The sequence below is a fragment of the Archocentrus centrarchus genome, chromosome 14 (genome assembly GCF_007364275.1).
Source record: "Archocentrus centrarchus isolate MPI-CPG fArcCen1 chromosome 14, fArcCen1, whole genome shotgun sequence".
In the NCBI taxonomy this organism is placed as follows: domain Eukaryota; kingdom Metazoa; phylum Chordata; class Actinopteri; order Cichliformes; family Cichlidae; genus Archocentrus; species Archocentrus centrarchus.
In genome coordinates, this window is record NC_044359.1 from 27658162 (window position 1) to 27774259 (window position 116098).

A 116098-nucleotide genomic window follows, 5' to 3' on the forward strand; every position below is an offset into this window, starting at 1 on the left:
CTCACCATGTGCCGTTCAGCAGTTTGTCCTGAGCACATTATCTGCCTCAGCGTGAAAGCATCGAGTCTGCACATCTCTCACACGGCTCTGCTTAAAATAATACTACAAGTGTGCTCCTGAAATTAAACGCAGGGGGTTCTGAGGCCTGTTCACAGGTTTGCGTTCAGATGCTGCAGCTGAGTTTCACAGGCTGCTCCGGCAGAGTGTGAACACTCTAATAAGTGTCAGACTTTTGAAACGGCACCGACTGTTTTTGATCCTCTTTTTTATTTTAGTCTGTCCTGAGTTGCCAACAGGATCATACACTGAGTCAGCGTGTTTCTCTTAAAACCATCTTCATGATATGGACGTTGATATGAAATGCATAACTGCAGGTGTGTGAGGCCGCGTATCAAGACGCACAGTTGAGTCAGTCCACTGTCGTCCCCCGTTTTCGTCCCCATCATGTGAAGCGCGCTTAAAGCAAAGCTTGCCGTTTCCTCAAAGTGATTCAAGCGACCGTGTGGTAATGACTCATACGCATGCTGACAGGCGCGTGCACACACACATACACCCACACACGCTCAGATGCCTGCCTGAGCTGGAAGTGTCACAAATAATCCATCTGATCTCCGCCGCTGCATACATGATCACAACACATCAAAATGTGACTTTTTCCTGTAATAATCTGTAATAATGATAAATTAAAGGTCGTTCTTAAGCCATTAGCTAATAATAGGTTAATCATTAGTGAATGATTAATAAGCCCTTTTTAAAAACAAACATGAATCTTTAGGTTAGCAAGCCGTTTGCCAATATTATTGATAAATCAAACTCTGTATATGAGAAATGATCTGCAGATGACGTGGGAAGAATGAGGCCAGGCCACCTTAAAGTTGTCCTTTCTCACATGTAACACAACAGGAAACAATGTGCCACAGAGGTGCTCTCACCGCCGAGAGGGCTGTGCAAGATGCATGATGGAGGACAAATGGCGATCACACCCTAGCTGTAAATTCACCTGTGCTTCATTCATAAGGATGTGACTGGACACTTAAACTTTGCACTAAGGAGCTGGCAGCTTACACACTCCTAATAAACTACTAAACAGGGTTCAAGCATTAGTCTCTGCAAAGTTCTTCTTCTTTCTCCCTTCTTTCTGTCCATTTCCTGAATGAAATACATGAACAATATTTGCGGCCTCCTGAGCTGACCGCCACCTTTTCTGCTCTGCTTTTCACTGCCCTTGCATTCTGTTAGGCTCTCCCATCCTGGATGCCTGAGACATCCAGACATACTGTAAGCAGCCAAGGGTAAAAGGAAGGTCCATGCAGATGCTAACACGGACTAACAAAGGGCCACAAATAGCCAGTGACTGAGACAAATTGAGGAAATGGCTCGTGTTGTTTCAGGGGGACACATTCACCTCATACGGCTGCCCCGACACTCACATTGTTCTCACAGGTCATCTCAAGCAAATATGAGCATCCACACTTGCCAGTTTAAGAGGACGTCATCCACAGACAGTTACAGTCTTAGTGCTTAGCTGGAGCTCAGCACAGTCCACTGCATTAAAAGGAGATTTCTAAATGTGCAAAATGAGCAGGAGAGAAGCAAAACCTACAAAGGAGATTTATTAAAGGAAAGCAATGAACCCCTTATCCCTACAGTTCAGTGGCGGATGCTGGTCTTTCAAGGAGGGGAAGCTCAATTTCGGCCTACATCATAAAATGTGTGTTTATTTATACAGCAGCGGCAAAGCCCAGCATTTATCCAATGACTCGTCTCGTTTCGCTGCTTTCTTTGCTTCGCTATTGAACTCTGCGGACGCTCAGCGTCCACACTGTTTAAAGCGCTGAGAAGCTGCGGGAATGAGTGAGAGGAAAGCCGCGTCGTTACCAGTGATAAGAAGCTGATTATGAACAAAAGTTGAGCGCATTGGAGAGCATATTTATTCAATGACATGTACACACAACAGTATATGTTTGATCACCTATTTTTTGACATTTTAGGGGAAGCTGAGCTTCCCTTGCAGTCTTAGAGCAATCGCCTCTGCTACAGTTAGGGAATCCTGTGTCTTTGCTTTACCGTGGGGGTGTGGTTTAGGTCTGCTAGTCCCTTTACAGGGTAGGTTTGCTGCAAATCAATATGAAGTTGTTCTGAGTAATCACCTTTACCCTGTGATGCAACATTTCTATCCTGATGGGAATGGTCTCTTGTATCCATAGGGCACGAGGGGTCACTGCACGGTCTGATGTGAATCATATGCTACTGTATGGCTTCACAGTTATTAGATTTTTTGCCTATGCGGCCTCTGTACACAACCTACTTAAGTGGCAAACTATTTATGCTTGGCTTGTGTAGCTGGATTGTGTGTGTTAATTACCTTGCGGTCGCGTGCTGGTGTTTTATGTGACGGCTGGGACTTTTTTGGTCCTCGCTCTTTGTGCTCAGTTTTTTGGCTGCAAACATATTTGTCCCTGTTTTTCCGCTTTCTTCATTTCCTCACATCTATATACGATAGTTCCAGCAGTCTCCCTCCAGGAATTTGCTGACATCTGTGAGTCCTTATATTGATGCTTTGATTATTATTCCTGATTGTTATTCTCTCACTGATAAATTCAAACAATGCAGCAAAAAGTAGCCAGAAACGCACAAGGACTGAAGAGGTTGAAGGATCAGTGCGGTTTCTCTGCAGACCGCGGTGAGCACGCACACGCACGCACACAGTTGCCTGATGGCAGCTTAAACTGTTAGAGCGGAAAAAAATAATTTCGTATCAATCCACAAGGGTTTTAAATAAAATTACGAAAACAAAGGTCATTTTATCTATAATTTCCGTTTTCGTTAACTATAGCAACCCTGTTTGTTACAAAGTTTACCGGTCGGCAGGAACCAGCATGGTGGTATCACGTGGTATAGCCAAACTCGCATGCAATTGGTCAGTGGGTTTCCTTGGACGCTTCACTACTACCGTTCGGGTCCGCTTGAGACATCATTTCGGACCGAGGTCCGCCTACTGGTGATGTCTGATCTACCCTATTTTTGTTAACATGCTGTACAATTACAAAGAACATCAGAGTTTTTTTTTTATTCCATAGAAATCTGAACCTGCAGCAGCCTCAGTAATGCCCTGGCTCCAGTCTGAACAATCAGTCATTCATCAGTGCTGGGGGAGCGTTGCCTGCGTCCTGGACTCCCTGCAGAGCGAGCGGGTGTCCCTGGGTCCATGAATAATACAGCATTCTGCCCAAAGAGGGAGGAGAGGACGCTTCAGAGCTCACGATGACCTGCACTCCTGCTCTCACTTCCACCACCACTTTCCTGTGTTCTTCTCCATCCTCTGCTCCCTCTGTGTGTTAATCACAAAGTACAGCAGGCAGCACAGGGTCCATTTCCCAGAGGGTCCATCTCCTGGACATCACTTCCCACTCTCTGTTTCTCTCTCAGTGGAAGCAGCAACCGGCTGAACGGATTAGCTTTGGCATGACGACAACACGCTGGCATCTATCTCTGCTCTGCTCCCCCTCTCTGGTCCATTTTCCATACATCTCTCCTCTCCTCTCTGTCAATGTGCATCCGCCCTGGGGCCACTGACCTATGCCAGGCCACACAAACACACACACACACTCACACACACAAACTAAACACTCACAACATCCACCTAAATGTCTGGCTGTGTCTGTAGCCCAGCTTCAAACGCAGTCTAACAGGTGGGCCGTTCACAGAGACAGCAGGAGATTTTTGAACTTCAGTCAGATTGCAGATTGTATGCAAACAGCTGGGCTGCATTTGCATCATGAATTGTGCTTGTAGAGTATCGCTAAACAGCAACAACAAAAAAAAAAAAAAACAGGTTTCATAACTCAAAGCAAACACAGATTTGAATCTGTAAAAAGTTTTCACTCCAATAAAGACACAACAATGTTCTTGTGACAGAGGAGGTTAAATGCAGATCTAAGCTTCACTGGGAGGATTGACTCAGCATCATAAGTGTATTTCCTGCATCTTGCTGACTCACAACAAAAGCAATACTTCCCTCAAACATCTATTTTTTTTTAAACTTGATCTTTTATGGTGGGGTGTCTATTTCTCACCTATGAAACTGTACACTGTAGCTACTGTTTGGTTAGTCACGACTAAAAAGATTTTTAAAAAATATGATGCAATTACTGAAGGAACAGGGCAACACTTTGTAATTAAGGCATTTCCTCAGAGAATAAGCTGACAAAACTCATATTTGTGAGTTAAGTCTGGAGCGAGAGCCACGTGTTGCACTTCCATTTTTTTTGTACAGATTAAACAAATGAGACCGAGCAGGTTAATTACTTTGCTTTCAGAGGTGCTGGCGGGCAGGTTTTTGTTACTCTCAGACTGAGCCTGGCTCGCATTTTCTCCTGGCTGCATATTTAGCACAAAGATATGAGTGTGGTGCCCAGATTCTCATCAAACTCTCAGGAAAAAAAAAGAAAAAAGCTGATGTGCGTCTTTGCCAAGTGTCTGTGACGTTACACTAAACCTTCCTCTTGTGGAAACGCTGTCATTTGGCAAGATAAACATCAAATTTTGATATTTCAAGACGAGCCACAGAAGCCACACTGGTCTTAAAGCCAGACTGAGTTCAAAGGCTTCTTCAAACCATACTGAGGAACTTTGACACACTTTAACCAGCGTTACTCGTTTTACTTCACTCTGCACTTTCTCCAGTCTCTACAGTTGATCTCAAGTCACTTCAGGACTCACTGACTCACTGCATTTGTTGTGGATAACTCATGCCTCGCTAAAGGTCTAAGAGCGATCCCTTCTTCCCTCACTGGACGTTTGCATGTTTAAGCATTTTTCCATCTACACCCTGTTTTCCCATTATTCTCCACTGAACAGAATCCATAAATATGGATCAGCTGTTTGAAGTCCCACCATCTAAAGAGCCTTTCCTGGCACTTCCACTCTAATGCAAGCATCCATTTTTCATCATTTGTAATACAACTAAAGCTGGATTTACATCAAAAACGAGGCAGCGCCACACCCAGTGAGCCTATAGATGAGCCGGGACAAAGACAAGAAACGCTCCATTAAATTTATGAAGCAGAGATGTGTTTAAATCAGCAGCCCGAGGTGAGAGGAGGCTCACATTCAGACACCACAGCGAGGCTGTCCTTCCTGTGTGGGTGGGGGATCATACTTTGAGCTCCATGATGTGCATAAAGTTTGCTTTTTTTGAAACCTCCTACAGGACAGCTGGACAAAATAGCCAGAGGGCCTTTTTCTGATAAACACCAACAGGGAAGCCGGGGGGCTTGAGGCGGGTGTTGAGTGGGTGTGCAGCTCTGTTATCTCATGGGGTTTAAAACATCTGCTGCTGGCCTTTCACTTACACTAAAAAACATCTGCAAAAACACTTTTATCTGAGCTAGAATTGTGTCCTCGGGGGGATGAAAGACTGACCAAACTCACACACACACACACACACACACACACACACACACACACACACACACACACACACACACACACACACACAAGCCCCACACACTGATCTTATTATCGAATGTACAGTATGTACAGCATGGGTCACAGAGAGCACTTTTCACAGGGAATGTTGGGAGTGTGTTGGAAGTTTAAAAGCAGTCTGTTTTCTGTGTGAGGGAGTAAACTGTGTGTAAAATGTGTTATTTTACCATCTGTAGGTTGAAAATAGAAGCAAAGGGGGTTTTTTTTTTGCTTGGTTGGTGGCAGACAACTTTCATCCCAGACTAGTGTCAAGCTGTCCTTTCTTGCCAGCATCTGAGCCTGATGGAAATGACAGCACATCTCAGTCATACAGCCTCGCAGCAAAAGCAGCCCCTCAAAACAACGTCCAGTTCTCACAACATTCACTACACTGGTGTGTGTAGCCCCCCACCCCCAAATAACTGCCAACTCGCTAACAAGGTGAAACGCGAAGAACAACACCACCGGCACAAAGACGATCCCCATCTGATAATAAAGCTCGTATTCTCCAGTTAACGGGCATGTCACGCGGCAGCGCTCTGTCCCCTCAGCCCATCTCTCCGTTTCCTCAGGTGGACTGCGGGCACTTTCAGGGGCCGCACGGTGGAGAGCTTGGTGGCCTTGCCGTGAGGTTTCAGCAGAAGCGACGCACTCTGGCGAGATATTGATCTCACACCTCACGTTTTCATGACCGATTTTTTTTTTTGTTTTTTTTTGTTTTTTTTTAATGAGCTGCAGGGATTCAGATGAGACGCACACGCCCTGCCGCCAGAGGATCAAACCTCAGCCAGGGATCAACTAAAGGAAGAGTACAAATACTCGCAGACGCAGATTTTAAACCAAGTCACCAGCACGTGTAAAAAGGTGGCATTACCTAAACAGCCTTAGGATGATGTAACCCAGGATGGAAGCAGTCAGTTCAGTTTGGTAATCTTATCTTTAACACCAGGCTTAAATAATTGTTAGACAGGCGATTGAGGTCTTATCTGATTATCATTCCACGTTTAGATGTTAAGCGAGCAGCTCCGAGAAACTGAATGATAAGGTCACAGAGCTGATCCTGATCTTTGCTTTTCTGTGGGGCATACTTGACAGCACTTACTTTGAGCTCCTTTATGAAGAAACCGTGTTTTTCTGCTTATTTCACACACTGTGTATGAATAAAATGTCAAACTACCAGGGCACATTAAACACATGTTCCGCTCTTGTTGGGAAAGACTTTGTTAGAAAGAAAGCAAATAAAGCGTTAAGACTAAATGAGGTTTTAGTGTCTCAATGCTGATCTGGACAGGCTGCGTTCTCAGGAGTAAAAACAAGCAGAAACAAAATGAACACTCACCTCAGAGGGATTTTGACAGCTAGATATCTATCAATTGCAATAGCGAGGAGACTAAAGATGGAGCTCTGAGTGAGCACCAGGACGAAACAGGCAAGGAAGAGACATCCATAAAAGTCCAGGTTTATCCCGATGCTGATGGTTATGGCAAAGGGGATGGCGAGGCAACCGACTAGAATATCAGCCACAGCCAGAGACACCAGAAAATAGTTGGTGGCGTTCTTCAGAGTGGTGTTGATCGCAACAGCCCAGCACACCAGTACGTTGCCGAAAACGGAAAGAATAGCAATCACTACTTCAATCACGATGTAGAAGAACGTAATCATCTCAGCAAAGTGTGGAAAAGGACCAAAAACTGCAGGCTGTTGGCAGAGGACACGGTCACCTACAACACCGGTTCTAGTCCCAGAGGAGAAAACAAGTCTTTCTGCTGTAATCCAAGAATATTCCACAAGTGTGAGCTGCAGGATCGGCCATCTGTGGGGAAGAAAAGATTACTTTTTTTTCGCACATTTGGAAGAAGCAGCAACTTACCCTCACTGCAAAGTTGACAAGCCTTTAATAGCTACTTAATAGCGCGTTAATCCTCCTGCCTGTTGCATACATTTGAAGAAAAAAAATAAAAACTAAACCAAAAAACCCCTAAAACTAGAAAGTAAATTAATATTTGTTTGCTCACCTTAATTAACCTGTACATCGTCTCTGGATGTTTTCACACCATCAGCGAGCGATCTGCGGGGCGTTTAAGCGGCATTTGTAGATCTGTATCTCAGGCGGAGTGTCACCCAACTTCCGACCCAATGGCAGTTTTCAAGAGGAGGGAGAAACGCAAGAAAAAGGGGGTGGGAGGGGGGGACGCTGTGTAACTGAAAGCCACGCCCCAACACACACACACACGTACACGCGGTTACAGTTATGAATGTGGACTCCCGAGTTCGCGTCCGTCGTGCGTAATTACGCGCCAATTAAATCGCATTCAAATGACGGGTGCACGTGCATTACGTTTAATGGAAACGCTGATCTGCGGTGTTCGTGCACGGCACGCGTGCGCATCTGTTTCCAAACAGTGAGCTCGGGGGAGGCAAAAAAAAATTTCTTCATGTCTTTACGTCAACCCTGGTGATGAAGTCAGAGTTTATATGTAGCGATCAGCTTTAAAGAGGAGAAATATTCCTGAACTATTCATAAAAACTGACATTAGTCACTTGAATTATTCAGTGTTGGATCATCAAACTCTCCATTAATGTTTCATCTCTCTGTAAAGACCCTGTGAAGTTTTCCCTTTTCAGATTCAATTCTGTTATTGATCCATTTATAATCCTCTTAAGGTCGGGATTACCTCTTGGGTGCGCACAGGGACAGCTGTGGACACCAGAAATACGCCCCCCCCCCCCCCCCAAAAAATAATAAAATAAAATAAAATAAAATAAAATAAAATAAAATAAAATAAATAAATAAAAATAAAAAAGTTGCTCCCTGTAACATTGTTCACTATAACCAGTTTGGTGGAAGGTCAGTGATGGTCTGGGGAGGCATAGCCATGGAGGGACACACAGACCTCTCCAGGCTAGACAACTGCACCCTGACTGCCATTAGGTATCAGGATGAAATCCTTGGGCCCATTGTCAGACTCTACATTGGTGCAGTAGGTCCTGGGTTCCTCCTGGTGCACGACAATTCCCGGCCTCATGTGGTGAGAGTGTGCAGGCAGTTCCTGGAGGATGAAGTTATTGATACTATTGACTGGCCCCAATGCTCGCCTGACCTAAATCCAATAGAACACCTCTGGGACGTTATGTTTCAGTCCATGAGATATGCCAAGGTTGCACCACAGACTGTCCAGGAGCTCAGTGATGCCCTGGTCCAGATCTGGGAGGAGATCCCACAGGACACCATCCATCCATTTGCCCTAATTTCCTTCGGGATCAATAAAGTATCTACAGGTGCTGGTCATAAAATTAGAATATCATGAAAAAGTTGATTCCATTCAAAAAGTGAAACTTGTATATTATATTCATTCATTACCCACAGACTGATATATTTCAAATGTTTATTTCTTTTAATTTTGATGATTATAACTGAAAACCCCAAATTTAGTATCTCAGAATATGAGAATATCAAGACTGATCCAAAAAAAATAAAAAATTTTTAGAAATGTTGGCCAACTGAAAAGTATGAACATGAAAAGTATGAGCATGTACAGCACTCAGTACTTAGATGGGGCTTCTTTTGCCTGGATTACTGCAGCAATGCGGCGTGGCATGGAGTCGATCAGTCTGTGGCACTGCTCAGGTGTTATGAGAGCCCAGGTTGCTCTGATAGTGGCCTTCAGCTCTTCTGAATTGTTGAGTCTGGCGTATCGCATCTTCCTCTTCACAATAGCCCATAGATTTTCTATGGGGTTAAAGGTCAGGCGAGTTTGCTGGCCAATTAAGAACAGGGATACCATGGTCCTTAAAGCAGGTACTGGTAGCTTTGGCACTGTGTGCAGGTGCCAAGTCCTGTTGGAAAATGAAATCTGCATCTCCATAAAGTTGGTCAGCATCAAGAAGCAGGAAGTGCTCTAAAACTTCCTGGTAGACGGCTGCGTCTCAGAAAGACGGCTTGGACCTCAGAAAACACAGTGGACCAACACCAGCAGATGACATGGCACCCCAAACCATCACTGACTGTGGAAACTTTACACTGGACCTCAAGCAACGTGGATTCTGTGCCTCTCCTCTCTTCGTCCAGACTCTGGGACCTTGATTTCCAAAGGAAATGCAAAATTGACTTTAATCAGAGAACATAACTTTGGAGCACTCAGCAGCAGTCCAGTTCTTTTTGTCTTTAACCCAGGCGAGACGCTTCTGACACTGTCACTTGTTCAAGAGTGGCTTGACACAAGGACTGGGACAGCTGAAACCCATGTCTGCATATGTCTGTGCGTGGTGGTTCTTGAAGCACTGACTCCAGCTGCAGTCCACTCTTTGTGAACCTCCCCAACATTTTTGAATGGGTTTGGGTTCACAATCCTCTCCAGGGTGCAGTTATCTCTATTGCTTGGACACTTTTTTCTACCACATCTTTTCCTTCCCTTTGCCTCTCTACTAATGTACTTGGACACAGAGCTCTGTGAACAGCCAACCTCTTTAGCAATGACCTTTTGTGTCTTGCCCTCTTTGTGCAAGGTGTCAAAGGTCATCTTTTGGACAACTGACAAGTTAGCAGTCTTCCCCGTGATTGTGTCGCCTACAGAACTGAGAGACCATTTAAAGGCCTTTGCAGGTGTTTTGAGTTAATTAGCTGATTAGAGTGTGGCACCAGGTGTCTTCAATATTGAACCTTTTCACAATATTCTCATTTTCTGAGATACTGAATTTGGGGTTTTCATTAGTTGTCAGTTATAATCATCAAAATTAAAAGAAACAAACATTTGAAATATATCAGTCTGTGTGTAATGAATGAATATAATATACAAGTTTCACTTTTTGAATGGAATTACTTAAATAAATCAACTTTTTCATGATATTCTAATTCTATGACCAGCACCTGTATGTATCCATCTACTCATTAGGTGCTCAGACATTGTCAGGCATGTATACAAGCACGTGGGGGCCACGCAAACTACTGAATACTATTTTGAGTTGCTACAATGAAATTTCAGCCCTCTGCAGGCTGATCCTGTTCATTTCCATCAAAAGATGTGGGATCCTTTCATTCCGGACACACTCTAGCTTACCCAGTGAATATTAGTGTAGATATCCAGCATGATTTTTTTCCCCATTGAAATCTGATGTTTTCAAAGTTTTCCTTTCAATTTTTTTCAGCACTTTATTATTACCTCCGCCAAGGAGGTTATGTTTTTAGTCATGCTGGTTTGTTTGTTTGTCAGCAGAATTACTCCAAAAGTTATGAACAGATTTCAATGAAATTTTCTGGAGTGGTTGGAAATGACAAGAGGAAGAAGTGATTACATTTTGGCGGTGATCCGGATCACGATCTGGATACAGGAATTTTTTTTAAGGATTTGTCACTATTGTGGGATAGGGGGTTATTGTTGTCTGGGAGAGATGAAAGATTATTTCACAGTATGTAGATACACGTATTACAGCGTCAGTGACCCTATGGCCTTGGCGGAGGTTTGCGCACTCTGAGTGCTTCTAGTTGTTAATATAATACTTGGAGGAAGGATGCGCAGTCGGTGCTGTTGTAGTGTAGTTGGGTCACAGCGACAAGTTACTCCATTCAGACAATTTAAACAGCCTCCTACTTCAGGGGAAACGGCTCCCACAGAAATATGTTAATGTAAAAAAAGTGTGCTGCACAAAACAGGGAAGGCCTTCCCACAGTGTTCCAACTTACCCTGATGTTTTACAGCTCTGGCACAGATGTGTGCAGTGGAGAAGCAGTTAAAACCTCCTTTAGAGCAACACATTTAAAATGCAGGGTAAAGGCTGGTTCACTAAAACAGCTTCACTGACAAAAAAAAGAACTTGAACTCGACAATGATTCAAAATAAACCTTGAAATTCCTTTATTAAGCAATATCCATCCATCATGTAAGAATAGAAAATAGCATACTGTATCTGTCCACACATGTTCTCTGCAGTATGCATGTTAGCTAAATAAATAATTTTGTTAAACATACAGGCATTTGCAAATGAAGGCTTGCCTATGTCATACCATAGAGGAAGGGGCTCGGCTCCTTCAAGAAAAGCTTTTTTCCCTCCTTTTGTACTTCAGCATGCGAAATACAGACACAGACATTTTGCAAAGTAGCTGCAGTACCACAGTTGTTTAGAGGATTTTGATGAAAACACCAAGACAGCAAAGGAGGGCACAGCATGATGGTTTGATTCAGTCAGTCCTTAATGCTGCACATAAAGCAAACAGATCAATCTTTGTTCATAAAACATACTTTTAGAAAACTATTCAGCAACTCTTTAAGTGTTAAATCATTTCAGAAGGGGTTTGTCCATTCAGGAAAAACTCAACTTATCAGTGGAAAATACTTTCTGCTCTGCAAACTCAAAGCAAACTCCAACTCCTTACACAGACTAAGAAGCGAGCGACATTTCGGCAAGTTTACCAAAAGCTGGGTTTAAACTGGTCCGCTCATAACCGCATGATGTCAACGGAAGGAGACGTCACGCTGTGCACTCCAGCGGAAAGGTCACACTTAAATCATGCATAGATGGTCTTGTGTGAGCCAAGATTTGGCTGTGAAAATTTGGCACGTTTTTAAAAGGTCAGTCGGTTTCAACGGCGCATTTGACTCACAAACGACACGGATAATTAGCAGGTAACTTTCATAAGAACGCTGACAGCACAGAGAGGCGTTGAGGACAAAAGGAAAAAATAAATAAAACCTTTACCTGCTTGTTCTTTGAGTTAGCGTCAAGCCCTCATGCTCCCGGGATGTCTGATAGGGCCGTTTGGTCAAACGTCAAAGGCATTGCTAAAGTTACCAATATTGCTAAAAAGAAAAAGAGAAACAGCTCGTGCCTAAGAGTGAAACACAGGCGGCATCCGAAAAATGAACAAACAATGAGAATGAATTGAATTTTGTACAGAAGAAAGAAAAAACTGTCTCTATAAACTGTGTTGTGGACTGCTACATAGTTTCACTGGTGTCTTTGAGCGTCATCAGTGTGTCTGTGGATCAAACGCTTGGCTGACACTAAAAACTGACTCCAGTCTCAGTCAATTTGAGTGCGAGCAGTCACTGTAGAGTCGGCAGCTTTAAATAACAGAGAATTCCTTGGTCGCGTCTCCAGTGTCGAGCAGGAGCAGTGGTAACATGGCATCATCAGGCCAGTCTCAGAGGAGAATGCAGGGCTGACAAGACGACACAGAAAAATGCTGCGGTGCCTCCAATCTTCATCAGTCTCCAGCTCCTCTTCCTTACTGGTCAGGTCTCAAAGTACTTGTAGATCTGGGAGACGTACTGCATGACGCTCTGCCAGTCCGGCCTGTCGGTGTTCATCAACTCCTCAATGTCCTGTTTGGGACAAATACAGAGGTGAATGAACAGCAGTTCAGAGGTTAGGTTTCATTTTCAAGCACTGCAAACAGGCCAACCACAGTTTGTATTTATCCACATGTGAACATTAACGTGTAGCCATAACTGGTGACAATTATTATTACTGTGAAATCTTCATTAAGGCATCGGTCACATGTCATTAATATATGTATTAAAGCACCCCCCCACCCCCACCCCCACCCTCCAGGCAGAGTGAGTATGCAACATCTGCACATCAGACAGACAACAAAAACATCATCGTTTGTCTTCTCTGATGACTCACTGACCTCAAGTTTGAGGGGATTTGACTTCATTATTGAGCTGCTGTATGTGATTTCCCAATATTGTTAATGAAATCTGGAGGTGGACATGGTGGAAAAATGTGATCATTTTCACCACGTGAAATGTGATGATTGATTGATACATATCAATATAAACTAACATAATCTACAATGTAACGGCTCCCCGGTCAGCCGAGTGGAGACACCGATGACTCAAACACTGAACAAGGTTTTCACGTGACTCCACATCGAGCTGCTCCCATTAGCTCAGATTTCCACAGAAGCTTCGGTGCAGTCACCTCAATGATGTCTCAGCCTCCTAAAGGCAGGATGATAAACTGCCTCCTGGGCTGGATTTAAAGCTTTAATTAACATTGCAAACAGAAGCTAAGTCAGCAGAGACTAGCAGTTAGAATGCAACTCTTTATTTGTTTATAGAGTTTTCAACTGAGGACATGGGAATAACTTTTCTGTATCCAAATTTGTACCCACAAGCATGCAATGGACGTGGTCAGACAAAAAAATGTGAACTTTGGTCTCAGTGTAACATTTAAGTCTAATTTACCTCATTATTGAGGTCCAGCTCCCAGATTTGGACCCAGTGGCTTTGTATCACGTTAGAGAGGATTTTTTTAAATTGATGTTTTCTTTTTCCATGTTCCTCTAATCAGGAAGCTCTCATCGGAGGTACAAGGAGAGTAATAGAGTTGGCGTGCCGATATAGAACAGGGAGCTCACATTAGTTTAATCTCACATTTCTTAAATACCCTGTTTATGTGTTTACATCACAGCACCAGTGGGTCTGGTAAACCTTATTTCCACAGGCTGACAGGACTGCAGCTGATTATCCCAGTAAATCCACTCTTTTAGGAATTTGTCCTGGAAGGAATGAGCTTGACCTGGTTAGCATTAAACTTTTTATGTCAGCACACTTACTGCTAGTGATATTTGTGTTTAGTGTACCGTATATAGAAAAACAGTTATAAGCCTGAAAGCACAGGATCTGTCTCTGTTAGTGATGGCGTGTGCGTTTTTGGGAATAACTTGTGCCTGCGACCTGTACAGTGAGTGAGTCTTTATATGTGGCAGCGACATTGCCAAAATGTAGCCCGCCAAAATCTTTCTCCAAAGATTGATGGGTTTGGTAATTTCATAAGAATGATTTCTCAAGCTGTCCTTTTGTTTTGTCTTTCTGTGTGCTTTAATGTGGGTAAGGTTACGCAGAGGGGGGGGGGGAAGACGTCACTCACATCCTCTGCAGAAACCAAACTTCAGTCGGAACATCTTAGTCAAATTTTGACCTTTTTTCTTCCATTTTGATAAAGATCAGACATAAGACATCATCACTTTGTTTCTAAACTAAAAGTGTTTATCTGTGCCAATCAGCCACAACATTAAAACCACAGGCCCTCTTGCCGCAGTACAAGAGGGGAACCCAGGGAAACTGTGGGTCCTGACCTTTATGTGGATGTTCCTTTGACACGTACCACCCATATAAACAGTTGTGTAGCCCAAGCATGCACCCTGAAGAGGGCCAGCGTCCATGTTTCAAAGTATCAAAGCTGTTTTGGTGGCACGGTGGTGAGGACCTACACAACATTTAGGTGGTTTTAAGGCAGCGTCTGTGGGATTGTTAGAAAAGTACCGTGTGTGCCATTTTGGAATATTTGATGTCGATACATAATTCAGGCATTTCCATCTAATGAAAGACAGTTAAGTTAATGTACTATACTGTTGTAAATCTGCAGCACTGTCATTTTCATTAGGCGACGTGATCGGTGAGTCCAAACTGAAACACATTACAACTTTGGGCTGTGCAGATATACTTCACAGCAGCCACTGTGATATGAAATATTAGGTAAACACAGGCATTAGGAATGACATTAATAAAGGCTGTGTACATAATTAAAATCTCTTGAGTAACATCTTTGTTTAGAATCCCCCCCCCATGACCTGTAGTACCTTGAAGGTGACGCCTTCATTATTCATTTAGCACTAGTACTTTCATATTTAACAAAATGGCCACAGAAATAATGGCATTCCCACCAGTCTCAACTCTGTTCTGTTTATGATTAGCTAGCAAATATTAGGATTAGGTGACCACTTTAAATATTGTATGTGCCTTACTTACTGTTGAGCATTTGTCAGCCTTACAGAAATGGCAGCAGACAGGGTTGATAGTTGTAGTTAGCTAAACTAAGCTAAAAACAATGAAATAGGACTGCTGTGTAAACAGAAATATGCACAGGAAAGAAGAGACAACTCAGGCAGTCTCCCCTTTTACTCACTTTATTGGGGAAAAACAGACAGATTTAGCCAAGAGCACCGTCAGCTTAATGAGTAAATCTCAGTTTCATACATATTAACACCAAGAGATGTCATGTTTCATGTGCTGCAGCCTGGCACTGCTGCCGTCAGAGATGCAGCTTTTTAAACTGAGCGCTGGTAACAAACTGGATGTGTGTCTCTCCCCTTTAGTCCAGAGGGTGCTGCATCCATGTTTTCCAAAAAGAATTTCAAATTTTGATTCCTCTGACCACAGAACAGTTTTCCACTTTGCCTCAGTCCATTTTGAAAGAGCTCTGGCCCAAAGAAGACAGCAGTGTTTCTGGATAGTGTTCTTTTCAACATGATAGAGCTTTAACCTGCATTTGTGGATGGCACAGTGAGCTGTGTTCACCTGTTTCTGGAAGTGTTTCTGAGCCCATGCAATAATTTCCATGACAGAATCATGCCAGTTTTTAATGCGTTGCTGCCTGCCGGCCAAAGATCACAGGCATCCAGGACTGATTTTCAGTCCCTTGCAGACAGAGATTTCTCCAGATTTTCAGAATCCTTGGATCATATTATACACTGTACAGTAGATGATGAAATATTCAAAGTCTTCACAATTTTACACTGAGAAACATTATTCTGAAATTGTTCAAAAGCATCAAATAAAACCTTTTTTTGGAGGACAGCACGGTGGTGAGGTGGTTAGCACTGCTGCCTCACAGTTAGAATACCATCTGGAAGGCCTGGGTTCGATTCCACCTTGGCCAAGGCCACTCCCTCTCTCCCTGTGTGGAGTTTGCATGTTCTCCCCGTGTCTGTGTAGGTTTTCTCCAGGTACTCCGGTTTCCTCCCACAGTCCACTTACTGGGGTTAGGTTAATTGGAAACTCTAAATTGCTCAAAGGTCTGAGTGTGAATTGTTGTCTGTCTTTTTTTTTTGTGCATTTTTGGCCACAGCAGCTTTTATCGACAGTGGAGAGAGACAGGAAATGGGGGAAAGAGACAGGGGAAGACACGCGGGCAAATTGGCAATGGGCCAGAACGCGAACCCGCGCTGCCCGCACCACAACGCAACGCGGCATGTGTTTGTGGTCGCGGTTGTCTGTCTTTCTGTGTTGGCCCTGCGACAGGCTGGCGACCTGTACAGGGTGCACCCTGCCTCTCGCCCTATGTCAGCTGAGATAGGCTCCAGCCCCCCGCGAACCTGAACAGGATAAGTGAATGGATTGATGGATGGGGTCTTTTTGGAGAGTGGACAGGAACATGGGGAGAGAGAGAGTGGACGAAGACACACAGCAGAGGGCCTCAGATCAGACTCGAACCCAGGCTGCTGCATTTTAGCCTTGCAGCATATGGTTGCCAGCTCACCCCTGGTGCCCTATGATACTCTCTTCATACCCAGTCATACTGCTGATCTGTTGCCAACTGACCAAATTAGTTGAAAATTTTTTTTCCAACAGTTTCTTTTTAGTACCTCTTACTTTTCCAATATTTTGTTGCTGTCATCAAATTTAAGATGAGCTAATATCCTCCATGAAACAGTCAAATGTCTCAGCTTAAAAATTTGATGTGTTTTCTGTATTTTACTGTAAATAAAACATGGAAATCACTGCATTCTGTTTTTATTTACATTCATACAGTGTCTCAACATTTTTCAGAATTGGGGTTGTGGTAATGGACTACTTGGCTACTTGAACTACTTTAAGTTGGAAATGCTCTTTAGTAGGTCTTCCCAAATTCCACCTTTATATTTGTTAGGAGTTAAAACGTGGCCACGGCAGCTCTTTTAATTTCTGACCATAAATGAATCATAAAATCAAGTTGGATGAATCCGCAAAGGGCAGTAAACCTCCACCAGCAGCAGCAGCACAGGTCAGCTGTTTACAGTCTGTCCACAAAGAACAATCTACAAGAGTTCACAGGACAATTGATTCTGTGGCTCTTTTCACCTCAGTGAGTCAGCACCTCAGGGCCACTGAGCTGTCAGCTAATAATCCCTAAGAATTTATGCATTTAGCTAAGTAGATGGCGCGCGCGCGCACACACACACACACACACACACACACACACCACAAACAATGCTGCCTGACAAAGACCACTTTAACTGAGCTTGTTAGTATGCTAATGTCTGCTAGCTAAAACTAAACAGAGTAGCTGCGCCTGATGGGAGCGTCTGCAGGTATTGTGTCAAAAATAAAAGTATGGGTGGTAAAGGAAAAATTACAGAATCACATCTACACCACTGAGTCAAGTGACTTCACAGATTGTTGTGTTGGTATTAAAAAAGCGAACAGTGTTTTTGTTTGCCTTGTTTAATAGGGTTGCCACCCGTCCCGGAATCATTCCTAACTGCCAAATAAGGGACAATTCAGTAATTTCCGTATTTTCCGTCCATGGCAACCCTAATTATAATGCCTATTTCTAATCATCCTACAACTCACCCTGACACAACTGCCTGTATTAAAATAAATAAAAAACAACACAAAGACAGAGAACCATTCATCTCAGCGCCAATTTACAGTCATCGATTCACCTAACGTGCATGTCTTTGGGCTACATGGTTGGACGGGACAGGCACATGAGCTCAGGGAAGATCCACACATGGGGGGGGTCTAAGCTGCCCGGTGCATTTGGAAAACAAATGATGTTGTTGCTGTGAGGTGACAGTGCCAAACCAACCCACTCTTACTACTACTGAAAACAAAACTCTTTTAAACAATAAGAATTAAAATGAAAAGGCAAACCCACTCTGTGTGTAAGGCACACTTCCCCACAGCAACCAAAACTTAGTCAAACCATCTTAGTCAAAATGTGATGATTTTCCCCATGTTGGCAGCTCAGAGTCCCTTCTAACTAAGCTGACTTTGTGAGTCATTTTACATTGCCATAAAAAAAATTACAAAAGGAAACTTTTTCCCCCACATTTTAACTTTGATTGTTTCTTGTCTTGCTATTAATTTCCAATTTTTAGAAAAACCAAGCCTGAAAATATTCTTTAAAGAATAGTTCAGTATTTTAGTGCCATACTCTTATTTACTGTTACACACACATTACTTCCTATATACTGTAAATGACACAGCAGAGCGCAGGAAACTGTTAAGTGTTCATCCGCACCAATCAACCACAACAACAGAACCACTGACAGGTACAGTAACATCGATCATCTTGCCACAGTGCAATGTTCTGCAGGGAAACCTTGGGTCCTGACCTTCATGTAACACGTACCACCCCTCTAAACATCGCTGTAGACCAAACACACACCCCAGTGGCAACAGTAGACCCACCCAGAAGGTGTAATGACTGAGTATACAGCAGAACAAGTCTGAAAAGGGTCCCCACCAGAGGTCCAGCATCCATGTTTCAAAGTATTTTCAAAGCTGTTTTGGAGGACCAACAGAGTATAAGTGCTTTTAAAGTTGTGACTGAACTGTGCAGAAAATAAACATTGTTGGCATAAAGTAGTGTGTGTACCGTGGGTACTACTTTTTGTTATGTTTTGGAATATTTGATATCAATACATAGTTCAGGCACTTAACATGTAAGTGCAAAAAAAATTGAAAATAAAAAGTAAAGACTGAAGAATAAAAAAAAAAAAGGATAACTCAGCTACTAGATGTTAACTGTACTTCCTGAATAAGCTAAGCTAAGTATCCTGGCTTCAGCTTAAAATGTAATATACATGTACAAATATGTCAAAATGTTGACCTATTTGTTTTTGGACAGTTTACTCTACATCTGTCACCAAAAGCTGAGGGTCCCATGCCCCTTAAAATAAATAAAAGTGTTTGTTTACACCACGGCAAACACAGAAAGACAACTTTTTCATAAAGTCTAAATACTTCGGTGGAGCAAAAGAGCCGATAACATTTTTACAAACTGCATAACTTAATCAAAGTCAGATTGTATCTGAACTATGTAAGTAGATTTCCAAGGAAAACAGCAGGAAAACACTTGAGGCCAACCAGCAATAAAAAAAATAAAATACCCGCTAACCAATATGACAGAGTTAAACTCCAGAGTATATGTGTGTGTGTGTGTGTGTGTGTGTGTGTGTGTGTGTGTGTGTGTGTGTGTGTGTGTGTGTGTGTGTGTGTGTGTGTGTGTTGGATCTCTGTTCTGAAGCTTCATATCTTAAAAGTTTAGCAAATCAAAGTGGACCCTTTCCAGTTTGTCTAATCAAAGGCTCTGTGTTTTCTAAGTGTGTTTGTGTTTGTGTGAGGTCTGGTCTGGTCTGGTGTGGTGTGGTTTAACTCACCAGGGAGGGCTTGATGCCAATGCTCTCAGCTGCCTGGAAAGCTAGAGTTAGATTCCGGACCTGAAGGAAAAAGAACAAACAATCATATTGAAACTGAGAAAATGTGAACGTGTCAGTCATTCTGCAGTACCACACATGGAGGATGAAGCAGGAACAATAAGCTCACAAATACCATAATAAACCATACAAACCCCCCAAGAGACCATCTAAAACCTGTTTAAGCCTCTGCTTGCTTGTGTCAGCTCTGTATTCATCCTTATGTTTATCTGAGGAGTTCAAAGATATGCTGGTCAAGATCTGTCTGGAAATCCAACTCAGATTCCCTCAAAGCCTGTAACACAAAACTGCTCGTGTTTGTATAATTACATGTCCACAGAAAGGATGTGATAAAACACAAGTGTAAAGTACAAAGTAACCCCCTGCCAAAGTCAAACTCACCAACAGATTGCATGCTATGCTGAGGATGATGTTTTCTTTCTTTCAAAGTGAGAGCACAGCTCTCTGACTCACGAACAGAAACTCTCACAACCACTATAACCTTCATATTAACTAGCCTGGAGACATGTGGGAAGATGAATTGATAAATTATGAATTCTTAATAATTATTTCTGCAGCTGCAGACCTTCGCTTAAAATATAGGTTCACCTATAATGTCATTTTTCTTAAAAATTGCGTATGATAAAGGGGTGAAGGAGGATCATAATGGGAATACTGGGAGGACAGATTACACTGGGAGGAAGGTGGGTGTTTGGGCCTCAGGGAAAGTCACTCAGCAAGAGTTATTAAAGGCAATGCAACTCAATTGAATTATTCAGAGACATGGGCTGTGCAATGTCTGCGTCATCAGCTTAATGTTACACTTTCACACTGACATAACCCTGTGTACACATGCCAACATCACTAATTTGTCACGTAGGATGTGTCAGGCCTTGTCGGAGGTGTTTGTCTATTGTTTTAATCTTGTAGTGGTAGTGTGAAGGACCCACAGTCCCCAGAGAGGAGCCATATTGTTTGCAGCGCTGCTGCATATACCACCTGCATGTCTGCATTGCAGAGCTGTCAGCAATGAGCTACAGCTGCTGCCGTGTGCTCCAAATCACTTAGAGTATGATTACAGGAATGCTACATTCATGACTCATGTTCAGCTTGTCCCTCACTGCAAAATGAACAATATGGCAGAGCTATAAAGGCTATATATATATATATGTACAGGAGGTCGGTAATGTGCAGGTTAACGATGGAAAAATGTCTCCTGCAAAATGGCTTAAGAGTATTATAGGGTTGTTATTTTCCTCCTGCTGAACATGCATCTTTCACACGTACACTTCACAAAATGACAATTTTGATGGTTGACATTCGTCTCAAACAAGCTGCTCTAGCTTTATGTGCACTTCTGGAGGCTGAGGCGGCAGAGGACAGCCAGAGGCTGAACGTGCACTTTGCTCTACAGCTTTAGTCAGAGACATCTGGAGAAAGAAAGTAGAGCAAAGTTGAAGAGATGAAAAGAAGTGGGATGGAAATGAATTCATCACACTAAAAAGAAACAAGCGGCTTCTCTGAATTCAGACGCAAATTCAGAGAAGACACATTCACGTACAGTGTGTCAGTCAACTTAATGTTACGCAGGAGAAATGTTTTTTTAAGCACTTAAGAGTCTGCACTTTACCCTACATGTGAGTTTACTCCTGTGCACCGGTACAAACGCACATCAAACCAGAAATCTGCTCAAATATGGTTGCACAAGCTTGTGTGAATTATGACCCAGTGATGACTGACAGACAGAATGCATTTTAAGCATGAGAAAAATAGAGCCTGAATGTATTAAACACTGCAATACCATATAAGACAATATTAAATAATTGTATAAAAATATTAATGCACAAAGGTAAAGGAATAGCTCCTAAAATAGTAAAATGAGTAATAACTATATAAAAAAGTCGGGATCAGTATATTTCAAACTGCTATATACAAATTAAATTAGACATGGTCACATATTTGGCAGTGACAGGTTTGTCTAAACTTTGGACAGCTGAGCGCACCAGTATGCTTTTTGAAATGGCGAAAGAGTAAACTAAATACTGCATTTTATAATTGTTTTGAAATGGTAATGATGTCACAGAATGCACTTTAGTCAGAACCACAACAGCCAAAAGAATGTTTTTTTTTCTCCAGTGAGTTATATCAGGCGATACACTCTGTTATGGGACCTCCCTCCACTTCCATTTAATGTACATTATACTGCCAAAAGTACTCACTCGTCTGCCTTCACCCACATATGAACCATATTGAGTAACATCCCATTCTTAATCCATAGGGTTTAATATGATGTCGGCCCACCTTTTGCAGCTATAACAGCTTCAACTCTTCTGGGAAGGCTTTCCACAATTCTTCCAGAAGGACATTTGTGAGGTCAGACACTGATGTTGGATGAGAAGGCCTGGCTCACAGTCTCTGCTCTAATTCATCCCAAAGGTGTTCTATCAGGTTGAGGTCCGGACTCTGTGCAGGCCAGTCAAGTTCTTCCACACCAAACTCACTCATCCATGTCTTTATGGACCTGCTTTGTGCACTGGTGTGCAGTCATGTTGGAACAGGAAGGAGCCATCCCCAAACTGTTCCCATAAACAATGCACCTCGGCATCCACTGACCTTGCTCTGTCTTTTTACGTGGCTTACCACTTCATGGCTGAGTTGCAGTCGTTCCCAGTCACTTTTACTGTTATAATACTACTAGCAGTTGACTGCGAAACATTTAGTAGGGAAGAAATTTCATGACTGAACTTGCACATCCTATCACAGTACCAAGCAGGAATTCACTGAGCTCCTGAGAGCGAGCCATTCTTTCACAGATGTTTGTAGAAGCAGTCTGCATGCCTAGGTGCTTGGTTTATACACCTGTGGCCATGGAAATGACTGGAACACCTGAATTCAATGATTTGGATGGGCGAGTGAATACTTCTGGCAACACAGTGTCCATGGAAAGCCAAAGGTGGGAGAGCAGCAGGAGGACCCATCAAAGAAGAGTGCAGGCATCGGTGACAAGAGATGTGACACTGATAGGCAGATACAACATGACTGCAGGAGCTGGGATGGAGGTGGGTTGCAAAGCAGCTCCCAGGTATGCAGCAGCTGTTTCGAAGATAAAACAGCTTAATTAGCATGCTCTATATGTGCTGCCAGTAGAACGCATAGAAGGCTATCAGCTGACCACAACTTATGGACATGTGCTGTAACCCCTGTGCTGTACTCAGGGGTTACAGCATTTATAGTGCTGTAACCCCTGAGTACAGCACTATAAATGATGCATAAATTATACAGTTTTGCCTCTTTCATCATTTCACGTATGCAATAAGCCCCGGTGATGGCGGCTACTCCAGTAGAACTTGCATTTGTGTGCCAAGCCAAGCCAAGTTTATTTATAAAGCACTTTAAAAACAGTAACCACTGACCAAAGTGCTGTACATAAAACATATCAGGACAAGAGAAGATAAAATTTAAAAAGGTAATTAAGAAATAACTAAATAAATAAATGTATACATAAATAGAATAAAATTTATAAATAAAAACAATAAAATACACAGTTTATCCTAAAAAATAAGTAAGTAAAATAAAAACAAAATAAAACAGCAGCTCATACTAGTCAAAGGCCAAATGAAAAAGATAGGTCTTAAGAGCAGATTTAAAATTGGCCAATGACGAGGCCTGTTTAATGCCCAATGGCAGTGAATTCCAGAGTTTAGGAGCTGCTACAGCAAAGGCTCTGTCTCCTCTGAGCCTCCGCTGTGTCCTCGCCACATCAAGGTACAGTTGTTCAGCTGATCTGAGTGACCGGGAAGGAGTATGCAAGTGCAGCAACTCGGAAAGATAAGGTGGGGCAAGGCCATGTAATGACTTAAAAACAAATCAAAGTGTGTGGTATGGTTCCTTCATTTAGTCTCAGATTGGTTTGATGTTTGAAGGCGCAGCGACCGGAAATAAAAACTTCCCTCAGACGTTAAACCTAAAGTAACGAGTCTGTTTTGAAAATATAAGGAGTTGAAAGTACAGATATTCTGTAAAAATGTAGGGAGTAAAATTAAAAAGTTGTCAGAAAAATAAATACTCAAGTAAAGTACAGATACCTGAAAAATCTACTTAAGTACAGTAATGAAGTACTTGTACTTTGTTACTTCCCAGCTCTGCTGTCCAGATGATCCCACACTGCTTCAATAATGTTGAGGTCTCGGCTCTGAGGAGGCCAATCCCTGACTGAGAGTGAATCTATTGTGTGTTTTTCTATCCAGGTATGCTTTTACTGCATCGGCAGTGTGTTTGGGATCATTGACATTCTGAGAAATTGATGGTATTACATGGTGGATCAAAATCTGACTGCACTTTTATGCATTCATAATTCCATCAATTTTGACAAGATGCCCAACACTGAAATGCAGCCCCAAACCACGACAGTCTCCACCTTCGGTTACAGATGGCTGCAGACACTCACTGTTGTACCTCTCCTGAAGTCCTCTGTACATACAGATGATGATTTGAATCAAAAAGTTCAAATTTGGATTCATTACTCCATCAGACCAGATGCCACTGATTTTCAGTCCAGTTCTTGTGTAATTTGGAATACCTCACTCTTCTCTCCCTGTTTTCCTTGGCTTCTTAACAGCCGCCCTTCCACTGAGACCATTTCTGATGAGGCTTCAATGAACAGTAGATGGATCGGCTGAAGGCTCAGAGGCATCCTTTCAAGTCTTTGCTGGACTGTTAATATTTCTTAAGGACATGACTTTCAGGTACTGTTCATCTGCTGTAGATCATTTTATTGGCCTCTTCTTCTTTTGCCCTTGACTTTTAAGGACACACTGCACACCATGGTGAGCTACGCCAAGTTTTCAGTTAATACTTTTTGGGAATCACCTTGTTGGTGCAAAAATATTATTCTATACCTGTCCAACTTTATCATCTTTGGCATTTTTCGTTGATTCAACTAAAGAAACGGGAACAAATGATGTGTTTTTGTGACAGGCTGCTGGTAACAAAGATCTAATTTAAAATGTGCTCTTTGCTAAGCTGTCTGCTATGTGTAGACACAATACTGATTCATCCATTACGTTAGGCGCCTTTATTATGCTTTAATGATTCACTATTCAGTGTTAGGTGGCTTACCAATGGAAGAAAAAAAAAAATCAGGTACTGGACTGGACTGCAAATGAGTGAAAAAGTAGCCCATGTCCAAAGAAAAAACTTTTAAAGACCTTCAGAAATCCTGGAGAACTACTTTATAAAATTACCAGTAAGTCTGGTCCCTTAAAGCAAAATATAAAGAAATGAGGAGCAGCTCAAGACTTTTGCACAGTACTATAAATGGCATTGATATTGTGCACCTGCATCTGTTTTATAAATACAATGATTTCCAATGCTTATGTGGCCCTGATTACCTTCTGGTGAACCACTGAGCTGTATGTTAAATACTTCATTTCTGCGTGTGTGTGTTTTTACATGTGTGCTCAGTGTTCCTGTATTTTTCTACCTTATCTTGACTGATGAGTTCCTGGTAAGGGATGTGGGCAGGCAGATATGTGTGCAGCAGGGCACAGAAAGCCAGGCCATCACTCCAACTGCTGCTGAAGTTGGTCACATCAATATTCTGTTGGCACAAGGAAAAAAAAGAAAAGGAATTAAATTGACAGAAATTCATATTAAATAATGTCAATCATTATTAATTTGGGTGGATGCCCTAATAGCCTCTTGACAACATGAACAGGGTGTGAGAAAGAAATCAATTAAATTGTAAAATCACAGGAAAAACAGTTGAAATTATTAAATTATCTGCTGTTCCGGGTCTTTCAGAATCCATGAAAGACTGGTCGGTTTTCCAGTCATGGGTGTTCTTCTTCTTCTTCTTCTTCCTTGAAACCCTTTAAAATAACAATGCTATCTCTGATCCCCTCTGACTGAAGGACATGCATAGCAGCACGTCCAGTTTGTTTAGTTTTGGTTATGTGATTCGCAGAGCATCGTCACCTCATGCACGGAGTATACAGCATATCCAGACTATGATAACAGGAGAGGTGCTCGGAGGACACACTTCCTCTGGGCCATTGTTTGGAGGCTGCAGACTCTCTGTATAACAGATAAGTTATTTACAGTCTTCCTGTTTCATCTCTTTCATAACGCAGCTCACAGCAAAGGAGGCTCTCCTGAGTCATTGGTACGTGTGTAAGGCTTCTTCAGCCTCCACATTCCTCCCATATTTGTATCTGTTCACATATTAAATCTGGGAAATTTCTGGACTTTGACCCAGATTTGTTCCGTTAAGGTGGAAATAGAGTCCTAAAATCAGATATGCATACATTTTGTTTTAACATGTGAAACTTGCACATCCCACAAGATTAACAGCAGGTTCCAATGACAGCGCTAACATACTAATGTTTAAGAGCTCTAAAGTTCACATGTTGTGGTGTACTGTAACAGCACAAAGCACAGCTAAGGAGAATGGGACTGTCAGTAGTTCCTCTGCACCTGGCCATAAACTAAAATAGTGGACAGTGGATTTGAAAGTATGGGACAGTTAAGCAGCCCTGTGATGGACTGACTACCTGTCTGTGGTGTACCCCGACCTTTCACCCAATAAGAGCTGGGATAGGCTCCAGACCCCCCCCCCACACACACACACACACACACACACACACACATGCAATATTTACACATGGGATAATGTATTTGGATGGATCATATCTATGGTATTGCAATACAAAACATATTTTCATGCTATTATAGAAGTGTGGCCTGATGTGCACTGTAAACTTCAGAAATCAGAAGCGACAACAATGATTATAGAGGCGGTTTTACATTCTTGCATTGGATAAGACTGTTAGTTACATGTAAGAACTTTGACCTGCATTACCTGCACAGAATGTGCCATACGAATGCAGTTTGAGCCACTGAAGGGAATAGACACAATGTGTTTGGGGTAAGAACTGCATCAAAGATCTTTGGGTACATCAGTGCATCTGTAAACAAGGCATTAGCTCCAGGGAGATGCTAAAGATGTGACATGTATTTGTTTACTGTTGCTTTAAGCCAGCGGTCTTCAATCCTTGCCCCAAGGGCCTGAGCGCTGCTGATTTTCATTCTACAAATCGAATCAGCGACTGATCCATACATGTGACACCAGGTGAATGTAATTAACTACCTGATAGGATAGAAAAACAACAACTCTGGGTCCTGAGGACAGAAATTTAAAATCACAACTCTAAGTCACTGCAGACATCAATATCTTCTGAGTTTCTAAGAATTGGTGATAAGTGCTCACTTGTCTGCTTTGTGGTTATGGATGCCAGTTAACCTAAAACCAGCCGCAGTTTCAGGGTGCGAGGCTAAATCGACTATAAGAGAGAGGGAGGAGCTGTGCTATGCTGGGTTGTGATGTTGACATTTACACATTTGTAATGTGGTGATGATGCTGTTTTACTGCTATGAAAATGTTTCTATAGTTAAACAAGTGCAGGAGAGCGTGATCCATGTTTTTAGAGCTACAGTTTACAGATGCCCCCTTAAACAATCACATACAGGCAATGATAAAGTTCCTGTTTTGAAAAGAGGACAGCTATATGGTTACGGTCACTGAATGTGTGTGTGTGTGTGTGTAACATGTGGCTATGCAGAGCAGGGAGATTGTGGTTGCAGCTTTCTTGGAACAGCTCCTTCAAATTACATGAGGCAGTGATTTAAATCACTTCTCTCAGAAAACCAAATAATAAATATTTTAAATTATATTAAAAAGATGAGCGAAAAGAAATAGTGAAACTATCTTTGTGCGTGTTTTAGTCCATGTAAGTTAGAACATCATCTGCGCTCTTTGTTCACATCCCTTTAATGTCCAGTTTCACAATTGAGACTCAGTTTTCAGGGTTAAATCTGGAGTTAAAGTTTAGGTAAAAATTTGGCAGTCAGATGTGAGGCTTAGTCTTAGGCTTTTGAGGCTTGGTGTCAATGCCCATCCATGTGTGTCCAACACAAATGGATGGGCACTGGCAGACTGTAAGGTAAAACACTAACGCTGTAACAGAGAAAACAGCCAAATCTCCTTTGGATCAGAGCATCAGTGAGCTCCTGGATAGCCTGAGGAGCTATTTGGTGGTATCAGATGCACCAGTGATGTTCCAGTTGGACTCATGTCTGGAGAATGTGAGGGCCAGTCAGTGGCATCAATGCCATGTTCATCCAGGAAGTGCCTGCATGTTTTGGTCATATGAACCAGACATTACAATGTACCAGCATAAGTTCTGACAATGTGTCTGAGGATTTCACCTGGGCACATAGCAGTCAGGGTAGTGTTGGCTAGCACACAGAAGTCTGTGAAACCCTCCAGAAATATGCCTCCCTAGACTATCACTAACCCACTCTCAAACTGGTCATGCTGCTGCTGCAGGCAGTGTCACCAGACTCTTTCACATGTGTCACATCACATGATCAGAGGCAGACTGGCTAGTTCTGGTGTTCTCTTGCAAATGCCATTTGAGCTGCACGGTGCTGGACTGTGAGAACAAGTCCCACTAAAAGACGTCGGGCCCTCATGCCACACTCATGTAGTCTCTTTCTGACAGTAAGGTCAGAAACATGCACATGCGGTTATTGTAGGCTTCTGCCAGTGCTCCCTCCCCATTCCTGATTGGTCGTGCTGCTGGGTTGATGCCCTTCTACAGCCCTGTCCATTAGCACTCAGCTCACAGCACAGCCTCAGAGAGCTGCCAGCATAAGCGCTGACTCTTGGTTGTGGAAAATGATGTCGGTAAGAAGTTAATGATATTAACGACTTATCACACTTATGCACTGTGAAGATTTGTTACAATATCAGTGGAGAATAAAAGTGTGTTTTTTGTCTCCCATCTTGAGTCATCAAGCAAAGCTGCAAAACATTTGTGGTCACAATGAGTTCTGAAGGAGCAGCTCCATCTCAATCAATCCAAACAGGAAGTCCTGACCTCAGGCTTTGTTCACATTCAAGGAAAGCAATCATCGCATGATGCAAACATTTTTCAAGGACTTTCCTTTCATTATATACTTTTATAACCTCCTTGATAATCCTCAGCAAGTATTATTAATTAACAGCGACATGTTCGTGAACTGACAGTGACAGTGAGGATGCACCGGCTCTTTCTTCATCTGTCACTGCGTGCCTGTTGCATGTGAAGGGCAGATCTGTGCACTTGTGTCAAACCACATTCCTCTCACAGCTCCACATTCCCTCTTGTAGCTGGCTCAGCAGCACCACTAATCACTGTGTGTGTGTGTGTGTGTGTGTGTGTGTCCTACTGTATGTGCAAACATACAACACACACACACACACAGACTCCAGGACGAAGATGGACACTGACAAATAAGCTGATAAGAAAGGACTGCAGAGGGCAGATTGTGCATGTGTGAGAGTGTGTGTCTGAGTGTAGGAAGACTCTAAGGAGAACCCATTTTAACCCAGCTCAGAGCTGGTGCTGTAGGTATGTCTGAGTTCAGGGTGGGTGCTGGAGTTCGTTCAGGGTGGAAAGAGGGGGACAGGCGTGAATGCTAAACCAGCAGCAGACAACAACAGCTCTCTGGGAGCCGGATCAGAAAAGCAAACACAGCATCAAGCGACAGGAAGCGTCTCGCTCTGCACAAAAGGCAGAACCGTCGCTTTTTAGGACTCAGAGAAAGAGTATGAGAGAGAACCAGGGGCCTGTACAGAGAGACAAAAAAGGCTGCACACATACTGATTTAGTGGATGCAGATAGTAAGAGCATTAATAGCTAAAACATGGTGACAGAGCCATGACACACCAACATTTGTTCTTATGAACACTTGAATGGCCTCCAGACTTTTAATGGAGCACAAACAGCATTGAAACAAAAACAAAAAAATCTTGCCAATGTCATAAAACTGAGAGCATGTGCAGCTATTGCAGCAAATTCTTTAAATGGCACAACTAGTGCACAAGCAGTGTGTTTGTATATTTAACAATAAAATATGTAAAGTTTTAAAACTGAAATTCTGAATTTTATTTTATTTTTGCAAAACAAACAGTTATAAAAAAAGATCAATGAGGATTTTTTCTTCATGTCCAGAAACAAATCAAACAAACAATCTAATAATACTTCAAGAGCTTTGAGTAAATTTAGTTGCAGTGGACATTAAAGGTCAAGGACATGTCACGTCCAGCCTGGGTGACACAAGCTTCCTGCTGTAAACCAACCACGACGCGAGCTGGCCGGATGAACAGCACACAGACGGTGATTAACACCGCAGAGAGAGAAGGAAGGGTGTGCGCTCTGCTGCCACATGTGGATGTTATGGCCCTGGTGTCACGCTGTCACAGCAGTTCACACTCAGATTTCAGACACGGCATTATTGCAATTTTGAGCCCTTAGTCACAGAGTAAGAAAGTGAAAAGAGCACAACCCAACATGCAGCAAGCAGGCCTGGAGGGAGTGATAGAGTATACCTATGCTATGACACAGATACTTAGAGTACATATCAAACACACAGTTTGGTACAAAGCCAAGTAGGAAATATCAAGCTAGAGAGTCTCTTCCTGATGTTTCATCTCAAATGAATGAACAGGTCAGCAAGAATGCACCCAACCTATCAAAATAAACATGAATGAGATAAAAGCAAAAAGTGAGAACACACACAAGAAATGAACGAAGAAAGGAGAGAGAGAGAAGCAGAACATCTCAACCTTTTAAAGCTGATCACAGTTTTTGTGAGTTTTTGAGACTTCAACATCATCAGTTTCACCCCCCCCCAACCCCCCCCCCCCCTAATTTTTAAGCAATAAATTGATACAAATTAAAACTATATTTTATTTTTATATATATATATATATATATATATATATATATATATATATATATATATATATATATAGTTCAATAAACACTCCATTTTCAAAAAAAATTTAATTTTCTGGCAATTTCATGGTTCAGACTTTACAGGGTTAATGAAGCTTGCAATGAATCATAGTTGTGAGTTCTGATGGGCGGAAATCCCAGGCAGGTGGGACCATGGAGATAAAGTAAGCAGTAACAGGAAAGTTCTCTACAGCTCTCCACAGACTCAGCCTGCTGATTTCATTAGGCGTTTCTATATGGGGATAAAGAGCAGGGAGCGGAACAGAAGGTCAAACTGAATCCATGATTTATAATAGATCTGCCTATTATGAGATGCCTGCAAATAGATATTTTGTAATGTAGTTTAAGGTGCCAGTTACTATGCAGTTTAGACTGACATCTGATTTAGCCACAGCTGTTCACCAGGAAAAGCTTGAAAAAGGCGTTAAAAACACAATGTTGAGATTTTGTTTTAAAAAGAGAAACATCTCCTCCATTCCTCCTCAACAAACTCTTCAAATGACAGATTTAAACCCAAACCCTTCTTGCCAACCATTGCACCACTGTGCTGCTCTATAGCATGAGGGAGCAATACCTCTGACTGGCAGAAGCCTGTGCAAATAAACCCAGCGTGCAAGACACAGTGAGACACAACTCCATGAGAAGCGTAATTTACATGCAGATATAGCTGATATAAATGTATACATATGTTTTTTTTGTTTGTTTTTTTTGTATTCAGTAATACCAGTCTGCCTACTTGGAATGGCTAAATTGTAGTTGCCTCTGATAAAAATGATTAGTTATGATCAAGTCACCAGTTAAATTTTCATGTTTGAAACAAATTTAAATAGATTTTAGCCTTAATGGCTCCATTCAGGAGTCTTTTAGTCCTGTGATCAACAGAAAATTGCTCTTTCGGAAAAGAAAAAAAAAAATTGATTTGTGGGGGCCATTTGTCATTTTTCAACCAAATTTAGATGAAAAGCTACTTCTTTTCATCACAGGCTGTCCAGATTTAGCCCAGAAAAGAAAACATTCAAGGATCCTGGTGCTTGGTGGGATCACTTAATCTATAATATTTCTCATTTTATTACTTGAATGACAGTGTAATGATTTAAATGTTTGTCACTCCATGTGGACCCCTGCCCCTGAATCTGTGGACACTTCTGACCCCTCTTCTACTCTGTTTTCTCACCTGATTTAAAAAAACAAAACAAAAAACATTTATCAATACGTCACAGTGATCCTTTAATTTGACATCTCATCATTTCCTTTCATTGTCCTGCTAAGAATGTTTAGCTCTACACTGACAGCAAGCCAAGTGAATCTAACAACCACTTAGCACAAGCACTTAACACCAGATGCCAAAAACTACTCCATGTTTTTTTTAATGCACTTGAACCCAGACAGCCTGAAGGCTTTCGTTCTACTCACATTAGACATCACATGTATTAAAATGCTTCAGACAAATCCTGTATAATCACCTGTAATCTACTATTTTACAATCATGATCTCACCCACAGATACAGTTAATCCTACATTTATAGAATAATGTCTACTCCTATCCTGTTCCTCTCCTCGATGTCGGACCTTCATTCCACACTCTCCTGGGGGGTCCATTCCTGTCTTTCAATGGTTTTCTGCGTGTGTGTGAGTTTCCCAGACGAGGCCGGATAAGCTGTGCTCTGTCAGGTCAAGCTGAGCCTAATGTTCACAACCCTTTGGTCATTGTTTCCATCTTGAACAAACAGCACATTTATTTTTGTTTGGCTTCTATGGTTAATTGAGGAAAAAAAAAAGTTTCAAAAGTGTCCGGAGTTGTCCTAAATTAAGACATCAAAGAGTCTGATAAATATACAAATGTTCAAGAAAGGCTTTTCACTTACTGAATGAGGCCGAAAAAAAGACTACAAGTAGACATCTTACTTTTCAATACCAGATAGGTTTTTCCATATTAGGTGAAAGGTTTTATGGTTCAACATTTTTGATGGAATCAGACATGTAAATTGTCTGGATTGATGTGTGAATCTTGTGGCCAGTTTGCTGTTCAACTGGAATAATAACTTTAGCGATATAAAGACTTTGAGTCACACACACACAGTAAGCACAAAACAGCCAGTTTCAGACTGAGTAGTTCCTGAACAACAACCTGCACCTTTGAGTCTAACAAACTGCCTTGAAAACCAGTGCAACAGAAGTTGTATAAAAGCAGTCTTGTGTTTCAAGTCTGTGTCCAGTCCAGCACTGATGTGGACAGGATCCCTTGCGAATACTAATTTCCTGTGAGAGGCCTCTTTGGTCTCTCCCACAGGGCAGAGTCAATCAGAGCAAGCTTAAGGTCTTCTCTGATTGATCTGTGCTTCCCAGAATCTGACATTTTAGGTGTGACAGATTCTGGCTGGGCTCACACCTCACCCTCCCCTGAGAGTTTTAATGCAGGCCAGCCTTTCAGCTACTCTAAGGATACTCTACGTTACACGGGTATGGAAGCAACTGGTGGATAAATACACCCCTTCTCACATTACATTCTCCCTAAGGCGTTCAAAAGTGCTTCTCCATGGTGATAGGACGGCTATTGTACTCAGTTCTTGCATGTTTACATGCATGTAATTTGGAGTGTCCCCCCTCCTCCCCCGAAGTGTATTTACCATCACAGTCTGTTCAGAGACACTATCCATATGGCAAACATGTGTGGACAACAATACACCATCATGTACATTAATGCACATCTGATTTATGATCACTCTCTGTTTTTGAGCCATCTCTATGAAATAAAGCAGAAAAGCATGAAGAACCCAAACATATGAAACAATTTGTAAAATGAGATTAAGCTGTTGTAGCAGACCTGCACTCATCTCTTGCAAAGGCCAGCTACAATCCCAGACTTATTGTGCTCTCAGGCGCTATAAAACATCAAATAATCTCTCAGCATGCTTACAATAGCTCCTGTTTTCTGTTTCCCTTTAATTAGGCTGTTGTCTGACCAAAACGTCTGCCAACAATAGGACTGTAATAACAACTTGCATGGGGCCGACCCTCCCACCAGCTTTGTCTCCGTCTCGCACAGCATCTTTTCTGGCTCTGCAGTGGCAGATGAGCATGATATAAGAGCTTGTTTCCTGACTCCGCCACTCTGAACCAGAGAGGCAATGGAAAGCAAAAACTGCCAGTGAAAGCCGCCTCTTCAAAGTGACCATTAATTATGCAGCTTGAAGAGGCCGAGAACAAATTACAACTCGCTGATGCTATACTAAAGAGCCAATTAGTGTTGAGGGATTACCTCTCTGACCTTAGGCCACAGCAGAAAGGAGAGTGACCGCAAAGTGAATGTGGATGTACTGATAACACTAAACCTCACTAACCTTTATCAGAGCACAGCACGAGCCTGACAGCGAGACACCTGAACGTGGTTGCTGTTCTGGCACTGGTCCCTTTTCCATCCTGGAGGGACATACTGTGTGGCATGTCAGTCAGTGTCTCTCAGACATTAGGTCTGTAATTAGTGCCCTCCATGTGGACAGGGACTGAAGCAGGCTGACCTTTCAGACGTCCAAAGCTCAACACATCCTGTGACAATAACATTTTTTCTCAGCCCACCACAGGACTCAGGCAGGGGGTCACATGATGTGGTGCAGTTTACTCACCACTGTAACTGTTGCTCAAGCCCAATACAGTATGTCTCTCACACACATTGCAAGCACACGCACACACACACACACACACACACACACACACACACACACACACACACACACACACACACACACACACACACACACACACACACACACACAAAGAAGCATAAACATACAGGACATCCGTGAAACCAGAAATCCCTGTGGGTGGTAGTGGAATTCAGCAGAAGAAGGAAAAGGGCAAATAACAGCAGTTCTCGTAAATCTTTGCCAATTATCCTTGCAGAGAGGGAAAAATAAGTTTAACATCAAATCCGCAAAATATTTGGGAGATCCTCGTGTAGATGAGGACCTCTTACTCAGCCTAACATCATAGATAAACGAGTGTTAAACTGATCTGCTTCTCTGCAGCATTCTTTGGACACTTCTTTTTGATGGTCAGATGTGAAAACATGATCTTTTTCTCCTTTAAATAAACAAAACATTGGTACAAGTTAACGGATATTGATGAGATGTACAAACAGAAATGACCTTGCGGCTGTACGTTACGGAGCAGTCACACTTGTTCTAAAAGTAAACATGTTTCAGGTTAACTGCCAAAGTAATGGCCCGGTACTAAATCCAATTACAGGCCATGCACATGGCACACATGGAGAAAATGCAGAGGCACGAAGGGACCGCAATTCAAACCGAGAACAGTTGTTCCAGGAGGGGAGTGATTATGCCACAGACTGAAACACTCCTAGTAGCCAAATCTTCTTAATGCATTCCTGATACTCACAAATAATCACACAGTGTTACTGAGCCCTTTGTGAGACCGGCTCATAATGTCCCATAGTTAAATCCAAAGCAGTGGGAATGAGGCTCCGTTAAGGGGTTTTAATGTTGCACCGAACTGAACTGAGATTTTTTTTTTTTAATCAGAATATTTCAGAGGGAAATGCTGTCCATTTCACACCACTAGATTTATGTGACAGCTAAAGATGCTAATTACTTAGACATGACTTACATGTGAAACACATGAAATGTTTTTCTGGATAAGACTACACCCAAAAAAGAGATTGTGAGACTGTTATATGCCCCTATCACTCATTCATCAGTATGGGCACAGGAGAAAATAGGCTTCCTGAAGATGTAGCCCAGTTGGACTTGTTTAGCTTAGCTTTTTAATCCCATGTTAAAAGATTTCCAGTGTATTATAGCTGCAGAGGAAACTACTTTTTAATGAGCATCCAGCTGAGTGGGAAAACTGTGGCATTAATGAATGTTACACTGGTGACCTTCCACTACAAGAGAGAGTCTTTGAACACGCTTCCGCTGTCCACAGATCTCAAAACAGTCTAAACAATTTGAGCCAGGCAGCCTGTGTTCAGGACCAGCATTTTATCAGACAGATTGTCAGTTTTATCTCATTAAGTCAACTGTTTCCATCACAGAAGATCTGCTGAGCGTGTTTCACCAAAACATGCACCACTGTGGCCATCGAGCACCCGTTCTCATAAGAAGGGGGGGGGGGTCAAAGTTCACTGAGCACCACTGTCCTTGTGAAATGGAACTATTGATCTGACAACTCATCCAATAATTCACTATTTATCACTGTGACAGCTGGGTTTATTTTTAGCAGTTATTATCTGTGCCTTTTCATACTTAGTCAATCCAGAGCTACGTGCTATTGGACTCACCCCAAACCACAGAGAGACACACACAGAGCCAGTTACATCTATAATTTCTATCAGAAGGCTGAGAATGAAATAACTGCTCTCTTTCTCCTAAACCTGTGTTTTCAGGCTGCAATCAGTCTCCCTGTATAGAGTTTTATATGCTGGCACAAACACACAGTGGTTACAGAGATAAATCTCTAATCCCACTGGACTTAATGGGCTCCTTAAACTGGGTATTAGGGGAGCGTGTTAGCACTAGGTTTCATGGAACCCAGGTAACACAACTGGGAGCACAACAACATTAAAAAATAAAATGGGCATGCAGAAAAAACAATGCAGGCTATAAAAATACACACAGGTATAAATCCAGTGTGTCTGTAAGACTGGTGCTTCATTGTTTCCATTACTGCTGTGCCACAGTGATTTCATATCCCCACTGAGATGACAGGAGGAGTAATGTGCCATTACAGTCCAGCACATCACTCACGCCAGAAAAATAAAAAAGAAATAGCTACTGAACCTGAGGGCAGACTAACCAATACAACATCCCTGCAATATAAAGGGGGTGAGATGGGGGTGTGGGGGGAGGCTGTCATCTCACCTTTAAATAAAAGCCAGAATAGTGAAACACTGAAATAAAACTGTCAGACAAAGATGCAGAGAAGAGCAGGGGGTGAAAGTGAATGGAGCTCATCTTGTGTCTGAGAGAGGTCTCCGGCCTGTGATCCCTACCGGATAGCCTTCTGTTTTCTTCTGGCACCACTTCAGTAGAGCATTTCTCTTAGATCCTCCGTACTCCCGCGCCAGTGCAGCCAAGGGGTCCTTTCTTTCCACACTGTCACAAGGGAAACACGAACCACAATCACAGAGAGAGATTTTGGGTGGGGTGGGGGCACATTTGCAGTAAGTCATCTGGAGGATATGTTCATAAGTGGTCCAGATTTCTTATATGCATGCTTTGGGTACCTAAAAACTAATATTCTTAGATGTAATGTTTCAGTTCAGGAAAGTTGCAAAGGGTAAGTCATCTTTAAATTACATATAAGGCTGATTTATATTAACTAGAGCTAAAAATGAACTTGCCTCCAGGATCACAGTGTACAGTGACCTGCATAGTATACCATTATAAAAAAATGAAAATCTGTTTCAGTACTAAAAAATTTAAATGAATCTTTTTTTTTTTTTTAATATTCTTTGATATTCTCATTTTCTACATAGTTTTCCCAAACGTTCCCTCTCTGAAAGCTCCCTTCTGAATTCCAGGACATCCAGTTTTTCATTATGACTACAAGACTGAAGCTTCTTGGAGTTCAGAGTTGGCTCCGGATTACTTTGGCGTGACTCCAGCATCCACTCTGACTTTAAGTGTCAGGTTGTAAACCTTAAGCATTGTTTTTTTTTTTAGTGGCACCAATTTTACTTTTCATCCAATATCTCTATGAAATACTGACACACAGTATACTCACTGCATTTCTGTAGGAAAAAAGAAAAATTACTAAATGGTACAAAAGATTGGATAAATGCCTATCTGCAGTATTATTAAGAGGGGCTTCTCCCTAGGGTTTGTGCTGGAACTGAGGCCATGGGAAGACCATGAGACACGGTCATTGCTCTGAGCATAGTAAATATTTCACACGTCATTGCAGCTCTGCTGCTGAATTCATTATTTCTCTGTTTGAGGCACCATGAAGCCAGAAAGAGCAAGATGCTGTCCAAACATACATTGCAGCGGGGAGAGTATCTGCATTTATCATCAGTGATACAGCAGCTTTATCATGAGCCATAAAAATACCAAACATGGAAGCAGACAGCCCCTTATCTCCTCTCTGAGAACATCTGCAACTCATTCACAAGCATTTACATTAATAATATCAAGAATGAAGAGATGCTGAAAAAAGATTAAAAAGATAGGATACACTGGGGAAAAGAAGGCCAATTATCTGTGTGGGCTGTATGTGATGGTGGAAAATATATTCTTGGTAGCACTAATAATACTGTAAATACAGATGGTGAAGAGCAGAGAGCTGAACAAAGTCACAATACCAGCTGAGGATGTGGAGAGGCTGGACTGACAGGTTTCTGAGTTTCTAGATAAATGACGGTGTTTGTTAACATCAACAGTGTGTTGACTGAAGCTAAGGGTGGTATCCAGTGTTTTGGCTGAGTATTTCTTTGCTTCAACCAACTTTGCGGTTTCACTGTGACAGATTAAACCACCTGTGATCGTGAGTGTACACAGGCAGGAGTTGTCTGCACATGAAAATGATCACTGGCAAAAAGAGTAATAAAGGATGTTTGTTTAACATTTGCCTCTCTTCCAGTTCTGATAAGCCAACACAACAGCTACTGTGTACGGGTCATCGGTGTCAAATAAACACCGCTGGTAATAAAATTTCAGAAACTCCAGAGTTCTCTAAAAGGGAATTTTAGTGCGAAGTTGTTTCTGTAAAGGCCTATGAGGAGGTAACAGTTACAGTAACACAGAAACCTTTAGCTAAGACTATGGAAGTTTAAAATGCAGAAATACAACAGTACTGATCTTAAATCTGTAAAACCCCTCTGATTCATGCACCCTATTCTGAATTCTGAGGCTAAATTAAAAAAAAAAAAAAAAAAAAAAAAAAAAAAAAAAATATATATATATATATATATATATATATATATATATATATATATATATATATATATATATATATATATATATATATAAAGCTTGTCTTATGAACTGTCAATGAAAATTTCTCATCACACCAGTGGCTGTGTTATCATCTTTAAAGCCTCAGTCAGAGTTTAACTTATTCACATGTTTGCTTTGTGACAGTGAAGAATGTTTGCATAAGTATAAACCCAGAGCAAACCCAGACATTCAGTTTGCATGTCAAGTAAAGCCAACCCTGATAGCACATGCAGTAAAGTCATAAGTCAAAGATGTTTACTACTCCTAAGCTAAATGAAACAAATGCAGGTTTTCAGTCTATGATTAAATCACCAGCTCCAAGTTCAAATCAGTGAAGTTAAAGCAGCGGGTTTATCTCAGAGTGACGTGCTTGATAAAAATGCATTTAGGTAAGCTCACCTGAGCTTGCTGCTTTCTCGGTTGTAGCTGAAGGATGCAGTGCGGCTGCTGAGTGAAGCAGAGGTTTTGATTACAGACTCCAGAGAAGGGCTCTTCCTCATAAGGCTGTTAGGCTTCAGGTCTTCCCTGCAGTTCGCCAATTTGTCTGGGGAATTAAAGTGTGTAGGAGAGGAAAGACAAAAGAGGGGAATGAACAGAGAGAGCCACAAATGAAGGGATCAGAATATAAAGTACATTTGACAAATCGCAGTGTGCAGTTTTGAAGCGGCACTTTAACATAAGCAAAAATATAACAGGGCATGCAAGGCATGGAAACAGAGGGAAAGGGAAATCACATTCGTGTGTTCAGTTTTAAGACTTGCAGTAACAAAGGATTCTGCAGGTGTGGGAAGTCACGCTACGCTACAAGGTGTTTGTGTTGCTAGAACTACTGCAGTACCCACTATCTGTACCAAGACATACTTGAATATAATGAAAGGTGAAATCTAAATAATCTGGATTTCCTGCAATAGAACATTTAAAGAAAAATTCCCCATCACAATAATCTAAAGTCAATGATTCTAAAGTCAATGTGTGTTTTTCAAATGACTCCTCAGGGATGAAACAGGAACACCTGCTGAACGTAGATGCTGACATTTTAAGAGTCAGGCACAAATTTTACAGCATTGTTTCCAAGGAAAAGAACCATAAAATTTTCCACCAAACCAGGAGCAGTCGGATGTTTGCATGTCGTTATTACCATTCATTAGGTTTGCAATGAGGACACAGTGGACTTTGGCTAAAAACCATCATTTGTTCCTGTATGGCAGTTAAAAGGAAATATGGATATTTGATTGAACTATTATTACTATTACACTATGCCCTAAATTATTTCTGTTTTACATACCATGAGGATGGGAGAATTCTCCATGATTAATTCTTTTCTCCAGTGTCTTTGACAGTGGCTTTATGTGTGAGTGTCTCTAAAAGAAGATAAAACAGTCATCTGAAGCAGGTCCACTTACAGGAAGCTGATATTTGAAGTTTAAAGGGAAACGGGGAGTATACCTGGATAGGGGAGACGGCAGCAGCAGGTGCAGTGCGCACAGGGATCCCACTCAGTGGGCTTCTTGTGGAGGAATGCATCTGAACTGTGTGACCTGGTCCATCTGCAATACCAAGTCATGCAACCACTGAGTTCAGAAGAGCCTTGAGTATTATATTATACATGAAGTGCAAGTACTGTAAAGTCTCTGTATTTACACCTTTTTTTTTTCCATCTTTGTAGATGATAAAATAATCTAAGCAGCAATTTTAATGAGGGACAAAATGACACAGAAATCTTAAAGTCCAAAAGTGTCACCAAGCATCAAAAACAGAGTGTTTGTAGCATTGAGATTAAACAAATGTCACGTGCCAATGTTTCATGTTTATTTATGGTTGGACTCTAGTCTTTTTTATTTCTGATATTTGTGAATTTAATAGTATTTTTTATTCAGGAAAGGTTCTGGTGTTTACCAACTATTTTTAGAAGTCTAACTTGTTTCAGTAAATGAGAAACAGCCTTTGTTAAAAGACAAAATAAACCAAATATTCTGGAACTTTACTTTTGTACCTGCAAATTTTATGCTCCAAATTGAAGCTGCTGAACAAATGTAACGAGAATCTCTGCAACGCAGCTGTAACTAAAGCTCTTAATGAAAAATCCTTCCTTGTCAGTTGCAGATTTACCCAGTATGTCACTTTTGATTTTACTCAAATACAAAAGGAAACACTCCATCCTGCCTGAGATCAACTCAGACCAGACCGTCCCGCCCGCCCGCACACATTACAGAGAAATATTCACTACTCAGCAGCTGCTCTGCTCTGCGGTTACACTCTGTAATGGGATTCCCTGAAAGTGTGTGTTTATGTGTTGAGGTGCTCGAGCTCACTGTGTCCAACAGTATCAAAGGACTTAATGAGGGATTTGACAGTAGCTCCAGGCTCTGTGTTGGCATCTCCGCTGGCGTCGGCGGGTGTGGTCGGGATCATGGAGATGCCGCACCAATGACGGCCGTTATCGGAGTCGGATGCTCTCACCTCTTCACCTTGGGACCTGGCAGACACAATGAATAGGATTGCTGTGTAGAGACATGTATAGCACATATACTAGAGGGAGGAGAAGCTGCAGGCAAAATGTGAACTGGATTTAGAGCTTATCTCATGAGATAACCAATTGATCAGCGAGAAAGGGAAGAAGGCACGTTTTAAAAATAGGCTGTTTGCTCAGTGGATCAACAAGATCATGTGATTAGCTTGAACTAAAGAACTGTCAATAACTGATGACCAGTTGAAGATAAGAAGTTTGGAAAAACCCAATCTGAGCAGGCCAGACACTTTCTGTGCACAGTACCTGTTGAACATTGGACTAAAAGCTACAGTTGAAGGCCTACAGCCTCTTTAATGAAGGATGAGGAAGAAAAGACAAAGACGTTTTTAAACTCACTTCCACAAAGTAGACGGACAGAGAAACACGACTGCAGTTAGACTGGTGCCATTCCATTTATTCATTTGCCTAACGAACAGCAGTCAGACATAATAATATACTTCTATCAGTTCACAAGCATAAAACCAGTCACGAGTCTTTCTAGGCAGAATAAATAAACAGGACATTCATAAATTTTTCATCAAAAGAAAACGCTCACATCATTACTTGCTCATTTTATTTTTTAGAAGGTCTTTTTGAGTGTATCCAAATGTTTACATTTTGAGCACCAGTACCTTCACCTTGGGTTTAAAATATGGCTTTTAAAAACTGTAACCTGAGATCCTGCAACCGTATAATTGTATACTGCCACAGTATGCAATATTTTGCAAGGATTTTGCTGAAAGATGAAATAAACCAAACATGACATCTTCCAAAATTACATCACGGTAACTGAGTGATACATTAAGGATGTTAAATAAAATCTCAGAGTCTGTTTAACGTGATTTTTTTGAGATAAAAAGGTCTTTGTGTTTAATTTGATATCAAATTATGCAGCTAAAAATTGGGAATTAAAGAAAATGAATTCAGCTCATTACTTAAAAGTGGTGCTTTGCAGGAAAAAATAATCCTTTCAGGAACATGTAACACAGTCTTCTTGGTCTAAGGGTTAAAATGGCATGTTTCAGTAGAGCGGTGCAGCTGTTTGTGTTTGTGGCAGTTCCAATTTTGGCACTATAATATTAAGAAAACATTTAAAAGAAATATTGCAATCATTAAAAACAGGCAAATAGAAACAGTGCAGATGATACCTGTGTGATAAGATGTCAGGAATTTATAGTTATTAAGTGTTCTATAGTGCCATCAAATGGCTTAACAGGAGACTGCATTTTATTTCAATCACAGGACTCAAGAGTCTTAAAAAAGGCAAGTTTTAAAATAAACAAGTGACAACAATTTGACTAATATAGTGCTAGTAAGCAGAATATATTAGGTCCAGAACAACCTATTGTATGAATGATATCAACTGGACTTTTCTTCTATTGTGTTGCTCTGGCCTTGCAATGTGCATTTTCTGATGTTACAAGTTTGTCTGGCAGAGTGTTTGGGGAAATTTTAATCTTTGAGCTTTGCTACTCTGAACATGTACCCATATTTTCATTCCTCTACCAGTTTTCAGTGTTATTTCTGTAACACCTCATTTGCTGGACTTTCTGAAAGGCACAATGCAGCTTCACACATTATTAGAAAAAAAGAGTCTCTCAATCATGGCATCTCATCAGAAACACAAAGGAATCACAAAAATAAAGAGTACATTCATTGAGAAACAAAAATACAGTATTTTCAAAAGTTCCAATATGTAAAGACATGAAGAGGAACAGAAGCCAGGCTGTGTCATGAGAATTTGTCTGTGGTTACAGAGGTCACAGTGGCTTACAATGAAACTGTTTTACCACATTACATGTTTAATGTCATATTAAGTGCAACAATAACACTGTCTTCACATGGTGCTGAGGTGAGAGGCGCTTCTTTAGTGCCCTTCTACTGCAGTCTTGGTATCAAAAGTAGCTCCGGAGCTTATTCTGAAAGGAAAAGAAGAAGGGACATGAACTACTATCTATGTGTAACTACGGTGTAAACAGAGATCTTATTTTCTTCTTAGCATTATTATTTTCAAAGCCAGACCTGTGGGCACTTGCAGACTTCTAAAATCTCTGCTCCATGCATACCTCAAAGGATTAATACAGTCACTCAATGTCAAATTTCAATAAAATCACCGGTGATCAAATGTATCTGCAGCAGATGATGCATAGCATGAGTTTATTCCAGTCATGCCGTGCAGATCATCCTGCTATATAACCAAAAAAAATTAAGAGTGTTATTCATTTACAGGACAGCAGGTGGCACCAGATACATCTATTTGAACTAAAGGTTGAGAGAACCAGGCAAAGCAAACCAAAAGGGTAAAATAGCCCTGAGGGTGCAGTCAGCCAGCACACAGAAAGACAGACAGAGTCAGACAGGCTGAAGCAGCAACACGAAGCCAAACACAGACAGGAAGGTCAGTGAGCATCAGCAGCACACAGGGCAGAGAGAGGCAGGCTGGCTGAGCGAGCACTGGCAGGGCAGGAAACTCACCTGGATTTTACATAGGGAGGCTTGTCAGAGGGACATCTTTGACAGAGTCATCACAGGGAGCTGCTGGAGATGGGGAGCGAGGGCAGCGTAACAGCTAATCTTGGGGAGAGTTTGCTGATTTAGCCATGGTCTAAAGCCACTACTATATTCACAAGTACTGCACGAAATCTGAAGAAAGGACATATCTGGTTTTTAAACCAAATATTACTGTTACTTAAACTACTAATGGGTTTTGTGAGGTGAGATTTTATGAATAAAAATGGTTCAAGGCAAAATTGTTTTGCTACCTAAAAAGGATTATACCATGACCAGCCGCAAATAAAAATAGAGCGCTGTATAGTCACAAATCTAAGCAGACTTTGCCACAGAAGTATTTGACCTGGCATGATAATGAAAGAGGACAAGACCATCAAAAACACTATGGTATTTGCACACTAAAACACACTTATATAATAACATGATCTGATGCAATGCTCATCAACATTACTGCACTGCCACAGTCCGACAGCACTATGTGAAGTCTTAAATAGTGTGACAGATTGGTGTGGGATATTTGCTGTAACACACTTGGATCAAAGTGGGATCTGTGATTAGAGCAGATCTGCCACCATGTAATTAAAAAAAAAAAAATCCTATTATCCTATATTATCAATATTCTGAAGTTTGCTGCGTTTTGAGTGTGAAGTTTGAATGTTACTGGAGGGTAAGTGTGGAAGAGGGAGACAGAGAGGGCAGCAGCTTAAAAGGAACAGAATACACAGAGGGAAATACCGCAGGAGACGGCTCATTTACTGTACCAACAGAGTCTGCCAAATCCCGGGAACCTTGACATTAAGACTCCAAGGGTTTGCTCTTGTGAAACAAAAAGATATGAACTAAATTATATCTATACTAAATGTAGATATGTCTTAAGAGATTCTTGGGGGTCATTCTCATTCATACCGCATGTATAAAACACAGCTAGGTGGAGATATGGCAAGACTCTGGCGGGTATCTCATGACCACATATGTACAGGGAGAAAGGAACTGCAGCCCGATGCTAAAAAAGGGGAGATTGGTGGAGGGAGAGGAACTGAAAAAGTGGAGTATGGAGAAGATGGTACCTGACTCCCTGCAGGGCCTCAAGGTCTGCAGAAATCTTTGCGTTGCGATCCTGCTCCTCCTGCAGCTGCCTCCTAAGTGTACGCAGCTCCTGCTGAGCTTCCACCTTGATGTCATTGGCTACGACCACAGCCGTCTGAAGGTCTGCCTGAAAACGCCGCCACTCCTCCTTTTCATCCTAAAGGCAAAAACATGTGGATGCAGATACGCATACAGGTGAATTCATACTAACAGAAAATGACTACAAACCATTTGAATTTAACTGGATGGAAGAATAACTGGTCCTTACGTGAAGGGAAACAAGCGATACTACATGCATTATGTAAAATGGGTTTTGCATATCCTCGTGAATTTTCAATCCAACAATTACAGGAAAAACTACAACAACCCATCAGTGAAATTTTGCTTAGTTATTCCAAACCAAATTTCAGAATGTGCTGTGAAAACTGCCAAGGTGTAAAATTTAAAAACCTCAAGACAGGGAAAAATGGATTTCAACATCAAAAGGTAGGCAGAAAAAGTCTTTGGTTTCCTCTGGGCAACAGACACTGAAAAAAAGACCTGAAAATTTCCCTTCCCACTCAGGTAAAAGTCAAAAACATCTAAGAGCATACTCAGTGTTTTAAAGTCAAAATCAGTGCTTTGTAGATGTATTTTTGGCTATGTAGTCTCCAAGTTACACTGAATCTTGTTTTCTACTGGAACACTGACTTTTTCTAGGGATTCACAGCTTTGACTAGAAATTACAACATTTTTATTATTTTGTCAGACCACCATCCATCAGCAGTCAGATAAATGGCAGACAGAAAGTTCAGCAGTGTACAAACTCAATATAATATAAATCACCATTAATTCCAGCAAGACTTTATCTCACACACAGATAATGTCGATTTTAAAGATTAAACTAAACTGATGTTTATGGAAGAAAATCAATGCCTTCCAAGAAATACAAAAGGTGCCCGCATCAGGACACCACCTGCATATTCCCCAATGCTACTGGAACAATACTTTGTGGAAAGAAGACTCTTTGGCAAAAAGACAAGGAAAAATGAACTTAACGTGATACTCCACCTAGAATCTCTCTCTCTCTCTCTCATCCTTGTAGGGGCTCAAGGACAACTGTAAAAGAATGACTATGGTCACCTGAACTAAACTGGTAAGCACTAAACTGTAACTGTTATCACAGTAACACGGATGCTGTGAATTCTGAGCTTAAAGACCTCAACAACATACTGGAAGAGTGGGATAGTATATGGTAGACATCCAACAACAGGGCTCTCGTCCCTATGATTTCTTACCTTCATCTGCCTATTCATAACTTTCAGTTGTCGCTCAGCTTCAGCCTTCTGCTCCTCCAGCTTTTTGACAAGATCTGCAACAGCAAATTCAAGGTCTTTGAGAACTTCTTCCCAAACGGTACCACAGGTGAGGTCTAGCATACTGCAGATTCAATAAATGAGTGTGCACTACCAGCTGTACAGTTTTCAGTATGGTGGAGAGCACTAAAATAATCATTATCAGACTAAACTCATTCATTATGATTTGCAACAGCTTGTCAAAACACGGCCAGATAAAATTAGCCAACTGCACTTATGGAAAGTCAATGACAGAAGAGTTACAGTATGCACTCACCTTGCATGTCGTTTTTATACACTCTCAGTTGCTAGTTTATGAGCTTTCATAATGCAGTCTCTTCCAACAGTCCTTCTATAAACCCTACCTTCAGTTTTTGAACTGTTTAAAGACATATTGTTTCAGCTCTGTAGTCTATTTGGATGCATTTCTATTACTCTGTCACCCCATTTATGAGAATATATCAGATATTAGAAACCACCAAATCTAAATTGCATTAAGACTTCAAGTTAAGGCTCCACAGAGCACTAGGGAACTGCAGGGAACTGAACACCCAGTTATATGAACTTACTCTCCATGTCCAGGACAGCTTGGTTGGTGTGGCAGTTAACAGCCCTCTGCTGCTCCACCTGGTCCTCCAGCTCGAATATAGTCTCCTTCAGCTCCTTCACCTGGTTCTCAGCCTGGATTCCTGCCTCCTCCAGGGCAGCGACTCGGCTGCATAGATCCAGCTCTCTCTTCTCAGCCCGCTCCTGAAGCTGCTGGCATTTTGCCTCCACCTGTGTAAACATAAAAGAGCTTATAATGACTTTAGTGGATCAATCAGTAAAAACAAAGAGACTGTGTTTCACATGATACTAACAGCTGGCTGTCACTGTGTAAAACAGATGTGTGGTTAAGACACTTCTGGCTGAAGAAAGAATAATAATGTTTTTCACTATATGTGTGTTGGAAGATTAAATAATAGATGCTTATTTCATTATTTATTACATCTCCTCGATGGTTTCATCTGATTGAAACAAACAAGGTTCAGTTTCAATTAAGTGAACATTTACAAAGGTGTGCCTGACAAAACTTATTTGGCATTAGAGGAAATGAGTGACATGCAGGATGGCACTGACTTACAAGTTCTGACTACATCAGTGTTTTCTGCTCCACTGAAGCTGAAGTCAGAGTACCACGATGACTGCTGCTTTGAGAAATGACCTTGTAAGTCAGATCTCTGTGAGAATAACATACTAAAACAAGACACTGATGTAGTCACGCAGGACACCCTCCAACTGACACCATGTGGCTCTAATAGATCAAGATGTTTGTGAGTTAAGTTATGGAGTGGCCTCACCCTCACACCCATGTGCCAGAGGAGAGCTGTGTGACTGAGGGTCCACCCTACTGTTGGCACAACAGTCACAGTCCAATAACGATGACATTACTAAGCTGATGGTGACACATCTCATTTTGGAACAACCACCACCAACATGACCCCAAACCCACAATGCCTCAGCCTTTCTCGGATGTGTGGTTTTGTAGGGGAAAACCAAAGTGAATACTGAAAAACATATGAAAATCATTTAAGTGGCAATGAGTTCATGCGCTGCAGTGGTGAGGCACTCAATACCAATTTAATGGTCATGTTCAAACCAGTGTGTAAGAGGTTTGTCCTCAGTCACACTCAAGAGTTATGAAAATATTATGGCCCTCCTTTCAGCCATATTTTTAATCATTAAGAGGTTTTATACCAGTCAAATCCAACACACGCACAGTATTACAAAATATCAGCTTACAGTAAGTGCAGATGAACAGATCGTTCTTTTGGGAATTCCTGGAAACTTAAACACGGCAAATCACAATTTATATCGCAGGACCTCTTTTTTTTTTTTTTTTTAAGTGCACAGGATCCACACTAAAACTGAACGTGTACATTAAAACACCTGCAAGTAATGTAACCTTTATAGATCCCAGTTTAACTTAAAAACCATTTAATCATTAAAAAAAAAAAAAACAATATAAAGCAAACTGATACATAATATCAGCCTGCTTGTTGCATTTATGTAGTTCTCTAGTAGTGTCAATGCATCCATCATGCAGCATTACTCATGAGCATCACTGCAGCATTAATATGTTACTGACAATGATTTATTTTCACCTTGTTAAAATGGCAATTATCAGCAGTATACTGACACTGGGAGATCATTTCAACATTGGATTTTGGTAGGTTTGTTATGGTAAATTTGCCTATTATGGTCATAACAAGAATATACAGTGTGATGACTGTATGAGAGCTGTCAGTGTACACAATCCATATATACAAGTGTTGCAGATGTGCTGGGTGAGGTGACTGAAGAAGTCTGAGTGGCAGCCACCCTGGGGCCTCCAGTTTACTCTACGCACTTCACAGCAGTCATGTTCACTGCCACAATTTTACACACAAACACTACATAAAAAACTAACACCGTACTTGGTGATGCATGCACAGTATTACAAGATATTACTGGAAACTATTGGTGCTGTGTTTTGCAATTCAATAAGGTTCTCATACATTACTTGGATTTCTGCAAGTGATTATGACATTTTCTTCAGCTAGTTAATGTGATGTGAACACTCATGCTTACTATGGGGGAAAATTAAGCAAGGCATCATTCTGCATTTAATCTCCACAACTGACCACAAGTGTCAACAGCATTTTGTGCTCAGGGGGTGGGGGGGCGATTATGAAACACTGACTGGAACATAATTTTGAGATTTTTTTTTTTTTTAAAAACACAACTGAAAGTGCTCATAGAAAGGTACAAATAACACCACTTCATCCCTTCACGTTATGTGAAGTGAAACTGAATGTGTGAGCTGTCCCATTATATGCAAGATTCCATAAAATTCATTTTTACAGTCTGTGTAGGGAGTTTCCTCAGTCTACAAAATGTTTGCATGCATGGCTCAGAGTATGGGTCAGGTGTGCCCATAAAGTGTTTGTTTTTATACATCACTGTTGTTGTTTGGGAATTGACATACACCTCTTTCAGAGTCCAATTTGTCCATAATCAAACGTTAGAAATGAAACCCCTGCTGTGTACACATGCCACTACGGTGGAAGCAACAAACTATACAGAGGCACTATATGAACATAAATATTTTTTAAATGTAAAACATATTTCTTTTATAGTTCTTATGTATTTAATCAACAGGCCTAGTGAAGGGGCAATTAATCACATATACTACAAATGACAAGATGGAAATTTTTTTATCAGCTTGCACCCCTCTTACCTTAGACATGGAGCCTCGCACATGCTCAGTCTCAGCTTGGGCCTGAAGCAGCTCCTGTCTTAGTTCTGTTAGCTCCACTTCCAGCCGGTCTCTCTCAGTGTGGGCTGTCTTCAGCAAAGTCTGCAGCTCAGTGTTGTCACTGGCACTTTGCATTGCCTTCAGCTCAGTCACCTTTTGCCTCTCAATATCCACCTGTGCCTTCAGCCTACTGTTTTCCAGTCTCAGACCCTCAGCTGTTGCCCTCTGCTCCTCTGCAGCTTGTACTGCCTGACCTCCAACTTCCAGCTCCCTGTCCAGCTGGGCTTGCAACCTGTCTAACTCCTCTCTTAGGCAGCGCACCTGGCTCTGGGCCTCCTGGTGCTCTTCCTCCAGAGCCCGCAGGCTGCCTGTGAGTTGCTGCTGGATGTCCACCAGCTTCTCCCGTTCAAAGCGTGAACTCTCCACCAGCTCAGCATACCTCTGCTCCAGCTCAACCAGTCGAGGCCCTTGGCTACCCAGCTCCTCCTCCCTCTGGGCCTGAGTCTGAGCCTGCTCCTGAAGCCGGACAGCCAGCGTTTCATTCTTCTGGGCCAGCACCTCCAGACGCTCTCTCTGCTGTTGAAGTGAGGTCTGCAGGAGGCGTTTCTCCTCAGCCAGACGCTCATTCTCGGCCGTCAGCTCCTGCACCACTTGCTGCTGGTCAGCCAGCTCCTGCAGTGTTGCCTGCAGCTCCTCTGATGTGCTGTGGTGGCTCTCTTCCATCTTGTGAATCTGTTCTGTCAGGCTCTGCAAGGAGATGTCCTGACCTCTGCCACTGTTAACTACCCCTGTTTGATCAGTGCCCCCACTGACACCACTGCTTGCTGATTCTGAGCGAGATGGGATCTTCTCAAATTCTGAGGAGTCAGGTGATGGTGACCCCTTGGTGATGTCTGAGCTGGAGGATCCAGAGGTTTTGAGTGGGCTGGCAGCAGAGGGGAGATTATGCTGTTGAGGAGCTGAAGAGTCTGAAGACAGACCATTCACCAAAGGCTTCAAGGAGGTTGTTGTGTTTGTACTACAGATAGGAGATGCCTCCAAGCTAAGCAGCTTTTCCTTCAGTGCCTGGTTCTCCTCCCTGAGGGCTGCCAGCTCTCTCTGAAACTTCCCATTCTTCTCTCTCAGCTCTGCGACCAGCACAAGGGCCTCCCCCACCTGTCCATGCTCGCGATCAGCTGCAGGCTCTTGGTGTGATATAGAGTTGGGTGAGGGTAAAGAGGAAGCAGCGGAGGCTTTACCCTTACAGCGCTGCAACTCCATCCTGAGATTGCTGAGCTCTAAGTTTTTAGCCTTTGCCTCAGCGAGAAGCTCCTTTACCTGGCATTCCAGAAGGCCCTTTTCTTGGACCTCCGCATCCGCACGGGATTTGGTTGAATTCCGTGTCTGCTTTGTCAGGGTGGAAAGGCTGGAAGTGCTGGCACTGGAAACCATTCTCTTAGTGGAAGAGCTCTTCAGTTGGTCCCTTAGAGAACTACGGTCTCTTGTTATGGCAGAGGGCATTTCTCTAGGAGCTGGGATTCCAGACTTCTTGACAGTTTGTGCACCTGAAAAACAGACAAAAAAATACATACTGAAACAGTGTTTAATTATCAGAGCTGATTTGTAATTATAACTAAAACATTTCCTTCTCTTTGTCAGCTACACGGCCACTTCAACATCTTGGATCACTGGTTATAAGGGCTTCTTAGCCCGAACAAATCTAAGCCTCTACATCTGATAACCTCTGAAATCATAACTATAACCTTAAAATATAACTACAAACAACACTGAGCAGCTCATAAGTAGAAACATTGTTTTCACAAAATGTGTAAAATTTACAAAACCAATACAAACATTACAATATTCTTTATGAGAAAATAACTTGTGTTTAACAGTTGAAGTGAACTGGATCAAATACACATTTAATTTAGAGTAAAAAATACTTTTAGATTTGGACTGCAAATCTAATGCCTGTCCAGATAAATAATTTGCAATTCACGTATCAAAGATGAACTTGTTCTCAGTAGACTTATCATGTACACTGACAAGGAAAGGTTAATAAAATCAACATACACCCATGCTAGAACCATGAATTTGTTAACATCATGTAATGATACCAATTGAATAGACAGTGCATTGCATTCATGTTTGTATTATTCAGCACTATGGTCACTATACCCTATTCACACATTGTTCTCTGTTTGGACAACAGTGCATCTGCCTGACACTGTCTGTTGCTCGCTGTGACCATTCATGACTGCAGCAGAGCTTAACTGCATCAATGTGGGCCGCAGCCCTGAGCCCTTTCCAGACCCCTCTCAAATATGAAGAGTATTTACTGATGCCTGGCGTGAGCTGGCTGCCATCTGAAAACGCTGTATTGTTTGTTTTCAGATCATCAGCAAACAGCGAGGGAGACACAAGGGGCTTGCTTGTTTCAAAGGACGACAAAGGTCCCTGTGCACGTGGAGCAATCAGGCACAAAGCAGTTTATGCATTAAGCAGTGCTTACGGACAGAGACAGCACTGTCTCTCTCATGCATACAGCATCATCGTCAAGCCCCCAAAGCAAAGGCTAGACAGGCATCCTGTGAGAGAAGACTGAGCATCTCCCTGAGCAACACGCGCACGGACTTAGAGCATACACGCATACAAAACCCACAACAAATGGCCTAGTTTGGAATTAAAAATCCTATACCCTTGTGGGCTCTAAGTACTGCGCCATTGATAGGCTCTCTGCTCAGACTATCCCCTTATTCAATAAGCCAGCAACTATAGCAGAAGCTGCCAACACTGGCACAATTTCTGGGGTACAAAACTGTTTAACATTCCTGCAGTGAGAAGCTGCGCTGCAAATGTGAGGTTCTTCAAGCAGGGAGGTAAACCCACATCAACTGTGTCAACAGAAAATGTTTTTAAATGATGACTTACAACTGTTACACAAAACAATCAAAGTTCAGATTTGAAAGACAATCCTGGACTATGCAAATGATGAATAGCAGAATGAGGTCTGGACACCCGGCTGTCGCTCACTAAAAACAACTACCACCTGCCTGAAATGAAGGGATGCTGTCATTTACAAATGCTGTCAGGTAAAACGGGACACACCTACACTTTACAAAGATCCAAAGAGTTGAATTAACATCCACAGTCACTTTTTCCCTGCAATTCACAGATGAACCCATGACTGACAGAATGAGGACAAAACACACTCCTAAAGTCACACGAAAGAATTGAATATAAAATCCGCACTGAATGTTTATTCCAATTTACTGTCCACTACAGGAAGCATCAGCCACACGTGGGAGGGAAAGAAACACTTACCAGCTTGTGCCTATCTTATGGTCACTGGTCATATTGTCATTATGGGTGTTAATAAAGAGAGGGTAAATAGGTCTTTGTGAGACAGAGTCCGATGTGATTAAGATCAGTATATTCTCTTGAGAATGAGTGAGATGCCAAGAGTGGGACTGTGGGCCAGCCTTCCATTCACTCTTCCTTCATCTTCTGTTTTCTTTTTGCTCTTAGTGAATAAAACCCAGATGGAGCACATGAACTCACTCATCTTTAGATCGCCCACCTCTTTAGCCATGACATCACCACAGCTGCTTCATGTGCACAGAGAAATGACACCAGTGTCAATGTCGGCAGTCAGCACATGCAAAAAGACAGGATGCTAAAGAGCCACAAGTATATAGGCACAAGTATACAGAGGCCAGGAGTTACAGAACCACAAAAAAAAGGATGCAAGGCTTTATAGTAGAGGTACCTCGCACTCAACTGTATCCAAATTCTACCCATTACCTTAAATCCAAAACCACTTACAGTACATTTCAGTCAGGACTGTTGCAGTCACCAGAAGACTGATATTTATATCTGCAGTAATTTATATGTGGTGGTATGGCTTTGTTCTTCAACATATCTACTGTCCTGTGTGTATAAATGGGAAACCAGAGGAAAGCAGAGCAGCAGCCAGACCTCTGTACAGAAAAGAGTCAACATTGATTAAGTCAGAAAGGAGGAGCCAGTGAGTTACAAAGTGGCTTGCAGATGCATGAAGAATCCTGAAAGAGTTTAAATACCATGCTGGATATGAGATTTGCTAACTGGATGAGCAGAAGTATACTGGCTGGGATTTAGATCAGCGCATCTTTTGGGATTCATGGCACTGAACAGGTTTAAATTCCTTAAGGTTACTGAACATTTGATATGTCACTGCTGACAGGTGACAGTATTTGTGGTAACATTTACAACTCCAGTAAGCTTGTTAGCTGTAGAATGTTTATTACTTTATACTCATTTTGATCATCTAACTTTCACAAGGTTTGCTAAACTTGGAATGACTTACTGAAACAAAATAGCCTAGATTAGATTCTTCTTAAAGTGGTCAGTGGTATAAAACATGATAATTAATTAAAGACAGGGAATGACAAGAGTGAGAACGGCTTTTACTGAGACACTGCAGTTGAGGTGACTGTAAAAGACGTACTTAACCTCCAGTTGCTGCAGCGGAGCCTCTCAGTGGGTAAAAAATATGGCACTGCTCTAAATGACACTGTTTTTTTCCCCCTTTAAAAATAACAGGAACTTCATCAGTGTCCAAGGTCCAAGAACCACAAAAGTAAACAAAAGAACCATTAAATAATTTAAACATCAAGTTTTCTGGAAAGAGTTTTGAGTAAAACATACCACTGAAAAAAAGAGAGTGTTAACATCACATCACTAATTAAGTGTCCATGATATCAATAAATCCACACACTACATTACATCTGATTAATCTGACTGTTCAGCCAGAGCAGTAATAGTAGTTGAGGAGATTCTGTAAAGCTGCAGAAAAAACACAATGCAGATTTTGCAGTTATCAGTACACAAATACATCAGAAACTTCTAATTCTAGTTAATCTATTAAGGTGCAAGAACTGAATTTACTTTAGGATCTTCAAAGAAAAACATTTACACAACAGGCATGCAAGTGCAAACCTTTCACAAATCAAAGCTAAAGCCGAGGTAGTTAACAGCTATCTTCACCTTAATTTAGTGCTGTCTTCGATGTAGGTCGGCTCAGGACCAGGACCATTTATAGTTACATCTAAAGAAGCACTAAATCTGTGAAAAGAAGTGGAATGGGCAGGTAAATGGCTTACTGTGGGTCATTCCTCCTCCAGAAAGGAATAAATCCACATGCAGTCTGTGGAAACTAGCTCTTCTTAATAGGAATATGCAAATACTGGGAAACAGCAGCTCTGAACAAAAAGAAGAAAATCGTTCCCTATGAAAGAGCATTTTCACTATTCAGTGTATCATGAACTGTTTTATACCTCGTCACAAATATTAATCTGTTGATTATAGCTGTGGTATTTTTATACATAAGTTATACCACCAGTATTTGTACAGCAGCTGCAAAAACAGCCTTCATGCCCATATGAAATGATTGCGTTGTTTACATTAACTAATTATCTAAATGAATTTAACAGAATGACTTCCAGTAATGCAAAGTTGGGGTTTTTTTTGTTTTTTTTTAATGAAAAGTCAGCCCCTCAATCACAGTAATGCAGTATGCATGCTTCTTTCCTGCTAATGAAGATAAGCTTTCAAATCACAGTAGGAGCCGTGTGGCTGGACACAGTCCAGCACTGGCCAGTCAACTGCAGCCCGCCTGCCTCCCAGCCAAGAGGTGACAGAGTGCACAGTGAGTAGAACACACCAAGCCTTCAATTTACAGAGCAGGGGGATCACGGGTGAGGAGTCACGATGGAATAATGACTGCAGGTGGTCAAGTGTCAGACAGCTGGCACCTGAAATGATGCATTGGCATCACCACCATAATAAACAAGCTTTGGAAGAGAATCTCTTACTGCCACTCATCTGTCTTCTCCTCTGGTTTCCAGGAAATGTGATGTGCAGTTTTCCAGTCAGGTGGAAGAAGAGAGGAGACACAGAAACACAGGCTGTTTTTGGACTTCCTGTTGTCCTACTGACAGGGCATGAAATAGGTCAACAGGCGCCCTTCAGTCAGATACCAGGACTCAGGCATTCCTTTCTTCTTACCGGAGAGGAAGATAGACAGAACTGAGGCTCCATGACTGTTGCACTGACTGAGTAGGCATTAGCGTGGATGGTAATCTGTGTTACAACAGCTCAGTGCACCACTGTAAACCATTAAACCCTTTATTTTGACAATACAATTACTTTTTCACTGTAAACAACTTCAAAATCAACAATTTTTTTTAAAATAAAGATGCTTCTGTATATAGCACAAACATGTTTAACAACAATTCCTAAATAAATTCCTGATCTTTAACTCTACTCTCATTCTAGGACAGTAAATCATATTTAAGGTAATAAACAAGAAAATGGTTAATACACTAATAACTGAAGCTCCTTCAAACAAGGGCATCTGTGTGAAAAAGCCTTCCTGTATCATCATGCTTCAGAGATTTACTGGAGGCTCACTACAGTCTGACACCTGTCGTAAAAACCAAGTTCAAACAATGACTGCCTGTCTGCATTTGGGATGCAAAAAAAACCCAAAAAAAACAACTTTGGAAGAAAAGTCAACACACTGACTTTCAAGACCAATAAATAGATATTTACCCTTTTTTAAATGATTATTTCCTAACAGCAGATTTCTTAGCTAGTCCTTACCAATATCAGAAAATGGGTCTAAGCTGGCTGCACAGCCTCTCTGCCATGAGGTTGGCAGTGCAATTGTACACATCATCAACACAGTAGACTCCTTTGAAACTTTTATTACTGGGCTGAAATGAAAACAAAGAACTGCTCATTTACTAGCAAACAGAAAGCCTCCTGAAAAGCAAGAAGCCTCCCCAATCTCCTCTGTAAGCAGAGGTGCAGAAAAACACCCCACAATTAATCTGATGCCATTGCTGTGACCTGCCAGCAGGTGACATGTTGATCAATCGTGCCAGCAACTGACCAAGCAAACCTTCCACCCAGTCTTTAAAAGAAGACATAATGTGTGCAAGACTGAGCTGAGATACTCATTTCTGCCTGAAAAGCGTACAGCTCTGTGCTTCCTCTGCAGCACAGCAGGGAAGTGCAGCATGAGAGCTGGCAAGCCACAGAGGGACACTTGGCCTGAGTTCTTTGGCTCCTTTAATCATTTTGATTGAATCATTGAAACTGGCCTGCATGCTAAGACTTTTAACACAGCGCCCTTATGCTGATCCACCCGCCTTTACATTACTTATAGAGCCAATACCCTACAGAGAAATCCAATAGCAGAGGCCATGAGCAGGCCAACTGAGAGGGAGGATTTCTCTTTGCTCCACATGGAAAATAGTTTAACACTGGACTCACAGAAGGAATAATATGGCATTTTACATGACAGCAAGTTTAAGGGATCAGTGACTGTGATGGGCAACAGGTTTTATTACTAGATTTAAGCTTCTGATGATTTCCATCTGAACTTTATTCCTTTAGAATGACTGCTACAAGGCTGTATTAAGCTTCTGTGATTGACTTTCCTGGAGTAATTACAAAAAGGAAAAAAAAAGAAGCATATTCTGGAAAGATTAAGCAACAAATAGAAATGGTATTTGCAACTTTGCAACTTATAATCTCAAGCTACAATAAGGAACAATGGGGCACATTCTACTGACCACAGTTTAACACATAACTGATTCAGAGAGGAAACTGATTCAAGATAATAATGCAATATTGTATATGCACAATTCAGTTTTAATGAACTTTTGATGCAAATTCAAACCTATGATAGCTCTAACTGACTCTGCTGACTTCTCAGGGGATGGATAGGACAACAAAATTAGCCGTGTCTCACAACTTACAAGTACTCACAAACTCACCATGTTCTCAGCACCACTGAGAGTGTGAGGTGAGTGAACTCTGCTGCACCATTTTCTGGTATGACTGGACACTGGGACAGATACAGATTATTAACAAGATGACACCCAGTACAAAGTGATAGTTGTGCGATCTTTCTTTGGCCTGTTGTTCTCAAGACAAAAACTGGGCCAACATCCACAGAAAGGCCAGGATTATCATTCCCAGACTGAGGATGAACCGCAGCCAGCTGCTGAGATATACAAACCACATCAAGTCAAATTTGATTTGGTATGCATTGAGCACACAATCACAGGCTTAGTGGCTTGCATGTCAGTTCCAGCATTTTTGTAAGGGTGTCCGTTTCATACATGTATTGTTAGCTGCTCTATCATAAATTTGTGAGTTTTATGAGCTGAGGGATGAAGGCAAAAAATGTATTAACTTTGATGTCAAGGCTGTAGCCTCTGTTACACAAACAGGACATTTAAACAGCGCACACCTCCCTCTACAAACAGAAAGCACTGCAGAATGGATGGTGTATTCACTGTACCTACTGCTAACTGCCATGGAAAATTTGACTGGTTTAACTTCCTCACAGTGTCCTGGCTATCAAAAGCTGGACAAACGTGCTTCCTCATCGTAAATCCCTGCTCTGCGTCAATTTGCTCTGATATACCGTTGAGATGGCACATCCACAGTGACTGGCTCGGAGTGGAAGTCTGCTCTGAATGGGAGCACAACCAAGAAGCATAACAGCACAAACATTTACTGTTAGTTTTTAAAGTGTCTTAATTGGTGAGTCAAAGTATCAGCTCTAGACTGGAATTAGGATACTCGGGGGTGGTCTGGAATATCTCTTTCAAAGCTAGCCATGACAAATACATCTTCATTTCTGGAAGTTATAACAGTGTCAATAAGCAAAAATATCTCAGTGTTTAAAGGAAAGGGGAAGGCAGATGTGTGAAACCTGAAAATTGGATTCCCAGGAGCATACCAAGCAGAAGCCATGCAGCGCTTAGTTCTACTTAAACATACCAAAATATAGCTTCCTGTGTTAGTTGACCATGACCCATACACAAATGCACAAAAAAAATTGTGAAAAGAAGAAAAGAAATTCTTAATACCAAGTTATTTAGACTGATGTCTTAAGTCATTCCAAATCAAACAGCTTAATGTTGCTGTACCGCTAATAACCTGAGTGTGGACAGAAAGAGCAATGTTATTCTAATGACAACATGCTAAATGCCACATAAATAATAGCCCCATTTTGAAAAACACTTTCTTCTTCTAAATTTTTGGCTGTGTCCTCACACATTACAGCTACCTTCAAGCATCCTAATCAAAATTCTGCAGAGACCAGAAATGTTTGAAATTCCCATTTTTGACCATGTGAAAGTCACAACAATCTATTTTACCTCATTACACAAACATGTTTTAACTTTTTTTAAATTCCTGAGCCCCAGACGTGTATGATTGAGTTGTAGGCCTGAAAATAAATCCACTGTTATTGGACTATATTTCACTGACAATTCATCAACAGCCGACAACTTGCTGACCGCAGGTTTGGCTGCTCTCCTGGTCAGGGGAGAAGGAAGGCTCGTTGTAGTAGTAGCCATCAGTGTGGTTTGCCTGTGATAATGACCTGCTTATCAGTGCAGCAGACAGCTCACTCCTTAGACTTCCACTTCAGAGATAACACCATCAATCAAATCCGAACAAGTTCCTCCTGTTCCCACGTTTCTACTCCTACTTCATGCACCAGAGCTGTTATTTTCCTTTTCATTCCCAGTCTGACAACCCTCAGCAGGCTATTTCACTTTCTGGGTGGAGCAGAAGCTAAAGGAGAGTGCAAACTTCACTTCCCCTCTCTATCAATATATTGTTGCTGAGCAGATAATGAACCAATGATTTTATAGAAGACTAAACAATATTTTCTCTGCATCCTTGGCCTCATCCTTCTTGGCATAGCTTGGTGTCAAGAGAAGGCATAATGAGAACTATGATGATCAATTCTTATTTACAACAACAGCTCATCTGGAAAAAAATGGAGAGTGGCTTGATAATAAAAATAGGTTAATTAACAATATAGCTGAATGAAGGTTTCATTTCATAATGGAGGTTCATGTGGGAGGCCGGAGCAACCACCATTAAGTACTGTATTTAGTAACTGCATTGTTTAAGTACTTTTCATAGCTTAGAGAACACGATTATTAGGCAAACAATCCACTCTGATTCACTTTCACCACACAAACCTCTAAACTACCTTTGATTACCAATCACACAATTACTTTGTACTAAGAATTATATTTAGTCTTAGTGCAAAGTAATTTTACTTTGTACTCACACGATGCTTAGTAAACAGATAACAATTAGTGAGATCAAAGGTTATATCAACCTTCTTGGTTCCTGCTTTTTAATTCAGTATGAGCAATCTTTTGTGTATAATGTATTAACTGTGTGCTTCTGCTGTATGCACACACTGGGAAGACCTAATCTTTTCAAGCATGCTGCAGCCTGCAACCACTGCCTTCCAATCTGAGCCTTCTGTGCTCTATCATCCAATAACACATGCCACTGCTATGAAATGATGCAGCTTACGCCCACCGCTGATAAAATACTGTGTGCGCGTGTGTGTGTATGTGTGCGCCCATTCCTGTTGCCAGAGCCAGGTCACTTGCATCTAAACATGCAAATATAATCACAAAAGAGCTTAAAGATGTGATTAAGCTCTGTGTTCAATATTTTATATCAAGAGGCTCTGCACACATTAAAAGATTCAAATTCAAATTTTTTACAGAAATTTTGAAAGCCTACAAAGATGCAAATTGACCCGGTTGCCTCAAGATGAGCTGCTGAGAGTAGTTCAGAGGGACTTTGAAATAGGAATCTTATGACGGCACAATGAGCCTGGAGCATTGGAAAGATGTGATGTGATGATCTCCTCTGGCAGGTTCCCTCACGCTTACTGTCAGCCAAACCCTACTCAGCACTTGCCTCTTGTGTATATATACAAATACAGACCTGTGCTGGCTGACTAAATGCAGAAAGACACCAGATCCAAAACCACACACGCATAGTCTGGAGGAAGAAAGCGGCAGCAAACTTCTAACCTGCTTAAACAGCTTTGATAACTCCAGGGCATAATCAGTCAGAGCTTCAGTCGGTACTCATTAATCAGGACTTGTTTGCTAGAAATGTACTTACATGTTGCAAATTGTATTTAGAAAATGCCCATCTTTGTTTTTTACTTCAAGTGAGAAAGATGAACCAAACACAGAGAATATGTGATGCTGAGGCAAACCACGATAGAAGAAGCAGACCTGACTCCGTTTCCTCCTGCCTCCCTGTTTGGTTCCCCATGTTGGTCCGCTCTGCAGCTCCCACACTCCACACCGGGGCAGACTAATCCAAGAATCCGTAACTGCGGGGGTAGAGGTGCGTGTGCACAGGAGTGGTAGGGTTGTTTCTTCTGTTCAGCACCCAGAATCAGCACTGGCTGGTCACATAGAGAGGATGCAATAGGATGTAAAATTCTTCTTATTCCTCCCACCTTCTTCTCTTTTTCCTTTCTCCTCTCTTTCCCTGGACAGTAGAAGTGTATGTGTCTGCATGAGCATGTGTGAGGAGACAGGCTGCTGTCCCGTCAGTGAGTGAGTGTATGTGAAAGTGTGTGAGTGTGTCCTCCAGGATGGTGACAGTATGACACACTGGCAGACAGGCGGGCAGGCAGGGAGCGTCGTGTGCACTTCATTATAGCTCTGATGACTGGAATCAGCTCAGAGGAGGCGTGGCTTCCTCTGCCGGCCAGACAGACACACACACACACACACACACACACACACACACACACACACAAAAACACACCTCCCTCCCACTGCTGCCAGCCAGTTTACTCTCACCAGTACCAGCTGAACAATGGTGAGATGATCTGTCCCTCACTGGTACAAAAAAGGACAAGTATGAGACAGAGAAGAGGGTGGAGGGAAGGAGGAAGGAAAGAGGAGGAGGAGGAGGAGGAGGAGGAGGAGGAAAGGAAAGGCAGTATTTGTATTTTTTGGCAGACGGTGGTAGAGCAGCTTTTGTCTCTTCTTTTAAAGTGAACTTTCTTCCATGCCTGCTCCCACATGCAGAATTACAAAAATTTCACCAAAATCTTTCACTGTTTTCCCTAAACCCTGCAGGGAACAATAGCATGTGAGTGTATGTGGGTTTGCCTACATATGTGAAGGAGGGGTGCTAGCTTTGGTGTATGGAGTGAGTGAGAGGAAGGCTTGTGTTTTCTCTCTTTTCTCATTCATAATGTAAGTGTTAATGACAACTGGAACAACACAAAAAAAAAAGCTGGAAAGGAGAATAACGTATGTTCAGCTGTAGTGGCCTCTTGTTTGGGTCCCCAAGCTTAAATGTCGTGTTTTTGAGCTACTATCAGGAAAATCACCAACACTTGAACAAAATATACTTGTGTCAAAATGAGCCTGTACTCCAATAAAGAGACAAGGTACTATGATGGGCCAAGTTAATCTCTCTGAACCCAAAAATCAAATGTGCACGGATGTATTTATCCAAAATTACAATTCTTCTTTGCTGCACCATAATTTTTTTGAAAGCTACACGTGACACAGATAAGCACTGATATTTTTAGGAGGATGAGCGTCTGTTGCATAAGCTCGGAGCCACTGCCTTATTTCCTTTCTGTAGAAAAGAACTGTGAAAACTAAATGATAAGAAGAATAATGTAAGGGGCATTTACAGTTGTACATTTTTTTTAAGCTCAATATGCATTTGAAAAGCCTTTTAAAAATCCTCTAGTAGCTGCAAGGAAGATCTAGTTAGTTACATGATTCTGCCCACGTCAGCCTGAATATTCAGCCCTTTGATACAATACTGTACGTGGTGGTTCTAAGTCATATGAATGTTGCATAAACTGCTCATACTGCTTACTCTTCATTTCTTAATATTCTCTTCTCTCCTCTTGGAGCAGGACATCCACCTTGGTAAACAAACATGCATCTAATCCAACTAAGAATGTTCTCCTCGCTGCAGGATGTCCATCTCTGCAGGTCCAACAGACCTCATAATCTGGCAAGACCACTGCTCTTTGTCTAGTGTCTTTTGGTGACTTGCCGGGGTCACAGACTTCTAAACAGAGAGATTTCAGACTTCATGCCAAAACCCTGGCCAACAAATCTAAAAGAGCCACAGCTGATCCCAGATACAGCAGCAAAGCTATAAATGCTTTACATAATTTTTTTTTTTTTAACATATTATGCAGAATAAGCAGATGAGAACATAATCATACTGTATACCACAGTGTATATATGGATGGGTCTTTAGGGGCAATAACTTTTTCACACAGGGTCAGGTAGGTTTGGATAGCTTTTGTTTCCTTAATAAATGAAGTCATCATTTAAAAACTGCATTTTGTGTTTACCTTTGTCTAATATTAAAATTTGTTTGATCTGAAACATGAAAGTGTGACAAATTTGAGAAAAGAAAAAAAAAAAAGAAGAAGTCAGGAAGGGGTCACATACGTTTTTACAGCACTGTATAACTTTTTGTCATGATGCTGGGCTATTGGCCCTTATGTTCTTTTAGTTGTGTTGTGAATTAGGATCTTAGTTTATTATTGTTTTCTGTTGAGTTATCTGTGTTATGTTTTGTTTCCTGTATCCTCCTGTCTGGTTAGTGTTCCTGTGGCTTTCTTGGCCCTGTTTAGTTCCCTTCCTATTGTTTCCTTGTGCATGGTATTTAGGTTCCCTCTGTGTTAAGTTTACATACATGTCATGTTTAGTCACTTCCTGTATTATTTTGACGATCTTGTGTTCCTTGTGCTTCGTGTTTAGGTTTTACTTCCCCTTGTTTCATCAGTGTACTGTATTTTTCGGACCATAAGGCGCACCGCATTATAAAGTGCAATATCAATGAATGAGTCTATTTTCATACACAAGGCGCACCAGGTTATAAGGCGCATGATAAAACATATGTAGAGCAAAACAAAAGCGCCAGGTAAGTTGAACTTTATTCAACTCATTCACAATAATTCAGAATATTGTTCAGTTGTAACAAATACAGAAAAATACATACATTTTAAATCATTCATCTTCCGCAAATCCATCAAATTCCTCATCTTCAGTGTCTGAGTTGAACAGATGGGCGATTTCGGCATCAAGCATGCCGGGTTCCCTCTCGTCATTATCCGAGTCAGTCTCATTGTTGTTACTGTTTTGTTTTGGTAGCGGCAAACAGCAACCATTTAATTGTTAATAAAAGGGCAACTTTTGCTGGCAATCTCTCGCCATCTTCTTCAACATCTTATAAGACGCTACAATATATTCTTTATTAATGAGGGTAAGAACAAGTCATTTCTTCATTTTATATATAAGCCCTTCATAAATCCGTACTGCTTGTACGCTGTGGCATTGCCCGGACCTCTCTTTGGCACCGAGGGGGACAGCACACACACCTCGAATTCGTCCTTTAGCAACTTTTGAGACAGCCAACAGCGAGTTTTGTTACACAAAAGTTAGCAACAGTGCCAGCCGCCGATTGCCAGATTACACATAAATATACAGGTCAGCATAGATAAAAAATAGTCCAGTAACATGTAGAATAAAATCCATCGTTTTCTGTGGTTTACTGCTTACAGTTTCCATTTTTGGAACAATGCTTCCACTTCTTGTTAAATTTATCTCCGGCGGCTTTGGCTGCTTTCCACACCTGCTGCGCTGCACTCACAGCTTGTTCCTGTCTAATATCATCAATAGAGTTATTTTGTGAATCGATGATGGACTATTTTAGAGAATTCAATGAGGCCTTTGAACTGATCTGCCAGACCTGAGGCCATATCGCTGCAGACCACGCAATGGTGTAGTGGTGTGGGTGCCTCGGCCATCGGCGGTCAGACGGCAGCGCTCAAATTACACAGACCGACCGACATTTTCTAACTATTTGAAAAGCGTATGCTGGGTGTTACCCCCCTGTCGTATGCTTTGTACGCTCTGGAAAATGTCGATATTTGTTAAGCATCCCTTACCAAAGTCGCACTAAAACATTTTGACAGATTTTTGAGGATCAAGATCAGTAAGCGCAACAAGAATTCATACATAAGGCGCACGTGATTATAAGGCGCACTGCTGATTTTTGAGAAAATTTAAGGATTTTAAGTGCGCCTTATAGTCCGATAAATACGGTATTTCGTTCACCTGTGTTCTCACCTGTGTTCTCACCTGTTTCCTTTTCCCTCGTTATCCCTTTGTGTATTTAAGTATGTGTGTTGTTTAGTTCCTTGTCGCGTCGTCAGTTAATCGGTTTTTCCCTGCTGTGTGCTTTATGCCATGTTCTAGTATTTTTGGATTAAAGCTTTAAGTTATTTTTAACCTCCTCGTCTGAGTCCTGCATTGGGTTCCTCTGCCTCGCTTGCCACAGCACAAACCTGGCACTTTTACTGCTTGTGTCAGTGGGTCTGTCTCTTACGGCTGAGTGCTTACGCAGGCTGAGGTGTCTCAGTGGACTGAGTCACATTTGATTAATTTATCTGACAGATATGAGGAGCTCAAGGACGATACCTGTTTCTCCTCCCATCTGACACAGGCTGACAGGGCCCTGCTGGGACCATGTGCTTTGGCTGAGTCTGGTGTCTGTGCTATGCATAGTAAAATTCACACACAGTCTGGGTCCATAATATCTGAAGCACACCTCTGTGTCCTATTCCTTAACTAGTGCTGATGGTAACACCAATAACCTTAGCAGAGTGTACCTGTAAAAGTATTCTCTCACTATGAGACAGTATATCACTATTCCTGGTTTCATTTCAGCCTCGGTCCTGAGTTACACTGAGAAAGCACTGCACTATCATTTAGGAGAAGGACACCTTGGAGAAGAAACATAGAAACATTCAAGTGCATGTATTTGAAAATAAAATATTTCCAAACATATGAAAGAAAGCATTATATTATGTATGTAATATGATTATACCTCCAGTATATCTCAAACCCATTTATACTACAAATTTATACTAAATTATTATATCAATTACTGATAAGTTCTTATAACAGCCATTACTACTTATGAAGTCAGTGCTCCTCGACCTTTGTCAGAGTTGTAACCACTGGAAGATCAAAATGCATCACTGAACATCAGCTGACTTGCAAACATGGATCAATAAAAGTGGATAAATGCAGAAGTAAAACAACGTGAATATGAATTGTGAGTCTTCACGAACCCCACTTCAGCCATTTAAATAAATCCAATGCAAAGAAGTCTGACTAACCTCAATACCAGCGATCAGAGTGAAAGCAACAACTGCACAGATGTGAAAGAAAGCAACGATCAGTAAAAGCAGTTTATAAGAGTTATGCATTTGCGGTTGTACTCATCATGCTTGTTATTTATAGAACAGGGCAGTTTTATCTCCTTCTCCTTGCAAACTCCGCAGGGACTCCTCTGAGTGAAAGCTTTACTGAATTATTGATGAAGAGTTTTAAATAAGTCATCAGGATGAGGCTGGGTTTTAACCCGTTGTCTAACAGCACGGTAGAGTTGGTAAAGTGCCAAAGGGGATAGGGGGATAGACTCAATTAGCAAAAATAACAGTTTTGACTCATTAGTGTGGCATGCTGTGAGGCCAGGCCATAGACTATATGGGGCAGACGAGGGTGGGGTAAGACTGGCAGTCAGGGGAGCTTTTTTAGAGACTACTGTAATTGTGTCTCTGCCCCATGACTCAGAATATTTTGTTCCCTTAGACCCTCCCTACTCACCATTACTCTATTCTTTCAAGTCTCCTGAAAGTACAGCAGTGTTACAAGCAGCTCCAGTGTGATGCATAATTTGCATTACAAAGCCAATAACTGCATAGACAAAAACTACATAGAGATGAGAATTTTTTCAAAGATTATGATAAAATATCAGTTCACATCTATTTAATTTTATTAATAGAAAGAGAGGAACACCACAGAGCAGTTTCTAAAGACTGTTGCACTAAGCTGAATTTGCTCCCTGAAGTTGTATTAATTACCACAAGAATTATGCTGTGTTTGTTTATCTTCCCCAAGTGTGCACAATATCACATCTGACCCACTTCTTACAAATCTCCAGAAAAATAAATTATGCATCAGTTCTCATTAAACAATAATATACTTTTTACTGACTGTTGCACAAAAATATAAGGTCATCACGTGGGACAAACAACTGTGCACTGCTTAATCATGAGTCTTAAATAAGGTAACATGAGTATGTTTACCTACTTTATAAGGATTGTGTCATGAAACCACAGTCACAAAATACAGGTGGACAGCTTCTGAGAAAAGACTCAATTACTGCTTGACGGGTATGATGACAGTTCTGCTGCAGTGTGCCTCAGAGCCCAGTAAGCCTTGATGGCTTTATGTCAGCATGTAATGTCACTTATCCGCTACGGAGCTCATGTGTTTATGACTAACGTGAAGGGTGACGGTCTCACTAAGGCAAACCCGATGACACATTTGCATCATGACATTTTTATTCCAAAATGTCACAATGCAAATGTTGAATATTTTACTTTTCTCCTGACTCAAAAACTAAATCTTCTTCAAACAGATGCTTTTCTTCTCTTCCACATCAATAAATGCAAAACACCCAAGACATTTCAAAGCATCACATCTCAAACAGTTTGAAAACCCACAGAGCACCACCCCAATCTATATTCAAATCCTGTCATTCCCCCCGTGTGAATATTTCAAAAGAACTATTAGATTTACTATTGAAAGCAGCAAGCTAAATGATTGCCATGAGCTGTATGCATGGCTAACCAATGCTGTTATTTCACGTGTCACGTAAGCTTGATTTTTTGGAGACACATTTGACATGTCCACTTATTGTCCATGTCTTGATGTGTGCCATCTCATCCCAGGTGCAGCATAACACAGATGGAATGAAGGGAAACATACAGTAAGAACATCCACTCCTTGTGTACACAAGGTTGGTATATGCCTGTTAGCCTAGGGTTCCCTTTAGAAGTTTATATTAAGTGAGCGTAAGTTGAGTTCATATTTTGATTAAATCTATTTGATGAGAGCAACATATTTTGGGATTTGGACACATAAAAGGAAAATGAAGGTGATAAAATCTTTTGGATGTTTTCGTTACTGCAGTCAAACTAAACAGCAGTTGAGATCAGCAACCAGGATGAAAAACAATCTCTGAGTGAGCTTGTGTTACATAAAAGATTTCATTTTCTCGGATATAAAATGCAGTCGTATGACAGCATCACAACTCTATTTTAAAAGAAGTTTTCCTCTATGATATATTGCTGTATTTAAGTTGAATTTGATAACAGAAATTTCCAAGCAAAACTAGACCAAAGCAAGTTTGTAATGAATTTATCATGAATAGCACAAATTGGGCATCTGTTCTTGTCCTTGGGTGTGAAAAAGCTTTGAAAAAGCAAACTTTGGTTAATTAGAGCCCAATCCAGTGAAAGCTGATCATGGTCTAATTGTGTATGAAAGGATCGAGAGCCTCACTTGGCTGTGGTTTCTCAGCTCCTCTGGAGTCTTTTGTCAAGTAGAATTCAATTATCTGCGCTTAAGCACAAGAGCCCTTTGAAGAACAAATTCACCAGAGCACAGCATCCACACACACTGTGTGGATGGGCTGCCATAAACAAACAGCTTTCTCCCACACAGAGGACTTCCAAGGGTATGCACAACATTAATTACCTCAAACAAATCCCTGTCATTATCACCCGCCATATTTGTACGACATGTAATGTGCACTTTGCTATCATGTAGTTGTTCTGTTTATCCAGTAGCCAATACAAAATGCAAAACCAACACACAAGGCCATGGATCGTAAAATACTTTTAAGTTACTTGCATCCTAGTTTCCCAAAGATAAAGTACTACATGCTGAGCTACCATTACTTAACATCATCTTAGTGCTAAAGTTAACATTCAGTATAGACATCCTTTTATAGCCTAATGGAGATCTAAACCAAAATTTTAATCACAAGTTTTCCTCTCTCCATTTTATTTAATCAACAATAATTATTACATAGTCTAACGGTTCAAGAACCCCAAACACTTCTGAAAAATTACTCAGCTTTTTTGCATACCATATTTACTAAAAGCAATGCTGTTGTAATTGGAAAAATAATTGAAATGCCCACTCAAACATTACATCCTACAACACTTCTGGCTTGTAGTGTGTCTAAATGTAATAGACGACTAAATAAAACTTGACATTACCTTAACATTGATATTTTTCCTAATATATATATATATATATATATATATATATATATATATATATATATATATATATATATAAAATTATAATGAAGACATTATATGGGGAAAGTCATGCATTCAATATGGTAATTGTTTTGAAGATTTCCAGTTTATTTAAATCTCCTTTACTTGTCGTAATTATTGTTGGTTGTACCAGTTCTCCTCTGACTCCCTCTGCTCCTCTGATTTGGGGAAATGAGGGCTGGCACAAAACAGTGGATAATAGGGCAGGGAGCTTGGACTACTACAGCAAAAAGATTTTTACATCAATTATTTCAAACACAAGCCAACAGAAGTGTGTCCTTGAACCTCTGGACACAAAACAGGTTGCACAATTCACACAGCTACAATAGCCACATTTATAGAAAACATACTACATTCAAATAAAATGCATCAATGCTCTTAAAGTATGGTTCTAACATACCAAAGTATTCAGCAATAGAGCTGAAACAATTAGTCAATAAGTCATTCAAAATACATGAAATGAATTTGCAGCTTATGATAAGTTGATGAGTCATCTTTTGCTAACCAAAATGCAAAACGCAAAATGCAAAAAATAAATAAATAAATAAATATGATTTTAATTTGAATGTTTTTGGGTAAAGAAATAAATGACAGACACCATCTTGGGGGTCGGGGAATTTATAATTCTGCATTTTTATTCATGATGTTTCACTATTTTCTGCAATTTAATTCAAACAATTTAAAGATAAATATAATAAATAAGAACATAATCCTATAACTAGATAAACGCAGTACCAGCCAAAGGTTTGGACACACACCCATTCATATGAATGGGTGTGTGTGTTCCCTATAAAAGGTTTAACAAAGAAGAATTTCTCACATGCAATGCAAACACTTGTGTTGTCTTAATTGTTAATTCATTCCCTCCTAAAATAAAAAAACAGCATATTCAAATGTACAGAGTTGAACATGTGTTTTTTTTTTAACACTTTCATCCAAAACATATCCTGCTGTTCAAAGGGCTGAGCAGATGTCTAAGGCGCAGACTATGAATGTGTCTAGTATCTCATTTTTGGCCCAAAATCTTGAGAATCTAAGTCCTTAGACACCTGCACTTCACTAGTGCCAACAAACTGTGAAAAAAATAGAGTCACAAGGAGAAAAAAAAAAAAAAAAAAAAAAAGGAGTAAGAAGTAAAAAGAAGCATCTGTAAAGCTGCCAGTTCCAACCAGCACCTGGAGGCCCACAACAGACAACTTTAGTGATGAAATGTGGCCCTCTAGTGGCTGCAAGTCCAACTCCTTCAGCATGGCACATCAATACATGTGCCTGAGCCAAATCCAGCAGAACACCTCTGGGACATTATGTTTCGGTACATTCGACACCGCCAGGTTCCACCTCAGACTGTCCAGGTCAGTGATGCCCGGGTGCAAATCTGAGAGGAGATCCCCCAGGACACCACCCCGTCTCATTAGGAGCATGCCCCAATGTCAGGTATGCATACAAGCATGTGGGGGCCAGACAAACTACTGAGTAACATTTTGAGATTTTGAGAATTTCGGCAAAATGAACTAGCTTGCTGCATCACTGTTTCACTTTGATTTTCTGGGCGTCTTTGAATTCCCTCTGTAGGTTGATCATTTTCATTTCCATCAAACTATGTGGCATCCTTTCATTCCTAACACATTATCCAGTCCATATCAGTACAGACATTAAGCATGACTGTTTTTCCCCATTGAGATCTCATGTGTTTTCAAAGTGTGCCTTTAATTTTTTAGAGCAGTGTATGCATCAAGTGCATAATTTAATGAATATCACATCCTTTCCCCTTTTTATATTATATTGGGTTCTTTTCTACCAAAGAAAGTCTCTAAGATTAGTTGTTGAGAGTCTCCTACCTGACAGGCTGCGAGGACGGGCCTCAGCGAGATCTGAAATGGCTCCCGTAGTTACAGTCTTCTTCAGCCGTGAGCCAGAGGCCGCAGCTCCCTGTGGGGGCTTTGTCAAGGCATCATCACTGCTGGCTCTTTTCAGCTAGAAACACATCTGCTCTTAGTACCAATATTGTAAGTTTAATAAAGTTAGTCATGTTTTGACATACTTTTATTTAGACAAAAATTAGCTGTGTAAATCTGTCACAATCGCTGTGCCTGTGACTCACCCTGCTAAGGCGCTGATCTGAGGCCAGCATGTTGGAGGATCTGGATGTCTTCATGGCTGAGGAGGTGGTGGTGGTGGTGGAGGAAGAGGAACCTGAGGGGGCCTGCCTCACTCGTTCCTGGAGTCCCAGCTTGGGCAGCCCCACCTTGGTGGCGCCCGCTTTCATCATGACTGCGTGTCAGCAGACTACACCTGGGAAAAGTCCCAAGAAAGAGGAGAAGTTGTTCATTATGATAAAATGGTAAACAATAATAATAATAATAATAATAATAATAATAATAACAATAATAACAACAACAACAACAACAACAGCACTAATGCAAGTGTGCAGTAGGCTGATGAATGCTCATGACTGACTTGGTCAGGGCGGTTTTATTTTAACCACTGAGCTCCAGTGTCTATTCCTCAGAGGCAGCGATTTGAACACATGATTTTCCATTAACTAGAAAAAGCTCTGAACAACAAACATCTCTGAGAACAAGATATGACACTGTGCGAAGCTGCTTGGACTTGTAAATATCATTGTCATTATTATTATTATATTATTATTATCATCATCATCATCATCATCATCATCATCATCATCATCATCATCATCATTATCATTATACTCTGTTCACCTTTTTTATTTATTATTTTCGGCCTGTATTTCCTCCTGTCCCCTGTGTAACAATAGATTTGAAAATCATTGTTTTTTTAAAACCTATTTTCTTAACTGGGGTTCATTTACTCAAACATAATTTACATTTTTGTACATCAAACACTCAAAAAACAAAACAAAACAGGAAGAACATACATAGATTTCTGCTAAGTAAGCTAACACAGACTCACTGCCTTTACTGAATGTGGATGGATCACGCTTACTGATGTCTAACACCCCCACCCCCCAGGCCCATTGTGAGCCAGGAAAGACCTTTGATAACGCTTTCTTCCAGTAACACAGGCATATATTACTTAAAAGGAAGCTCAGAAAAATAGGCAACACATTTCCTTCAGGTTAATAAGATGACCATAATGGATTAGCACTGACTTGTGGCATTTATTGCTGTTCCAAAAAATACAAGCAAGGAGCTCCCGTTGCAGGGAGCTTAAATTATTTCAGCAGAAACACTATTGAACCACTTCCTGCAAGAGGGAGGAGAAAGAACCCAATCTCTTATCGGATTTGTTCATACCAGCAGCACTGACCAAGACTCCACACTATATTTACACTTGTAGTAGTAGAAGATATATATGCAGTCTACTACAGCCATTTTAAGGAATATGGTTAAAGTGGACCTATTACAATTTTTCTTATTTTCTGTCATATATAGTACATAGTTTTTATCATCTCAGACAGCTGGCTAAAGTAAGACCCATTCTCCTTGAGCAACAATTTGAAACTTTAATTCATGCTTTTATTATTTCCCATTTAGATTATTGTAATGCTCTTTATTTTGGAATTAGCCAGTTGTCCATAAAGCCGCTCCAGCTGGTTCAGAACGTTGCTGCTCGGTTACTAACCACAGTTAAAAAGAGAGAACATATTACCCCTGTACTGGCTTACCTGCACTGGCTGCCAGTACATTTTAGAATTCAATATTAGATCCTTTTACTTGTTTTTAAATGTCTACATGGCTCTGCTCCTTTTTATCTCTCTGAGCTACTTGACCCATATACTCCGACTTGTTCGCTCAGGTCAGCTGGCCAACTACTCCTGAGAGTACCTAGGTCAAAACTTAAACTCAGTATTGCTGCTCCTAAACTGTGGAATGACCTTCCATCATATATTAGGAGTGCTCCTTTATTATCTACTTTTAAGACTCTTCTTAAGACCCATTTTTACCGTTTGGCTTTTACCCCGAGTTAAGACTGTTGCTTTTAGCTTGTTCTTATTGCTATGTGTTTTGTGTTTTATGTCAATGTGTAAGTGTACTGATTGTACAGCACTTTGTTACAGTTCCTGTGTTTAAAGTGCTCTAAAAATGTAAAAAAGCAAAGTAAAGTAGTGTACTGATTGTGGATACTCATGGTAAACATGGCCATAGTTTCAAATGAGATCATACATACAAGTAATTCCTGAGCGTCAAAAGCTCAGGCATCAGACTGCTTTAAACACCATTTGAGACACTTTTTCTATTCTTGGATCATTATGTCATCATAGAGAGAGAATATCCTTAATATGGTCATCTCAGACACACAGTTCCACAAAAGACCCACCCACCTGCTGTTCAAAGCAATCAGAAGCAAGAGCACTGCCTAGTGGGGCAAAATACACCCGTCACACCATATTAACCCTGTTCATTGTCACCCTGTTATTGAGTGGACACTGTTTTTCTATTCACAGTGACCTTGACCCCAGTGACCCCATGTACAATTCCAACCTTGCTTTGGTCATAAGCTATCTAACCATGAAATCTGGTAAATGTAGGCCGAATAGGTATTGAGAGGACACTTCAATGGACGCTGCCCAGACACCAACCTGGCATGGGTGTTCACATAATATGTCCCGCCTTTTGATGGGCATATAAAAAGTTAGCTCAAGTGGAAAGTGGTCCTAAAGGGGGAGGAGCTAAAACAGCTAGTTTGCGACAGCTGGTGAAAGGAGTGGCTGTATCAAGGCTCAGTATAAGTTAATAAACTCTGAATAATACACAACTACTTGAGCAAAGTCCTGGAATAAAAATATAGAGCTGGAACACAACAGGCTCCTTTTAAAAAGTAGCACAATAATAGGACAGGATGTGGTCAGAGTGACTGTTAAAGGTGTGCATTTGATGTGGGTAATCCACTCATCTGGAGTGCACAGAGAAAGCATACTGGTAAAAGGTTCTGTAGCTCCCATTGGGCAGGCTGACTTATTGATCAGGGCTGTGGTAACCTAACCCTCTGAGAAGCAGAGGACTCTTAATAAGGATACCCTCTAGTCTCTGTAAGCATGTACACCCATGACAGGCCTGTCAGGAAGGGCAGCTTCCTCCCGACTCCAGTAGCAACTATCTATATATGTTTTGTACTGCAGTGAGTGAAATACTGCATGTGTATCAGCTTAGAGCAGGATAAATGATGCTGCAGTAACCAGCATCATGATTTTATCAATTTCTTTATTGCCTGTATGAGAGCATGTGTTTTCCTGTTGGTCCATCATATGATACTTAAGGCCTCTCTAGGCAATATCCCATGACTACCTCCTGCCTGGCCTGGGAGTCTAACACTTCAACTGTGATGTTTCACCTCGCCTCAGATACAGATTGCACAGCTATGGCACCACTCACTGCAAAGCACAAGTTGTGCCTGTTTCTCAACCAGCCCTGAATTCTTTGTAGGCTAAATGAGGAAGTGAGATAAATTTGAGGATGTTTCAATCTCAGATGTATTGGGGTTTTTTTTTTTTTGTTTTTTTTTTTTAAATGTAAGGGAAGTAAGCAGTAGGCAAACATTTTGAAATAATAATTAAAATCAGGCAACTGTAAAACAATAATGTAACATTTGAAAGTACAAGTCTGTAAACTGTAAAAGGCTGATACACTTTGTCTCCACCTCCCTTGGCCACTGCAGAACTCAGTTCTGACCTCTCCATATTCCTCTGCAGAGACATGATTCTCAGGAGCCAGAACCCTGTTCCACTTAGTTTACAACGACCCAGTTATGAAACCTAAAAGTCTTTCTGAGAAAGACAGAAAGGTTGTGTTTTAAACTTGAACTGACTAAAACACTGCAGCTTGCAGAGTCTGATAAAACATATACGTTAGATGCAAAACTGACTTGATGACTTATATACACGATTGGTAAAAGCTAAATATGGAATTTGGTGTAAAAGAAAAATACAAAAAAACCAACCATTTTAGAAAGGGAAATATAATTTGCAGTCACCACAGCAGTAAGTAATAGGTTGTCATCTGCCTTAATTATATTGCTTCCAAAATTGGCAAGATGGCATAAAGGCTGAATATGAGACAGAGAGGAGGAGGAGTTTCTCAAATTTCTGATGGTTGCTGCTGCACTATGCTGCTAAAAGGAGATAAGGGGAAAGCACATGGAGTCGAGAGCAACTGACAGCAGTCATCAGTTTGGGCTTGGACAAGACGATCTCTGATCTGATACAACTCCAGGACGGGGGACAATGTGCTTTCATTACATAACCAAGATCAGCACTGACACACAATGTAAACAGCTCACTAAATCAGACCAAACTGAGATATATGAAAGGTAAACAAATGCAACCAAACACATCTTAATTTGAGGTTTGACAGCCAATTTCCTGCCTCCATATCCCTTAACCTATTGGTTTAATCGTAATGAAACCACTCCATATAAATTTACCACATTAATGTAGTTTACTACTGTTTAAATACCAACCTGGATCCAAGAAATTCATTGTGCAATTATGTAACCTTTCCAGCTCAGCTTGCCACAACCACAAATAGTCTCATATCACAGAGACAAATACAAGCTAACCAGTCCTGGCCATTCTCTGACCTTAAATACAGACTCTGGTACAGTGCAGGACAAGCAAAGCAACCTCCACTTCAAATATTTAGTGTGCATGTAGAATATAAGACAGATGGAAGTGAACTATAACCACCCATCACTCTGTGCATAAGAATGAACATCCTGTCAATTCATTTTATGCAGCCATTAAAGAAAAAATGAAAGCAGTTATCATAGGGGGGAAACTGCAGTCCTACAAAGGAGTGGCTGCAAAATTTGCTGTCTTTTTGTGGTAAGACTCAGTTGGACAGAGTGCATTCAGGTGTGACTGAATACCATTGATACAGTTATTTTATTCCATCCATAGAGAATAATAGAGAGATTCAAACACCTTAAGGCAGAACAAGCCAAAGCTTTGCAGCTATGTTAAACTAATGTATACCATTACCACCAGACCAAGGGCACTGACAAGTCTGCTTCACAGACACGCAAAAGCAGCAGTGTGAATCATTCAACCAATAAGCATATGAAATGTTTCAAACTACAATGGCTAGATAAGAAAATATATATATATATATATATATATATATATATATATATATATATATATATATATATATATATATATATATATATATATAAAATAAGTTACTAGGTTAAATGTCATTCTGAATCATCACATCCTCTTAGCTTTGTTCCTGTTTGGCTATGTAGTTAGCAACAAGATTTGACCTAAATAAACCTTAATGTAATATACCATAAGGATAACATATGGTACCCTCTAGTTAGCCACTATTTTAAAACTTTCTCTTCCAAAAGATCGTAGATTGCAAATTTAGCCAAGCCTACAACCCCCTTCAGAAATGCACTGTAGTTGACAGAAATGTGGAAAACCTGGTGAATTTACTGACTTCAGTGAATTCAAGCTATTCTATTTTAATCTAACAGACACCTGTTAACATTCAATCTAAAGTAAAAGCCACTATCCATAGGAAGCTGTAAAAGAACAGAGTAATGAGATAGTGACGGCAGATTGGTGACAGAGAAAATGCTCAAGTTTAAAGCAAACATTGCAGTTCACTCACGTGTTTGAATGCTGTCCTACCCTCTGCCTGAGTACCCTGCAGCACAAATGACCAAAGTATTTGTCCTTTGCTGAACTTTACAGAGTCTGAGATTGAAAATGAAGAGCCAGGAACAACGGCTTTCTGCCTCTATACAGCAGTCAGGATGAGGAAGTACTGAAGCTGCCAACTGCTGTGCTGTGTGTGCTGTTGCCTCTTTCACTCTCTCATACAAAAGCAAAGAAAGCAACAGTCTCAGCCATGGGCAGGTTTTTCTCCACTCAGTTTTTCCACACTTTTCCTTACATGTGAGGAATACATGGACCATAAGGTGGAAAAGATCTTCAACATATGACATGTGTGGCACTTTGGCAGTAATAATTGTTACTAAGGTGGCCCCCTGAATAAAAATTATTACTGTTATCTCACAGATTCCTGTACATTGTTGAGTTTGATTTAACCTGAAACTGTGTGTGGCATGAGAGAGAACAACCCTTCCACTGTATTCTTAAATTATAGACTATATAACAAGTTTTCTTTTTTTACTTACTGGAAGTTGATTCTGAAAGATAATGATTGATTTATGCCAATGTTGTGCATACTTTATTTCTAAATTATCTGTAGGCTGTTTGCGCACAAACAGAGGCCACTAACACTGACAAAGCTAATCTTTGTCTCAGAAACGCACCAAAATATGAGGGCGGCTCATTTGTGGAGGGGGTCAGCATTTTATGCTCTCCCATACTGATGTAATTCTACAATGTACAGCATGCCAAGGCCGTGGAGCATGTGGGCAGAGTGCGTACTGCTCTCTGGGCTGGGCTGGAACAGGCTCCAGTTTGTGGCAAGTGGTAAACTGAGGAACTCGGTATGACCGCACCCTTATGCCACCACAAAAACTGCATTTTAAAAGGGGCATCCAGAGAGTTTAATAACAGTTGAGAATGCTTTTTTTAAACATGCAGTTTCACACCCAGATCCTGAGTGTGATTTAACATACATTTGACTACAACATTCGACTACATGGATTCACTGATGTTATCATTGTCACTACTTCTGGTGTCATAATACTGCATTGTTTCTGTGAGTGTTCACTGTCAGTGGTAGCATGTGTCTGTGTAGCATCTAGCTACTTAAACCATGACCATAGGATGGTCTCTTGAAATCCTATATTATGATAAACATATAGTTAATGGACCATGTTACTTTAGTATTTGTCAGATGGCTATGAAGCACTTTTGTGGAGATAACTAGCAAAGTAAAGTGTTAACCATCTACCCTTTATGAATGGCTGCAGGACAGCGCATTTCAACACAACGAAGAAGTCTCTTTATTCCAAATCATACAAGAATGCAGAATACTAAATAATAAAATGAATACCCAAAGGGCAGGTGTGACAAGCCAGCCAAAAGTATTCAAATTTCAGCAAGCCATAGATAAGTTGAGACATTTCAGTCAAAACCACAGTTTCTTGGTTTTTTTTTTAATGGAGGTTCAAATCAATTATGTACATATACTTTGTCCATCTATCTAGTAGTTGATTAAAAAAGCAACCTGACTTACTTAAGAAAACCACTGGCAAAACCCAGTGGATTTAGTCTCTGGGGACTATGAACACCTGTGCGAACTTTAATATTAAGCCATCAGAGTTTAAGTGAAACATTTTAGTCTTAACCAAAATGATTATTCCGCAAACTAACATTAGACAAATCTATGCTGCTTTGAAGGCAAAGCTTCTCCATTTCTGGTTTGCATTGCACTTTAAGTTTGTATGTTAAGCTCAGTACAGCTCAGAGAGTACATGTGAGATTTTGTAAACAAGTTGGTGACTTCCATGCAAACTACTGGCGACTGCAGTGGTCTGCTAGTGACTGAAGCAATCACAAGGAGGCTTTTGGTGCAGCACCCTCTTGTGGCCCCACAGCTAAATTTCCTGCACTTGAGTGGTTAAAAAAAATTACTGGAACTTAATTTAGACATTAGTCCCCCACAGTGGAAACAGAAGTTTCATGCCCACAGGGGAAAGTTCCTGCAGTGGATACATGTTATCAGCTGCTGCTTTTTATCTACAACTGATAATATTTACCAAGACAGTGTTGCACTTGCAGTGTCCTTTTCATCATTTTGGTTTTGTTGTGTGAACAAAAATGCAGTCCAAGATGTCCAGCTTGGAGCATGGACTTGGAGGAACCAAGAAAATAAGGAAGCACTTTGCTGACTTTATAACCACCTCCACAATGCACCACAATTAGAGGCCTGTGTCTAAGTATGCTGACCATTTTTCAGTCGTCCAAACAGCCTTCTTCCATATCAGGAAGTTTCTATGAATTTACGACCAGAATAAGCTTCCATACAGTCTGCATAAGATTAAAACCAAACACTAGAAAGGTTAAATATGGAAGCAGGAAGTCGCAGACCCCTGGAGTATGAAACATGCCAAACATTAATAAATAATGATGGTACATAAAACCATGTGGTTGGTTGCTCAATAGGTGGGATGTCTCTCAGGGGATTCCCGTCATCGTGTAATACAAGAGGCCAAGCAGACAAACCTCTGAATAGCACACTTCTCTAATCAAACCAAAAGCACACTTGCAATACAGTAAACACCAAATGCTTCTCCTTTTCTTCCTTTTTCCTCCGTCTGTCTAGAGGAAAAAGCAATGAGTCAGAATCTCCACACAGACACAACACTGTCACATGGGATGTAAAAACAAATGCAAAATGTTCAATGATTCAGCCTCGTGTGTCTAAAAATACAGCTTTTTCCATGACCATTGGGCATGTGAAATTTAAAACTGAAAACAAAATTAGCCTACATAGGCAGCGCATAATAGCATTTAATGTGAAATTGAATTTTTGTTCAGAAAATGTCATTTAGACTGACTATGAAATCAGAATATTAGTAATCATCCAAAGGAACTTGTGGAAACTAGCTCAGAAAATAAAGCAGCCTAACAAAGTCAACAGCTTACAGATGGCAATGTTGTCAGTTCTTCTGAAATAGATATTTCTCAGAAGATTAAGGTTTGATTTCACCAAGTATATAATACTGTATCGTTGAACAGCAGACAGTTTAGATCATTTTAGTGGGGGATTTAATGTTAGCCTGTCATCTGATAAACTCTACCATTCTCTCTTTTTTGGTAACACTGTATCTGAGTGTCAGATTTAAATAAAGCCCAACCACACCAGCTCCAAGATTCATGAATGACATTAGCAGATTAGTAGTTGTTAGTCACTACTGAGGTAGCAACGGGTGAAACCTAATATAGCTATAATGATGTGTATCACTGGAAACTAGCTGGATGCCAATCATAGTGTATAAAGAACACTGAAAATAACCTTCTTATAAATGAAAACAGAGATTATCTGTTTATTACTGCTGCTGATAGTGCTGATAGCGCATTACCAAATCAGCTGCTGAGCAAATGACCATATGCACTACAGCCAGTAAACAGATTACTGTTGCTATTTTAAAGCATATAACACTCCATAATGAAAAGCTATTTTACTTTAGTATCAAAGTGGAGTTGGCAATAAATGTCCAGCAAATTCTTGTAACTCACACGCATGCAAGAATGGATTAATTATGTCTGACCACGTTGGCAGCTCTTAAGCATCTGTGCAGCACCTGGACGTAGGAAAGCAACACGTGCAAAGTCATTATCTGGGCTAAAGTGAAACAGGAAGGAGTGTGGGATCAGCTTGTATCCCACGCTGTGAGACAGTCTCTGTTCTCCCCCTGTGTTCCCCCTTTAGTGAAGAGGGATGTGAAAGTAGGATGCAACAGGATGCAAAAAAGATGTATTAGAGGATTTTCAGCCTAGTTTTACACAAAATACTACAGGAAGTGTGACGTTTTCATAATCAGAGCAATTTGTGAGAACTGAAAGTGAGCAAAATCATGATGCCAGACACACTACAATTAGTAAAGCTGTACAAATATTAACAGAGTGAGAGCATCAAACTGTACTGCTGTGAATGTAGAAGACTTAACCCACAGCTAGGAAGTAATAGTTTATGTGAAATGTGCTGCATATATTTGAGGCTATTGATAATTGTCATTTTAGTGGGGTCAAGTTCCTTTTAATCACAACTAGAACAAGAACCCCCACAAGCCTTACACCATTATACCACATAGATACTCCACTAAAACCCAGGGAAACTACCTTTAAGCATCCGAATATAAAATAGCCTAAAGCTTAAAGCTGCTGTTAAATCAGCACTTTTTGAGTTCAGTAAAAAACTGGGAGAAAGTACAGCTAGTCAGGAAAGTGCTGTGTTGAGTTCCCCATGTTTATGTCCTGTATAATATTCAGACACTGAAAATATTTGTTGCTCAGCTCTGTACTTACATTAACTTTTCAAGTACAAGTTTTTTATTGTCATTAAAATTACATGTCTTTAAATGTATATGGTGCATGTGGTGCAACATGCAAACACAAAAAACGCAAATACAAAAAAAAAAAAAAAAAAACTAAAACTACGAAAACCAAACTAAAGTCTTTTCCTCTCCTTTCATAATAAAATGTAAAAATGAGAGATGTAAACTCCACTACTTCACTCTCTTCATGGCTCCACCATACCTTTTAGAATAAACACCAAGGGCATGGTTAATTAACTTATCATACCAACAAACATGGTTGAATTAGGGTTATTATCTCCTTTTTAAAAAAACAAAAAAAACAAACAAACAAACAAAAAAAAAGGGTTATTATCTCCTCAGTGAAAACTGGTCGCATAAATGTTGACATTATTTCCACATACAGTTACAGACCATCTTTTACAAAGCAAGATATATCAGTGATATTAATGCAAATGAACATCTTTGTTCATTTTAATCCAAGGACATTTGACAGCTAATTTGCTCACTAAATGGTTGTGAGCCAGTACACAATGTTGTTTCTACATACACAGGCTAGTACTACAGGGCCTGTTTTTTTTTTGTTTTTTTTAATACAAACACTTGTAAGCCATTTCAATCAAGAATGCCTTTATTAGTCCCACAAATGGGGAAATTGCAGTTAACAGAACATCCATCCAAAACAAAAAAAAAACATAACACAGACAGGGGGGGACAGATGTCTGAGGTCATGCAACCGTTTCTCAACGGCACTACCTTTAGCAGAGAGACAGAAAGAGATACATTGGGATAGTTAGGTTCAAAAAAATCATCTCATACTGTGTTCATAAAGAACACCTTACGAGGTTCCAAAAAACACCTCAGCAAAAAGCATATTGCACATATAAAGCCGGGATAGCAGTATGGTGGGTAGGGTCAGGGTCAGGAGGGGACGCAGACGGAGACGAGAGGGTGGGGGCATTGTGGAGCCCAGATGCCAGCTCCCAGGCAAACAGTTTATCTTCACCTATATTCTGTCTCATTTGTTGCACTGTGAAGTGAATATGTCTGGTACCATCATCACCTCTCTAAAGCCCAATGTTAGCATCACAATGCAAACACAGCTGTTGATCATGTAGCTCAGTAAGATAAAAAGTGTTCTTCAGAAGGAGAGGTCAGGAGCTCAAGTTGCCCTCCTGGTACGCTTTTCTTCCCCCTCGGCATGTTGATGTTGTGTTTGTTTCATATTTTTCTAGCTGACAAAAAGATAATATAAAACACTCACCATGGCCACGAATGTCACGGTAATTTTGTACTTTTAATGAATTCTTTGAATTGTTCTGGTGTTAAAGATGTCCAGTAGACGGTGAGTTTTCATTAGCTTTAATTTTACAACTATTTTTCAAGGCCAGTAAAAATGGTTAGCCAGCAGCTATTAAACATGGAAATGTTTGCTGGGATTACATATGCATGTCAGCAAAGGTAGTTCCCAATCACTATATCAACCTATAACCTTCCATTCAAATAAACAGCTATCCAGACACACAGTTAATATGTACAATTAGCATGCCTTAAATTGGCTTCAGATGTAAGTTGATCCCTCTATGGAAATATAGCAGAAGAATGACTATAAATAGTGAATAACTGAGGCACTTAACTGTGCCACATCACAGCAGTTACAGTCATCCATTATTTCCCCAAAACCTGCTCTGTCCTGGATTTACCAGTCATATAGGAGCAGTAGCTGAGATAACTACAATCTTCATGCATAATTCATCTGCTCCATCCTCTGTTTCATCTTTCTCAGAGCCAGGCTCCCTCGAGGGGCTAACTTCCTGCTCTGATGGTGTCAAAGTTCTTGTCTGATAAACAGCCAGTCAAAGCCACGTTGCAAAAACTTCAGCTGCTTTTCAGTGTGGCCTGGCTGGCTACATGTACAACGAGTGGGCGGATTCCATAGAAACACTAGCATAGCATCCATGACGGCTGTGAGAGAATAGAAACAGAGCTCAGTAACTTTCCACAATGGAACATCATAGTATTAATGCCACTGACTAGAATTTCTGTCCAACCCCAAAGGAGGCTTCCTCTCTGCCTTTTGAGTTTGCAATAGTACACAGACTTGTGGCATGAGAGCTCTTTAATGTGAACGGTGGGTGTGTCCATTTTAATTTGTATGGAGACTGAAAAAGATTACAATGGTTCAGACATCTTTCAGATACCAAGCAAACATCATAATGACACTCCCCGTGAGTGTATAAACGTCACACATGTGAACTGGCTTGTCCTGTCCTTGGAATACCTCAGTACTTTTAAATGATCTCTCTATTCTTGACTTACATATTACACTTTTTGCAAAGTACACTTGTTCTCAGGAGGCAGTGGAGCCAAATAAGCTTGATATTTGTGTAAAGACCATATCTGCTCTTTACTTCAGATGTAGCCCAAATGACCCATTTACAAAAACAGAAGCATTCCTTGGAGCCACTCAGACTGCGATGCTTGTCAAGAATGCAGTCCGTTTCCTGGACAGTCCTCAACTAAAAACATAGCTAAAGGAAAAATATTCTCTGAGTTACCTTCCTTCTTGAGTGCGCAAACACCTCTCAGACAGAAAACGTGTACTATTGTGATGCCTTTCGGTAGAAAGATATTTAGTTGAAAAAAGAGCAAGTTGGGCCTGGGAATCCTGTGGAGGCTGGCAGCCATCTGTGCCTTTGCACAGCAAAAATATTCAGTTAAAATATCCCACAATATCACAACTTACTGAGAAGGCACACATTCTGCCAGAAACAGGGGTATCTCTATTTATTCAAGTGATTGAATCCCACTTGTAGTACTCATTTCTGTTCCAATCATCCAGCCTCCTCCTTATCTCCTCAATTAAATCCTCCTCCACTGCAGTAAAGGACATGCCACTCCAACTGTATACAGATCAGACCTCGCCTCTTGAGGATGGATAACAACCATTTCTTCTGAGATCACACTGAGTGCTTCCCTCTGCAAGTGTGCTAGAGAAGGAGCGCTGACTGACCACACTGGGCTTGGAAATGGGTTTCTGTTTTAATTTAGCATTAGCACCATAATAGCATTTTATGAGCCTCATGCTGAAGAGCTGTTCTTGATATAGACAAGAGGGCCACAGCACATAGTAATAAATTGTAAATGAATGGTTAAAAGAGAGAGCACTCTGGAAAAATGACCTTAAAGCACAAACTGTTATTCAAGCTATTATATACCAATGACATGCTTTAGCTGCATGACAACGTAACACACTGCTGCTCTGAGTCCCACTGGGTAGGTGAACTATACCCAGTCAGATCTGCTCTTATTCAACACTCAATTTGAACCAATACACAGACCTTAAGCTTAATTTTCATTTGAATCTTTAAAAACTTTCTAAAATAATAACTTGCATCTAAATCCACACATTGGTCTGTTTATTCCTAAGGACTTTCTTTTTCATTCATTTTCATATAAAGTGTTGCCAAGGTTTATGAACATGCCTACAGTCTGAGCATTGACATGTTCAGACCATGGGCATGTTCATAGTCTGAGCATTGACATGCACAGGCTTTCGAAACAGCAACACCTAAAAAACAAAAAACAAAACAAACAACAAAAACAAAAAACAGCATGGTACTTTCTTTTCGTACTCTTGCTTCCTCAATCTGTAATGTGTCCACTAGCTATTTATAGATGATTTTTAAAAGATGCAAGCAGTTAGAGAGCTGTCTAAAATATTTAAGGAACTGTTCATCCACATTATTGAAAGGACACTGAAGGGTACATTACACTTGATAAACTGAGGACCTACAAATACTCACCAATGACCCACACTTGACTCCTGAAACAATGCCAAGTGGTCATTTAGTTATTCCACTTAACCTCTACCCAACATTACATTTTTAAATAAGCTGCAACTCAACAGCAGACAGAAAGGCTGTACAGTGAATTTGGAAAGCTCCAGCGGTCCTTGAGATGATTCAACTTGTTTGCAGTCCACCTGATAATATAAAAATGAGTAGAATTCCTTTTATGATGAAACATAAAATATGGAAAACTTTCCAAAAGCCCTGCATATGCTTTTTTTTTTTTTTTTTTAAGGATATCTAAATATTGATTTTAATCTTGAGCTTAAATGGTTGATTTGTTTTTACAGCCCACATGCTTAGAAATTAACATTATGTTATCTATTCACAGCCCTCAGGCTACTTTTAAGCACTTTCCTTGTTGGTTATATTGGAGTGCTGGAGGTTTGGACAGTGTGTATGTAAGTGTAAGACCAGGAACTGATGTCTTAAGATTTGCACTGTGTCAGCAGGTCATTATTATGCTGGTATGTTATTGCATATGAAGTAACCGGTAAAGAGCTGAACATCAGTGATAAGTAAGCATAGAGGACTGCAGTATCTGCCTTTCACTGTTCTTACTAAATCAGGACAAGGTTACCCCAGTGCAGACTCATTTCATACAGTATATTGGTTACAGCATGTGGATGAAGGACACCAGTGTTAACGTTCCTCTCACCATCCCTTAGCAGCGTAGCTAACTTAAAAGGGGTATTCTTGAGTGTCTGAGACAGCACTAAGAGGAGACCTTGAAATTCTTTCCAATGAGCAGAACAGTGAAGGGGCTCACTAGATATAATTTTCTGTCTAACAAAACAAGCCATTCCACCGGTGGACAAGGGTGATCCCCACATAACCCCTGGCTATAAATGTCACACCAGTGACGGGAAATGGTGTGGATAATGAGTTGAACAGAGGATGAGAGACGCTATAGAACAAATGGCTCCAGGCTCTACAAAGGCACATCTGAGTACCTCTTCTGCAAAGATACCAGTCCTATTAGTTTTGTCATTTTTTTGGATGCAAACCATCTTAAACAACATACACTGATCAGCCACAATATTAAAACCATCAGTCTGTGTCCTCTTGGTGATGGTAAATAAGCTCTGACCCATGGCAGTTATGGGTACAGGACCTCTGTGGTGTCTGGCACTGGGATGTTGGCAGCAGATCATCTGGGTCCTGTGGGTTATGGGGTGGGGCCACTGTGGACTAGACTTGTTCCAACACATCCCACAGATGATCAATAGGATAGTGAAATATGAAGAGGGAAGACAGGGTCATTGCTCCAGACTCCTTGTCATGGTCCTCATGCCATTCCTAACCAGGTTTTTACATGCTAAGAGGACATTATCCTGCTTGGAGGGTTGTTGCCATGAGGAGTGTGTGTGCTTGGTCTGCTGTAATGCTTAGGTGGGTGTATGTGTAATATCCAGGTGAATTTCCCAGGGATGGATTACACTCACTTCACCTGTCAGTAGTTTTAATCTTGTGGCTGATCTGTGTGTATAACACAGACTGAGAAAAGGCAGGAGCCTCTTTCATTAGTAAATGTTCAGAAATTAACAACCTGATGTATCCACTTTACCCCCTGCTACAGTCTGACTGCCCATCATTATGCTGACATATGTCTGACATCCCATAGCACTTTTCCATGTCCTGAACACAGACCAAAGCAGTACTTCCCCTTTTTGGATGGTTAACCATGAGAAAAGCAAAGCCTTCAATTACCTAAAAACAAAACTCACAGTGAATGGTGCAGTGCTTATGTTTGAACTGGCTTTTTTCTTTGCGTACTCAAAAGGGAACAGAAAAAATTGAAAGCTGTCATTTGTTCCCTAATCGCTAGACAATAAAGTGAGCTCTGCAATTAAGATATTTATTTGGCTTCTTAATTTCCCCCTTTTTTTCCTCATTACTGAAATGTCCACTTTTGCTTAAATGCACTGTTCAAACATGACTATGTTAGCCACTGGGCTGATGTTTCTGGAACACTCCTGTAATGTAGTCTACATGTAAAGGTTACCTGGCGTGAGTAAAATTACATGCGGTAGCTTAGTCAGGATAAATTTGTCATAATGAAACATTTAAGGATCTGCTAAAGACATAACCAGCAAACTTTTACAAGTAGCTGCAAGAAAGCACAACAAAGACATGTTTGACAGCTTCACATAGAACTCCTCTAATTAGGAACAAATGGCTGTGAAGAAAAACAGCTTGCAGCAGTTCTTGAAGGTGATCTGCCATTAGCAGCAAAATTTACATAAACCTTGCACAACACAGCTAATCTGGTAAATATATTAATAGTAACTTTATCTCTCAGGGAGGAGTGTTGGACAAGAAGCAAGCTTCAAAAAATCTCTAGCTACTGGATATAAATATCTAAGAGGAAACCAGGACCTGACTGACCTCGCTTTGTGGGGGCTTTAAGACCAACTTGGGGGTACTTTCCACTTTACAGCAGGACAAGCTGATTCCAATTTGTTTAAATATTTATATCAGAGAGATTCTAAACCAACACAATTATAGATAAATATAAATGATTAAAGAAAAGGCTGAAAGGATTTCTAAATTTCCGAAAGAGTTTTAATACACAGACCAGTTCATTTGATACGTTCTGCCCACAGGGTAACACTCACGGAGCTGCCAGGGAAAATAGATGACACTGCCAGACATCTCTCAACACCAACACCGTTTCAATACCTTTAATTTTAATGTTTATAAAGAAGGCGTGAGTACAGATCGCGCTGGACTCGTGATGGTGCAACCTTAGCCAGCAACCTAAAAAATTCAGGATGGACATCTGAAGCGATGGAAAACGGGACATGAAATCCTGCGTTAGTTGTGTTGGTCCACTTTCTGTTGGCCAACGCTGCAGTCCTATAGTGACACATTCAATTAGCGTGAAAACAACACGTCCTTGGCTTGGGCTATAATTTTATGACAGACGTTATCATTTGAGGACAAACGCGTCTGCGCTCACAGTGACTAAGTCGTTACGTTAAAGGAGCAGACACGTCTACAGTGACTATGTCGGCAATAAGCTTGTTACCGTCAGTCACTTCAACGTTGATGCAACTCGGCAAACCAACTGATCCCGAGAGACTCTCTCTGGCCCATTCTTTAATGAGAGACGCCGAGAATAGCAGAGCCTCAACAGTAAAGTTTACACATTTTACCCCAAACAACGAGAGAGAAAAAAAAAAAGAGAAACCCCACAGGGTGTCAGAGACAAACGAGCATTAATTAATCTCACCTGTTCCGTGCTGCGGTGGTCCTGCTCCGTGAACAGGATGCTGCCGTTGTTGCCTCGCGCACGCAAGTCAATAAGGTGTCACCACCAGCGGTGCAAGCCCGAGCCGGTAGGTGGAGCGCGCGACGCGAGTTTAGCGCATATATGCTTTGGCGCAGTGTTTAGGGGTTTCTGGGAAATGTGGTCTTTTCTGTGACCGGACAAGGGAAAGATACATTAGAAACACCGTTTTCCCCTAAGCTCTCTTTTCCCCTGGCTCAGTCAGTGAGCCAGACTTTATTTGAGGAAAGACTGTACTTAATAAAACAACAAAAAAAAAAGCAGTTTAAAATAGACAATACAATAAAAAAAATAATCAATTAAGAAAGAAACCACATCATGTGTAAATTCCCAGTATTTTTGTATATTTTATTTTGCAATATTTTATTTTTTTTGTTGTTTTATTTTTACTGACTTATTTTGTAATTTTTGCATTGTAATTTGTAATTTTTTTGTTCTATTTTTTGTTGAATTTTTTAAAATTAATTTATTTTTGTTCTGTTTTGTTGTATTTTTGGTTTTTGTTTTCTGCACTTTGTCTATTGATGCTGTAACAGGTACATTTCCCCACTGTGGGATTAATAAAGTCCAATCTTATCTTAAAATTAACAATAACTAGAAAATAATTATTAAAAAGTAATAAAATGCAAATAAATAGATAAAATAGCCAAAAATAAAAGTAATGATAGATAAAAGACAGCAATATAATGAAATAGAATAAGATGTACAGCAATCAATAAACTCTAAATATTGGATACAACTATGCAGTGCTGGATCGGGAAAATCACACTTTAAAGGCGGGTTGACTTTGTGTCGAATGTGCCAGAATGAATTATACAAATCGTTCAGTGAGAGAATAAAATATTTTTAATTAAAATAAACAAGAATATACATGGATCATTCACAGGTCATTGTAAATTTGTATTGTTGTTAAAATAATTACTTGAATTGCTTTATTTCAGACAAATGTGACGAACGTGCTGGTGCTCGTCTCTCGACTACATTTGCCTGAAGCAGTGTCATTGAGAAACATGGCGGCCTCCACGGGACTTACGGGTGTTGCTGCTTCCAGTTCGCAAGGTCCAGCTCCGCCTGGTCCGAGCGTGGACAGCCCCACTATTCAGTACAGTATGGTTCTGGAGCATCTTATCGGGGATAAGAGGCCCGTGAAGAACCTGAATCCCGCCGTGATGGGGGCCCTGCCCGTGCCTCCGAAAACCGACGAACAGAAGATGATCGAGAGAGGGATGGAGAGCTGCGCTTTCAAGTCTTTGTTAGCCTGTGTGGGAGGTAAGCGACGACACTGAAAGTGTAAAACAAAAGTTTAGCATTTCTCTGTGTGTTTGGGTGCTTGGGCATATTCAGGTGGAAAGCAGATCTTAAGTGCGGTGGGTCACCTCAGTTATATGAGGATGGTCCACATAGGAGAGCTGTAACACTTAACTGATGAACAGCAAATGAATCAGCCACCTTATCAAAGCAAAGCCTCTCATTAATGTTGTGTAAACTGATTAAGAGTTTTGCATATTAGGTCAGACATAAGAAATTTGAAGACAACACTTTAAGGCTTTCCAAATAACCAAGGCTCCAGCTTTGCCCAAATATAGCCACTCAGTTCAAGGGCAGCAAAGATCTGTTCATATATAATTTACAGAGTCTGATGGTGTTTTTGTTCACCGCAGGGTTCGTTCTTGGAGGAGCTTTTGGTGTTTTCACAGCTGGAATTGATTCCAATGTTGGCTTTGACCCCAAAGACCCCTTGAGAACCCCAACAGCACGAGAGGTTCTAAAAGACATGGGCCAGAGGGGGATGTCCTATGCCAAGAACTTTGCCATTGTGGGCGCCATGTTCTCCTGTACAGAGTGCATCATAGAATCAGTAGGTCACAAACTCCTCATGTATATATAACTGCAAAATGGAGCTCAAAAACAACAGGCTAATTGAGCAAAGATCATTTATTAACAGTATGTCTCTCTGTAGCGTAGCAGGGAATGAATGAGATCATGTTAAGACTTTGTGGACAAGGGTTTAAAATGTGACTCAGTAACACATCTTCAGAAAGACCAAATAACCCAATATTTGGTCAAATTACTAGGGCACCAGTCTAAATGACTGCAAAGATATTTAATATGTCAACAGCAAAACTAGGACAACAAATGGCAATAATTTCACTAAAGAAGTTGCAACTTAAACTGAAGTTGTGAATGTGCAAATAGTTTAGAAACTGACATCCACCTTTGCTGCACTGTCTCTCATCAGCCACTCCTCTTTCAAAAATTGTGGATAGCAGCATTATATTTGCAGGGTTTTTCCTGCATACGGACATTTTTGGTGCCCCGCAGGGAAATTTTAGCCAGAATCAGAGGAAAATTGACCAGTTTTGTAATCAACTAGATTTCAAATCCAGTTTTTGTTTGTTTGTTTTTTAAATTTACTCATGTTTACTCAAATAAAACAGATATTTCTGTTTTTTCTATAAAGAGCAGACTGATAGACAGATTTCTGCACTGGTGTCGTGTGGACCTACTGTGGAACACACACAAACACACACACACACACATACACACACACACACACACACACACACCCTCCACCAAAAGCCAATTTGAAGTATGGAAAATCCCTTAAACTGCAGAACACAGAGATTAAGTTTAATAGCCATAGTTTGACATCCTTGCATTGTCACATTTCTTCTGATCCTGACTGTTTGAAGAGGTGCTGAACTGAACCAGACATTGAAAATATGATGATTTAGGCAAAAATACAACTTTTGTTAAAGAAGAAAAAGATTTTCAGAGGGTGACGTGTTGTAATAACTGGACTTTTTTGATGCCTGTTTTTCATTTGCAGCACAGAGGCAAATCTGACTGGAAGAATGCAGTGTACAGTGGTTGCGTGACCGGAGGAGCTATTGGCTTTCGCGGTATGCAACTTCATTTGTTTACTAATAGTTTGCACTGAAGCAAACGTATTCCTCCTGTCCTCATGTTTCTTTTTCTGTTTTGTAGCTGGTCTGAAGGCCGGTGTCCTGGGATGTGGAGGCTTTGCTGCATTCTCTGCTGCAATTGAATATTACTTGCGGTGACGCACTATGGAGTCGCTCGATGGACAAAAACATAAATGTTGCACATGGGGACCAGAGAAGGAAGACTGGCGCTGTGAGAGCGCTAACCCCGATATTTCCCTGCACATCGAGGATGGCTCTAAAAGCAGGATTGATGTATATTGTTCAAACGTGGGGATATTCAGTGACATCACCGTGGACTAAAAAAAGACCTGTCTGTGTATTTTCCAGTGACTTTAGTACCAACTTCATATGGTGAAGCTTCAGAAACAGAGCAGAGTGTGTCTGCTTCAGTGGATACTGATCAGATGAGGAAAGCTGAACATGTGTGAGCTTCACTCTGGGTTTATTAAACTCAGATGAACGCTGTTCTGGTTGTAGAACACTGGTTTGATGTGTCAGTGACTAATCCACAGCAGGATTATTCATAATAAAAGTGATATTTGTTAAATTGTGCCTTCAGGACTTTATTCCTTGATGATTAAAGGAACGTAACACCAAACTGATCATTACCTATATTGAAGTTTCAGTATTTATTATTGTTCACCTGACAACAGTTCTGTGTGTCTGAGAGATCTAAAAAGGTCCCTGTACACAACCTGCTCAGCAATGAGCTTTTTAGCTTTCACTGAGACCCAACCTGAGTTTCACAGCAGTGACATCACCACTGCCTGTTAATCTTCTGTAATGGCAGTGCTGTGCAAAAGTCTTGAAGCACACCTCATTTCTTTATATTTTGCCAGGAGAATGGAGAACAGGTGCAGCGATTTACTGAAACCTGCAAACATACATGAAAATATGCTTTGGGGAGGCCAATCTACGATTGATGGTGTTCCATTGTGGCTGTAGACACTCACTGCTGTACCTCTCTCCTGACTTCCTCCGTACATATTGACAAATTGGACCAAAAATGTTTAATTTTAGATTAATTGCTCTGACAATGTTAATTATACTTTTTTTCATCAATTCTCCACTAGTCTCCTTATTATAGCTCATACATTTAGATCATATGAGATGTTAAATGATATTATTGTACATTCAAATGCAATAACACACTAATGAATGTCACAAAAATCAATATTTTTAATCCTGTAGACTCCATTTTTTTGTTCTATCAGCCTGAAACTAGTATATAGGTAAAGAGGAGCTTCGTGTTGTGTGTGTGTGTGTGTGTGTGTGTGTGAGGAGTTCCCTAAACTACACAGAAGCACATGGTGACCCTTCCTTGCATTATTTTCTGTGTAGTCGGTAAAGGTCTGTCGCTGTCAGATGAATGTAGTGCAGTAACCAGCAGAGGGAGCAGCACGCACAGATTTGAAACTCCAGATTTCCAAATGTGGTTCAGGACGAGAGAAACTACTGATGTTGTGAATGATCTAAAGAAATCTTATACACAAAATAAATTCACAGTGATGACAGACTCATGGAAACTGTCCATGGAGATGCTCTATTTAATCAGAACTGTTTTGCTATCTTTAATACAAACATGTTATGATGTAGCATTTTATAATTATAGTAGTAATAGTAATCTGTTACTACCAACACAGTAACAGTAATCATCTAGCAGTGCATGCAGTATTTTGCGACTGCAAGCACTGCTGTAAAGGTTGACTCACTCAACTGAGTGCACGTACATCCACATCATTGTTCAGCAACATTTTCACCAACAAATGGACATAGCCAGAAAGACCAACAAAAACCTGTTGAAAATTATTTCATATAATGTAAATCCCTCTTTCTTCCTTGAAATGTATGATTTCTGCCAAAATTATGTTCACACACCCAGCGTTTTGCCAGGTTTAGTAATTACATGCTTTGTCGTAAGTTCAGTTGCCACCATGTGGTAAAGTTGGGCACAGCCAAGAGCGTTGGCAGAGGGAGATAAAGGTACACTAACAAGTAATTAGAAGGTACAAAACAAACTGATGATAATTTAGATAAGAATAATGTTACAGAGATATGATGACAAATGAGTGCTCTCCCCCTGTCATTAACTCATTACCTGCCATTGTTACCTCCTAGCAAACCAAACACCTGGTCTGTGAGGTGCTGGTGCATGTCCAGAGGTCCTGTCCATGGATAGGAGCATAGCTGGAATATAACGTGGCACATTTAAGCAACGACTTTACAGAAGTACTTGTACTTTATTTAAGTACGTCTATGCAATACTGCTTTCTACTTCTACTCCTCTATATTATTGTACTTTGACTCCAACTCATTTATGTTAAAATTTCTCATTATTTTTCTGATATTAAAATATAAATCTACTAATAGTTGTATATGATGGTGTTTTATTGTAGATGAAGCTACTTAGCATTATACATAATTCAGATCACTTCCAGCCCTGCAAAAATAAAATTATATAACTAATTAGAGTGATACACATTCATTAATTAATAATTGTGATTCAATGATAGAAGTATGAGTCTGAATAGAGGTATTCTGCATAATGAGAACTTTTATGTCTTTTATAGTATATGTAGTATATTTTGATGCTAAAACCTTTGTCTTATAGGCTACTTAAATAGCCAACAGTATAATTTTCTTAAGGAAAGTCTAAATAGTGTTTCACTAGTTTGTAAAAGTAACTTTATATATCACCTTTCAAGAGAAACATCACAAAGTGCTTCACAACATATCAGCAGAGCATAATACTGTTATTCAGTACAAAATGTTTAAACGCTTCTGTTTGTGCAACAGTTTTATACTTTGTATTTATTTTGGATCAAATATTCAGACTTCCCGTTAATCCTCCTCACCACCCCTTTCTACAAATCTTCAAATCTTTAGGCAATAAAAAATAAATTTATGTATTTTTTATGGCAGTGGAGGAAATGTATTGGCAGTACTTTAATGAAATATTTATAATTTGATTTATATTTTTCACTTTATAAATCTCATTGTTGGAAGAGACTGGAAAAAATGGGGAGTGTTTGGTGCGTCGACACAGAATACAGTAGACGTATATCTGTCTGTCCATATATATGTCTATTGTGTATTTAACACCCAGTGTATGCTTAAAATGTGTGTTAAAAAAAATCACCAGCAAAGAGTTTATTATGGTTTAATTATTTAATTATTCTGCAGTATATTTGTGCGTTAACAGTGTGACGCGTCTACAGCGCCTCCTCCTCGCCAGAAACTACAATCCCATCATGCCTCGCGGTTTTGGCAACATTTCTTGTCGACGTGGGAAGGGAGGGATTGGGACACAAACAAATGTCCACGGGTTTGCTGTCGGGGTGCGTTACAGATAACCGTGACATGTCAGGTCGGTTTGACAGGTAACTTCGCGACATTAGAAACATGTGGCTCAAACCCGAAGAGATCCTGCTGAAAAACGCGTTTAAATTATGGGTCACCGAGAAGGATAACGAGTATTTCGTGCTGCAGAGGAGACGAGGGTACGGAGAAGGTGGTGGCGGTTTGACAGGTAACGTTCGCGGTTTTGTTGTCACCTCGTATTTTCGGGAGAGCCGCTGCGGCTCCACAAAAACACATCAAGAAACGCAAGTTATTAGCTGGTTAATTCGCAGTGAGTTTGCCTCGCTAACTAGCTGTCTGCCACTGACAGGGCGGGTGCTGTTAAACAGCCTACTCGTCTAGAGAGAGAGAGAGAGCGAGAGAGAGAGGCTCATTGCAACAGGTTTGATCCCTGGGTCCAAATTGCAGGAGTCACTTTGAGTACTGAACAGCTGGGTAACGGAGTACGTGTCAGTTCTTTGGCTAATTTGGTTTGTTTGATGTTTGCTACAGCAGAGTTGACAGTGAGGGGGCTGCATAGGGGGACAGTCTGTCCACCACACAGTTAATTTCATTTCCTGCTGATTTGTTCCTGGGGTTGTGTGTAACAGGATGCATTCACTTTTTTAAGCCATTGTTGCTTCACTCAAAAATGTAGCAACTAACAAAAGCAGAGGCGAGTATTTTGTTTGCTGACTTTACCACCTTTAAAAAAAGGACATCCCACGCTTTGTAAGAATTTGCATTCTGCTGCTGTGCTGGGTCAATTTATGAATATTTGCACTTCTTTCTCACACAGGCTAGGAATTAAGCATTTGTAGTGTCACTGCAATGTCAGGGACTGCTCCTCAGACAGTAAATGCATCAGCGACCTTGTGGAGCTTGCTTGAGTGTCACTAAAACGAAAAATCATGTTTTCTAGCAGACAGAGAAAATGATGGATTCTTCAGAATAGGACTGCAACTGCAGGTTGATTAGTTTTGATTGAGCATGAAAAGATACAATTAAAAAGTTCAGCGTTGCATGTGATTAAGATTATGGTTTTAAATGGCCTGTTCTGTCCAGGATATTGAAACCCAGAGCTGCTGGATTTACAGTTGTCACATTTGAAGCTAAACAAGCTGAAAACCGGTACATTTATAGTTACATTTCTTACTTATAAAAGCAGTAACACACTTTCAGTTGGATCAGCTAATTTATCTACTACTAAAGACCATAAACTGTATATGCTGAAAAATCTGTTTTAGTGCACGTATAATAGCTTCTTCTGTTCTCTAAATGTGGGGTATATAAATGTATATTAGGTATTTCCGAAGGAAGATATTATTAGATCACACTACTTGTAAATTATTATGAACTTGATTTACTGTTTTTTTTTAATTAATTCATAGTTATTTCCCACTTTAATCCCATATGTTGTCATTATTCTGTTATAAAGTCAAATAAACCTTAAATGCATTTTTATAGTGTTGCATAGTAATTGTACCAAGCTGAACAATCAGAAACAGTTTTTCCACACATGCCCAAGTAATGGTGGTATTTTCCTGTGAATTATACAGCATCAAGTCCTCAGGTTCTCAAAATCTTGCTAAATCACAGTTAAGTTTCCAATTCAACCCACAGAACATTCTTTACTAACTTGAATCTTTAAAACTTGGCATAATACTTCAGATAAATCCAGTGGTTGTAGATTATCTACTAACCATCTATTAGATTTGTAGGGTCTTTACCTTACAATATAAAGCACCTTGAGGCAACTGTTTGTTGTAATTTGCTGCTATATAAATAAAATTTAATTGAACTGAATAGATTGTGACTGCTGAAGGTTGTGAATAATGTTCTCAATGGCTAAAAATGTACTGATCTCGTGACTGTCTGTTTTAATGATAATGGAGATTAAATACTACAGTGTGGTACACAGAGTCCTTCACATTTTTTTTCCAGCAGGAGTGCCTGAAGTATCACCCTCCTCTGCTCCGCTCTGCATGCTCTACAATGATGAGAACATAAATTATGTGAACCATGTTTGTTTGATCTGCTGAATGCGTTACCACTGGGCAGCTCATCATTAGAGCATGTAGGGAGCTGTTCAGCAAGGTGGCCACTGTAATGCTGACGCGATGCATAAGAGAGTGGTTTCACTGCGACCTTGTTAATTATTCATGGAGGGCATGTCAGAAGGAAGTTGTAGAGGTAACAGATTTTGCTAATTTTAGGACCTGGGGGATCATTCATTTCCCCCGTCAGTATGAGTTTAACACAGTCTGAGATCCAACTGTAAAGAATGAAGGGAGGAGCCTACACAGGCTAACTGAAGCTGATTTTGGTGTTCATCTTTTCAGATGCAGGCATATGGTTTAACGCATGATGCTAATTATGTAATTTTGATGGGCAAAATATTAAATAGTTATTGAAGGCTTCTATCAGGATTGCTATGCAAATCTGATGTTTGTTTTTCTGGTTTTCAGAGTCGTTAAATGGCTTAAAGTAACAGTATTGGTGGTAAACACATCATTGTACTTCATGCTACAGGCCTCCTTGTGGGAACCCTGGATACCGTGTTGGACTCCACTTCCAAAGTTGCACCTTATCGCATTTTGCACCACACGCCAGACTCACAAGTGTATTGGTCAATAGCATGTGGTAGGTCCCTGCATTTTCATGTCAACATTGCTGTCTGTTCACTAGCAGCTGATGCATTTCTAAGTTTAAGTTGACCTCAGTATTATTATTTTCTTACCTCTTAATGTTGGGTCAGGTGTCACCAAAGAGGAGATTGTTCAGCACTGGGACTGGCTGCAGCAGAACATCATGAGGACGCTCTCTGTTTTTGACTCCAGCGAAGACATTACCAGCTTTGTACAGGGCAAGATTAGAGTAAGACTTCATGAAAATCTAATTTTTTTTTTTCCCTAAATATGTTCATTACAGCAGCTTTAATGTGCATGCAACATTGCTTTATTGCATCCCCGCAGTCTGCAGTAACCCTGTGTGCTTCACATTTTAGGGTCTTATTGCTGAAGAGGGGAAGACGTGCTTAGTGCAGGAGGACGATCCTGAGAAGTTCCGAGAAGCCCACTTGAGGTTTGAAAAGTGGTTCGAGCTGCCACCGGAGGAAAAGCTGGTCACATATTACTCATGCAGCTACTGGAAAGGCAAAGTACCCTGTCAGGGCTGGCTCTACCTCAGCACAAACTTCCTGTGCTTCTATTCATACCTTCTGGGAGCTGAGGGTAAGCCATTTCTTTGCCATTCATAACATGCTGCCACTTATCTTTGTAAAGTTGATTGATGGTAACAAAGACTGTGACAGCTGCTAATGGCTGACATAGTGGGGTTTCATTGCCTCAGACTCTTTGCTTCTTTTTGTTTGCCAATAGAAAATAGTGAATCATTTTATTTTTTTTTGTATCAGCAATTCATTTTAAACACTTGTATTTTTTTTATTTCCACTCATCATGGTGACTGTGCAGTTAAACTGGTCATCTCCTGGGATGAGATCTGGAGGCTTGAGAAAACCTCTAATGTTATTCTGACTGAGAGCATCCATGTTTTGGCTCACGGAGAGGACCACTACTTCTCCATGCTGCTGCACCTGAACGAGACGTTCGTTATCATGGAAAAGTTGGCCGACTACTCCATCAAACGCCTTTTTGATAAAGAGTCCTTCCAGAGAGAGCCAGCACTGTCCGACCCCCTGCAGATTACCAAGAGGTACTGTTCTGCATGCTGCACAGCACAGCTTTACTTGATCCTGTTAGTGCTGCCTGCCAACTTGAAGCACCAGAGTAAACATAAAGTATGACTTGAGTCAGATGGATTTATGTTTGCTGTAACCTGCCTGGACTGCCAAGCAGGTCACACATGAGCTTGCCAGAGGCAGGTCTTTAAAAAAAAAAAACTTCCAGTGTTTGTTTACTTTTACTATTGTGAGTGCATGTTCTATCTTTTTATTTGATGTCAGTCTACTAGGGATTTATATCCTGTTATTTTATGGTTATGAGAATATTTAAGCAGTATTTATTAGTTTGAAATAGATGCTATTGGAAGGCTGGATGCTAATAAGAAAACTTAAATGTGATGTTTTTCTCATGACATTACTTTGTGCTCTACTGTCTCCACAGAGGCCTCGAAGCTCATGCAAAGAGTGAGCAGTTCAGGACATTTTTCAGGCTTCCCAAAGAGGAAAACCTGTTAGAGGTGCATGAGAGTTTCTTGTGGGTTCCCTTCAGCCATTTTAACACACTCGGCAAGATCTGTCTGTCTGAGAACTACCTGTGTTTTGCCAGTCAGGATGGAAGCCAGTGCCATGTTATCATTCCAATGCGAGAGGTAAAGTAAAAAAACAAAACAAAACAGTGTTGTCTAAAAAAAAAAACAAAAAACTGATGAACAGCTGAAAACCCTCAACAGTAACTCTGTTTCATCATTTCCTTCTTCTAGGTTGTTAATGTTGAGAAACCAGATTCCAGCAGCCGAGCGTTAACGGTGTGCGTGCGTGGCAAGAGGGCGCTGCGTTTCTCTGAGGTGCGGGACTATCAGCGGCTTGCAAACACAATCCGTAGCAGGTGCGGGATTAGCGCCAGCCCGCAGCACTCTGCTTCATCAGAGGTAATGTGCCATGATTGTTTTATCTGTGCCATTTTGCTTCTGTTTGATCTTCATCCTGTAGTGTGCAGTGGTGTCTGACATTGGAAATAATTTATGTTTTTGTCACGAAGGCCATACGAGGTGAATGTCAGTCTCTCATAAACCACTTCGAGGACAATCCAGAGGACGTAACTCTAATGGTGGGGCAGAAAGGCAGCAGCAAGGCTGTGAGCACCGAGGCTCTCATGACTGTTTTCCACCCGCAGGATGTTGAAAACCTTGATCCCAAAATGGTAAACACCAGAGTTCATGTGTTCACATGAAGAGTACATCTGTTTTTACTGGCATTTTGTATAAAACCGCCGCATTCACATTCAGTGATGTAACTGTGACATACCAGCACCTTCCAGTGTGCCTCTTTGCTGAGATATTTGGTAAAATACATGCAGGGGTTCTGTTGTTGTCTTGCTGGTTGCCATAGCATGGCTAATCCCCTGATGAGCAAATGAGCTTTGCAGTTTTTGGATTATTAAATACAGCTTCTGCTGTTTGCCCTTTAAAACTGTAATAATGACTGTGCTGTTAATATTATTTACAGTGTAAACACGTCTGTTATGCACACTTAGATCAGGGCTAAGTCTGCTCAGGTGTTACAAATAATGTTAAACAGACCTGAGACCAAACCTGTAGAGCCAAACTGGGTCCTGTGGTCCAGGTAGAGTCATGAAGGTGTTTGCTGATATAAGTGACATAATTTAAAGTGAAGAATACATCAATGTTAAAAATGCAGGTTTGATAGTGTTGTCAGTAGCGCTGTGGTGTGTGCTTTGCTCAAAGTCTTGTCACTCAGCAGCCATCTTGTAATGTTTCCAGGTGCTTATTTGGGAAGTTATTTTAAAGCATTACATAAAACAGCTTTGATTTCCGTGGGACAAATGAACTGCATATATATATAATCACCTGTCAAACTTAAAAAGCTTGCTGACTTTCTTATAATATTTCTGTGTTAATAGCTTAAAGAGAAGATGAAGGAGCAGTCTTGGAACATCCATTTCTCTGAATATGGGCGCGGTACGAGTATGTTCTTCACCAGGAAGACACGGGATTTGATTGTTCGCGGCGTTCCCGAGGCCTTGAGAGGAGAGCTGTGGATGCTTTTCTCAGGTTGTGCATCAAACTCACCATGTCTTGTGTAGCGATGAGCAGCATCACTCAGTTGTTAATGAAGTTTTGTATGAGTGAAAGTGCCTACTAAAGTGCTCATTCAGCATAAATAATTCATAAACAGATGTTTGTTTGTTGGTTTGGTTATTTATTTATTTTTGGAATGTCTTCATTAGCGCTTTTGTTTTTTTTTAACTGGCTATTTTTTTTCCCCCTCTGTAGGGGCTGTAAATGACATGGCCACTCACCCCGGCTATTACACTGAGCTCGTTGAACAGTCTCTGGGCACAAGCACTCTGGCTACAGATGAGATTGAAAGAGACCTGCACCGCTCTCTCCCTGAGCACCCGGCCTTTCAGAGCGACACAGGAATCTCAGCTTTACGCAGAGTCCTTACCGCATATGCCTACAGGAACCCTAAAATTGGATACTGCCAGGTACTTAAAATAACTCTGTTAAAATATGACCTTTCCTCACTACTTGTGATGATTTATTGTACCATTGTATACTCTCTCCTGTTCAGGCTATGAACATTCTCACCTCAGTTCTCCTGCTGTATGCAAAAGAAGAGGAGGCTTTCTGGCTGTTGGTAGCCGTCTGTGAGAGGATGCTGCCGGATTACTTTAATCGCCGAATTATTGGTGAGAGTGGAAGTGTCGGTTTCCGCTGGAAATCTGGCAGCATGACATTTTCATGATGTCAGGAACAAAGTCTCACTCTGAAAATAATTTTTCAGGTGCTTTGGTTGACCAGGCTGTGTTCGAGGATCTGATTCGAGAAAACCTCCCCCAGCTGGTGGAACACATGACAGACCTGAGTTTCTTCTCGTCTGTGTCTTTGTCCTGGTTCCTCACGCTTTTCATCAGCGTCCTGCCCATAGAGAGTGCTGTGAACGTGGTGGACTGTTTTTTTTACGATGGCATCAAAGCCATCCTACAGCTGGGCCTGGCCGTGCTGGACTACAACATGGAGGCTCTGATCAGCTGCCACGACGATGCAGAAGCTGTCACCATCCTCAACAAGTCTGTGAATATAAAAAATGCAGGACTGACACTTTTTAAGTATGATTGCGCTGTGAATAATATTCCCTCTTTGTCTTTATATCATGCCAGGTTCTTTGATAGTGTGACAAACAAAGACAGCCCATTGCCTCCAACAGTGCAGCAGGCTTCAGTGGGCAGTAATGATAAAGCATCTCACGTCAGTGTAGATATCAGTGAGCTGATCCGAGAGGCCTATGAGGTATGACTTTTGACTTATTAGAGAAAACCTCTCCCGTGGGAATTTTAACTAAACTGTGTCTGTCTTCACAGAAATATGGAAATATCCGTTCAGAGGAAGTTGAGAGTTCACGGAAAAGGAACAAACTGTATGTGATCCAAACACTGGAGGACACAACCAAGCAAAATGTGGTAAGTGAGCTTAGAGTAACCAGTGCAGAACCTGTTCGGAGGCAGTGTAACCCAGGTTATTTTATTTTTAAAAAAGAGGTCATCTGTAATGTTGGACTCAGTGAATGCATGTGTGTGTAAAATGGGCAGATTGTGGGTCCAGCTGAGTGACTAAAGGAAACCAAAGACAAAACGGCAATAAAGTTAGATGAAACATAATTTAAAAAACAAACAAACTATAGTTTGTACCTGTCCAGCATTTCTTGTGGCAGTTTTAGACCATCAGAGTAAAGATATTTTATAAAAGTTTTATATAAGTTGGTACTAACTGGCTGGCTCTCATTTTTTTTTTCCCTTTCAAAGTTCTGTTTGCAGATTGAAACATGGTTTTAGGGGTTAACTTAGAATTTGTTTAGGATCAGGACATTTAGTTGTGACAGTTCATCACAGGGATGGGAAGCTTGGGAATGCATTGATGTCAATTATTGTCCTCACGGTGGAATCCAAAGATGCATGGCCATCTATGTGTGCCCAGCACACCGAGTGGAGCAGGCAGCAGTTGTTTCAGGGGAAACACGGGTAACAGAGAACATCTTTTAGCTAAAATATGAGAACCACTCATCTAGGTTATGTCAAACTCGGCACTGCACTTACTCAGGTCTCCAGCAATACAGCTGACAAGTTTGAATATGATTAGACAATCTGTTGTTGAGAAAGAAAAACTGACAGTTCTCATGATTATGAGTGAGATTAATGAATACGTATAATTGTATTATGACTGTGATATTTAAGGACTGAGGTGAAATCTGTTTTCAGATCCGGGTGGTGTCACAGGAAGTCAGATTCAGTGCCTCACAACTTGACGAACTTTATAATTTATTCAAAGTGAGTCATGAACTTAATATGGAAACCTTATTGTCACCATACTTAAATACTTGTTAGAATAAGAAATTAAAAAATGGATAGGTCATGCTTTTTTTTTTCTTTCATCATCTGCATTCAGAGGCAACATTTCCTCAACTGCTACTGGACAATGAACAGTCCGGCTCTGCTCCATCATGACCCCAGTCTGGCCTATTTGGAGCAGTACCAGCTGGGTTTCCACCAGTTCAGCATGATCTTCTCCCTCCTGGAGCCCTGGGCTTTTTGCACTATCAAGAGCACGCTCTCCCTCTGGGTCTTCCGCCTGATAGATGAGAACCAGGATGGTCTCATTAACTTCAAAGAATTCTGCTGTGCCCTTGGTATGTTTGTTTATGCTCTCCTCTTATGCAGTTTTTAACCTCAGTATCCCCAGTGCTGTAACTATAACTTTTGCTTCCCCCATAGATACTTTATACGGTGGATCTTTCACAAATAAGTTGAAGTTTCTCTTCAAGCTGCACCTGCCACCAGGTTAGTGATGAACAACTAGTAATTATTATCTGGTCTCACATGACCCCAAACGCTTTATGCTGTCTGAGTTGCGTCTGTCTTCCAAACTGCACAATACTATCTTAACCTTCTGACCCCCTTTCCTTCACTAAATGTCTGCAGTGATGACAAACTCCTGCAGGTTTAAAGTTCAAATGCAGAAAATGTTGTCAGGCTGGATTCTATACAGCTGCCTCACACAGTCAAATGAGTGCTGCAGCAGACACACAGAAGCAGCCCAAAGTGAAATAAAAGGTCACATAGTTACGTCAGTCTGTGGTCTGCAGGGTTGGAATACACACGAGTTGTCATTTCAATAATTCAGTCCATAACCCAGCATTTGTTGAGTGAGCAGATTGCCTTGGGGAAGAAAGTGTCCTTGAATGTGTGACTCTTACGTACGTGATGCCTGCTTGAAGGCAGGGGTAAGAATAGCGTATGCTGGGTGAAAGAACTTGCTATGGCAACGGTGGGTCTAAGGAGCTGTGAGGGCATTTAGCTGTAAGCTAGTTTGTTCAAAAAAAAAAAAAAAAAGAGACCGTGCTGCTCAAATTACAACTGACAGCTTAGCAGCAGATGAGCACTGAGTCACCGTTTGTGATGTGGCAGGCCAGTGAACATCAAGCAGCAAAGCTTATTTTATGTCTCATGGCTTCAGCACCAAGGACAGGTCACATCCTGGTCCCACAGAATAAACGAGATGGTGGAGACTCACTTTAAATCTGCCATTTAGGCACTGAGCACGTTTGTTTGCTTCCTCTTTATGGATAAAAAGCCCTGGAACTGAGCCAAACACTACATTGGAATGATTGAAATCGTGTGCTATTTGGAGCTGAGACTCTGCAGGTTTTTCAGTCCAGTCAAGCAGTGAAGCAGCTTTAGTCACTTATCAGATTCAGTCAGAAAACAGCGGCTGCTTGGTTACGTCATCTGTGTTGTGATTGGCTGTAGTGACAGCAGCATGTCCTGTCATACCTTTTTAACTTACAGCAGTGTCCTGTGTGCCCTGCATGTTGCTGAGGATTTTACCTGGAGCACTTGGCAAATTTCATTATTCTGTATTGTGTGTAAGTTGAAATTTGGTGGAAATGTTTTTCCGTCTATTCTTATTTACTTTGGGTTCAAAGGTGGGCATTGATCTTTTTGCTGGGGCGGGAGAGGAGTGCAGTGTGTAGTGTTACGTGGCAGTCCTTAGGCTTATGCACCACAGAGCTATCAGACAAATAAAATGACACTGCTGGCTTGTAAGGGTAATTGTTTAAGCTAAAACCAACACGCATGCATGCACCAACATGTGGTCACGGTGGGGGTTGGAGCAAAGACAAGTAGTGGGAGAAACTCAACCTTTTGCAATCAAAAAATGGGTGTTTCTTTTGATGCTTGGAATAATACTGTACATTACACTGAGTTGCCAGTTTATTACCCTCATCTGTGTAAATTATTACAAACGCATTCAATCTAAACAATTCAATACACAACTATTATTAAGCTATCTAATAATCTGATACTTCTGTGTGTATTTAATATGTATGCTTTCTTTATTTAAGGGCCACATTTACTAACAACGTATAGGGGAATCATACAAAGTGATTTACTAATGTTTGCTGTTGACTGTACCTTTATTTAATTCTGACAAAAAAATTGTTTTTTTTGCACATCATGTGGCTGTGAAAGCTGCTGCTAGATGGATTATGTTCAGAGGGATGACAGAGGGGGATGTTATCAGAACAGCATATAACTGGTTGAAGTGGACGTATCATCGCTGTCACCATACGGCCCAAACTTTGACCTGTAACTCTTCACTGAGTCCTCACCAATAATGTTTAGATCCAAGCCCTCCATATTTGTGGTCCTCAGCACTGGTGTTTTAGTATAACAGAGTAGAGCTTAAAGTGGCATGTTGGAGGGAGGCAGAGAATAGTTGCCCAGTGCAAGATTCCTTCCTTTAATAAATAGCTGCAGTCTCGCATGTCAAGCAGAAAACCCCCAAACAAACAGAAACCCAGAGGGATTTGTGTATTTACACAGCTGGGACAATAACTTTAAGACATGGATCACTCAGGATCTGAATGTAAATGTTTTTGTTTCTTTACAGCCTACAAGTCAGCTGTTCTATCCAAATTTCAACTTAAATATGGCAGACTTGGCTCTAACCCTGAGCTGATTTACACAAAGAATAGGTGCTTCAGCCTCTACGATCCCACACAATCTCCATCAGTTTCTACCACAAGAGTTCAGCCTTTACATCAGATTCTTATCGATTCTCCTTCGTCTGCCTCCCATTGATCAGAATTGCCACTTTGTCTCCAGAGACAACCACAAGCATAAAACCTGCTCTCACATTGTATTATTGTGGCTAGTAGTAGATTCTCATCAGTGTGTGTGTGTGTGTGTGTGTGTGTGCGCGCGCGCGCTACTTTGTGCTGCTCTTTGTGCTGCTCTTTGTAAATTCTGTTGGTCAGTATTGAAAAGAACTGGTTTAGTAAATCTGGCCCTAAATTTGTTAACATGTACGATGCTCTTGTGGATTCTGTGCATCCTTTTTCTCTTCTTTACTTTCAGTCCACTTACAGAGAGTATCCTTTAGCCTTCACAGGTAGCCCTTTGCACTTAAAGGAACAAAGAATCCAGCACTTTATTCCAGTGACTGAAGACTCTTCTCACTTGAATAGACTCACTGGTTAGCTTCTTTACCTCTTCTCTTTCCTCACAATTTCCCTCCTTTCTAACTAAATATTGCAATAATTCTGTCTTAACACGTGCCTGGAATCATTTCTCTGTACAGTTTGTTTACATGTTGCTTGCATATTTCAGCCTTTGATCTTCCAGAAGATGGTGTGATAAGGAAAAGCCCGGAAAGAGGTAATATTACACCCAAATTTACAACAAACAATTCATGGTTCCAACGAGGATCTTAGTATTAACACACTGAAGTTTGTCAATTTAAACTGACAGGAAGAGGAAAGGTTGACCTGCAGGCCTACCTGAAACAATGGCAAAATGAAATATTGAAGAAGGAGGAAACCATCAAGGACCTGCCTAGGATTAATCAGGTAACACAATCCATGCTTTGTTGTGTCCATGTGACTTCATCTTTAAGGCGACTTACGTAATGCTTCGAATTATCTTCCATCCCAGACTCAGTTCATCCAGTTCTCCAAGACTCTGTACAACATTTTTCACGGTGATCCCGAGGAGGAGTCGCTGTACCGGGCCGTGGCTCACGTGACCAGCCTCCTCCTGAGGATGGAAGAGGTGGGGCGGAGGCTGCAGGAGCCGAGTAGCCTGCCCGAGTCCAAAAAGCCTGCTGACACCACTGCTGGAGAGGAGTCTTCAACCGAAGAGTCCTCCACAACCCCGGAGAGCTCGGACACCTCTAGCTCCCACAACAGTCAGGACCTCTCAGAGACGGAGTGGTCATTTTCCTTCGAGCAGGTCCTAGCATCCCTGCTCAATGAACCGGCCATCGTCAGCTTCTTTGAAAGGCCTGTCGACATTCAGACGAAACTGGGACAGGCTAAGGTTGCTCAGCTGAAGTTAAAGACAAAGTGAAAGATGCAAAAGAAGTAAACTGACACTTTACTTATGATTCAAATGTAGAAGTTTTCATGAATTTCCTTTCTCCAGATGAATAAGACAGTGGGACATACAGTGAGATTACTCTCTACTATTGCTATCATACATGAAGAGGCACCCTCAGAGACCTGTTTGTCAAGCAGATGATAAACAAAATCAGTGACTGATGAAACGTGAGAATCAGTGTCTTTGAGACACTGTAAACACTATACTGTAACAGTTCTGTGATCTGCAGCACATTTTCATGTTCAGCCTCATTAGTTTTCAGCTGTGGTAATGAAATGCACTCTCACAGCCACAGTTTCTTCAGATTTTCTGTTATAGTGTAGAATCTTTCACTAATCTCCAGTAACACCAGAGAGAGGGTTGTTCTTTTCCTTGCCTCTTTAGTCCACCTCCATAATAAATGACTTAAACAACATGACAGAGTCAGCAAGAGGATTCTCCAGTGGATATCTTCATGTATATTCCCTTTCAGATTAGCTGTCACTGCTGTAAAGTGAAACTTTCTGTAAATGCTAGTGTGTCCTAATGCTGTGTGTTTTCCTCTAAACGTAGATTACGGGAAAGTGCAGCTTTTTGGTAATACAGACATGAATCAAACAGTGCTACAGCGAGTTAAGGACTAGTGGTGGTGTTGTTCTTGGTAGCCACGAATCGAACTCGCCCGTTATCTGAGTGAAGATCCCAGATGCATTTTGTCGGGAACATGAAAGGTTACACTGCAGTTAAGATGCATTTGCAATAACATACAAAGGAGGATGCTGAACTGCCACAGCACATTCATGTGTGACTCTCCTCCAGTAACCGCACACAAAATGGTAAACGTGTGTGAGGGTGAATTCATGTGGGTCATACTTGAAATCCATGTAGAGGGAAAAATCCACCTTGCAGCTGCAGGTGCGTCATCTGCCTCCTCTAAAAGTGTCTGAAATTCACAGCATTATTGATTAATGTGTTGTTTGCTTGTGTCCGTATATGTAGGATGTTACGCTCTTGTAAGTGCAGCATTGTGCACATAAAGGTCAGTTCAATAGGCGCTTGATTATTGTATATATGAGGTTTGAATGAAAATCTAATATAGACGCTTATAGACTGTTGTGGACACCTTAAACCTTTTGAAGGACATTTTGTGTTATCAAATCTCAGGGTGACATTTGTGTCAAATGAAAGGAAGGAAAGGGATATTTTTTCAACCTGGGACATTTAAAGAATGAGTGATACACAGATTGCATCTTCTCTGTAACATTAAAAAATAGAGCATGTGTAGCATACGTATTGGATTTGCCACATTATGCCAGCCTCTGACAAACAGCCATTACTGCTTGCTACAGAAAAAAAGCATTGCAATTATTATTTTCAATTTTCTGCTGCTTCTCTTTGTTACTGCCCCACTTTGTGAAGAATTTACACTCGTTTGAGATTCACAAGCTGTGGATACGGCTGTGTTTTCGGCCAAGTTTCCAAAGCGTGGGTTCAGAAAGGTCCTAACCGCTTCAGCTGCAGCTCATCGTCTCCAGGGGCCAAAGTCACACGTTTTTAAAGCTTTATTTCTGCCTGTGTGCTTTAGATGCTTCTTAAGTGCAGCTCCAGTCCTCTGTTTGCTACATTTTAGGTTTTGCCATATGTTGGGAAAGATCTATTTTCCTGATTAAGTGCTTGTTTTTCATTTACTTAGAACTTAGGGACCAATCATAAGTGCTTTTTGTGTAATAATTGGGTTAATTTGACATACTTTGACATACAACTTTTATCAACATAAACCTTTATATTGATAAAAGAAGTTGTACAAACTGAGAATAAGCATTTCTAATTGGAACTGAAAAGATAAAAACAGTAAAAATCACTTTTTACAGGACCAGTGCAGAGATGATATCATAATACACGCCACTGATATTCAATCCAAAGCTTGATGAGTGACCTCAGCACTGAACACAGAGCTGAAACAGCACTGACAGTTTCAGCCTGACGCTTCAGAAACTGAGGAACTGATCACAGTACGATGATTCAAATCAGCCACTCGATTCATTATTTATAACAGTCACATCTGACCCGACGCTTCAATCTGACAGTTTGCCTGCAATTTAATGTAAAAGGATCTCTGTGGGTTATGAGTTATTGCATGCTTTATCAATTTCTGATTACTTGATGGATCGTTAAAGATTAGTGATGGAAAAAAGTGAAGTTTGCATTCAAGAATTATTTTGTTCTTTTTGCCAGATCAGTGGCTAAGAGAAGACAAACTTAACATAACCATATTTATTCAGGCATCACTTCTGGAAACTGATGGTGACAGTGATTTTTAGTTTGTGGTTTTACTTTTGGTGGGAAAATAAAGGAGAGTCCACGATTTGGGAGGAAAGAAAATCAGTGGGTTGGAAATCTTTATTCCTCTGGTATGCTGGCAGGTCTCCCATTAAGCATGAGTGTATACAGCTGGCATGGCTAATGCTCCAGCTGCTGCTGAATAATTATGGTTAACCAAATCCTCATAGTCTACAGCTTTTGTTGTTTATGGCTTTTAACTGAATGTTTGATTTGCACAATATCTGATGCTGAGATATTTCTGTTTACTTGCCTGATTATATTTTTTTTATTCTCATGCAAATGTATTAGAATAAAGAGTAAAGATTCTATGAATGATCATAATTGCTGTAGCTTATTTTTGCTCTGCACACATTGGTACAGTTGGCCTGTGCTGCTCGATTTACACGCATTCAATTGATACTCCTGGCACTCGAGCTTCAGCCTGTGTGGGTTATTTTAGTCTGCGTGATGCTATATGGGAATAGTTGTTTATTTATTTATTTATTTTTTTGCAAAGGGCATAGAAGGGATCTTTTATGATATAGCTTCAACAGTATCACATTTAACTATTTTAATCTGAAATTTTTTTTCTCAGAACCAAAATTCAAATTCATTATACAGTGCTGTGAAAATGTATTTGCCCGCCTCCCCATTTCTTATTCTTTACAGATTTGCAGATCATCCAGCAACTTTTAATATTAGACAAAATAAATACAAAATACAGTTTTTGAATGTTTCAATTTATTGAAGGATAAACGTTATCCAAACCTACCAGGCTCTATGTGAAAAAGTAATTGCCCCCTAAACCCAATACTTGCTTGTGCCACCCTTGACAGCAAGAACTGCGATCAAGCATTTGTGATAACAGGCAGTGAGACTTTCACATCACTGTGGAGGAGTTTTGTCCCACTCTGCTTTGCAGAATTGTTTTAATTCATCGACATTGGAGGATTTTCCAGCATGAACGGCCTGTTTAAGGTCATGCCAAAGCATCTAAATCTCAGCGCTTACTACTACTTAAGTAAAATTTTTAGGTATCTGTACTTTACACAAATATCTGTACTTTCTTCTCTTTACATTTTTCAAAGTTTTTATTTCCCATCACTGCGCCTTCAAACATCAAACTAATTTGAGCCTAAATGGATGAACAATAATGGTAATCCATCACTGGGACTTACTGCATACAAAGAGATGAAACATATAAAATATATATATATAATTTATGCATCATATCATTATAGTGCTGCACTCGGGTTAAAGTGATCGTCTGCCAAAAAAATGATTCACTGTATTTAAACTGTTGTAAATGCCTTGTTGGACTGTAATCTGTGAAACATCTCTCATTAATGACATTAGTCATTTTAAAGGAGAAACAACACTCCTGTCATAAGGTAGAAACTGCAGTCAGTTTGTGATTATATAACATCACAGCTGCATAAAGAGATTTGAAGTGTCCAAAAAGGTCTGCATTGATTACAATGTAGATTCAATAACGCAGTCATAAAGATACTTGGAAAACAGGTCATTTCTTCATTTTATATATAAGCCCTTCATAAATCATGTCTACAGTCTATTTATCAATATAAGCAAACAAAACAGAATCCAGCTTGCGGTACAGAAGAGGAGTGAGCATAAAGGCAGAAATGTTTTTAAAGTGGTAATTTCTATCAGCTCCACAAATATCAGCAAACACACAAACTGTTTGTGTGCAGTTTGTCACACAGTGTGTTTGCTATCTAAAGACACAGCTGCTGTATTTCCCGGAGAAAAGAATGAGAGATGTAAGGAAGAGGACAGCAGAGGGAGAGGTTATATTTAAAGATAAGGGCTGCTCAGAGCCATACTGGAAATTTAAAGCTTACATGTAATGTCCTCATTTTTAAGATACTGGATCTATAAACAGGATTAAGAGTGGAAATGTCATGATCCACAAGGAAAAAGGATCCAAACATGGCCACTGAAAGTAAAAAAATCTCAGAAGTCTGTTTACACAAAGTCAAGGGGGGAATTAATTCAGAACACAGTCCGTTGAGATGACCAGAGGATCTGCCCTGGAGAATGGCACACCCACAACAAACGGCACACAAGGGGAAAAAAAAAAACAAATGGGAGGAAACCAGTCCGGAGAGAGCGGAGACCATGACAGGAAAGGCATTTGGTCCTGATGACATACCTGTGGACGTATGGAGATGTCTAGGGGAGGGAGCAGTGGAGTTTTTGACCAGATTGTTTAACACAATCTTGATGAGTGAGTGGGTGCCTGAAGAATGACAAAAAAGTGTACTGGTACCAATTTTCAAGAACAAGGGTGATGTGCAGAGCAGTAGTAACTACAGAGGGATAATGTTGATGAGCCATACCATGAAGTTATGGGAAAGAGCTAGGCTACAAAGGGAGGTGATGACCAAGGAGCAGCAGTATGGCTTCCTGCCATGAAAGAGCACTACAGATGCAGTGTTTGCTTTGAGAGTGTTGATGAAGAAGTACATAAAAGGTCAGAAGGAGCTGCACTGGGTCCTTATGGGTCTAGAAAAAGCATATGATAGAGTGCTGAGAGAGTAACTGTGGTGCTGTATGAGGAAGTCAGGAGTGGCAGAGAAGTATGCAAGGGTGGTGCAGGACGTGTATGATAGTGAGACAGTGGTGAGGTGGGTGGGATAACATCAGGGATCCTTTTTGTTTGCATTGTGCTGCAGCTTAAAAATATATAACAAATTATCATTATTATTATCTGTATGGTAGATTTGTTTGCAGTGTTTTGTTCATTTATTTTAGTGCTGAATAAAAAGTGAAACTTTGATTCAAATATTATACAAAAGTAAGAGTGCCTGCTTTCGTAATAGAACAAATACATAAAATCAAGCAAGTAAAAGCCTTCTCACATAGGGAACACTGAATGCAAAAAAGATTTATCTTACAAAACATTCATGTTTGCCAAGTTAAGCGAAAATATATGAGGCTGCACACGAACAGTTGTTTCAATGCTGCGGAAAAAACAGTGTTTTTATAATGCAAATAAAGTTGTCTTGCTTTAAAATTATGGCTTGTCCATTGTACGATTGGATAAAAGGCCTCTCCAAACCAAGCTCCCGGGCTGAATTTCAACCCCAGCCCACCCCTGACCTGAGGTCAATGATTAAAGCAGTGCAGTGCACAAGAGAAATGAAGAAGAGCGTGCAGGCAGGCTGAAGGGTTTTTTAAGAGTTTAAGAGAATCTTTGCCTTTCTCTGATGAGCATCAGTAATAAATGGTAACTGGACTGGTTCATATATATAAAACACTTTTCTACTTTACTTTGAGCACTCAAAGAGCTTTATACAACATGGCTCATTCACCCATTCACGCCTGCCGCCCTAGAGCACCTCCCAGGGCTGAACTCACCTGAATGATGACATGCATTTGCCAAATAAATTCCAGATGAAAATGCTTATTATTACACTGAGTGATATATATTATAAAGATGGCAAACTTATTAAGGGTCCATGGCTCAGTCTCCCCTTAGGTGGAGAGTTTGCCATGGACCCTGAAGTGATGGATGCACGTGAAATCTTCCTGGCCCCAGTGGTTCTCAACATTCAGCTTTTTGTAGTTCAAGAGATCACTGGTTGGATTCTGGTGAGAACTGAGAGAGAAATGTTAATGAAAAGATCCAAGTTGAAGGAGTAAATACTGTATAACTTTATGCAGTGGTAGCCCCTCTCAGACCAGCTGTCAGTGGGTCCCACTTAGGGCCCAGTACATTTATGACACCAGTTTTATCTTATTTGATTAGCAGTTAAAAACAGCATGACTGGAAGAGCTCTAATGTGTCACTCATGTTGTACCTCCCTGGTAGGTTGAAGGTCTGAAAGCTTTCTCCCTCTCGGTCGTACAAGAGGGTTTCCAAAAAGGTGCTTTCCTGTTCCTTGGTCACCAAAAGGAACAGAGATTGTTTGAGCAGGTTGTGGTGCATTGTTGAAGTTATAACACTACACAACACAAATCTTCAGAATAACAAGAGAGACATGTCACTTATATAGATAGAAAATTGTCTTGGAGCATTTATGTTTCCGTAGGGACTGGCTCTTTGGTAGATGTCCCAGTGTCACACCAGTGATGGAGACCAATTGGGACAAGGAGGTGAATAAATGTCCACTCTGGTCTGCCAGGGGCCTGCATTCCCCTGCTTGTAATGATGAGTGTCCCTGAGGAAAGAAAATTATTATGCTCTCCAGACTACATAAATGGAAGCTGTTTCTCCACATTATATCACTTTAAATCCTGTGCCACAAACTGTGTAATTCTTACTTGGATCACTTTCCTTTGGGCCCTGGAGGGATATGGCCAGTACAACATTTGGCACCACCACTTTCCATGGTTTCCTTTGGGTCAGAATGTCCCTGAAGGCAGCTCGTTCCAGCGTACACACAAATCAGAGACAGCAAAGTTGTTTTCTTTAGTGTATACCTTGATGTGTAAGTGATTATGCTCACCTTGTCATTCTAAAGCAAAAGTTGGCATACTGTCTGCCAAAGGATGAAATCTTTTTTTTTTTTAATTAAAAAAAAAAGAAAAAAGGATGAAATCTGGTTAATTGCTGCCTCAGGGACTTCACATCTTCTTTGGTTTCTCTGAACTCCAAAGATATTGTGTAGCTCACAGTTCCCGGGAGACATGAAGCAGAGAGGTTGGCGGTGGATGGGTTTTACTTGTGTGGTTCTCTGACAAAAAGTTCTGCGTCAGTCTCCAAAAGTCAGAAGGAGCAGAATTAAAAAATCTGTGATGATCTTAGAAAGACTGCATGATATTGTGTCTGCAAAGAGAGTCACAGGGGTGTTTATAGATTCTTCTTTCTCACTGAAAGTGACATTGTTATAATTGAGTGGTGGTCCTCACTCTGCTGTGTTGGGGTCTCCATATAGGGGTCCTGCCTCCTATCGTGTCTCTTCCACAGTGTGGATAATGAAACTGAACTCAGCTTTCCATAAAATGTGGTTAATCATATTTAATTCATGATGTAACAAGGGGGGCAATTACTTTTTCACATACAGGTCAGGTAGGTTTAGAAAGCTTTTTATGTGACAGCTTTCCCCATCTTCACTAAGACAAGTTGCCCAAACTTTACATCATAATGATAGCTAAATCTGAAAGCTAATGGCAGTTTAATGTTTCCTCCACTCAAGATAAACACATAATTTTGATTATTCTTACATAATGTTTATTACATAAAATGATGAGAAAACTCTGCTCACCTCAGAAAAGTGTGACTTTCAACATCAAACTGACCACAGAACATGTTTTCTCTCAAAGCAGTTGTTTCATTTTTTAGGAGCCCCTCGTTACTGAGGAATAACCAGCGTGAGCACTCACTCTTCTTCCCTATACTTCTCACAAGCCAACTTGGCTGTAACCCAAAACTCAGACACAGAGGAGACATACTGCTTGACACTAAGTGGCTTTATTTAGAGTAGCATGGACAAAAACAACATGAGAGGCAGCATAGAAGGCTGCCTCTCACGTGGGTTGGGGCGGGGTAGCAAAAAGTGGTCCTCCTGGAGAGAGGTGAGCAGGGCAGGCAGTTGTCCTGTAGTGGTAAAACAGAAGACAAAAAGACATCCAGAACATTAAACAGGTAGATAGAGTCAAGTTACCACACAGCTGATGCTGGTGAAGAGCAGGAGCTTCCACAGCATGATTACAAGATGAGATGTAGGTGTGTGGAACAGGAATCACAGTGCTGGGACCCCGGTAGGCAGAACAGCCAGACCCAACCGAACCTGCAGCAGGCAGAAAGCACAAACACACAAGCGCAGACCATGACAATGCTTCAATGTTTTAATTACGCAGATAAAAGGCAGCTCAAACTATCATAACCTGTGCAAACTATTTACATACATAGGAAAAAAGTAGTCTAACTGCTTAGTCAGTCTGGCAGTGCTGCATGTCTGTACATAATTTTGTGTCAATGTATCCAGTAGTGTTTGGAATATTTCCAGGAATATTCAGTCAGACTCAAGCTTCTTCCCCACCACCAATAAACAATAGATATATCCACACTTCCTGGCATGTTCCCATCTAGATCTGAAGCCCACAAAAAGCTAAAAGGTTTCCCATCTTATATGGTATATTAAGTATGACTGTTCTAATGGGAAATTATCTAACTAAATCATCACGGTAATGCTAGAATGCATACAGCTTCTTGAACAGTAAATTAGGGCTTTAAAAGCTTTGGCATGTCATGGGAATAAAATGTTGTTATACAGTAATGTACACTAAAACAGTTGCCCACTTTCTGGCCTCTTACATGATATGTCCAGTATGTGGGAGCGGTAAAGGCCACATTTTAGTGACTTGCAGAAAGAGAAACTCAAATCAGTCTTTTCCATTAATGTATGAAAACCTGGCCCATAAACCCATAAATGTGACGCACATTCATGGCATGAATACAACATGAACTTCATATGTACAGGCCCACAATAAGTCATCACTAACAGTTAAAGGTCCCATCCTTAACTTGTCCTGGTGTGTGCACTGTGGGCCTGATTTATGAGGAATGGTGGCACTCTGTGATGAATGAATACTATTCTGGCTCAGAGATTTGGTTGCACATGGCGGGTAACCCAAAGTTCACAACCTTAACCCCTGTCAGCTGTTCAGTCTCCAGTTGGGTCTGTCAAGAAAGATTGTCCTGCTTTGGAAATTTGAGAGCTTTTATTTTGGTTTATAACATTTACATTAGTGGAGACCTAAAGCCAGTGTGATGCTGCTGGGGTTTAAAATATTACACATCTCAGTGTGACTTGTGATCCCTTAAAATGTCATAAAATACAAGTGAAAAAAAGAGTTCAAATTAAATCCACCACAGAGCTTTGCCGTGCACAAGTGCTGAATGAATGAATGAATGGAGATGATGAACAGACTACGCTGCAAGTCCAGTGTTTGGCTAAGTTAATCATTGTGTCCCAAATATATATGCAGCTTCATAATTTGCTGAACTGTCCATTCTGTATTTATTATGGTTTGGAACAGATTGCTATTAAAAACTCTTGCCCCCACCCCCATTTCACCCACAATCCTCCTCCAAGTGTGCATGGGAGCTATTTATAGCTAGCAGACAGGAAGCCTTTGAAGCAAGGCTCTCACCAGTGTATATGATGGCGTGTGTTTTGGAAATGGGTCCATCCACACTGTCCTCAATCTGGATGCATCTCAGTGCAGCTGCTGGAGACCGAGCAGCTAACATGGCAACCTCGAGTTAAAAAATAGCAAGGCTGCACTACTGCAAACCTGACACACCTCTAGGATAGGAAAAAAGAAAAACCCTGCACCCATCAGGATTGAAATGTTGCATCATAGGATAAATGTGAGCACTCAGAACAACACTGTATTGATCTCCAGTTATCACTCTTTCTAAGGGGTCAAGCAGACTTAAACTGCATCAGCAAACAGCTCCACTGAGCAGGCTAGAGCCACCCACTGTGGGCACTGTGGGGTCAGATTTTTCTGACTCTAATCCTTTAATAAAAGGCTAGATTTGATTGGCTCCTTTGCATAGCTGCCATCAACTCCCATCCAATCAAATAAGGGTATAACATCTAAATATTTATTTATGAAGACAGCTGTTCACAGGCGGTTGGCCAATCACAGTAGAGACCAGGACTTTTCTGCCAATCTGGATTACGCTGAAACTTCAATTAGTAATTAAATCTTTTAAAAATAATTTATTTGCAAAACATCATAAAGATCCTTGTCTGACACTGCGGTTAATGCATGTGATTCATAACCATATAATTTAAGATTGGGTAATGCGTATTTGAATTAGAACTGGTGCAAAAAGGAACCTTTTCATATGAAGTCCAAGTCTGCACTGTAGCAGAAAAAAAGAACAAATAAATCTCATCTCTTCTTTGGTGGCTCATAATTCTGATCATGAAAAACAAGTTGTTATTCTACAGGTTCGGTTAATAGTCTGCAATCAAAGTAATCAGATTACATTAATTGGTCTGAAAGGAATTGCATTGGAAAGAAATGTAATCCATTATTCAACCCTTCATCCACCTGAATGACTAA

The 116098-nt window shown here is 40.7% G+C and overlaps 4 protein-coding genes across 9 annotated transcripts in view; 2 read left to right on the forward strand and 2 right to left on the reverse strand.

The window, feature by feature from the left end:
- Nucleotides 1-7619, reverse strand: part of adora2b (adenosine A2b receptor) — a 13812-nt gene extending 6193 nt beyond the window's left edge. For both annotated transcript variants that reach the window (XR_004020953.1, XM_030745610.1), the window contains exons 1-2: nt 7485-7619; nt 6809-7282 (exon numbers count right to left, since the gene is read on the reverse strand). Coding sequence is in view for 1 of the 2 variants with exons in the window: in XM_030745610.1 (XP_030601470.1) it covers nt 6809-7131 (323 nt within the window). In the remaining variant the exon portion in view is untranslated. The remainder of the gene's footprint in view (nt 1-6808; nt 7283-7484) is intronic.
- A 3720-nt stretch (nt 7620-11339) lies between these two features.
- specc1 (sperm antigen with calponin homology and coiled-coil domains 1) lies at nt 11340-87367 on the reverse strand. 4 transcript variants are annotated; one of them, XM_030745607.1, is made up of 15 exons: nt 87265-87367; nt 70340-70530; nt 70077-70212; nt 49146-50707; nt 46456-46663; nt 45830-45903; nt 44534-44709; nt 40759-40922; nt 39893-39993; nt 39732-39807; nt 38846-38990; nt 36502-36604; nt 25136-25252; nt 19618-19677; nt 11340-12787 (listed from the first exon to the last, which is right to left on the reverse strand). In XM_030745607.1, exons 2-15 carry the CDS (start codon nt 70505-70507, stop codon nt 12698-12700), a joined length of 3180 nt encoding a protein of 1059 aa, XP_030601467.1. In that variant the 5' UTR covers nt 70508-70530; nt 87265-87367; the 3' UTR covers nt 11340-12697. The 4 variants fall into 4 exon arrangements, 3 of the variants coding, with proteins under 3 accessions (XP_030601467.1, XP_030601468.1, XP_030601469.1); XM_030745608.1 differs by lacking the exon at nt 87265-87367 and adding an exon at nt 75834-75973; XR_004020952.1 differs by lacking the exons at nt 11340-12787; nt 19618-19677; nt 25136-25252; nt 39732-39807 and having other exon boundaries at nt 36508-36604.
- Nucleotides 87368-88305: 938 nt separating this feature from the next.
- On the forward strand, nt 88306-90816 carry timm22 (translocase of inner mitochondrial membrane 22 homolog (yeast)). The gene is made up of 4 exons (XM_030746897.1): nt 88306-88590; nt 88983-89179; nt 90152-90224; nt 90310-90816. The coding sequence occupies exons 1-4, from the start codon at nt 88332-88334 to the stop codon at nt 90384-90386; spliced, it is 606 nt and encodes a 201-aa protein (XP_030602757.1). The 5' UTR covers nt 88306-88331; the 3' UTR covers nt 90387-90816.
- A 2740-nt stretch (nt 90817-93556) lies between these two features.
- tbc1d8b (TBC1 domain family member 8B) lies at nt 93557-108388 on the forward strand. 2 transcript variants are annotated; one of them, XM_030745963.1, is made up of 21 exons: nt 93557-93798; nt 96141-96251; nt 96367-96485; nt 96616-96841; nt 97082-97322; nt 97733-97940; nt 98052-98219; nt 98330-98491; nt 99212-99362; nt 99585-99799; nt 99886-100003; nt 100099-100384; nt 100475-100604; nt 100676-100774; nt 101570-101638; nt 101757-101997; nt 102083-102148; nt 104754-104846; nt 104981-105028; nt 105122-105219; nt 105305-108388. In XM_030745963.1, exons 1-21 carry the CDS (start codon nt 93672-93674, stop codon nt 105716-105718), a joined length of 3390 nt encoding a protein of 1129 aa, XP_030601823.1. In that variant the 5' UTR covers nt 93557-93671; the 3' UTR covers nt 105719-108388. The 2 variants fall into 2 exon arrangements, with proteins under 2 accessions (XP_030601823.1, XP_030601824.1); XM_030745964.1 differs by lacking the exon at nt 104754-104846.
- Nucleotides 108389-116098: the final 7710 nt, after the last annotated feature.

Coding starts and splice junctions, on each gene's coding strand:
- specc1 (XM_030745607.1), bottom strand. CDS start 70,507: ATGATGAAAGCGGGCGCCACCAAGGTGGGGCTGCCCAAGCTGGGACTC. Junction 46,664..49,145: donor TGCGAGGCTCCATGTCTAAG/GTAAGAGGGGTG, acceptor ATGTTTACACAG/GTGGAGGCAAAATGCCAGCA. Junction 39,994..40,758: donor CTTTGATACTGTTGGACACA/GTGAGCTCGAGC, acceptor TTGGTATTGCAG/ATGGACCAGGTCACACAGTT.
- timm22 (XM_030746897.1), top strand. CDS start 88,332: ATGGCGGCCTCCACGGGACTTACGGGTGTTGCTGCTTCCAGTTCGCAA. Junction 88,591..88,982: donor TTTGTTAGCCTGTGTGGGAG/GTAAGCGACGAC, acceptor TGTTCACCGCAG/GGTTCGTTCTTGGAGGAGCT. Junction 89,180..90,151: donor CAGAGTGCATCATAGAATCA/GTAGGTCACAAA, acceptor TTTCATTTGCAG/CACAGAGGCAAATCTGACTG.
- tbc1d8b (XM_030745963.1), top strand. CDS start 93,672: ATGTGGCTCAAACCCGAAGAGATCCTGCTGAAAAACGCGTTTAAATTA. Junction 99,800..99,885: donor CTAAAATTGGATACTGCCAG/GTACTTAAAATA, acceptor TCTCCTGTTCAG/GCTATGAACATTCTCACCTC. Junction 105,220..105,304: donor ACCTGCCTAGGATTAATCAG/GTAACACAATCC, acceptor CTTCCATCCCAG/ACTCAGTTCATCCAGTTCTC.